General features: G+C 37.6%; 1 protein-coding gene and 1 pseudogene across 1 annotated transcript; one reads left to right on the top strand and one right to left on the bottom strand.

Moving 5' to 3' along the window:
- The first annotated feature begins 94 nt into the window (after positions 1-94).
- On the top strand, positions 95-763 carry LOC133766561 (transcription factor Spi-C-like). The gene has a single exon (XM_062200230.1). The coding sequence runs from the start codon at positions 95-97 to the stop codon at positions 761-763; it is 669 nt and encodes a 222-aa protein (XP_062056214.1).
- Positions 764-41,198: 40,435 nt separating this feature from the next.
- On the bottom strand, positions 41,199-104,137 carry LOC133766289 (suppressor of cytokine signaling 6-like; annotated as a pseudogene).
- Between the last annotated feature and the right edge of the window lie 40,042 nt (positions 104,138-144,179).

Below are 144,179 nucleotides of genomic sequence, written 5' to 3'. Positions count from 1 at the left end.
AGGGCAAGTTGTCACCACCTTGCACAAGTGGATGCTAAATTGGACTCTGATGGACAGACAACACGAAATAGGATTGTCAGTTTATTAATGAAGCATGCAGACTTGTGTGGAACAAGACAGGCTGGGCCAAGCATTTGAAGATGCTTTTGAGGTACTCAGGCAGCATTCACTAGGAGATTGCGAGTGCTCCCCAGATTACAAAAATTACCTGGCTTTCATCAGTCATTGTCCTTACGTCAGAGGAAACTCCAGCTGCTACGAAGTGGTGCCTACAGAGGAATCTGTTCCTAGTTTGAGAACCATAAAAAACAATGTTTCAGACCTCTGTCTTGAAGGAAATGTCCACCAATCTCTGCAGAATGCAACTGAAAACCAATTGGTGCAACCTACTGTTATCCCACAAAAAGGAGGAAAAGGCAAGAAGAAGCTCCGACTGTTTGAATACCTTTACGAATCCCTGTGTAATCCTGAGATGGCATCCTGTATTCAGTGGGTCGATAAAAACAAAGGCATCTTTCAATTTGTATCAAAAAACAAAGAAAAACTGGCTGAACTCTGGGGAAAAAGAAAAGGTAACCGGAAGACCATGACTTACCAGAAAATGGCCAGAGCACTGAGGAATTATGGGAGAACTGGGGAAATCACCAAAATCCGGAGAAAACTAACTTACCAATTCAGCGAGGCAATTCTCCAAAGACTCTCTCCATCTTATATCTTGGGGAAAGAGATTTGCTACTCACAGTACCTTCAACCTGATCAGTAATATCTCAGTTTAAATGCCTGGAATGCAAATCACAACTATACATATGCCAATTACTATGAGTTAAGTCTCCCAGATTGCTAAGTAACACCCTCCCATTTCTTGGTATCCTGGTTTTGAAATTTCTACAAGCTTCAGGATTTTTCTTGCAAAGCAAATACAGTCAGCTTTCCATATCCACAGCCAGTCAGGAATAAAATACAATTGTTTATTGACAATAGCCTAATGCTATCCTGGTGAAGGAGATAATCACTTCTATTTGTATTCTGTGAAAAAGCACTTTCAATATGATCACAGTAAATACAATTTGAAATGCCTTTGTAAATATTTAGTCTGAGTCATGATTATCTCATATTGTGACCTTTTAATTTTAAAATGATGATTATTCCCTGTGAGTAAAGACTTTAGAAGTCTAGAAACAGACAACTTGTAAGAAAGCTCCACAAAGGATTTTAACAGTAACACAGGTATTCAAGTAAGTTCACATATGAGAATCTACATTTTCAAAATAGAGTAGTTGGAGTGAGGGGTGGTATAATAATGACTTTTTATAATTATTCATTGCTGCTTAAAGCTTTCAAGGATTTTTAAAAATAGCTACATTGATGAAATATGAAATAAATGCATTGATAGAGTGTAAAATTAAAACAAAGGTTTAGGAAAAGTATTACCCATTACCTATGCCTATACATCATAACTAGGGATGGACTGTGTATTAGGTCATCTGACTCCCTACTGTAAGTGTGTGGGAATGGCAGAGGGAAGCAGATTTTTGCTCATTGGTATTTTAATGAGAAGTTTTATATGTGATGAAGCCATTTAAATCTACATATATATTAATACAGGACACAAAAGCAATATATAAGAATGAAATTTACATCTTTAAAGCCCTTGTCTATATTCCTATAGAACAGTATTTTTTCTACTTTTTTACTTGTTGAATATTATAGTCAATAGTGTATTAAGACTGTGATTATAAACTAAATTATGTTATTTCAAAAAATTAAAAAAAGGAAAGAAGGGGGGATTAAGGGTAAGAGGGAGAGAAGTAGAGTTATCTTGTCTTTTTTCAAAAAAAAGATTTACTTATTTGGAAGGCAGAGTTAAAGAAGGAGAAAGAAGTGAGAGAAGAGAGAAGAGAGAGAGACCTGCTATGCCACACTGTTTGTCCTTGGTTATCTTCTTTTTTTAAAAAAAATTTGTATGTATCTCAAATACAACATTAGGAACATAGTAATTCTTCCCACTAGACCCACCCTCCCACTCACTCTCTCCCCTCTCTTCCTCCTCTTTCTCCTATTTAGTCAGAGAAAGAAAAAGAAAAAAAAAGAAAAAAAATGGAATAAAAAAACTAACAAAATTGTTCCTCAACAGTCTAGAAAATGGCTGTTCTATGTTATTGCTTCTCAAAGGTGATTTCACTTTTTTTCCCTTCCTCTTTTCCCTTCCTTTCTCCCCCTTCTTTTCTTTTAGAAACTTAATTATCTTTAAAGAGGAACCCAAGGATGATACATCTTTTTCAAACTCTTAGACATAACTATAACGTATGAGACATAATAATGTCCTCCATTTAATGCACTAAATGGAAGTGATTTTTCAGAACAAGTGTCACTGTTAAGTCTCATGACATAACACTTTGGGGACAGAGGTCCCGCATGGGAAGTTAGTGCATAATAAGTCTTGTTATTTATTTAAATATTAACACTCTTATGTATGACATCAGTGGTCACCCAAGGCTTTTGACATGAGCTGTCAGCTGTGGAAACATTTTGGATCCACTAGATCAACAAGGCCATAAGCAAAGTGGAAGTTCTCTTCTCTCTTCAGAGAAAACTATATCCTTCTTTGGTGGCCACTTTTTTTCACTGGGGTCTCACCCACAGAAGTCCTTTATGTGGGACATTTTTTGCCAGAGTGTCTTGGTTTTCATGCCTGAAATGCTCCTCCCGGGCTTTTCAGCCAGACCAGATGACTTAAGGGATGATTCTAAGATCAGAGTGCTACTTAAAGTGATTGTCATTCTATGAGTCTGCTGTATGGACTGCTTCCCATGTTTGAGCCTTCATTCCTTTTTAATTCTATTATTTCCAAACACTTAATCCTATTTATGTGATCACTTTAACACTTGATTCTATCTTTATGGTCATTTTACCACTTAAGCCTATCCATTTGATCTTTATAACATTTAAGCTTCTATATTTATCAGCTAGCTTAAAGGAATTTGGGGCCCCATGGCAAGTTGTTGAGCTGTACCCATAGAAGTAAATCCATAGGAATGTATGCAGGACTATACTGTTTTGCAGTTATGGACTTCATGCATTCCAAAATTATAACTTTAGGATCTTGGTAATTCTCCCACCATGCCCACCCTCCCACCCACACTCCCAACCCCTTCCTCTTCCCTTTCTTATTCTCATTTTTATTATTTACTAAGATCTAGTTTCAATTAACTCTATACATATATGATTAAATCTATGTTAAGTAAAGAGCTCAATGATTTGTATGAAAGAAAGGAAACATGGAAAATATTATAAAGGAAAAGAAAAAAATAAAAATATAGAATGAAAAGCTGTTATTTATTTTTTGATGGGCAGAGTGGACAGTGAGAGAGAGAGAGACAGAGAGGAAGGTCTTCCTTTTCCGTTGGTTCACCCCCCAATGGCTGCTGTGGTGGTGCACCACACTGACCCGAAGCCAGGAGCCAGGTGCTTCTCCTGGTCTCCCATGCGGGTGCAGGGCTCAAGGACTTGGGCCATCCTCAACTGCACTCCCGGGTCACAGCAGAGAGCTGGAATGGAAGAGGGGCAACCAGAACAGAACCGGCACCCTGACTGGGACTAGAATCCAGTGTGCTGGTGCCATAGGCGGAGGATTAGCCTATTGAGCCACAGCACCGGCAAAAAGCTGTTATTCAGCAGTAAAGAGAAGGGCTGTTCAAAGTAATTGCTGCACAAAGTATCAATTTCATTTCATTTTAGGTACTCTATTAGTTATCACAGGTCAGGGATAACATGTGGAATTTGTCCCTTTGGGACTGGCTTGTTTCCCTAATTATGATGTTTTCCAGTTTCATCCATTTAGTTGAAATTGGCTGGATTTTATTTTATTTTTTGCTGTGTATTATTCCATGGTGTACATATTCCATAGTTTCTTTAGTTGATGGTCTTTTGGTTGATATCTTCAGTTGGTGGTCATTTGGGTTGATTCTATGTCTTTGCATTGTGAATTTACCTGCGATAAACATGGGAGTATGGATAGCACTGTCATGTACTGATTTCATTTCCCTTGGGTAAATTCCCAGGAGTGAGAAGGCTGGGTCATATGGTAGGTCTATATTCAGATCTTTGAGTATATCCACACTCTCTTCTGTAATGGCTTTACCAGTTTACATTCCCACCAATAGTGGATCAGGGTACCTTTCTCCCCACATCCTCACCAACATTTGCCATTTGTTGATTTCTGTATGAAAGCCATTCTAATGGGGGGGTGAGGTGAAACCTCACTATGGTTTTGATATGTATTTCTCTGATGGCTAGTGATCCTGAGCATTTTTTCAAGTGTCTGTTTTCCATTTGGATTTCCTATTTTGAAAAATGTTTAAGTCCTTTGACCATTTCTTAACTAGATTATTTGTTTTGTTGTTGTTGAGTTTCTTAATCTCTTTATATATTCTGGTATTAATCCTTTATCAGTTGTATGGTTTGCAAATATTTTCTCCCATTCTGTTGGTTGTCTCTTCACTTTGATGATTATTTCTTTTGTAGTACAGAAGCTTCTCAATTTTATGTAATCCCAATTGTTGATACTGGCTTTGACTGCCTGTGCCTCTAGGATCTTTTCCAAGAACTCTGCCTATGCAGATGTCTTGTAGGGTTTCCCAGTGGTTTCTAATAATTTGACTGTGTCAGGTCATAGATTGAGGTCTTTAGTCCAATTTGAGTGGATTTTGGTAAAAGGTTTCAGGTAGGGGTCTTGCTTAATGCTTCTGTATGTGGTGATTCAGTTTTCCCAGCACCATTTGTTGAAAAGACTGCCCTTGCTCCAGGGATTGATTTTAGCTCCTTTGTCAAAGATGATTTGATTGATTTTTGGATGTTTTAATTCTGTTCCAATGGTCTATCCATCTGTTTTTGTACCAGTACCAGGCTGTTTTGATTATAAGTGCCCCGTAGTATGTCTTGAAATCTGTTATTGTGATGCCTTTGGGTTTGATTTTGTTGTATAAGATTGCTTTACCTATTGGGGTTGTCCTATGTTTCCATATGAATTTCAACATTTTTTCTATAATGAGAGGAATGTCTTTAGTATTTTGATTGGTATTGCATTGAATCTACAAATTGCTTTCATTAGTATGAACATTTTGATGATATTGCTTCTTCCAATCCATGAACATGGCATATTTTTCCATTTTTTTGTATCTTCTATTTTTTAATGTTCTGTAATTCTCATTATAAAAACTTTTTATATCTTTGGTTAAATTTATTCCAAAGTATTTGATTTTTTCTGGTAACTTGTGAATGGGATTGATCTTAGAAGCTTTTCCTCAGCTGTGGCGTTGTCTATTTATACAAAGGCTGTTGATTTTTGTGTGTTGATTTTATATCTTGCTAAATTTCCAAACTCTTCTATGAGTACAAATTGTCTCTTAGTGCTGTCTTTTGTATCCCCTATGTATAGGATCATGTGATCTGCCAATAGGGAGTTAGGGATGATTTGATTCTTCCTTCCCAATTTATATCCCTTTGATTTCTTTTTCTTGCCTAATGGCTCTGGCTAAAATTTTCAGGACTGCATTGAAAAGCAGTGGTGAGAGTGGGCACCCTTGTCTGGTTCTGATTCTTAGTGGGAATGCGTCCAACTTTTCCTCATTCAATAGGATGCTGGCCATGGGTTTTTTATAAACTGCCTTGTTTGTGTTGAGGAATGTTTCTTCTATTACCAATTTGCTTAGTTTTCATTATAAAAGGGTCTTGTATTTTACCAAATGCTTCCTCTGCATCTATTGAGAAAATCATATGACTTTTGTTCTTCAATTTGTTAATGTGATGTATCACATTGATTTGCGAATGTTGAATCAACCCTGCATAGCAGAAATAAATCCCACTTGGTCCAAGTGAATGATATTATTGATGTGTTGTTGGATTCTATTGGCTAGTATTTTAGAGAGGATTTTTGTGTATGTTCATCAAGGAAATGGGTCTGTAGTTGTCTCTTTTGTATCTTTTTCAGGTTAGGAATTCAGGTGATGCTGGCTTCATAGAAAGAATATGGGAGGATTCACTCTCTTTAGATTTTTTTTTTTTGAATAGGTTGATAAAGAATGGAGTTAATTCTTTAAATGTTTGTTAGAATTTAATATTGAAGCCATCTGTCCTGGGCTTTTCTTTGCTGGGTGGGTCTTTGTTATTGATTTGAGTTCTGTCTTTGTTATCAATATGTTTAGGTTTTCTCGTCACTATCACTGTTTCTTGTTCTACTAGTTGTTTCATTTAATTTTGATTCCTCCTTAATATTTCATTTTCATGAGAGAGATTTTCTATCTTGTCCACTAAGGATTTCTGTAGTTCAAGAATTTGTTTTTGAGAGCTTCTTAATGATCTTACCAATTTTTTGAGATCCGCTTCTTGCATTTCTTCTATCTCATCATCTTGATAATCTTGAATTTGGGTGTCTTTTTCTTTGGGGGCATCATAGTGTCTTCCTTGCTCTTGTTACCTTGGTTTCTACGTTTGTTTGGCATCTTGGAGGTGTGGCCAAAGAGCTCTGTTTGGTTCTTCAGGGTTAAGGCCCAGGGTAACTCACCCATATTGTTCTCTGGCTTGCTCTCTTGCTCTCTCTCTCTCTCTCTCTCTCTCTTTTTTTTTTAAGACTCAGTTGGGAAGAAATTCCACACAGCTCACTGGGTTGCCTAGGCTAAGGAGTTTGTTTTACATATGTAAATTGGAGCCTGCTCTTTGTCTCACTCGGCTTTGTAAGGTGAGTGCAGAGAGAGGCTAGTGTCCCTGCTGGTTCCCCTTATTTATTCGCTTTTTTTTTTCTCTCCTCCAGTAAGCCTGGTTCAGTTTCCCCCCATGTGAGTTCAGACCATGCTCTAACCTTCCCTCCCGGCCAATGTCTCGGGTTACCTTTCCTTCCAGCACTGGGGCTCAAATTCTGCGGCTGGGCTTCTGTGGCTGGGCTCGCTGTTTTCCCCACTCTCACAGCTCCTGTGGCTCCCATGGCTCCCGCGGCACGGCTCGGTGCAGCTCGGCTCAGCTCAGTGTGGCTCAGTGCGGCTCTGCGCGGCAGTGGGCCACATTGCTCTCCCCGTAGGTCTTCTGTGTCACATCCACTAGATCTGGAAGAGTTTCCTCTGCAGTTTTTTTCTGAGTCTCTTCCTGAGGGTACAGTAACTCCACTTTTGTTAAACTATCTTTTCTCGGACTGTTGGTGCGCGCCCTCACTCTTCCACCACTTGGCTCCGCCCCCCCAATATGTTTAGGTTTTCTGTGTTTTCATGGCTCAATTTAGGTAGGTCACATGTTTCCAAGAATCTACCATTTCTTCTAGGTTTCCGGTTTTGTTGACGTACAGCTCGTTGTAATTATTTCTGATAATTCTTTTTATTACTGTGGTGTCTGTTGTTACCTGTCCTCTTTCATATCTAATTTTATTAATTTAGTCTTCTCCCTCCTTTTTTTGTTGATTTGACCAATGGTGCATACATTTTATTTTTTTTAATTTTTATTTTTTTAACTTTTATTTAATGAATATAAATTTCCAAAGTACAGCTTATGGACTACAATGGCATCCCCCCCCATAACTTCCCTCCCACATGCAACCCTCCCCTCTCCCGCTCCCTCTCTCCTTCAATTCACATCAAGATTCATTTTCAATTATCTTTATATACAGAAGATCAGTTTAGCATATATTAAGTAAAGATTTCAACAGTTTTCACCTACATAGAAGCACAAAGTGAAAAATACTGTTTGAGTACTAGTTAAAGCATTAAATCACAATGTACAGCACATTAGGACAGAGATTCTACATGAGGAGTAAGTGCACAGTGACTCCTGTTGTTGACTTAACAAATTGACACTCTTGTTTATGGCATAAGTAATCACCCTAGGCTCTTATCATGAGTTGCCAAGGCTATGGAAGCCTTTTGAGTTCACCAACTCTGATCATATTTAGACAAGGTCATAGTCAAAGTGGAAGTTCTCTCCTCCATTCATGAAGAGAAAGGTACCTCCTTCTTTGATGACCTGTTCTTTCCACTGGGATCTCACTCGCAGAGATTTTTCATTTAGGTCAGTTTTTTTTTTTTTTTTTTTTTTTTTGCCAGAGTGTCTTGGCTTTCCATGCCTGAAATGCTCTCATGGGCTTTTCAGCCAGATCCACATGCCTTAAGGGCTGATTCTGAGGGCAGAGTGCTGTTTAGGACATGTGCCATTCTATGAGTCTGCTGTGTATCCCGCTTCCCATGTTGGATCATTCTCTCCCTTTTTTATTCTATTGGTTTGTATTTGCAGCCACTAGTCTTGTTTACGTGATCCCTTTGGCTCTTAGTCCTATCATTATGATCAATTGTGAACAGAAATTGATCACTTAGACTAGTGAGATGGCATTGGTACATGCCACCTTGATGGGATTGAATTGGAATCCCCTGTTATGTTTCTAATTGTACTGTTTGGGGCAAGTCAGCTTGAGCATGTCCCAAATTGCACATCTCTTCCCTCTCTTATTCCCACTCTTATATTTAACAGCGATCACTTTTCAGTTAAGTTTTTCAACACTTAATAATAACAACTGTGTATTGATTACAGTATTCAACCAAAAGTATTAAGTAGAACAAACAAACAAAAATACTAAGAGGGATAACGAATTAAGTTGTTCATCAACAGTCAGGGCAAGGGCTGAACAAGTCACCATTTCTCATAGTTTTCATTTCACTTCAACAGGTTTCCTTTTTGGTGCTCAGTTAGTTGTCACTGATCAGGGAGAACATATGATATTTGTCCCTTTGGGACTGGCTTATTTCACTCAGCATAATGTTTTCCAAATTCCTAACAGGGATCACTTTTCAGTTAAAATTTAAACACCTAAGAATAAGTGTGTGTTAATTACAGAGTTCAACCTGGCTTAATTCACTCAGCATGATGTTTTCCAGATTGCTCCATCTTGTTGCAAATGACCGGGTATCATTGTTTCTTACTGCTGTATAGTATTCTATAGAGTACATGTCCCATAATTTCTTTATCCAATCTACTGTTGATGGGCATTTGGGTTGGTTCCAGGTCTTAGCTATTGTGAATTGAGCTGCAATAAACATTAAGGTGCAGATGGCTTTTTTGTTCGCCATATTAATTTCCTTTGGGTAAATTCCAAGGAGTGGGATGGCTGGGTTGTCTGGTAGGGTTATATTCAGGTTTCTGAGGAATCTCCAGACTGACTTCCATAGTGGCTTAACCAGTTTGCATTCCCACCAACAGTGGGTTAATGCCCTTTTTCCTCACATCCTCTCCAGCATCTATTGTTGGTAGATTTCTGAATGTGAGCCATTCTAACCGAGGTGAGGTAAAACCTCATTGTGGTTTTGATTTGCATTTCTCTGATTGCTAGTGATCTTGAACATTTTTTCATGTGTCTGTTGGCCATTTGGATTTCCTCTTTCGAAAAATGGCTATTGAGGGCCGTGGCCCATTTCTTAATTGGGTTGTTTGTTTTGCTGTTGTGGAGTTTCTTGATTTCTTTGTAGATTCTGGTTATCAGCACTTTATCTGTAGCATAGTTTGCAAATATTTTTCCCACTCTGTCGGTTGCCTCTTCACTTTCCTGACTGTTTCTTTTGAAGTACAGAACGTCTCAATTTGATGCAATCCCAAATGTTAATTTAGGCTTTGACTGCCTGTGCTTCTGGGGTATTTTCCAAGAAGTCTTTGCCTGTACATATATCTTGCAGGGTTTCTCCATTGCTTTCTAATAATTTGATGGTTTTGGGTCACGGGTTTATGTCTTTACTCCATGTTGAGTGAATTTTTGTGTATGGTGAAAGGTAGGGGTCTTGCTTCATGCTTCTGCATATGGAAATCCAATTTTCTCAGCACCATTTATTGAATAGACTGTCCTTATTCCAGGGATTGGTTTTGGATCTTTGATCAAATATGAGTTGGCTGTAGATGTTTGGATTGATTTCTGGTGTTTCTATTCTGTTCCATTGGTCTATCTATCTGTTTCTGTGCCAGTACCATGCTGTTTTGATAACAACTGCCCTGTAGTATGTCCTGAAATCTGGAATTGTGATGCCTCCGGCTTTTTGTTGTACAAGATTGCTTTAGCTATTCGAGGTCTCCTGTGTCTCCATATGAATTTCAGCATCATTCTTTCCAGATCTGAGATGAATGTCTTTGGTATCTTGATTGGTATTGCATTGTATGTATAAATTGCTTTTGGGAGATAGACATTTTGATGATATTGATTCTTCCAATCCATGAGCATGGAAGATTTTTCTATTTTTTGGTATCCTCTTCTATTTCTTTCTCTAAGGTTTTGTAGTTTTCATCGTAGAGATCTTTAATGTCCTTGGTTAAGTTTATTCCAATGTATTTGATTGTTTTTGTAGCTATTGTGAATGGGATTGATCTTAGAAGTTCTCCCTCAGCCGTGGCATTGCCTGTGTATACAAAGGCTGTTGATTTTTGTGCATTGATTTTATATCCTGCTACTTTGCCAAACTCTTCGATGAGTTCCAGTAGTCTCTTAGTAGAGTTCTTTGGGTCCCCTAAATAAAGAATCATATCATCTGCAAAGAGGGATAGTTTGAGTTCTTCCTTCCCAATTTGTATCCCCTTAATTTCTTTTTCTTGCCTAATAGCTCTGGCTAAAACTTCCAGAACTATATTGAATAGCAGTGGTGAGAGTGGGCATCCCTGTCTGGTACCAGATCTCAGCGGAAATGCTTCCAACTTTTCCCCATTCAATAGGATGTTGGCCGTGGGTTTTTCATATATTGCTTTGATTGTATTGAGGAATGTTCCTTCCATACCCAGTTTGCTTAGAGTTTTCATCATGAAAGGGTGTTGTATTTTATCAAATGAGTTCTCTGCGTCTATTGAGAGAATCATATGGTTTTTCTTCAGCAGTCTGTTAATGTGGTGTATTACGTTTATTGTTTTGCGAACATTGAACCATCCCTGCATACCAGGGATAAATCCCACTTGGTCTGGGTGGATGATCTTTCTGATGTGTTGTTGCATTCTATTGGCCAGAATTTTATTGAGTATTTTTGCATCTATGTTCATCAGGGATATTGGTCTGTAATTCTCTTTCAATGCTGCATCTTTTTCCGGCTTAGGAATTAAGGTGATGCTGGCTTCATAGAAAGAATTTGGGAGGATTCCTTCTTTTTCGAGTGTTCTGAACAGTTTGAGAAGAATTGGAGTTAGTTCTTCTCTAAATGTCTGGTAGAACTCAGCAGTGAATCCATCTGGTCCTGGGCTTCTCTGTGTTGGGAGGGCCTTTATTACTGTTTCAATTTCTGTCTCAGTTATGGGTCTTTTTAGGTTTTCTATGTCTTCCTGGCTCAATTTAGGTAGGTTGTATGTGTCCAGGAATCTGTCCATTTCTGATAGATTTCCCTGTTTGTTGGCATACAAATCCTTGTAGTAATTTCTGATGATTCTTTTTATTTCTGTGGTGTCTGTTGTTACGTTTCCTTTTTCATCTCTGATCCTACTGATTTGGGTCTTGTCTTTTTTAGTTAATTGGGCCGATGGGGTATCAATTTTTTTTTTTAAACCAGCTCCTCGTTTGGCTGATTTTTTGTAATTTTTTTTGGATTCAATCCTGTTGATTTCTTCTCTGATTTTAATTATTTCTCTTCTCCTGCTGGGTGTGGATTTGGTTTGCTGAAGATTTTCTACCTTGAGATGAGTTGAAAGCTCATTTATTTGGTGCCTTTCCAATTTCTTGATGTAGGCACCTATTGATATAAACTTTCCTCTTAGCACTGCTTTTGTTGTATCCCATAGGTTTTGGTATGTTGTGCTTTTATCCTCATTTACTTCCAGAAAATTTTTGATTTCTCTTTTAATTTCCTCTATGACCCATTGTTCATTCAGGATCATGTTGTTCAGTCTCCATGTGTTTGCATACGCTCTAGGGATTCCTGAGTTGCTAATTTCCAACTTCATTCCTTTGTGGTCTGAGAAGCTGCATGGTATGATTCTAATTCTTTTGAATTTGCTGAGACTTGCTTTATGGCCTAGTATGTGGTCAATCCTAGAGAAGGTTCCATGTACTGCTGAGAAGAATGTAAAGTCCTTAGATGTAGGATGAAATGTTCTGTAGATATCTGTTAGATCCATTTGGGCTATAGTGTCATTTAAATCTACTGTCTCCTTGTTGATCTTCTGTCCTGTTGATCTGTCTATCTCTGAGAGTACTATTGTATTGGTGTCTAAGTCTCCCTTTAAGTCCCTTAACAAGTCTTTTAAGTAAGCTGGTGCCCTGTAATTAGGTGCGTATACATTGATAATCATTATATCTTCCTGTTGAATGGATCCCTAAATCATTATATAGTCCCCCTCTTTGTCTCTCCTAATAGTTTTTGTGGTAAAATTTTCTAATCTGATATTAAGATGGCTACGCCCACTCTTTTTTCATTTCTGTTGGCATGGTATATTTTTTTCCAGCCTTTCACTTTCAGTCTGTATGCATCATTGTTGGAAAGATGAGTTTCTTGTAAGCAGCAAAAAGATGGGTTTTGTTCCTTAACCCAATCAGCCAATCGGTGTCTTTTAACTGGACAGTTCAAGCTTTTAACATTCAATGTGACTATTGAGAAGGAGTAACTTTGCCCTGCCATTTGCCAAAGATATTTTCTAATATATGCTTTGAGTTTCCTGTGATCTTTTGCTGTGAGGTTTCCTTCCTTTACCTTCTTTCAAACTGATGACCATATTTCTGTGTTTTTGTGTGTAACACATCTTTAAGCATCTTTTGCAGGGCTGGACGAGTGGCAACAAATTCTTTCAATTTCTGTTTTTTAAGAAAGGTCTTTATTTCACCTTCATTCACAAATGAGAGCTTTGCAGGATATTATATTCTGGGCTGGCAGTTTTTCTCTCTTAATTCCTGGGCTATATCTCGCTCTTCCCTCCTAACTTGTAGGGTTTCTGAAGAGAAGTCAGCTGTGAGTCTAATTGGAGATCCTCTGAGAGTAATCTGGCATTTCTCTCTTGCACATTTTAGTATCTTTTTTTTATGTTTCACTGTGGTGAATTTAAATACCTCGTGTCATGGTGAGGATCTCTTTTGGTCATGTTTATTAGGGGTTCTATGTGCTTCCTGTACTAAGATGTCTCTCTCCTTCTCCAGACCCGGAAATTTTCTGCTAGTATCTCACTAAAAAGGCCTTCTAATCCTTTCTCCCTCTCCATGCCTTCAGGCACTCCTAGAACCCAAATGTTGGGTTTTTTAATAGTATCCTGTAGATTCCCGACAATAGTTTTTAGATTTCTGCTTTTCTCTTCTTTGGTTTGGTTTGGCTGTTTCTTTTCCTGTTCTCTGTCTTCTAAGTCCAATATTCTCTCTTCTGCTTTGCCCATTCTGTTTTTAAGGCTCTCTAATGTGTTTGTCATTTGATTTATTGAGTTCTTCATTTCATTATGGTTTCTTGTCACTATCACAGTTTCATGTTCTACTAGTTGTTTCATTTCATTTTGATTCCTCCTTAATATTTCATTTTCCCGAGAGAGATTTTCTATCTTGTCCATTATGGATTTCTGTAGTTTGAGAATTTGTTTTTGAGAACTTCTTAATGTTCTTATCTACTTTTTGAGATCCACTTCTTGCATTTCCTCTATCTCTTCATCTTCATAATCTTGAATTGGGGTGTCTTGTTCATTTGGGGGCATCATAGTGTCTTCCTTGCTCTTGTTACCTCGGTTTCTGTGTTTGTTGTTTGGCATATTGGAGATAACTTATGGTTTTTTTGCTGTGGTGTTTTTTTCTCGTTATACTATGCCTCTAGATTAAGTGGGCTGTCTGCTTTGATGGATCCTTAGAGGCTGTGATGTGTGTGGCCAGAGAGCTCTGTTCGATTCTTCAGGTTTAGCGGTGTGCCAAAGGTAACTCACACAGATTGTTCTCTCCCTCGCTCACTCTCTTTTTCTTTTTCTTTTCTTTTCTTTCTTTTTTTTTTTTTTTTGACTCAGTTGGGAAGTAAGTCAGCACAGCTGAGTAGAATTGAGGGTAGTTGAAATCTGGCCTCTGGGTATTTGTTTGATCTACCCCTGGGACCACACAAAGAATTTATGCAGCCCTCAGTGTGTTCTCAAATTTCTCCACAGTCTCTCACCAGGTTGCCAAGGTTACTGAGTTTGTGTACTCGGTGAGTTCTCTCGTTCCCCCCCCCCCCCTCGGATTTTCACAGTCTCAGATCGTTAGCTCCACCTACTTTCACTAGATTCTAACCTCCTGTTATTTCTCCCGACCAGAGTCAAGTTTTTCTGCTTGGCTACTCGTGGTTGCCGCTTTACATATGTAAAATGGCTCCTGCTCTTTGTCTTGCTCGGCTTTGTAAGGTGAGTGGAGAGAGAGGCTAGTGTCCATGCTGGTTCCCCTGATTTATTTGTTTTTTTTCTCTCCTCCAGTCAGCCTGGTGAACTTTCCCCAGTGGGGCCTCAGGCCTTGTTCTGCCTTTCCCCGCCAACGTCTCAGGTTTCTGAGGTTTTTGTCTTACCTCCCCTTCCAGCGCTGGTGAGATTCTGTTGCTTGGCTCCTGCGGCTGGGCTTCCACGTGGTGGGCTCCCCGTAGGTCCTCTGTGTCACATCCACTAGATCCGGAAGTGTTTCCTCTGCAGTTTTTTTCTTGAGTCTTTTCCTGAGGCTACAGTAACTCCACTTTTATTAAACTATCTTTTCCCGGACTATTGGTGAGCATCCTCAATATCTGCCATCTTGGCTCCGCCCCTATATATTTGTTTTAATTCGGTATCTTAGCTATTGTGAAATGGCTGCTATGGACAGAAGGGCATAAATGATTCTTTCATATCAGGATTTCATTTCGTTAGGATAAATACCCAGTAGTAGGATGTTTGGGTATATGGTAGGTCTATTTTCAGATTTCTCAGGAATCTCCATACTGTTTCCCATATGGTTGTACTAGTTAACAGTCCCAGCAACAATTTATTAGAGTACTCTTGTTTCCTCACTCCCTCATCAGCATTTATTATTTTCTAAATTTAATTAGTTTTTTACAGATTCTATGTGGTTTATAGCTACAATTCTAAGAACATAATAGTATTTCCTTCCTCTGTCACCCTCCCTCCCAGACTCTTTCTTCTCCCTTTTTTTGTATCTTTTTTAGTTTTTGAGATATCATGATTTAAATTTACATTACAGTAAAAATCTTTAAATCTTCAATGAATATGAAGTTTAACAAGTAAACAGCAAAGACTCTAGTTTAGTAGAAATATAGAAAAGGACTATAAAGATAACTGAATGAAAAAATGACCATTTTACCTGTATACAGTAAATTTAAAAGTAATTATATTATTAACACTATAATGGTATCACATTCTTAACCACTGGTTTGACAAAGGTATAAAAGTTTACAAAACTATAATTGCAGCAATACTGTACACACAGCTATTTCTTTCTCTTTTGTTTTTTGCAATTTTAGCTTCCACAAGTAAGGGAAAACATATGGTATGTCTTTTTCGGTCCAGCTAATTTCACTCAACATGATTTCCTCCAGTTGAGTCCATTTTGCTGCAAATGATAGAATTTCATTTTTTATTGAATAATATTCCATTATGTATATTTACTACAGTTTCTTTATCCATTAATCTGAAGATGGACACCTTGGTTGATTCCAAATTTTTTCTGTGTGAATAGTGCTGCTGCAAACATGATGGTGCAGGTATCTCTTTGATACAATGTGTTCTTATCTTTTTTGATTTATATCAGTAGTGGAATTGCTGGATGATATGGAGAATCTTCTCCTAGCTTTTTAAGAAATATCCACACTGTTTTCTGTGGTGGCTGCACTAATTTACATTTCCATCAACAGTAAATAAGTATTCCTGTTAGGAAACTGGCACAGTTTTATCTATAGCGTGATCTACACCCTGATTTACATCCTAAGCCCTAGCCCCGCCACCATTGCTGAAAGCCAGGTGGCCACACAGCCCAACTAATGGGGTGTCAAGCTCCACCCCCAACCTAATGGGATTCACTGCTCCTGCTTCCCTGCCCGCTCTCGGGCAAAGTTTTAAAAGGGCCTGTTCCTGAACACATGGCTCTGTTGGCTTTTCTCTCTTGGCTCCTCTCATCTGCTCTCCTCTCCTCCTCTCTTCTCTCTCCTACAGTCTCCTCTCTCTTTTTCCCTCTTCGCCCCTTCCCTCCAGCCTGCTGGTTTTCTCCAATAAACCCTGTCCCTTACTCCAGTGTTTGGTGTGTTTTGTGAAGGCCTAACAGAAATACATAACAATTCCCCTTTGTCCATATCCTTGTAAGCATTTGTTACTCTGTATTTGGCATTTTAGCCATTCTGACAGGGGTGAGGTGATTTCTTTTTGTCATTATGATTTGCGTTTCCCTGGTGGCTAGTGATGGTGAACATTTTTTCATGTATTTTTTGGCCATTCATATTTCTTCTGAGAACTACCCATTTAAGTCCTTCGCCCATTTCTCAACTGGATTGGCTTTTTTTGTTGTTGTTTTTTAAGCTACTGATATATTTGGGATATTAATCCTTTGTCATGTAGGTGGTTTGCAAATATTTTTCTTATTCTTTTGGATGTCTCTTTATCTATTGTTTCCTTTACTCTACAAACACTTCTGAGTTTGATGTAGTCCCTATGTGTTTAGTTTTGCTTTTGTTGCTGGTGCCTTGGAAGTCTTGTCCAAGAAGTCCTCCCATACATCAGTGTTTTGGAGTGTTTCCACTGTTTACTTCAAGCAACTTCATAGTCTTAGATCTTTGATTTAGGTCTTTGATCCATCTAAGGTGAGAGGTATGAATCTAATTTCATTCTTCTACATTTATACAATTTGTTGAAGAGATTGTCCTTTTTTTCTGATGAGAAAAGCCCTTGTTTTTTCTTTCTCTTTTGAAGGTTAATTTCATTGAATTCAGAATTATTTGTTGGTGACTTTCTCTATTAACATTTAAATGTTTAACTCCTTGCTCATGTAGATTCTCAAGATGATGTATTTTTTATTCTTGCTCTTCTATAGGTAAGAATGTCTTCCTTCTGGCTTCTTTAAAGATGTTTCCTGTGTTTTAAATTTTTAGTAGTTTAGTACATATAAAAATTTCATCAGTTTGCACCCACACAGAACATAAAGTATAAAATACTGTTTCAGTACTAGTTATAGCATTAATTCACATTGGACAACACATTAAGGACAGAGATCCCACATGAGGAGTAAGCACACAGTGACTCCTGTTGTTGACTTAACAATTTGAAAATGAATCTTGATGTGAATGGAATGGGAGAGGGAGTGGGAGATGGGAGGGGTGCGAGTGGGAGGGAAGTTATGGGAGGGAAAGCCATTGTAATCCATAAACTGTACTTTGGAAATTTATATTTACTAAATAAAAGTTTTAAAAAATTTAATAGTTTAAATATGATATGCTTAGAGCCAGGAGTACTTTTTGGGGAGAGGGCAAAAATCCTGGGTATTCTCTGAATTTCTGGATCTATGATTTAGTGTCTATCATTAATTTTGTAAAATTGTCACTCATTGCTTCAAATATTATTTATTCCTAGTATTCAGTTTTGTATTATAGTGTTCATAATAGTTCTTGTATATTGGAATCCTGTTCTCTTCCATTCTTTTTATTTTTTTTTCTTTTACATTTCCATTTTGAAAGTTTTGATTGAGATTGCTTCAAGACTAGTTTGTAACTTTCTATCTTTGGTTATGGTCAATCTGTTGATGGTGCTAGTACAGCCATTCTTCGATTTTGTAGTGGTGCTTTTGATTTCCAGCATTTTCTTTTGATTTTTAGAGTTTGTATCACTTTGCTTATTTGTTCTTGCTGTTGCCCATTATTTCTATTTTAAACTTCTCTTCTGGTGTTAATTCTATCATTTCAAAATATGTTTTTGTCTTAATTTGTCTTATAATATTATAATAATGTCTTATAAAAGCCAGACATGATATACTGGGTAAGAGAAGTGTAGTAAAAAGGTCTTCTGTGTGAAGTTTTATGCTTATCTGATTGGAGGTTAGGCTGTGCGTTTGCCTTTTGCTGTTTTAGGTTTCAGAGATTAAAATTGTCTGTTGTTTTTTTCCCTCTTGTTTTTGAGATTTCCTGGAGACTCCTTAAACAGGGTCTTATATGCAATTCTTTAGTTGGTTTCACCTTTTATTGTTTAAGAACCTTGTTGACATGGTAAGGTATACAGAAAAGAAAACATGCTAGTCTTTTGGTTATTTTCTCTGGCCTTTAAGCCACATCCTTGTTGTGTGAGCACCACACAAGTTTCTCAGTTTCTGTCCCTCCGTAAGTGAGACATCGCTTCCTCCAAGTCAAAGGAAGACCAGGATGGGGATGGGTATTCCCTTTCCCAAGGCTGAACAGGCACTGGTAAATAAAGTCCTTTAGGATTTATTGAAAAATTTTTCTTTGAGGGGAATTCTTATTAAACTGAAGAGAATTCTCTTGGCTAATTTCAAAATGGTTACTTTTCCCCTTCATCTGCCAGAATCATGTGGAGATTTTTTTTTTTCTATTCACATAAAAAAAAAAAAAAACTGACCAAAATATGGACTCTTCCAGATGCTGGGTCTCCTGGAATTTTAACTCTGACTTGTCCACAATAATTCTCTCACCATTTTTCAATTATAATTTAGGTTTTCCTACTGTAGTACGAGTGCCACCAATGGTTTGTTTTGTTTTGTTTTGTTTTTTGACAGGCAGAGTGGACAGTGAGAGAGAGAGAGAGAGAAAGGTCATCCTTTTCCGTTGGTTCAGCCCCCAAACCTGCTGCGGCTGGTGTGCTGCGGCTGGTGCACCATGCTGATCCGAAGCCAGGAGCCAGGTGCTTCTCCTGGTCTCCCATGCAGGTGCAGGGCTCAAGGACTTAGGCCATCCTCCACTGCACTCCCGGGCCACAGCAGAGAGCTGGACTGGAAGAGGGGCAACCAGGACAGAATCCAGCGCCCCGACCAGGACTAGAACCTGGTGTGCCTGCCCCATAGGCGGAGGATTAGCCTATTGAGCCATGGCGCCGGCCACCAATGGTTTCTATCTTGGATTTCTGCTGTGATCAGTTGTGATTCTCTGCCTATCTGTCTCTCTCATTGTTGTGGTATTGTTTTGCCCTATGATTTAAATTCTCTGAAGGATCTTAGAAGAGTTATATTGATTTTCAGCTTTTTTGATTACTGAGAGTGATGCCTTTCAAGTTCATTACATTCAAGGCCACAAATTGGAAGTTAAAGTTACTCTATTTAAAAATAGATATTGATCAGTTAAAGTTCTCATTTGGATTATAAATGAATGTGCTCTTATCACCTATTTTTGTTTTCACTGTTGGTCATATTTTCTTGCTTACTCACCTGTCAGTAATTCTCACTATAACTCAGACATTGTGAGTTATAAGGCTCTAGTTGATCTTATTATCCACTTGAGAAGTGTTTCACTTTTGTACATCAGACATTTAAGGTTAGGAGTTATCACTTCAAGCCTGCTGGGAACTGAACTGGAAGAGGGGTAGTATTCGTAGTAAGGTTCCACTTAATTCTCTTTATTTAAGGAATACACTCTCTCCAGCCCCAGGTCTCTGACTAAGTGCCTCCCAAGTACCTCTATCTGCATTCGTGACGGTCTTCAGAAATTAAGCTCTTTCTGATTTTCCTCATTCACACTCCCAGGCAGCTTTAAAATATAAGAAATGTCTTGAGAAGCAGACTGATGTGAATGAACAAGGCCCCTTTTCTAACTATTTCTATTTTCTCTATACTATGAGACTGAGGGAGACTATAGAAGCTTTCTTCCTAACACACTGGTCTCTAACAGCACCAAAACTCAGCTTATGGCCTTTGGGGTCTTGCTCTTGAGGCCCCTCAAGTTGGGAATTTATTAATCTGGCTCCACTTGGCTCCTTCTTCCCTCCAACCCTGATCCTCAGCCCACTCTCAAAAGTTGATAAGTGCCCCTGTAATTGTTTGCTTACCTAATAAACTATGCTTTTCTAGAATTTCATCTTATCAGATTTTTTTCTAGTTGTTGTAGCATCATTAACAGGATATGACATCTGACATTCAATTAGATATGGAAATATCCAACTCATCATTTTCCTTTTGGGACATATTGACCGAAATAATAATGTGTTCTTACTGAACAACGCTATTTTATTGCCCACTTTCTGTTTATAGGAATTGTAGTCTGAGTCATGGTAATTAGAAGTACTAATGAGGCAAATAGGAAAATGACACTCCTACTAAAATTTCATAGTAGAGGAAAGTCTGGAAAGCTTTCTAATTGGTGTGAATTTTGTGTTTATAAATAAGGCAATAGAAAAAGAAGTATAGAGAAAGAATATTTTAATTATTTTTAAAGCAACGTGGTCAGAGTACTCTTTTTCCAACCTCATAACATTAATTAGCTAGTGACTGCACTTTCAAGCAAGTTCCCATAATTAGGAACCACTACCACATCAGCAAAAGTTCACTCATTTGAAAGAGGTGTTTTTTTTGGTCATGGTGGTGGTGGTAGAGTTACTTTTTTTCACTGACAGTAGGTTGAAGTCTTCTAGGAGAACATCAGGCCAGGGAGACCATCTGGTTCCTGTTGTTTTCTACTCCATCCCACCTTCTACCATGATTCTTGGTACAAGGTGGGTGCTTAATGAATACTTATTAAATGGAGAATTAAAAATAAATGACATAGTGTTACTTTTTAACTTTTATTTAATAAATTTCCAAAGTACAGTTTATGGATTACAATGGCTTTTCCCCCCCATAACTTCCCTCCCTCCCGCAACCCTCCTATATTATTGATAGAAATAAAAGCATTGGGTGTGGTAAAGGAGTGGTGATCTTGTTCTGGGGATAAGATGAACTGTGTCACTGTTATACAGTCATACATGACTTTATATATGCATTGATGGTGTTTAGATGTTGTTACTTTGTCCTAGAGTTTGTATTTTTTCAATTCCAATTTCATAGTTTGAGGGACAATGATAAATTTCCATCCCTTTTTGGTAATTGTTATCTTTAATGTTTGTTATACATGGCTTACATAGCATAATGAATATTTTAATGTTCTGTCCTCTGAGTTTAGAAGTATCCAATAGTGATTTATTTTAAAATAAATCATTGCTAAATCAGCAATCATTCTTTTTGGCCTTAAAGCTTTTATGTAGAATAACAGGAAGATAGGTGGTATTGTATATTCCACTACAAGCAGTTTTCAGCTCAGCATAAATATATCTTAGAGATTGTTGGGTAATTTTTTTCCTGAGTAGAGGATAATAACCAAGCATATCAGTATGACAACAGAGAATAACCTTGTCACTGTTTGCATGCTGGCTATTTAAATGGACTCCTCTTTAGATAGCAGTAACTGATTCTTGGTAAGAGGTTTCCTTTGATTATTTTGTCTCCCTTCCTTCCAAACAGAATGGTTATTTGGTTCTCACCAGGGGCTGTGTGTCTTCTGCTTTCAGGTATTCTATGGAGATATTTGTCAAATTTCGTTGCCTCCATTTTCCTTTGGGAGTTATTGCACACTGTCTCATAGGTCATCTTGACCTGTGTCTTCTATTCCCTTTTGGTCTGCATTTTGCAGAATTGCCGATGACTGAATTGTAGCCATTAAATGTGCTTTGTGTATGCAGCGCATCTCTAAGAAATGGAGGAAACTTTTTGTATGGAGTTTCCTACGTTGTCGACTTGAAAATAGGGCCTAAATAATTATCTGACATAGGCTGGGCTCATAGATATTATTTACCAAGGTTAACAAGTATTTTGGCATGAAAGGAGAGCAGTGGTATAATCTTTATATACCATTCTGGAGATTGATCAGAGAAGACAGAGAATATCCTGAATATCATATTCATCATTCTTATTGAAATTAGTGAGTAGGCAAGCGTAGCTAGATTAAGAGCAGCTGATTAAATGTTACAATCAGGGTTAGTGCAGGAAACATAAATTACTCCAATTTCATGTAGAAAAGGATTCAGTAAAGGACTTTAAGGGAGTATAAGGAATTACAGATAATTTGAGCCAATAGAATTCTGTCACCCTGTCAGTTATTGTTGCTTCCACGATTACCACTATCACAAAGGCTTTTCACACACATAAAAATGTTGATTAGAGATGTATTATGGTCACCAAAACTTCCCTAACCACCTTCCTCCATGACTATGCTTTCCAGTGGGAATAATAGATTCTATTTTTGAAATCTTCCGAGGGTATCCAAGTAGCTGAGCCCAGTTCATATCCAGAATCTTAACTTCCAGGGAGTCTCTGGTAATTGTAGTTTATGCGTTTAGGCTCTCAAAGAAAAATCAGGGAGGAATTCAAAGTATAATCCAGAATATCTACAAGACTACCCTTCTCAGAAACCTGAATCAACAAATATTGACTATAACCAATCATTTGAAAGCATATAAATGCAATCTATTGCCTTTATGCAAAACCTAAGCCAGTGTTCCTTGTGTTCTCATAGTTTTGTTATCATTCACACTTCTCCTAAGCCTGTCTTCAAATCTCCATAAAAGACGAGTGATGCAGACCAGTGTTCTCCCACCTGTCTGTAAAGGGTCGGAATGTGTTCTAGCCCTTGTGGGTCCTATACAGTCTTCTCCTCCTCATTTGCTTTTATAACCCTTTAAAAATCACTCTTGAGGGCTATACATAAAGAGGTCACAGTCAGTAATTTGCTAAACATTGGTCCAGACCATGCATTGCGCTACCTCTAATTCAGTTACTTCATTTGCTTAATGTGGTGTTACCAGGACAATCAGAAATTGGGCCTCCACAGTTTATTGTCAGCTGACATACTCCATTGTCAACTTCTAACTTCATTCCTTGCTTATTTTATGCATTGCCACAAGAAATAATTTGTAGTCTCTTTGCCCTTTGCTAGTTTTTGCATTGGAATGCCAGGGATTTGTAAATATTTACTGGAACTCAATGGCTTAATACATTCTATTTCCACAAAGAAATCTTAACTCTTTCAGTAAAAAATATTTCATGATCCATCTTAGCCAGCATTGTATACCCCAAGTAACCATTAATTAGTAGGGTCATGTGTTAAGAAAAAGCTTTTGCCTTAAGTAGTGAAGTATCTGAACACGGTTACTAAATTTGAAAGTGGATGTGTCAAAAAGAGAAAATATACATTTATTGCCTCTGAAAATCTACAATATAAATAATACCACAATGCAACATTGGTTTTGGATTATTTCCTATGTAGAAACATTGTTGCCCATGTTAAATGATGGAAATCAGTATGTGATTTTCGTGAGAAGAGAATGATATTGATGTAGCTCAGATATAAATTAATCATTCAGGCATTAGTGACTGTAAGTAGCATATGAATTCCTAAAAGTTACAGTAGAAGCAATGTAGCTTATTAAATGCTCATCTCTTGCAATACTGCACACTTGCATGTTTAAACTGACATTGTGAAAGGTTTTGTAAAGATCAATTCCAATCACAGCATGTTGAATAATCTTTGGGTTTAATGAGGCCTCAAGAGCTAGACCAACTTAAAGCATGCCATCTTTCCTGGTTCTTTGAGAAACTATTCTTTCTTTCCCTAACATGATCTCAGAAAAAAGACCTTTCTGCTTTGGCAATCCGCTCTGTTCTTACATCAGATTTTCAAAACTGCTGATGTTTCAGTGAGTATCGAATTCATGCCCAGGGCTGTGATGTCCCTACCTCTGTGAGGAGCCTTTGCTGACTCTAAATGCTTCAAGACATTCCTAGCAGTGTGAGAGAGCATACATCTCTATTGTCTATCTGGTTTGGAATAATTTTTCCTCTTAAAAATAACACACTAAATCAATTAGTGTTCCTAAATTAAATAAACCTAATAGCATTCAAAAACTGACAAACATAATCTGCTTGTTTTAAGACAGAAGTGGATTAGTCAATAGAATCATATCTCTAGTCAGGTCCAAATCAAGTTATAAAACCTATCCAAACAGTGAGTGCTGGAATAAGTCATGTGGTTAGTATGCATAGTCATGCTGATCTCAAATGTAAGCAATGAAACCTTTTCTTCAGGGAGACATAAAAGTTTACGTTTTCACAGTGTGGTATAGAAATTGTCTTCCTTTGATGTACATGGTTTTCTCATGCCTTCGCCTATTTTGCTACATTTCTTGTACAGTCACAGGAAGAAATAGCTCTTTTCAATTTTCTATACCATATTTTGGGAATATTGTTAATTGCTTTCTTACCTCCCTGCTGCTTGATGGCATTTGCACTAATGCAAAAGAGACAAAACCAAAAGGCATCAAATACTTTTCTCCTAACAACCATTTTTACTGAAGTATGCAGCAAATACTTCTTATTACGTTGTCATAGAAGTATTTACAAGAATGATTGAAATAGTGACAAAAAGAAAGGATTTAAGAATTATCCATAAATTGTTACTTCAACTATTTACAAATCTAGAAAGTTAAGTCAACTCACTTAGCAAATGAAAATATATTTATCATTGAAATACCTTATCCTGTAAAATCCACTGAGTGATCTGTCCATTTATGCTCTCTGTCAACTCGTTGGGCCCCAATGATTTGACATATAATTTAGAATTACACTAAGCTATCACTAGTGTTAAATATTAGAAAAAAATGTAATTTACAGATGGCCACATTTGAGTTATAGTTCTCAATATTCATCCTGTTGTGTCTCCTCCTTCCCTTGAGTCTGCATTGGCACTGTAACTTATTTGTAACACAAAGAATGTGCTGGAAGTGATGTTGCATGATTTGTGAAGCAAGGTCAACAGTTGGCTTGCAAATCTCTTACCTAGATCTCTTAGAATAAGAAGTATGGAAAAAGCCAGCTGTCACTATGCTGTGAGTGAACTCCCAAGCTGACCAATAGCAAGTCACATGGGAAAAATAGACCCATGACATCCCCAGTGGTTTTAGTATACCACCCTAGGAGAAGACACGTGAGTGTTTTCATTATCTTATAAATCTTATAATAAAGGCAAGTTAAGCTTTCAGACAGCTTTAGCCCCAGCAGCTCTTTGCTTGACTCTGATGAGAGATTTTAAGTCAGAGTCACATGGTTCAAGTAAGTCATCTCCAGAAACTAGGGATGATAACATAAAGCAGCTCAGTAATTTAAATAAGCATTGGGTTAAGTTTTGGGATGTTTTATTACATATAAACAGGTACACATATAGTCTGCTTTTTTGTTTCAATTTAAGCATAAAACTACATGACTTCTAATTTTCCATTTAAAATTTGTGAATACTTTGATATCCCTCTATTTTGTATATACAATTTTCAGCTAAGAAAATTAGGTGCATATACATTTATAATAGTTACATCTTCCTGTTGGATTGATCCCTTAATCATTATATAGTGACCCTCTTTGTCTCTTTTAACAGTTTTTGTGTTAGTTTATTTTGTCTGATATTAAGATGGCTACGCAAGCTCTTTTTTGGTTTCTGTTGGCATGGAATGTCTTTTTCCAGCCTTTCACTTTCAGTCTGCATGCATCTTTGTTGGAAAGATGTGTTTCTTGTAAGCAGCAACTTAAAGTAACATTTAGATTTAGTGACTTATGAATGTATTAGAGTTCCCCATAGATTGTACTGTCTTATGGGGAAGGAACCTTGCCCTATTTTTCTTCATTTAAAATGGCACTTCACATGTAGCTACAACCTATAAATGTTTAATCACTGAATGAGGAATAAACTATAGTTTTTTATTTAATCAACCAGGCCTAATTTGAGTGTATCAGTTTATATAAAGTGCTGAAACTATTGCAATAAATGCTCTTGAAGACAGCAGAATTATGCATCAAAAATGAGATGGTTTTATTTGTCTTTGCGGTTGCCTAGAAACAAAAATGTGAAGTTATATGTGGCTTTGAGAGTTTGTACTGGTGGGATTATCTATGCAAAGTTCAGTGTGCCTCTCTGGATTTGGAAGGCATCAGTTGTGAAGAGCTTCAGTCAATAAAGTTGTCTTCACAGTTTGGTCTTGTTTCACGGTAGTACCAGTATCTAGACTTAGCCCAAGGAAATGATTCCCCATGTAAAGTTTCCACAATGGGCCAATTATATTGGTCAACACCTGTTCTATATTTAGTGATACATAATTTTTTCACACTAAATTTTATCATCTTTTATTTAATGAATATAAATTTCCAAAGTACAGCTTATGGATTACAATGGCTTTCCCCCTCATAACTTCCCTCCCACCCGCAACCCTCCCCTTTCCCACTCGCTCTCCCCTTCCATTCACATCAAGATTCATTTTCAATTCTCTATATATACAGAAAATCAGTTTAATATATATAAAGATTTTAACAGTTTGCCCTCACATAGCAACACAAAGTGAAAAAATACTGTTGGAGTACTAGTTATAGCATTAAATAACAGTGTACAGCACATTAAGGACAGAGATCCTGCATGATATTTCTTTAAAAAAATTGATTTTCTATGTAACTTCCAATTTAACACCAAGTTTTTTTTTTTTTCATTTTCAATTACCTTTATATACAGGAGATCGATTCAGTATATACTAAGTAAAGATTTCATCAGTTTGCACCCACACGTAAACACAAAGTGTAAAAATACTGTTTCAGTACTAGCTATATCATTACTTCACATTGGACAACCCATTAAGGACAGATCCCACATGGGACGTAAGTACAGTGACTCTTGATGTTGATTTAACAATTTAACACTGTTGTTTATGGCGTCAGTAATCTCCCTAGGCTCTAGTCATGAGTTGCCGAGGCTATGGAAGCCTTTAGGGTTCGCTGACTTTGATCTTATTCTGACAGGGTCATAGTCAAAGTGGAAGTTCTCTCCTCCCTTCAGAGAAAGGTACCTCCTACCTTGATGGCCCCATTCTTTTCACTGGGATCACACTCACCGAGATCCTTCATTTAGGTCTTCTTCTTCTTTTTTTTTTTTTTCCCAGAATGTCTTGGCTTTCCATGCCTAAAATACTCTCATAGGCTCTTCAGCCAGATCCAAATGCCTTAAGGGCTGATTCTGAGGCCAGAGTGCTATTTAGGACATCTGCTATTCTATAAGTCTGCTGTCACACTAAACTCTGAAAAATGATGTTAGACATCAGAGAATAGGGGTCAGAGAAGAATAGGGGAAAGTTGATATTTGGCATCTAAAACACCAGTATTACAAATGTAGGGAACTGAAAAAAATTTACCTCTTTACAATTATCCAGTGAGTTAGTAGAGGCAGTGAGCATTGCACTGTGGCAATGCAGGGTAGTAAGAGGCTTGATTTCCAGTTAGAAGTGTCCCTTTTCTCCTACCTTGGTTCTTTATAAATGGATAGATATGCCATATGATATTGCAGGAGTAATGGGCTGGGAGTTGGCAGTCCTAAGCTGTATTTCTTGGCCTTTTCTGACCTCACATATTTATATACATAAGTAAAGATTATTTAATTCTCATGGAAAGAATGATTGTTGATTTTTTTTCCTAAGTGGTGCAGGAAAAAAAAAAGTGATAAGGTTAAAAGCAGATTCTGAAGTGAGAGTAGGGAAACTGGAGAGTGTTCTTGGGGAAATCAATGAACATTTAGCAACCATCTTCCAGCAAGATTCTGTATGTACTTCAAGAGGAATTTCTCATGGATCAACTCATTCTACTATTTATAACATGTCCTCTCATTTGTAGAGATATTAGTTACCTTTCTATGGACAAGTCTAGGGCTGAAGATGATTGATGGAAACTTAACAATTCTGTGTGGTATGCCTTTTTTATTGTTTTTTTTTTAACTTTTATTAAATAGATATAAATTTACAAGGTGCAGCTTTTGGATTACAGTGGCTTCCCCTCCCCCATAACTTACCTCCCACATGCAACCCTCCCATCTCCTGCTCCCCTCTCCCATTCCATTCACATCAAGATTCATTTTCAATTATCTTTATATACAGAAGATCAATTTAGTATAAATTAAGTAAAGATTAACAGTTTTCACCCCCACAGAAACACAAAGTGTAAAGTACTGTTTGAGTACTACTTATACCATTAATTCACATTGTACAACACATTAAGGACAGTGATCCTACATGGGGAGTAAGTGCACAGTGACTCCTGCTGTTGACTTAACAATTTGACACTCTTGTTTATGGCGTCAGTAATCTCCCTACGCTCTTGTCATGAGTTGCCAAAGCTATGGAAGCCCTTTGAGTTTGCCAACTCTGATCTTATTTAGACAAGGTCATAGTCAAAATGGAAGTTCTCTCCTCCCTTCAGAGAAAGGTACCTCCTTCTTTGATGACCTGTTATTTCCACTGGGATCTCACTCACAGAGATCTTTCACACTTAGGTTTTTTTTTTTTTTTTTTTTTTGTTTTTTTTTTTTGCCATAGGCTTTCCATGCCTAAAATACTCTCATGGGCCATGGGCTCTTCAGCCAGATCTGAATGCCTTAAGGGCTGATTCTGAGGCCAGAGTGCTGTTTAGGACATCTGCCTTTCTATGAGTCTGCTGTGTATCCCACTTCCCATGTTGGATCGTTCTCTCCCTTTTTGATTCTATCAGTTAGTATTAGCAGACACACGTCTTATTTGTGTGATCCCTTTGACTCTTAATCCTATCATTATGATCAATTGTGAACTGAGATTGATCACTTGGACTAGTGAGCTGGCATTGATACATGCCACCTTGATGGGATTGAATTGGTCTTAGGTGTTTAAATTTAACTGAAAAGTGATCCCTGTTAAATATAAGCCTGGGAATAAGAGAGGGAGGAAATGTACAGTCTGGGACATGCTCAACTGGACTTGCGCCAAATGGTAGAGTTAGAAATGTGCCAGGGGATTCCAATTCAATGCTCCACTTTCAATAATGGGGAGACGCTCCAGACTAAATCTGATGTTCCTTTGTTGAGGTTTAAGCTACACTATAAACTAAAAGGACCTAAAATATAATTACAGGATATTTCATTCAAAGCTGTAAAATAATTTTTTTCCAACAGTATGTGAAATATTCTGGTAAGACCATTTATCAGGCTACAAAACAAGTCTCAACAAATTAAACAATCAAAATCTTATCTGCTATCTTTCTGACCTCAATAGAATAAAAGTACACAACAACAACAAGATAAACTATAGGAATGTTACAAATACATGAAGACTAAGCAGCATGGTCTTGAATGAGCAGTGTAATTGAAGGAATTGAAAGGGAAGCTTGAGGGGAAGGGTACACTTTGGTTCAGCTAGTTAAACTGTTGCTTAGAATGTCTAAAACACATATCAGAGTGCCTAGGTTCAAGTCCCACCTCTGATTCTGATTCAGTTTCCTGCTAGTGCAAATATTAGGGGTGGGGGGCAGCGATGATGGTTCAAGTGCTTGGGTCCATGCCACCTGGCTTCAGTTTAGCCTAGCTCTTGGCATTTGCAGGTATTTGGAGAGTGAGTTGAAGACAGAAGAGCAGTTACTCTTCCTTTAACATAAATACATAAGCACTATTTTTTATAATATAGAAATTTTAAATTCCTTGGAGCTAAAAACAATGGAAGCATTATAAACCAAAACTTATGTGATACAGTCGTTACAGCCAAAACAATGTTAGGAGGGAAATTTATAGCAATTAGTGCTACATTAAAATAAAAATAGAGAAGTAAAATCTTGCATGACAATACATCTTAAAACCAAGAAAAATAAGACCAAATCTAAAGAAGGATAAAATAATGCATATCAGAATAAAATACAATATCCAAAATGTTGTTTTTAAAAGATGAGTTGATAAAACGTTATCTAGACTAACAGAAAAAAGACTTTTACCAAAGTAAAAAAATATAAAAAGAGATACTGCCACCTTTCCAAAAGAAATAGAAATTATCATTAGGGACTGCTGTGAATTACTATAAGCCAATAAGTTGGGAAACTTAGAAGAAATGGAATATAAGAATATATAAACCTTACCAGAATTTAACAAAGGTATTGAAAACCCAAAGAGACCCCAACAAAGCCCAAGATCTGATGACTTAACTGCTGAATTCTACCAAACAATAAGAATCAGTATTCTTCCTTTTTTAAACTATTCAAAAAATAAAAATGCAATTTGACATTGGGATTAAGCTACTGCCCTTTGTCAGAATGCCTGGAAACCAGTCCAACCTCCTCTTCTGATCCACTTGCCTGCTAATTAATTTGGGAGGCAGCAGTTGAGGGCTCAAGTACTTGGATCACTGTCATCCATGAGGGATACCTACACTGAATTCCTGGCTCCTGGTTTCAGCCTTTCCCAGCCCTGGTTATCATGTCATTTGGAGATTGATTTCCTAAAATGGAAGATCTATCTGTTTCTCTTAAATACATAAAAATGTAAACATAGGAAAAGCATTAATCCTTCTAAGCTCATTCTAGGTGGCCAATGTTATTCTGATTCAGAAGCTAGGCAAGGACACAAAAACAACAGAAATAAAATTATTGGACAATATCCCTGATGAACATATCTGCTCTCTAATAAATAAGATGTTTAACAAATTAGATGTAAAATATTAGCAAGCAGAATTCAAGTCCTAATCAAATAGATAATCTCCCATGATCAAGTTGGATTTACTCCAGGGATGATTTGATAAATGCCAATCAATAAATATATCACCTAAAAGGAAGATAAAAATCTTATGATCATCTTAGTAGATGCAAAAATTTGTTAAAATTGTACCATGAATGGATGTTGAATTTTACCAAATTACATATAGGAAAATATATATCAACATAATAAAGGATATATGACAAATCCACAACCAACATCAAATTGGATTGAGGAAACCTGAAGCACTTTCTCTAGGATCTAGGAATAAAGAAGTATGTCCACTCTTAATCATTATTGTACTGGAATTTTTAGTAGGCATAATTAGACAAGAGAAATAAGGTACACAAAGAGAAAAGGAAGCTCAATTGTCATTGCTTATAGATGACGTGATTTAATCAGTAGACAAAACTAACCACTCCACAAAAAGTCAATTAGATAGCTTGAGCATGTCCCAAATTGCACATCTCTTCCCTCTCTTATTCCCACTCTTATATTTAACAGCGATCACTTTTCAGTTAAGTTTTTCAACACTTAATAATAACAACTGTGTATTGATTACAGTATTCAACCAAAATTATTAAGTAGAACAAAAAAAAATACTAAGAGGGATAACGTATTAAGTTGTTCATCAACAGTCAGGGCAAGGGCTGAACAAGTCACCGTTTCTCATAGTGTTCATTTCACTTTAACAGGTTTCCTTTTTGGTGCTCGGTTAGTTGTCACCGACCAGGGAGAACATATGATATTTGTCCCTTTGGGACTGGCTTATTTCACTCAGCATAATGTTTTCCAAATTCCTAACAGGGATCACTTTTCAGTTAAAATTTAAACACCTAAGAATAAGTGTGTGTTAAATACAGAATTCAACCAATAGTACTAGGCAAAAAAAATACTAAAATGGATAAAGTATTACATTGTACATCAACAGTCAGCACAGGAGCTGATCAAGTCACTGTTTCTTGTAGTGTCCATTTCACTTCAACAGGTTTCCCCTTTAGTGCTCAGTCAGTTGTCGCCGATCAGGGAAAACATATGATATTTGTCCCTTTGGGACTGGCTTAATTCACTCAGCATGTTTTCCAGATTGCTCCATCTTGTTGCAAATGACCAGGTTTCATTGTTTTTGACTACTGTATAGTATTCTATGGAGTACATGTCCCATAATTTCTTTATCCAGTCTAAACTGTTGATGGGCATTTGGGTTGGTTCCAGGTCTTAGCTATTGTGAATTGAGCTGCAATAAACATTAATGTGCAGATGGCTTTTTTATTTGCCAAATTAATTTCCTTTGGGTAAATTCCAAGGAGTGGGATGGCTGGGTTGTCTGGTAGGGTTATATTCAGGTTTCTGAGGAATCTCCAGACTGACTTCTATAGTGGCTTAACCAGTTTGCATTCCCACCAACAGTGGGTTAGTGTCCCTTTTTCCTCACATCCTCTCCAGCATCTATTGTAGATTTCTGAATGTGAGCCATTCTAACTGGGGTGAGGTGAAACCTTGCCCCAAACGGTAGAGTTAGAAACATACCAGGGGATTCCAATTCAATCCATCAAGGTGGCATGTACCAATGCCATCTCACTAGTCCAAGTGATCAATTTCTGTTCACAATTGATCATAATGATAGGACTAAGAGCCAAAGGGATCACGTAAACAAGACTAGTGGCTGCAAATACTAACGGATAGAATAAAAAAGAGAGAGAACGATCCAACATGGGAAGCGAGATACACAGCAGACTCATAGAATGGCAGATGTCCTAAATAGCACTCTGGCCTCAGAATCAGCCCTTTTTGCATGTGGATCTGGCTGAAAAGCCCGCGAGAGTATTTCAGGCATGCAAAGCCAAGACACTCTGGCAAAAAAAAAATGACCTAAATGAAAGATCTCCATGAGAGAGATCCCAGTGGAAATAACAGGTCATCAAAGAAGGAGGTACCTTTCTCTTCATGAATGGAGGAGAGAACTTCCACTTTAACTATGACCTTGTCTAAATATGATCAGAGCTGCTGAACTCAAAAGGCTTTCATAGCCTTGGCAACTCGTGATAAGAGCTTAGGGGGATTACTGATGTCATAAACAAGAGTGTCAAATTGTTAAGTCAACAGCAGGAGTCACTGTGCACTTACTCCCCATGTAGGATCTCTGTCCTAATGTGCTGTACATTGTGATTTAATGCTATAACTAGTACTCAAACAGTATTTTTTACTTTGTGCTTCTATGTAGGTGCAAACTGTTGAAATCTTTACTTAATGTATACTAAACTAATTTTCTTTATATAAAGAAAATTGAAAATGAATCTTGATGTGAGTGGAAGGGGAGAGGGAGTGGGAAAGGGGAGGGTTGTGGGTGGGAGGGAAGTTATGGGAGGGGAAGCCATTGTAGTCCATAAGCTGTACTTTGGAACTTTATATTCATTAAATAAAAGTTAAAAAAAATGCCAATTAGAACTGATAAAGTCCAAGTTTCAAGCTACAAAAGCACAGAAAAATCAGTAGCTTCCTGTTTTATCATACGATCATTTCTCCACATCTACTTCACCATTGCTAGCTTATCCCAAATGCCAAACTAATGGATCACACAATCTTGAAATATGAATTCCAAAATTTAAGCTGAAATAGTATCTAAGGTAAAGTAATGAAAAGCTTAGAAAGCATACAGTACTTACAGTGTTTTAGGCAGTAGGTTAAATGTCATATACACTAAAAGTGAACTTATTGAAAAGAACTTATAAATCAATTCCAATCATAAGAGCTACCAAAAATCCTTGCAATAGAGTTAATCATGGACACAAACACCTCCATGATAAAACTTACAAAATACTAATGAAAGTAATTGAATATGCCACAGCAAAAGAGAAAAATTTCTCATGGCCGTGGATTGGAATAGCAATTTATAGATTCACTTCAATAATCCATCAAAATACCAATCTCACTCCTCCAGAATGAGTAAAAAATCCTAAAATTCATATGAAAGTACTAATGGCCCTGAGTAGCCAAAATCAATCTGGAGCAAAGGAGAAAACTGGAAGCATTGCAGTACCAGATTTCAGGATATACCAAGAGGTCTAGCTCTTAATTCCAGCTTCCAGCTTCTTGCAAATGCATATTCTAGAAGGCAGTGGTGATAGCTCATAATAGGGTTGTTGAACCAACCTCAAAGTCCTGACTTGAGTGTCTAGCTGCTTTTGGAGTTCATCTGGGCCCCCTGCATAGGTATCAGGGGCCCAAGCATCTTTTGTCTGTTTCTCAGATGCATTAATATGGATCTTTATTGGAAGTGGAGCATCCAGGACATGAATGCACACCCATATCGGATGCTGAAATTACAGGTGGTATTTTTACCCGTTATACCATGATGTTGGACTCCCAATGACATTTTTCACACAACTACAAACAGTACTAAAATTTTGCTGAACCACAATAGACTCTGAATAGGCAAACCAATTTAAAATGGATGAAAATTTGAGGTATTTCACTCCCTGACTTTAAATGTTACAAAGCTATCATAATTAACACAGCATGATATTGATATAAGAAAGAATAGATCAATGGACCTGAAAAGGGCGCCTAGAAATACATATTTAGTCAACTGACTGATGACAAAGATTTAGAAGCACCCATTCTAGAAAGGATATTTCACAAGATATTATTGCAAGGTAGAGTGGGTATTGAAATGCAGAAAAATGAAACTAGTATCTTTTCTCTCTCAATTAACAGAATGAACTCAATGTGAATTAAACTATATATAAGACCTGAAATTGTGAAATTGCTAGAAGAACATAGTAGAAATTCCTCCGGACATTGGAATGGGAGGAAGTTTTTGGATCAGATCACAAAAGCAAAGGAGTCAAGAGAAAACAAAGAAATAAGATTTTATCAAAAGTGTCATATAAAGGAAACAATCATGAGTGGAGAAAAGCTGCAGAATGGGGGAAATATGTACAATCTATATATCTGACAAGGAGCTAACAATATATAAGGAATTCAAACAATAGTAATAATCAAATCAAAATGGGCGACAGATCTAATCATATTTCTCAAAGGTAGACATACAAATGATTAACAAGTACATGAAAAATGTACAGTATCACTACTCAGAGGAAATGAAAATAATAACTACAATTAAATGTCAACTCATTCCAGTTAGATTGGCTACTATCAAAATGAAAAAAGATTATCACTGCTGGTGCGGTTTTATAGAAGAGGGAACACTTGTATCCTATTAGTGGGAATGTAAATTAGTACAACCATTATTGAAAGAAGTATAGAAGTTCCTCATAAAACTAAAAATGAGACCAACATATGATCCATTAATCCTATAAATGTGCATATGTATCCAAGGAAAAAACGGCATATTAAAAAATATATGCACACTTCTGCTTATTGAAGTTCTGTTCATAATAGCCAAGAAATGGAAGCAAACAAAATGTCCATAAACTAATGGATGGATAATGAAAATGTGGTACAAATACACAACGAAATGCTAGTTGGCCACAAAAACATAAAATATTGTCATTTGTAACATGGATAGAATTGGAAGTCACTCTGTTAAGTGAAATAGACCACACACAGAAAGATAAATACTGCATGAGCTCATTAAAGGCAGAATCTTAAAAACCAAAAAGGTGACCTTACAGAAGTTGAGAGTGGAGTGGTGGTTACTAAAGGCTCAGGGGAGTTGGGAAAAAGGAGGAAAGTTTACTTAATGGGTACTAAGTTGTAGATAGATAGGAGTAAGAAGTTTTAGTGTTTTATTGCACAGCAGGGTGAGTGTGAATAAGGATTATATGCTATACATTTTCTTTAAAAAAGGTAAAAGATTCTGAAAGTATTTACATAAAAAATGATGAAAGTTTACTGGGATAGGTATGTCTACCCTGACTGGACATTCCTTACATCTTGTTTACATGTATAGCAGCATCACAAAGTATCCCACAAATATATAATTTTATGTTGATTAAATTTTTAAGATTTTATGAGTGATTATCTATAATTAGTTACTTTAAGTTTCTAGTCATATTTCATTTACTGTCTAATGTGCTTTTAAACCTGAGTGGTCATTATTTTTACCTCTACCATACAGATTATGAGGTAGTCACTGAGATGAGAAATGTCATATTCAAAACCACATAGCTAATGAGTAGAAGACCTCATTTTTAATTGAAGTCTAAATGGTGTCATAATTTTAGTATTTCAATTACACACCACTATTGGAACTGTATTATCCAAAAATGATATAGATTTGAGTTTTAACTAAAATCTGCCCTTTTTTGGTGACTGTACTTTAATACCACAACTCTAAACACAGCTTACAACAACCAAAATTTCAAGTATGAAACATAAAAAAAGCATTAGACAAATTGTAATCTCTTGGAAACTCAGTTTCAGCAAATCCTTCCATGTGTTAGGTAATTTTTAAAGTGTCTGTTTGAAAAGATTTCATTCTTCCTTCTGTTTGTTGTAAGCATCTCTCTTCTGTCATAGACTCTGTTGCTTTGGCAAAATAAGTCAGAAGAAAAATTAAAAGTTTATCTAAAAACATGTTCATCCTGATGTAGGAAGTAAAATTTTAGAATTTGACAGTTGGGCATCCAGATTTGAAGAAAAAGAAAAACTAGTGGGCATGCCAACATTTCATTTTGAAATAGAAAACACAATCCAAAATTAGAAAAAGGTGACAATTCAGAAAATCACTTGTAAGATGATATGTAACAACATTCTTTCAATTTCACTTTGAATATGTAACATTTCACAGGGTTCTAAATTAGGACTTGAAATAGAATGATCCAAATAGTCTCCACCTTTCTTGCCAAAAAAAAAATACTCTGAACTGGCAAAGATTTAGCAAATATTTCCAGAGAAAATATTTGATACAACTGAGGAATTAATGTGCTAGTGATTTGAATTGATTAAAAAAAACCAGTATTTGATACACCTTAATCTAAAAATGGAGAATAGAAAGTATGTATTTATATCCTAAAGTTCGACACTTCATTTTTTATTTCCCCTAATTTATTCCAGTTTAAATTACTGTAACAAATTACTGGATGCAGGCTACTGTATAAAGAGAAAAAGTTTGTTTTGGCTCATGTTTTTGGAGGTGCATGGAATAGAGCCCCATCTGGTGATAGCATTCCTGATAGAAGAGTCTCAGGGTGGTACAGGCATCACATGGCAAGATAAAGATGGCACAGATGTGTCTGTGTCTATCCCGACCTTCCTTGTGTTTATACAACCATAAGAATTCAGGCATTTCAGTACCTTTCAATAGGGATTAACTGTCAACACACAAAGCCTCCAGTGACACTCAAACAACAGCACTCCAAAAACCTCCTGTGTTGTTTTTGTTCAGATCCTTGTCATCTTCTTACTTGACTGCTGATCATTGACCTCTAAAGTCAGGCGTAATGTTTGTGACCTCAGGTGCTTTATCTAATTTTATCTTCCATGGAAGCTTCTGACGTAAATACTATCATTTTCCTTTTTTAAATGAGGAGGCTAACAGAGATGAAATGGTTTTCCTAAAACCACATCGATGGGAAGATGTGGCTGCCACATTTAAAATAATGTCTTTTATAGGATTATTTAAGACCTGATTTCTTAGCCACATTGGCACACAGTGATCTTCATCACCAACCTTGTGGTATACTTAGAATATACTCTGGGTAATATAATTCTTGTTTACTAGGATTAGAGACCTCAGAGCATGCCCTCATCATCTCCTAAACACTGTATTATATAATGATAGACATAAACCAGGAGCTCAGCTAATGACCAGTCCTAAACACAATCATATAGATCCATAGGAAATAAGAAGACATTCAATTATTAGTGAGGATGAATCTGGGTCTTGGACGCTGCACTGAATTTTTCAAGCTAATAGACACAGCACCTGCTCAGTGTCTATACATTTGTACCTCAGTGTCCATGAGATTCTAGGATCCTCTTCCCATGGACAGGAAAATCTAAAGCTGCTCAAGTCTCATATACTTTGGAGTTGTATTTTTATATAGCATGCATAAATCCTCCAATATACTTCATCTACTAATTACTTAAAATACCTAATATAGGCCGGCACCGCGGCTCAATAGGCTGATCCTCTGCCTGCGGCGCTGGCACACCAGGTTTTAGTCCCAGTTGCTCCTCTTCCAGTCCAGCTCTCTGCTGTGGCGCATGAGGGCAGTGGAGGATGGCCCAAGTCCTTGGGTCCTGCACCCGCATTGCAGACCAGGAGAAGCACCTGGGTCCTGGCTTTGGATCAGCGCGGTGTGCTGGCCGCAGCAGCCACTGGGGGATGAACCAACAGAAAAGGAAGACCTTTCTCTCTGTCTCTCTCACTGTCCACTCTGCCTGTCCAAAAAACAAAACAAAACAAAAACCAATTTAATATAAATGTGGTAGAAATCGTTGTTCTGGATTACTGTTTAGAGTGAGACTTTTTCTGTACATGTTCCAGGAAGACATAATGCTTTAACCCTTAAATATTTTCTATCTGATTTGTTGAATCTGAAGAGGCAATCACACACATGTTGACGATTTAGGAATGAAGAACAGAAGAAATGGTGGCAAAAACAATGGGCAATGTTTGTGACTTCTTACTTTCATTCAGGGTCTGACTTGAGACTTGATATACAAAGGGAAGACCCATGAATTATGATTAGGACACTTGTTTCCTTCTTCCCTTTTGCAATTTATTCCTATCTCATTTCACTTGATTATATTCCACAGACTGACTTGGCATTTTTTATATGGCCTATTTTATAATGTGAGAAGAATGTCTGTAATAGTATTAGGGTTCTTAGGAAATATATAAATCTTATTTTGTGATAAAGACATGGGCCTCATTTAGTCCCATTTTTTTTGTATCTAGTATTTATTTTAAAACTGTAAATGAAAAAAAATGACAAGGCATAAATTCACAATGCTCTTTTTTTCTTCAAGCTTCTCTAATTATGTAAAGAAATAATTATAGAGCAAATCCTGTGACCAGCAGCTGGAGGGAAGACACCATCTTATGAGAGCAAGGTGAGAGGAGGCTGCCATCCATCAGTCCATCCAGTGCTGGTGATGAGGTCCAGGGATAAGTTCATGGTCCCTGCTGACTTAGTCTGGCTTGGAGAGCTGGCAGGGGGCAGGGCACCCACCCACTCCAGGAATAGAGACTATGCTGTTTCCCTCCCCTCCCCCACCCAGCAGCCAGTGGGGGAAATGCCATCTTCTCGAGGTAGAAGACTGGAGAATGCAACAGCCCACACATCACTGGCAGATGTGTCTGAGGGAGAACTCCAAGTGAAGATGACAATAGAAAATGTGAGAACCTAGGGGATACTACAAAAGCAGGGTTAAGAGAAGTTTCTAGCAATTAGTGCCTACATCAAGAAAATGGAAAGGTCTCAAATAGATGACCTTACAATGCATCTCAAGGACAAAGAAAAACAAGAACAAACCAAAACCCAAATTAGAAAGAGGAAAAAAATAGCAAAAATTAGAGAATACATTTTTTAAATTTCAATTTTGTTTAAAGATTAAATGATGGTTTGAAAAAAAAATTGGTAAACCATTAACCCAACTAACCAAGAGAAAAGAGTGAGGCAGCCAAATGAATAAGATAAGGATGAAGAAGGAGACGTAATACTGATACCACAGAAATAAAATAATTAGAAATTATAGAAGAAATAGATTTATGGACATATGCAATTTAATAAAATTGAGGCATGAGGCCATAGAAAATCTAAATAGACCAATAATCAAGACACAGATTGAATCAGTAATAAGAATAAAGAAAAGCCCATGATTGGATGACTTCATTGCTAAATTCTGTCAAACATTTAAAGAGTAACTTTTCTCAATTCTTCTTAAACTGCTTAAAACAATTGAAAAGGAAGGAATCTTCCCAAATTTCTTCCATTAAGTTCCATGATTCCAGCATGACCTTCATTCCAAAACCAGAAAAAGATACAATAAAAAGAACTACAGACAAGCATTTCTGGGGAACACAGGTATAAAAATCCTTAACAAAATATTAGCCAATCAAATCCAAAAACACATAAAAAAGATTATCTACCTGGATCAAGTGGGACTTATCCCAAGGGTACAGTATTGGTTCAACATATGAAAATCAATAAATGTGATATATCACATTAACAAATTGAAGAATAAAAAGCATTTGATTATCTCAGATGCAGATAAAACATTTGAAAAAATATAACATCTTTTCATGATTTAAAAAAAAAAACTTAAGCAAACTGGGTATATAAGGAATATATCTCAGCACAATCAAAGCAATGTATGAAAAATCCACAGCCAGTAGCATATTGAATGAGGGAAAATCTGGGAGCATTTGCACCAAGAACCAGAACTAAACTAGAATGCCCACTTTCAACATTACTTGTCAATATCATTCTGGAAGTTTTAGTTTTAGCCAGAACCAATGAGGCAAGAAGACGACATCAAAAAGTTACAAATTGGAAAGGAGGAAGTCAAATTATCTCTGGTTACAGATAACATGATTATATAAACAGGGGAACCAAAAACCTCCACTAAGAGACTATTAAACTCAAAGAGGTTGTCAAAGTTGCAGGATATTAAGTCAACACAGAGAAATCTATAGCATTTGTATACACAAACATAGCATGGCTGAGAAAGAACTCCTAAGATCAGTCTCATTCACAATAGCTACAAAAAATTAAATATCTTGTGGTAACCAAGGACATGAAAAATCTCTACAATAAAAATTACAAAAGAGGACACAAAAAATGAAAAAAATCTTCCATATTCATTGATTGGAAGAATTAATATCAAAATGTTCATACCACCTGTAGCTACTTACAAATTCAATCTGATCCCAATCCAAAGAGCAAGGATGTTCTTCTCAGATAAGAAAAAATGACCCCAAAATTCATATAGAATCACAAGAGACTCTGAACAACTAAAGCAATCTTTGTTGTTGCTGTTTTCTCATGATCATTAGGGTTTCTTTAATAATGGTTCTGGATCTGTAGGTTTTTATATATGATGTCAATTTGTAACCAAGTATAGTGATAGAAAAGGAAACAATCTCTAAAGTAGAAGGATATGGTTCTTTACAATTTTTTAGAGTAAGGACATTTCTTAGAACAGACAAATTACAAGGTGAAAAAGATACATTATAATAATTCAAACTTTCAACAACAAAGATCAGCACAACCCTAAAATAATTTAGAAAAGTGTTATAAAAGATATGTTGCAGATCTGCATTCTGTTACCCAAGATTATGTCAAATCATAATTCCAAATAAATCCTTTCAAAGTATGAGATTTAAAAAAATCACCTTCAGAATTATTGTAAATTCTGTTTCTTCGCACAAGTATTTTAATTCAACTTATCTCTTGAAGATGGATCACTTACTAAGACATAGCGATTTTTATTCTGTAAATTCCATTTTACTTTACTTAGGGTTGAATACAGATGAAATGTTCTTTTAATGCATAAAAATCACAGTGGATAGCAGCAAAGTACTTGGGGTGGTTGTTATGGAGAATCTGATAATTTACATTGTGATCAGTCTGCACAGGATGAAAGGTATTTTACATTCAACAACCTAAACACTTCCTTTTGTAAAGAACCAAAATAAACCCAGAATGACTCGCAGAGGCATTTCCCACCCCTAAATAAACTGAATACCATTTTACATATAAAATTAAAACAGTTAATGACTGCAGAAGTTTCTGATGGTGATCAATGCATTTGTAAACTGTATTTTATTCTCTTTTTCTTATTCCCAAGTGCAAGACGCAGGGTTCTCATTCTCTCAGTGGTGCTTCTTCTGAAAATAATCCTTTTCTGAATTAAGTCTATTCTGGTCTACTGATGGAAAACAAAATGACACAGATACTATAAAGAACGTACCTGCATGAACTTTGACACTGGAATTATCACTCTGACAGGTATGTCACTGATCCAGGCAACCAAGACTTTGAGTAACAAAAATATGAGAGTCTCTAAATGCACAACTAGATCAAGTGTAGACATGTGTCCTTCTATATGTGGTTGTTCATAAAAGCTAAACCTACCATTTGAGTGCTCAATTCTAGTGTGAAGTGGTTTACCATGGGAGTGAAAGTTCAAGCTTAAAAGATAAGTCATAAAAAGTCTCCGAACAAGAAAAGTACTATCGAGCACATTTTCTAGCTTCCATTTGGCCTCCTAGAGTGTGATTAGCTCTCAGTACCATCATTTTGTTGTATTTTCAGCTCCTGTGTAAAGCTTGTCACAACTGTGGGCTCACTACTTTGTACTGAGTCATAACCTCTTGCAACATTAGGAGAAGAGTTAGGACTAAATTTCAAATGATTAAGGCTAGCACTGTGGCACAGTAGGTTAATCCTTCACCTTCAGTGCCAGCATCCCATGTGGGCAACGGTTCTAGTCCCAGCTGCTCCACTTCCAATCCAACTCTCTGCTATGGCCTGGGAAAGCTGTAGAAGATGGCCCAAATGCTTGGGCCCCTGCACCCACGTGGAAGACCCAGAAGAAGCCCCTGGCTTTGTATCGGCACAGCTCTGGCAGTTGCTGCCATTTGGGGAGTGAACCAGCAGATGGAAGACCTCTCTCTCTGCCTCTCACTGTCTATAACTCTACCTCTCAAATAAAATCTTTAAAAAAATTTCAAATGGTTGCACATGTTTTTAGCCACATGGGTGTTTGTGCCAATGAGTTCACTGAAGTTCCTTTGCATTTGATTTTTCTGCGTTGAAGGTACAAATGATAAGATTTGAAGGACATCATTATGACCTCCACATGTGCTCTGCAGCATGACTTCTGTGGTCGTGATCAACAAGCCATTTACTGACTGATCCACAAAGATCTCAGGGGCAGCCACTAGAGACTGATCTACCTGATTCTTCAGGAAAAGAAAGTTCTCCCACTTGAGGAGGAACCGCAGAGACTTCCATGGGAGATCTGTCCAGGCAATAGCTGCCTGATCATTTCAGAGGATACATCCCCTCGTCTGAAGGCTCAGTGTTGACTATAGTCCTGAGGCTATGTCTAGTAACTACAGGCTCGTGTACATCCAGATGAAGATGCAAGTCCCCATTGAGAGAATCCGAACTCTCCAATGAGTTATTCTGTGCTTGGCACACAGCATCAGACTCAAGGTCCTGAAAATTCTTTCAAACACTATTCAGTTCTAGGCTTGGGCTGAAAGAGTATACCAGGGCTTTGGCTTTCACCTCCCTTTTGATGCATGTCTGCTCAGTTTGTAGGCCAAAGTGGCCAAGGCACGGGACTATAGCGGTTACATCTGCAGAGATCCCATGGACATGTGCCCTTGCCTTTTCACTTCTTTTTGGCAGAAAGATGCCTTTTTAACATACCTCTCAGGAATTCATTTTTTTGATCTGTTTTTTTTCGCCTTTTCCATCTTCACTGTTGATATCATAGCTGGCTATCCTTTGACCAGAGCAGATATCAAATAAATAATTATCTTTTCCAAGGTCACTAGTTAAAGGATGGTTGTTTTACTACCATAAAATTGGATTCTTCTTTACTTTTACTCAAGGTAAATGATTTCCGAAAGCTTTTGAGACTAACCTTCTATGATATGACTAGTTAACTAATCCAAGGGGATGAATTTCTCCCTGGAATATTTTTCCCAAGCATCTGGAGAGCTTGCAATGTGCATTGGTGTATGTTTCCAGCTTCATTAAAACTGAGCCATTTTCCTATAGCTTGGTTCCAACTCCTTGCGCAGCATCACCTTGCCCAGCATCATCCTCCAGCAGCTCCTCCTCCCACCTGCTTCCTTCTCCTCTTCTTCCTTTACCTGTTCTCCTCCTCTTCCAGAAGTGACTCACCCCAGCCCCTCTGCCTGAATGGAGTCCTGGGGCAGGCAGGGCCTCTATGCATGCAGAGCATTGAGGAAGGAGGCAAAACATTATTTTAGCAATAAAAACAAAGCAAAAGCATTATAACACCAGATTCCAAGACATACTACAAGGTAGCTATAATCAAAACAAGTTGATACTGGCCCAAAAATAGACATGTCAATGAAGGGAACAGAATAGAAGCTCCAGAGACTAATCCATGAATCTAAAACCAACTAGTCTTTGACAAACAAGCTAGTATAGCTCCCTGGAGAAAGGACAGTATCTTCAATGAATGTTGTGGGAAAACTTAATCTCCACATGCAGAAATATGACAGAAGATTCCTTCCTTACATCCTACACAAAAAAGATCTAAACGTAAGACCTGAAACCCTCAAAATGCTAGAGGAAAACATGATGGAAGCATGCAAGACATTAGCCTAGGAAAAGACTTCTTGGATAAGGCTCCAGAAGCACAGGAAATGAAACAAAATAGACAAATGAAGTTATATCAAGGTAAGAATATTCTGCATAGCCTAGGAAACACTCAACAAAGTACAAAGACAACCAACAAAATCAAAGAAAAGTTTCAAACTATGCGACTGATAATGGATTAATATCTGGGAGGACAACAAGACTCAGAAAAAACAAAACAAACAGTCCAGTTAAGAAATGTGCTAAAGATATGAACAGGTATTATACAAAGGATGAAATACAAATGGCCAACAGACACATGAAAAAATATTCAGGATCACTAGCCATCAAGGAAATGCAAATAAAAACCACAATGAGATTTTACCTTACCCCAGTTAGAATGGCTGTCATCCAAAAATCAAAACATTAGCAACTGCTGGTGGGGGTGTGTGAAAAAGGGTACCTGAATACAGTGTTAGTGAGAATGTAAACTAGCACAACTATGGGAAAAACAGTCTTCAGTTTCCTCAGAAATCTGAAAATAGACATACCATAAGACTCAGCTATCCCATTCCTGGGAAAATACCCAAAGAAAATGAAATCAGCATATGTAAGAATTATTTGTTACCCCACGTTTATAGCAGCTCAATTCACAATAGCTAATATATGGAATCAATCCAGATGTCTATCAACTGATGACTGGATAAAGAAAATGTGGTACATATATATGATGGAATACTGTTCAGTCATAAAAAGTCTGAAATTCCATCTTTGTTTTAGAATAGAGTTTTTTTTTTTTTTTACTTTTTAAGGTACACAAAAGCATGTATTTCCTATGTACAGATTAGGAACATAGTGATATTTCAAACCCTACCCTGCCTCCTGCCCCCACTCCCACCTTTCTTCCTCCTCCCTTTCCTATTCCTGCTCTTAATTTCTACAAAGATCTATTTTCCATTTATTTTATACTCATAAGATTAACGCTACACTAAGTAAAAAGTTCAAGAAATAGTATTAAGAAAAAAACACTATTCCTCAAAAATCATATTTTTTCTGATTAGCATGATATACTTAAAGCTTTTTTTGTACTACTAAACTAACATGATTTGATTGTTTTCTGTACCTGTACAACAGTGATCTATCTGCCTTTTTTTTGTAGAGTACCTTGTTTCATGGGGTATTGAGCCTGTAATTGTAAATTAAAAGTGTGTTGCTACAAATATTAAAAGTAAAAAAGGACAAAAATGAAGGAGGGAGGGAGAGAGGAAGGACGTATAATTGTATTCTTGGAATGTATGAAATCGCATATTGAAATTGAGATCTATATTTTCTTGGTATCTATGAAATTCATGAAATCTATTCTTTATATATTAATAAATAAAAATGTAACAATAAAATACAACAATATATTGTTTGGTTTGTTACATATATAGATATTTTATATAACACTAAGTGTATAAAACAAAAAATAGAATTATATAGGATCGGTGTTTCTGTCTGCCATTGAAAGTAGGTTAATGCGATTTTGAAACAGAGTCTAAGTTCCAGTGTACACTATAAATCCTATACCATCCTGCAACAAAATAATTTAAAAATTCTATAAATAATTAAAATATTGGACTAGGAAAGATTCAATTAATGCAAAAGAAAGCAGTAATGTTTGATGAAAGGTGACCCAAAATGATCTGTACATACAACAAACTAAAGATAAAATGGCATACTTCAATCCAAATATATAATTAACAATAAACCTGTATGGATGAAACAGTTCATTCCAAAACAGCTCATTCTAACAATCTATTGCTAGATTGGATTTAGAAAAGCTCATATTATGTTCTGTCCTCAAGTGGTTACTTTAGTTTCAAACATACAAATAAATTGAAAGAAAAAGAGGTATACATGTATAAATGACAAAGCTGAGTTGGCTATATCGATAGAACACAAGGGACTTCAGAACAAGAAATGTTACTAGAGATGTATCATTTTCAGCGTCCCACTACAAAATTCAAACTACCAGAATGATACAGCAATGTAAGAAAATATATTCGGGGGGGGTGGGGGTTGGAGGGAAGTTATTGGGGGGGAAGCCATTGTAATCCATAAGCTGTACTTTGGAAATTGTATCCATTAAATAAAAGTTAAAAAAAAGAAAATATATTCAGATAACACATCCCCAAATACCCCAAGCAAAAACTCGTGAAATAGAAAATAGAAATAGATAAATCAACAATACTTGGAAAAAAATCAATGATTTTACTTTAAATGAGATAACATCAAGGCAAGAAAACATGAAAATGCAAAATTTAAAAAATGCTATAAAACAATAAGACCTACCAAATCTATAAATGCCATACCCAACAAGGAAGATTATACATTCCTCTTAAGCTCACAAGAAAATCCTCCAGGATTATCCATTTCCTAGATAATAAAAGAAACATTAATTTGAAAGAACAGAGATAATATCGAAGTGTTATCTTGTCACAATTAAATGAATTAGGAATCAGTAATTAAAGAAAAAAAATTTTTTTTTGACAGGCATAGTGGGTAGTGAGAGCGAGACAGAGAGAAAGGGCTTCCTTTTTGCCTTTGGTTCACCCTCCAATGGCAGCCGTGGCCAGCGCATCTCGCTGATCCGAAGCCAGGAGCCAGGTGCTTCTCCTGGTCTCCCTTGCGGGTGCAGGGCCCAAGCACTTGGGCCATCCTCCACTGCCTTCCCAGGCCATAGCAGAGAGTTGGCCTGGAAGAAGAGCAACCGGGATAGAATCAGGCGCCCCAACCAGGACTAGAACCCAGTGTGCCAGCGCCGCAAGGCGGAGGATTAGCCTGTTAAGCCACGGCGCCGGCCAAAAGAAATTTGAGAAATTAACAAATACCTGGAATTGAACAAACCACTCTTAAATAACCAGTAGGCTAAATAAGAAATCATAAGTGAAACTGGAAAATATTTTAAGATTAATGAAACTAAAAACACATCAAAACTTATGGGATGTCTCCATAGTGGTTCTTAGATGCAAAATTTTTAGCTATTAATGTTAACATTAAAAAAAAATTAATAAAAATATCCAACTTAAGACCCTGAGAAAAGAACAAACTAAACCTATGGCAAATAGAAGAAAGGAAAATACTAAAAATTAAAATGGTAATTATATTGAAAAAAAGTAAAACAGAGGAAAGTCAGTAAAACCAGAAGTTGATCAACAAAACTAAAAAGCTTCAGCTAAACATAACAAGAAAAAAGACTCTACATTACTAAAATCAATAGCAAGTAGGAGACATGACTACCAAGATTAAATGAAAAGAGGATTATCACTATGCTCCTAAATCTGTATATATGAAATACATGAAATTTGTTCAGCTTACGTAACTAATCATATTAGGTATCTTTTCTGATCACAATGGAATGGAACATAAAACCTCTAGAAATCATACAAATATAGACAGGGAACAATATGCTCTTGAAAGAACAGTGTGTCATAGAAGAAATCAAATTCCAGAGAAAATAAATTCCTTGAAACTAATGAAAATCAAAACACATCATATCAAAACTAATGAGATACACCAACATTGAGGCACAAAGACATAGAAAACTCAAATAAGACCAGAAACTAAGGTTGGGGTTGAATTAGTAATAAAGTCTCCCAATAAGGAAAAGTCCTGCTCAATTCTACCAAACTTTTAAGTAACAACTAAATTAATTTTTTAAAAACAATTTAAAGGGAATGGAATAATTTCAAACTCATTCTATAAGGCCAGCATTACCTTAATTCTAAAACCAGGTAAGAATACCACACACATACAAAGAGAACTATTGATCAATATTCCTGATGAATGTAGATGTAAAAATCCTCAAAATACTAGCAAATCAAATGTAACAACACATCAAAAATATCATCCACTGTGACCAAGTGGGATTTATCCCAGGAATGCATGGATGGTTCAACATATATTCAAATAAATAAATGTGATATATAACATCAACAAAATGAAGAATAGAAACTATATGATTATCTCAAGAGATGCGGAGAATGCATTTCATAAAATACAACACATTCATGACAAAATCCTTAAAATGTTGGGCATAGGAAGAATATACCTCAATAAAGGTAATGTATAACAAGTCCAAATCCAACATCATATTGATTGGGGAAAAGCTGAGAGATTTTCCACTAAGATCTGGAACCAGACATGGATGTATACCACTTTTATTCAATACAGATCTAAAAGATTTAGCTTATAGCCATTAGGCAAGAAAAGCAAATCAAGGCAGAAATAAGAATAGACTAATTAAAATTATTCCTATTTGCTGATTCCTATTTGCATTATTCTTTATAGGGTAACCAAAGACTCCACCAAGAGACTATTAGAACTGGTAAGAGTATTCAGCAAAGTTTCAGGATACAAAATAAATACATCACAATCAGCAGTATTCTTATACACCAAAAATGATTTTACTGAGGAAGAAAATATAAGAATCCCATGTACAATGGAAACACAAATTTAATATCTTGGGATAAATTTAACCAATGGTATATAAGAGTTCTACAATGAAAATTGCAAAAACATAAATGAAAGAAATAGAACACAGACACACACACGTATGGAAAAAAATATTCCATATTTGTGTTAGTGAACATGGTGTATATCCGCAAATATCTAAATAGCTTGTGGGAGGAGGATTAAACTCATATGTGAACTCAGGAAATAATGTGTGAAACTGAGAATATGTTCTAGTTGTCAAAAGATGCAATGTGTTTTATAAGAAAAGGATTTGCTTATTTTTCAGGAAAAAAAAGCGTACGAAATACCTGTTAGTAGAAAATGTGTGGATATGTGGTAGAGCAACCATAGTTAGTATTTTGCCCATGAAAGTAGTGTTTGCTCTTTAGTTCAGTTTCAATTATTGATGTGGCCCCTTTCAATTTAAAAATACTCCAGTACTTTTTTTTGTCACTTAGAATAGTGATTTATTACCCTGGATTAAATGTCACAGTATCCTGAAAAGAATCTTTAAAAATTACTAATATCTGGATATTGTCCAAATACCATATAAAAATCGGAATCTTGGGAATGAGAGGCAGTCATCAGTAATACTGAAAGTTTCCTATTTGATTCTAATGTGTAACAGGGACTGAGAATCTCTTGCCTAGAGGGCTTTTCATTCCATTCTAATGATACATGTATTCTACATTCTGTCTTATGATAATCTATGTTATATTCCATGGGGGAAGCAAAGCCTGGATCTCTGCTACTGTAAGAAATAAAACAATGAGCAAGACACACAAATTTTACTGTGTTTTCTAATTCCACATATGTGCTTTTATTTCTAAAAAATGAAAATAGTCCCCTTTCATCACCCTTTCCCCTTAAAAACACTTAATGAGATTTTTCAGCTTGTATTTGCTTGTATTTTCTTATCAAGAAAATAAATATGTCTTTTTATTTTCCCTGGAAAATCCCTAGTCCATGACGATTTCTAAATTGCACTTATACTCTTCCTTTAATGAGGTAATTATTTTGTCAAGTGTTGGGCTAAGAGGTTTACCATTGCAAAGTAGATATGACCGTCATTTTGCTTTCTTATTAGTTTATGAGATTTGATCCTTTGAAATGTTTTACCACTTAGCTATCAGCCTCTGAATTCACTTTAATGAGTCTATCCATTTATCATCTGATTTTTGAAAATGGTTGCTTTTTATCTAGGCCATCAAATGCTTGTGGACTATATGCTAATAAAGTATTTTTCTTCTGGTAATTCCTAGAAGGAAACATAAAACCCATCCCAGTGAATTGTTTCCATGGGATTTTCATTTAAATGAAGACGACGCATGATGAGTATTGGAGTCATGTATAAATTCCAAACCTGACATTTTTTAGAGGTAAATTTCACATAAGATTTCTGAAACATTAAACTTAAAAGAATACATTTTATGACTTTGATGCCATTTAATACCCACTTTAGGAGGTGTATAGTGCCTCTGTTTTATTCTACTATGACTTATACTGCATACTAGATAGTAGAGGCTAAACTTACTTGATTTTAAAGGAATTATTTTGACTAGTTCCCCATTATGCATGTGAATCATTGTTTTCTAAACTGGGACCTTGGGATGAAATGCTAAAAATCCATCTCCAACTAATTATGGATTTGAAGAATGGTTAACTTATGCAGAGAAACTAACTCTGTTTTCAATTTCTGATATAGATTATTTGTTACTGCCCTCAAACATGGCAGGGAGGTTTCACTCTTTGTTTTTCTCCCTATGTGCTCATTTGTCCCAGAGCATCAGAAAACACACAAGTAGCCTGGGAAACATTCAGTATGATCACTTTTTTTTTGCATAACAGGACAAAATTAGTTATCAAAACAACTGGTACTAAACAATTAAACTCACATAGGGAAGGTGTATCATTCATATTTGCCTTTTAGATGTCAAATCCTTTTGGGGCTCCTCTGGCTCATCTGATAACAGAGTTTATCCTTTCTTATATAAAAGATAAAAAAAAACCTAGGTAACCATGAAACAGAGTCATGTCCATATGTGTTGCTGTGGATTAGTTCTGAGAGGAGGAGTGTGATGGGGGCAAGAGGCACAGAGTCACCACACAGACCCCAGGAGTCAGGTCAAAGTGGGCTAGAGGCATGCAGCCTGCAGACTCTTTTATTTCATATGGTACAGCAGCTTAAATATCCGAGGCAGCCAATCCAGTCCATGGGTGGCTTATGCCCTAACCAATCCCAGTCTGTTGCCGGGCAGGCTCCGTTGCCAGGTGGTTTCCAAAACCATTCCTGAGTAACTGATGCTCTCTTGCTAGCAGCCATCTTGGCATGGCCTTCTAGAAACCCTCTGGTGTTTTTGTGTGACATCTTTACTGATGTATATAAAAACCTAATATCTAAGTTCTTGTTATTTGTAGTAAAGTGATACAAAGGTATGAAAAAATCCTACCTTACTCAACACTGTTTCTAAGTTTCAGTTGGCATTATATTTAAAATTGAACAAAAGATAGTATGTCAAGAAATCACATCAGAATAAGTATTATGTTGGGGGGGAAATAAAGTGGTTCAGGGTGATTCAAAGATTTTGACTTCAGCAGTGAACAAGTTGGAGTCATTATAAATGGTAATATGGAAGACAGTAGGGAAAGCAGATGGGGAGATTTGGAGGATAGAGTTATGGGTAAGTTTAATATGAGGGAGCTTCAAGAGTTGGTGAAAATCTAATATTATATTTTGTTAGCAATACTTGTACATATTTATGGAATACTGTGTGACCTTTCAATCCATATACACAGTATATTTTGATCAAAACCAGTTATTCAACATTTCCTGTTCTTCAACATTGCTTTATGACTGGAGCCATTTTTTGAAATCCATGTGTTTTTTTACAATATGCATTTTCCTTGAACTATCTAAAAACAACTCCTATGTCCCTGAGACATCAAAGTGGAACGTTTGAGGAGCCTTTTGGACCAGAGTGTCCTTCAGGGTATAGTGTATAGTTTGTAGTAGTAGTCAGGTCATGAGTTAGAAATCTGTCTTAAGGCACAAATGGTGTTTAAAATATAGACTAAATAAGCAAATGAGTGTGATATAAAGAATAGAAGTGACTTAACACCTGAGTTCAGTCTTTCACTTTTAGGAGGTTGGAGAAATGAGGACCATTAGCACACAGGAGAAATGCAAAATGATGTAAAAGCAATACCAGAAAAGTCAGGGGTCTTGGAAACCGAATGTTGAAGGTGCTTAGGGAGGGGTAAGTGATCAATAGAGTCAAATATATCTGAAAGATGGAGGAGTGCTGAGAATTAGCCATTAGTGTTAGCAAAGTGGAGGTCATGGGAATCCTTGCCAAAGATATTTTGGGAAAGCATGAATAGAGTGAGGTTAAGAGAAAATGGGAGGAAAGAATTGGAAGTGGTCTAACAGCCTTGAAGGAAGTTACAGCAGAGAGAGAAGAAAGGTGTATTCCTGAAAGTGGGTTTAAAGGAAGAGAAAATTTAAGAGAAATAGCATATTTTAATGCTTGTAGGAATGTTCTGGTAGAGAGGACAATTGATGAAGGGGGACTTTTTGGAGCCCGTCTTTGAGCAGGTGAAAGAGGATGGGCTTCAGAGGAAGTGTTGGCCTTCATAATAGACTGCTTATCCATGAACAAGTAGTAAGAAAAAAAGATGGGACATGCAGATAACAGTTGTTGCAAAATAGGAAATTAAATCATCAGTTGAGATTCAGGATTAGAGATGTTGCATATATGAGGAGACAGTAGAGAGCTTATACTTATTATCTAAAGAAATAGATTATGACTACCAAGATTCCCTATGAATCCATTTCAAATTAATACTCATACATTTCAAGTGACACTTCTCAGCATACTTGTGTGTCTTTCTCCAATCTTATCAGCTCTTTGTGGGTGAGTGGAAAGCTGTATCAGAGAAATCAGTTGATTTTAGCCAGGTTGGGATTTTTAAATATATTGTATTGTTTTACATTTAAGGTTGTTATCTAAAGAAAACTCAGAAGTAGTGAATTTCACTGTGTTTGTATGGCTTCAACTATATCTTCAGTAAATGCTAGAGTCAGACTCCATGGCTAGCAAAACAGACATGGCACCTGCCCTAAGGGAGTTTACACGCAGTCCATGCTAAATGAATGTGGAAGGAAAGATGACAGGTTCAGATAACCTAGGCAGGGACAATTCACTTAAACTGTCTTGACAATATAATGCACAGGTACAATGAAAGTATAGGAGAAACAATTATTTCCAATATTTTGGATCAGAAAGTCCAAGTTTGTTGATCAGTAGAGCCTGGGATGGGTGGGAGGAATAGAGGGAGTTTGTATTTAAAAAATTGGAAAATCTTGATGTGGTTAATTGTCTCAAGTTTATTATACAAAGTAAGTGTTAATAGGGTAATCTTGGTATGTGGTACATGGGAACACATACCACTTCCCACTTTTTGTGTTTGTTAGTTTAAAACTATTCTGAAAAGTTGAAGAATAGTAGGCTTAAAAAATAAAATGTAATTTTGCTCTTGGGGTACTGTTATACTCTTGAACGTTTTTGAGAACTCACAAAAGCCTTGTTTATGTGAGTTCTATCTATTGATATCTAAGCCTTAAAAACTAAAACCAATAAATTAAAAACATGCTTATTTAATTAATTTGGAAACAAAACAAATCCATTTTAATTACTGGCATTCTTATCAATAACATACTTTTATGAAATATAGCTATATTTCATAAACCAAAATCACTTACATGTCAAGAGTGGCACAGTTGTACCTGTGTACCAGTCTCTGACTCAGTGGGTACTGGTGGAGTCTCATCTCTGCTTCTGCAGGGATGATGTAGGACACATCATCTGTTGTGATGGCATGTACCACACAACCTCTGGAAAACTAAACTGTGCACCTGGGAGACAACGAGAGCAAATGAGAAAAAAAAGCAGTGTGCTGTTATTATAAAATTAACTGATATTGTGTATCTCTCAAAGTGTTTGGTGGTCCCAGTGATCTGGGTTCTTTGTAAAGGGCAACTTTCCATAATAGCTAATTAAAAAGTGAAATAAATGTAGCCATTATCTATAAAAATAGCCTAGGGGAATTGCATAGGAAAGCAAAATTTACCAACAGTTTAGAATAGAAAAAAAAGTATTAGTTGATAATTTAGACAAATTTTTGTCTTATTTAGGTTTTTCCTTTTTCTGAAAAATATAGAATTGGAAAAAATTAAAGGAATCTGGAATTCAAATATTCCAACTAGTCCCATGCAACCCTGGGAACTGACATCTAAAAAAATGACTATCTGTGATCTGAATGTTAGGAATAACCACATTTTTAAAGATAGAAAATGGAAATGAACTAAATTAAGTTGTTGCCAAAAGTTATTCACAATGGGTATAAAAACTGAGTATTTCAAATACTATAATTTAGCATCCAGATTTGACAAACTGTCCATTCTGAAACATTTCTAACTTTTATCAGACTATAGTGCTCACACACTACTAATCATCTAGTGGCAGCTGCTGAGAGATAAGATACAGAGTCTAGAAGGGATTAAGCATTCATTCTTGGATTATAATATCAGATGCTTTTAAGTCATGGTGACATTGTGGCACATTAGTCACTTGCTTCAAGAACATCAAAGGCAAAAATGAAAGAAAATAATAGAAAGCCATTAATGAGTTTAGAGTTTTTAAAAATCCATTTTGTTTATTAACCATGGGAATAAATATCCCTTGGCAATGTTATTTAGTGGGCAACATTTGGAGATGCTGAAAATCTTCTCTATTCATTGTACACTTAATTACAAACTAAGAAAGAAAATAAATCTCATCTTTAAAATAAATGCAAATTCAATATGTGTTATTATCCAATGTTAGAAATTTATATATATTCTCCCCTAGTGCTAGAAGAAAAAATGTGTATACTTCTGCCAGTCCCTACATTACATTTTAGGGAAATATCTGGACAAAAGAGCAAATATTATCTGCTCTGTTAACCAGAATAGATATCCATTATTCAGAGTATTTTTATAGTGGGGGTAATGTATAATCAGCAAGTGTGCTATATATTTCAAACCTATAAACAGGGTTTTGAGAAAAGGCAATAGGAGTATGTCCTTAGTATACTTTCCCTTCAGTATTGGAAGGCATTTCCCCCCTTCATTTCAAAGACAATGGTATTTATACATGAGAGAAAAAGAATGATTAACAATGCCCAAGTTTGTTCAGCCTTCAGCTCCCTGTTTATTTTCATTTTCTTCTTCCAGGGTGCAGGAGAGTCTCATCATATCTTATTAAATGGCCACCTTTATTAACAAAGGTTATAAACTTTTCCTAAAGTTAAAATTGAAAGTTTGATATAAGCAGGATACACAGCAGATCCATAGAATGGCAGATGTCCTAAACAGCACTCTGGCCTCAGAATCAGCCCTTAAGGCATTCGGATCTGGCTGGAGAGCCCAGCAGAATATTTTAGGCATGGAAAGCCAAGACACTCTGGCAAAACAAACAAACAACAACAACCTAAATGAAAGATCTCTGTGAGTGAGATCCCAGTGGAAGGAATGGAGCCATCAAAGAAGGAGGTACCTTTCTCTGAAGGGAGGAGAGAACTTCCACTTTGACTATGAGCTTGTCTAAATAAGATCGAAGTCGGCGAACTCAAAAAGCTTCCATAGCCTTGACAACTCATGACTAGAGCCTAGGGAGATTACTGATGCCGTAAACAAGAGTGTCAAATTGTTAAGTCAACAACAGGAGTCACTGTGTACTTGCGTCTCATGTGGGATCTGTCCTTAATGTGTTGTCCAATGTGAAGTAATGCTATAACTAGTACTGAAACAGTATTTTACACTTTGTGTTTCTGTGTGGGTGCAAACTGATGAAATCTTTACTTAACATATACTAAATCGATCTTCTGTATATAAAGATAATTGCTAATGAATCTTGATGTGAATGGAATGGGAGAGGGGAGCGGGAGATGGGAGGGGTGCGAGTGGGAAGTTATGGGGGGGACAAAGCCATTGTAATCCATAAACTATACTTTGGAAATTTATATTTACTAAATAAAATTTTAAAAAAAGTTTTATATAAATGAAACATTTACTGGAGCCCTTGAAATGCCGTGTAGGACAAACACCACTTATTCAATAAGCGATTGGAACTGAAAACAGTGTTTCTTAATGCTGCATATACATTAATGCCCACCGGTACCCTGCTTGCATTCGAGATCCACAAAATTAGTATCCCATGGGTAAGGATGGAGCAATAGTGTTGTTTTTTCACTCTCCAAGTAATTCAAATGTGCCAGAAACTGCTATGCTCACAGAAGATGAGTAGTGTGTCTCCTAGTAATTTTGAATGTAGCATGGAAGCAAAATATATTTGTAGACAATTATAGTATATGTGATAGAGAATTTGTATTTTCAAGTTGTTGTGTACTGTGTTCTGGGAACTATAAATACATATAGTCTCTTAGCCCTAAACCCTGTTACTTTGTCATTATATAACATTTTACAAATGGTGCGATTTAATTTCAAAGAGATTGTTAATTTGACCAAGATCATTTACTAGTAAACTGAAGTATGGATGTTCAATCTGTACCTTTCTGAGTCTAAAACTTGGACTTTCTTTACTACAGTATACTGTCTCTGGGAAGGCTTTTCAGAGGTAGTAATACTTGAGTTGAGTCTTTATGGATGGACAAACTTATGTACTCAGGCTATGAGATAAGTGCTTTCCATGGTGTATCATAGAGGCCTGAAGGAGAATGGCTTGTTTGGACATTGCTAATGGTTACTTGTGGCTACTCAGAGGGCTCAATATGACATTTGGTGAATGAAAACTGTGAAAGCAAGAAGGATTAAATCATTGATGTTAACTATTTTCATTGAAACATCAAAATGTGAGGGGACATAAATTGACAGTGACTTAGAGTGGGTATCCATTATTTAGTATGAATAGCAACTTCATTTGTCCTAGGAATGTTATTCTACCATTTTGGGGATATTTCTTACTGTCTTATGAAATCAGATGGTTACATAATTATTAATACCTTCATCTGCCATTTCCTGATTCTGAACCTGAACTCTATTGGTTTAGGATTATATCCATGACAATCAGTTATTCCCATGCTTCTGAGAAAACTATTCAGGGGTGGGGGTTGTGTATCCTGGGTTAATGCACTGCTTGTGATCTGAGATCTGATGTTGGAGTGCTGGTTACAGGATCAGCTGGTCTGCTTCTGATACAGCTTCCTGCTAATGCAGATGGGAAGGCAGTGGAAGATGGCCCAAGTACTTGGGCCCCTGTGACCCATATGGGAGACCAGGATAGAGCTCAGGACTCCTGGTTAAGGTCTGGCCCAGACTTAGGTATTTTATATGTTTGGGTAAGTGAACCAAGGGATGGAAGATCTGTCTACTAAATAAATTATAAAAAAGTTTGTCTTCGTCAGCCAACAGGTACTATAGAATTGTGCAGCCCAAGAGCTGCTCGTATCTATGCTGCTGTTAAATGAAGGGGAAAGAAAAGACATTCACATTCATAGAGAAACAGAAACAGGGACTGAGGAAAAGTATCTATGATTATGACATTTAGGCCCAGATAAATTTATAATTCTACAAGGATGATCAACATTATTTGGTATTAATAGGACTCAAATCATGGTGGCTTAAATAATAAAGGTTTGTTTCTTCTCCATGCCCACTGCTCTCTTGAATCAGTGGAGGGCTTTGCTCATCACAGTCATGTAGAAGCCCAGGTGTATGAAACAAACCCTTCTATAATAGTGTTGTTCACCAAGCCAGAGGGAAACAAGCAAGCTCTGAAGGGTCTCTTACCAAGAATTAAATGTTCACATTAGATGCACCATTTATCAATTTCTTGGTTCACAAACCATCAACAGGAGTAGTTAACATTTCCCCACCTAATCATAAGGAGGCTATGAAGTACATTTGATAGGTCTTCAAAAAGTTAAAGCAAATGAATATCATGAAACAACTATCCATGAATTTCAAAATTTTTTTTACATCAAGATTCCATTTTCCTATGGACTTTTTGAAGCACCCTTATACCATATGGACAGACTGGTGTAGAACAAGAAACTGGTTGATGTCATAGCACCAAATGACTACACATTGACCTTTTCAAAGATTGTTTTTCTGACAAGAGAAGTAGAAAGACTAAGGTGAAGAGAAAGTCAAGACAGCAGAATAGGGAGGGAGCTTACTGGTCTAGTCTAGGGGAAGATAGTTTAAAAAAAAAAGAAAAAGTGGAGAGACCATAGTCTCAGAAAGATTTAGGGAGAAAACAGCAGAGGGAACTCAATACAAATTAGAGGGATGCTGTGGACCTATGTAGAGGGTGTGGACACACACACAACTCAGGACTCCAGCAGCCGAGAGCCTCAGAACCAGCTTTGGAGTTTTGGAGTGAGGTGAGGCCAAACTGCAGTAGCCCAAGCTGCTGGCAATAAAGCTGAGGGAAGAACCTGGTGGGAGTCCTGCTTGGAGTCCTGTCGGGGACAGTGTACCTGCCAACCTAGAGGGAATAAAGGGGGCATGTTTCTCTCTCCCTGAGCACCCGGCACCAGTGTAACTAGCAAAGAGAGGGTGGATGCCATTTTAGACACATGCAATAGCTGCGCCAGCTCATGTGCACACGCCTAGCAACCAGCCTAGAGGAGATGCTGAGTCTGACTGGGAGAATTGAAAGGGGGCTGGGAGCTCATGACTGTGGGAGCCTTATGTGCCGGGACTGTGAAACACTGTGGCTGCATGGGAGGATTCACGGTGTGGGTAGGACTTTGGAGAGTTAGTGTGGGTGGATCCACATGCTTGGGGCTCCCTGATTCACTGGTGAGGATCATTGCTGTGGGATCCCTGCTCACACTGAGGAACTGCATGGATCATTTGTATGGTTCTTGTGGCAGCACTGATGAAAATTATACCCACTGGGGCTAGCATCCAGTCATTGGTTTCCTTTGAGGAGAGGAGGTGAGCATAGACTATGCTGACAAAGCTGAACAAACCTTCCCTCAGATAAAAAAAGATTTACCACTCCCAACATGGGTTTTCCCTTGACATTCCCTTCACCCTGAATCACTGAACAGAGCTTTCTGACCACACCCAGCATGCACCTTTGGGTATTCACTATAAGAGCAGACACTCCCAAAGGACACAGAGGGATATTTCAAAGATAAAAGCCATCATGGCGGGGGGGGGGACCCAAAAGTATCACCACAAATGCCAAATAATAAATGTAGCAATTCAATAAACAGGAATAAGGAAGACAACGTGGCAAATTGGAGCAGTTTCCTGTAATTATTTCACTAAAAATGCCTTCCAATCCATTCTCTCTTTTTGTGCCTTCAGAAAATCCTAATACCCATATGTTGTGGACCACTACATCATGATTAAGGGATCAATTCAACAAGGAGATGTAACTATGATAAATATATATGTACCTAATTATAGGGCACCTGGCTATTTAAAAGAAATGTTAAGGGATCTAAAAGGAGACAGACTCCAATGCAATAGTAATGGGTGACTTCAATACTCCACTTTCAGCAATGAACAGAACAACTATACAGAACAGGAAACAACAGAGCTAATAGACACTATGGAACAAATGGACATAACAATATCTACATAACTTTTAATGCCACAGTTGTAGAATACACATTATTTTCATCAGTGCATGGAACTTCTTCAAGGATTGACAACATGCTAGGCGATAATGCAAGTCCCCAAAAATTTGAAAAAAATCAAAATCATACCATGTATCCTCTGTGACCACAAGGGAATGAAGCTGGAAATCAACAAATCAAGAATCTCTAGAACATATGCAAACAAATGGAGACTGAACAACATGCACCTAAGTGAACACTGGGTCATAGTACAAATCAAGAGAAAGCAAAACATTTCTGGAAATGAATGAAGATGAAAATACAACATATAAAACTTATGGGATACAGCAAAATCAGTGTTAAGAGGAAAGTTTATAGCAGTTGGTGGCTACATCAGTCACCAATTAAATGAGCTGTTAATGCATCTCAAGGACCTAGAAAAACCAACAGCAAATCAAACCCAAAACTAGTAGGAGAAAAATATTTGAAATTAGAGAAAACACAAATAGAATTGAAATAAAAAGAACAATACACAAGATCAGTGAAACAGAAATTTGGTTTTGTGAAAATAAACAAAATTGACACACCATTGGCACAAATAATTGAATAAAGAAAAAAATAGGGAGAAGACCCAAATCAATAAAATTAGAGACAAAAAATGAAATATAAAAACAGATACCACAGAATTAAAAAGAACCACCAGAAGTTACTACAAAGAGCTGTTTGGAAACAAATTGGGAAACTTACAAGAAATGGAGAGACTCCTGGACACATACAACCTTACCGAAACTGAGCCATGAAGATGTAGAAAACCTAAACAAACCAGTAACAAAGATGTAAATTCAATCAGTAATCAAGACTCTCCGATCAAAGTAAAGCCCAGGACCAGATGGCCTCACTGCTGAATTCTACCAGACATTTAAAGAGTTAACTCCAATTCTGAAGATATTAAAACAATTGAAATGGAGGGAATCCTCCCAAAATGTCTACGAAGCCAGCATCACCTTAATTCCTATACATGAAAAAGATATAACAGAGAAAGAGAACTATAGACCAATTTCCCTGATGAACATAGATGCAGAAAGTCTGAATACTAGCCAGTCAAATCCAACAATACATAAGAAAGATCATTCACTCAGACCAAGTGGGATTTATCCCTGGTATGCAAGGATGGTTCAATATTCACAAGTCAATCAATGTGATACATCACATTAACATTCTGAAGAACAAAAACATATGGTTACCACAATAAATGCAGAGAAAGCATTTGATAAAATATAACATCATTTCATGATGAAACTCTAAGCAATCTATCTATAGAAGGAACATTCCTCAACATAATCAATGCAATTTATAACAAACCTATGGCCAGCATCCTACTGACTGGGAAAAAGTTGGAAGCATTCCCATGGATATCCAGAACAAGACAAGGATGTCCATGCTCACCATTACTATTCAATATAGTCCTAGAAGTTTTAGCCACAGCCATTAGGCAAAAAAAAAAAAAAAAAAAAAAAAAAAAAAATTTCAAAGGGATATAAATTGGAAAGGAGGAAGTCAAATTATCCATAGTGCACATGACATGGTTCTTATTACAGGAGATCCATAAGACTTCACTACAAGACTATTGGAATTCATAGAAGAGTTCAGTAAAGTGGCAGGTTATAAAATCAACACACAAAAATCAATAGTTTGTATACACTGATGGTGCCACAGCTGAGAAAGAACTTCTCAGGTCAATCTCATTCACAGTAGCTATAAAAAGAATTAAATACATTGGAGTAAATTTGACCAAGGATGCCAAAGATCTCTACAATGAGTATTATAAAACATTAAAGAAAGAAATAGAAGACACAGAAAAATGGAAAAATCTTCTATGTTCATGGATTTGAAGAGTCAATATCTCCAAAATGTCTATACTACCAAAAGCAATTTACAGATTCAATGTGATACCAACCAAAGTACCAAAGATGGCCAGCGCCACGGCTCACTTGGCAATCCTCCACCTGTGGTGCTTGCACCCCGGGTTCTAGTCCTGGTTGAGGCACCAGATTCCGTCCCGGTTGCTCCTCTTCCAGTCCAGCGCTCGGCTGTGGCCTGGGAAGGCAGTGGAGGATGGCCCAAGTGCTTGGGCCCTGCACCTGCTTGGCAGACCAGGAGGAAGCACCTGTCTCCTGGCTTCGGATTGGTGAAGTGTGCCGGCTTTAGCGGCCATTTGGGGGGAGAACCAATGGAAGGAAGATCTTTCTCTCTGTCTCTCTCTCTCACTGTCTAACTCTGCCTGTCAAATATACCAAAGTCATTCTTCTCAGATGTAGAAAAAATGATGCTGAATTTATGTGGAAACACAGGAGACCCTGAATAGTTAAGGCAATCTTATAAAACAAAAACAAAACTGAAGGCACCACAATACCAGATTTTAAGACATACAACAGGGCAGTTATAATCAAAATAGCCTGATACTTGTATAAAAACAGATGTATAGATCAATGGCACAGAATAGAAACACCAGAAATCAATCCAAACATCTACAACCAACTTGTATTTGATCAAGGAGCTAAAACCAATTCCTGGAGCAAGGACAGTCTATTCAACATATGGTGCATGCATGCAGAAGTCTGAAGCAAGACCTTACACATTACACAAAAATCCACTCAAAATGGATTAAGTATGTAAATCTATGACCCAATACCATCAAATTATTAGAGAATATGTGGGAAACCCTGCAAGATATTGGCATGGGCTAAGAATTCTTGGAAAAGACCACACAGTCACAGGCAATCCAAAGTCAAAACTGACAAATTGGACTACATCAAATTGAGAAACTTCTGCACTTCAGTACAAACACTCAGGAATGTAAAGAGGCAACTGACATAATGAGAGAAATTATTTGCAAGCTATGGAACTGATAAAGGATTAATAGCAAGCATATATAAAGAACTCGAGAAACTCAATCACATCAAAACAAACAGTCCGTTCAAGAAATGGGCAAAGGATTTAAATAGGGATTTTTCAAAAGGAAATCTGAATGGCCAACAGACACACGAATAAATGATCAGGATCATTAGCCATCCAGGTAATGCAAATCAAAACAACAATGAGGTCTCACCTCACTCCCATTAAAATGGTTTTCATACAGAAATTTTAAAAAAAATAGCAAATGCTAATGAGTATATAGGCAAAAAGTATCCTAATCCACTGTTAGTGGGGATATCAACTGGTACAGCCATTGTGGAAGACAGTATGGAATACTTCAGAAATCTGAATATAGACCTACCATCTGACCCAGCCATGTCACTCCTGGGAATTCACCCCATGGGAGTGAAATCAGTATATGAAAGAGATATCTGTACTTCCATGTTTATTGAAGCTCAATTCACAATAGCTAAGATATGGAATGAACCCAAATGTCCATCAGCTAAAGACTGGTAAATAAATTATGGGGTATTTACACCATGGAATACTACACAGTAGTAAAAAAAAATGAAATCCTGTCATCTGCAACTAAATGGATGAAACTGAAAACATCATGCTTAGTGAAATACTCCAGTCCCCAAAAGACAAATACCATATTTTCTCCCTGATCTGTGATAACAAATAGAGCACCTAAAAGGTAATCTGTAGAAGTGAAATTAACACTTCAAGATGAAATGACTGGGTCTGGCACTGTGGCATAGCGAGTAAATCTGCCACCTGTAGCGCCAGCATCCCATATGGGCACCAGTTTGCATCCTGGCTGCTCCATTTATTTCTTTTTTTAAACTTTATTTTATTTATTTGAAAGACAGAGTTACAGAGAGAGGTAGACACAGAGACAGAGAGAGAGGTCTTCCACCTGCTGGTTCACTCGCCAATTGGCCGCAATGGCCGGAGCTGTGCCAATCTGAAGCCAGGAGCCAGGAGCTTCTTCTGGGTCTCTCATGCAGGTGCAAGGGGCCGAGGACTTGGGCCCTCTTCTACTGCCTTCCCAGGCCATAGCAGAGAGCTGGATCGGAAGTGGAGCAGCCAGGACTTGAACTGGCACCCATATGGGATGCTGGCACCGCAGGCTGGGGTTTTAACCCACTGTGCCACAGCACTGGCCCTGGCTGCTCCATTTCTGACCTAGCTATCTGCTATGAACTGGGAAAGCAGAAGATGGACCAAGTCCTTGGGCCCTTGATCCTGTGTGGGAGACCCGGAAGAAGCTCCTGGCTTCGGATCAGCCCAACTCTGGCCATTGCGGCCATCTGGGGAGTGAACCAGTGGATGGAAGACCTCTCTCCCTTTCTCTGTCTCTGCCTCTCTGTAAATCTGCCTTTCGAATAAATAAATAAATCTTTTTTTTTTTTTACAAAAAAAGATGCAATGATTTTGAACAGCCCTTGTCTTGAATGTTGAGAAAGATTTTTTTTTTCAATTTGTTCAACTCTTTACTTAGTATAGAGTTAATCATGTGTATAAAGTTAATTGAAAATAGATCTTAGTGAAAAATAAGATTGTGAATAGGGTCGGGAGAAGGAAAAGGGTTGTGAGTGTGGGTGGGAAGGTGGGTACGATGGGAAAGATAACTTATATTCCTAAAGTTGTATTCATGAAAAGCATGAAATTTGTATTCCTTAAATAAAAGGCTTCTGGGGAAAAATAAATTAAAAAAATTAAATGTCAATGGAAAATTCAATTTGTCTAATCCTTCACATTTCACGGAAGTGATATTATCTTTCCTACAAATTGTCCCTTTAATTTTAATTCACAACTTTTTTTTTCATGTAGTAAATACTTCTGATGTCAATGATGCTAAAATGCTTTTTAAAATAAGCAGGAGTCTTTCCCAGTACTCTCCAGCTTTGTCCCAAGGGACAATCACTTTCAGCTCCTTAAAGTACTTCTTCCCTCTTCTGTGTCAGCAACTGCTCTACTAGCTGCCTTCATTCTGCCAAGAATGTGTTCATATAACTTCATGGGCTAGAGTTTTCTATTAGTATGGATATGTCTAACAACAAATGTGACATCTTCAGTGCTATCTTTTTATCACTTGTATTATCTTTGAGTATCTTTTTTCCTAAAAATATTGTTTATCATTTGTAGGAAATGAGCCTGACCAGATGGCATCCATTTGGGACATAACTGCCATCTCTCCCTTTAGGTATCCCTGATAGCTTCTCCAAGCCCTGTATTAGGGTAAATAAACATGCTCAGATAATATCCTGGGAATCTCTTGCTACATTGGACCCTGGAAAGTCCATGTCCAATTCCTAGAAAGTAAATGTTTCTTGAAAAAGTATAGTTGCACTTAGGCACAAAGGCAGCCTGTGCCTAACCTAAAATACAAATATCATACTATCAACTGGGATGCAGGATCCGTTGTCTGTCAGCTACTTCTGTATGTAAATCCCCCCAAAAGACTACACTTGTATTTTACTTGATTTGTCAATCCCTTTCTTGTGTTTCTCTACCCCTCTGTCTTTAGTGGTTGGTTCTTATATGCTGGGTTTTCTCAAAACACTATTATTTAAAAGGGTTTCAGCAAAGAAACACAAATACGCCATTTGTGTTTATATCCTGACACCTGATTTTCACTGATCAATTGAGTTTCACTTAATTGAGATTGAAAAAGTGCCACCAATTGTGAAACCTTCTAAGTCTTTGGGTTTTCAATCTGTAGTAGTTACAAGGGGATGCTATAAAGAGTGCATAATTCTGTGGAATTGAATTTGACAGTGTTTTAAAAATATTTCTAGGAATTTAGGATTATTTTTATATTACACAAGAAAAACTAACCTTGAATTTACAGGTAGAAGATTCAGTTTGGAGACTGTATATGGTATTCTGCAATTTTACTTAATTTTATTTTAGCATTTACAGGAGACTTTCCATGTAGCTCAAGAAATACAATATAAAAATAATTTAGCACTGGGACTCAATAGAGAGAAATAAAAATTTTAGTCTTGTCAGATCACTGACTTTATGACACGGACTGACTTTTCCCTGGGCTTCAGAAATCTTTCCAACTTTTATTGCTCTTTTTCTCTGTTTTGAGAATCCCTCTGGGGATCTCTTCAATGTTTTTTCCAATGAAAGGATAGAAGCCTCTTGGGAGCCTTTTAAGAGCATATTTGAATGGCAGTGTAAAGAACAGAGTTTGTTCTTGGGCAGTAGATATGTTTTATATATACAGAAGTTATTGTATGTATGTATGTATGCATGTATATGTACATACAGAAACTATTATTTAGATTACTCTAGTTATTTATGAATGTTCCACAAATGATGATTATAAATAATGTTACCTTTTATTATAGTTAAGGTAAATCAGAGGGAAAAGACTATGATTGACTATTTTCCCAATTCTCAGAGAAAATTTTGTAGAGTGATATCTTTTTTTGTTGTTGTTGTTGACAGGCAGAGTTAGACAGTGAGAGAGAGAGACAGAGAGAAAGGTCTTCCTTCCATTGGTTCACCCCCCAAATGGCTGCCTCAGCCGGCGCACTGCGCTGATCCAAAGCCAGGAGCCAGGTGCTTCTCCTGGTCTCCCATGCAGGTGCAGGACCCAAGCACTTGGGCCATCCTCCACTGCCTTCCCGGGCCACAGCCGAGAGCTGGACTGGAAGAGGAGCAACCGGGCCAGAATCCGGTGCCCCAACCAGGACTAGAACCCAGGGTACCAGCGCCACAGGTGGAGGATTAGCCTAGTGAGCTGCAGCGCAGGCTGTAGAGTGATATCTTTATATTTTACCTTAGGAGGTTGTTACATTGATATGTATTCCATTAGACCTGTATTAGCAGTAGAGTGGAGGAATCTAAAATCCAAGTATTTATTGTACTTGGAATATTTCTAGCTTAACCATATTTCTAACATTTTGTGATGAATTATATGCACACCCACAAGTACACGTAAAGCTTTAATTGAGGTAATGAGGCATAAGTTTCATTAAAACTTAAAATGAAGGTAGAGGACAATAATTTCTTTTATTACTAGACTCTCACACCTTTACCTTCTCCTACTATCTTTGGTAGCTGCTATTAATTCTTTATTTTGTATTGAGAAACTTTTGGGTTTTCTTAATTATGATGGACATACTTTTTGTTGGATAAGATTGAGATAAAGTAGTCCTGCACATTTCAAGGTAAGGAAATGTATTTTTTTTTTTTTGACAGGCAGAGTGGACAGTGAGAGAGAGACAGAGAGAAAGGTTTTCCTTTTTGCCGTTGGTTCACCCTCCAATGGCCACCACGGTAGGCGTGCTGCGGCCGGCGCACCGTGCCGATCCGATGGCAGGAGCCAGGTGCTTCTCCTGGTCTCCCATGGGGTGCAGGGCCCAAGCACTTGGGCCATCCTCCACTGCACTCCCTGGCCACAGCAGAGAGCTGGCCTGGAAGAGGGGCAACCGGGACAGGATCGGTGCCCCGACCGGGACTAGAACCCGGTGTGCCGGCGCCGCAAGGTGGAGGATTAGCCTAGTGAGCCGCGGCGCCGGCTAGGAAATGTATTTTTGCAAAGATGAACGTGGGTGGTGATCAAATCACCATGTATTTCTTGTCTTCGAGTCCTCCTTTATCTAAGCATGGAGCACAGCTCTGAGTGTGCTACTATGGATCCTCCTATGATCATCTTTAAGGAAATAAATGCTGATTACAGAACTGCCACAAGCTCAAACATTTCCTTTTTAGAGAAAGGCCTTTTGGTTTGGGTTTTATAAGCAGAAAAGGAAAAAAGAAAGTAAACTGCATCAATTACTGTTTTGTTCTTTTTTTCACCTTGGCACGTAAGATATAATGCTCTCATGGTCTCGGGTTTTTTTTGGTGACAGGTATGACTGCCTTCTCTTGGAATATGACCTCATTGCTGTTATGCCACACCACCACTGTTTATTTTCTGTAGTTTATTTCTGCCTAACTTAAGGGTGTTCAAGTTGGAGCTCCCTATGTTGGTTGATCAAGTTGGTGGGATCACAGCAGCCCACCCTTTCAAAAGCTAAAATATGTTAATAGAGTTCTTCCCACACACTCAATTCCACCAACAGCAGGTCTTACTTTCATTGTTCCATTTGTCCACATCTGTTATATAAGAACTGGTTTCTTTTTCATCAAATCAGATTATTACAAATATTTAGTTGAGGTGGGGCCAGCAGTATAGTGCAGCAGATTAAGGCATTCCCCTTGGACACCTGCATCACAGGAGTGCCTGAGATCAGGTGCTGCTTCTAGCTTCTGATCCAGGTTCCTGCTAGTGCACCTAGGAGGCAAGAGATGATAGCTCAAGTGCTTACATCCCTGCCTCCCACATGAGTGACCATATGGAATTCCTGGCTCCTGGCTTCAACCTGTTGTGAATACAAAGGAGTAAACCAGAGGAAAAAAGATGTATTTGTTTTTCTGTCACTCTGCCTTTCAAATGAATAAAAATAAGCAAACATTTTAAAAAAAAGATTTAGTTGAGGAGTAGAGAACTAATTAATATGTACCCTATTGCTTTCATCTAGTTAGTGTAACAAAATTTTGTTAATAGTATAGAGATTAGCAAATTTTCCAGCTAGTCCTTATTACTAGCTTAATTTATACTTCAAATTAATTCAAGAAATATTTATTGTGGTTTACCATGTATCACGTGCTTTTCTAGCTGTTGGGGTACAAATCTGAGCAAGAATAGGTCATTATTCTACTGGAGGTACATTTTAAGAAGGGGGAACTATAAACAAATATATAACTTTGGGAGGTCATAAATGCTAAGCACAGAAGCAGAGGAGTGCAAAATGATGTGGTGTGTGCTATTTTGAATGATGTCACCTTGAAAGGTCTCTTTGATGACTTGTCATTTGAGTCAAGACATAAGTGAAGAGAAAAGGCACAGAAACATCTGGGGGGAATTCTTCTAACAGCAGGAACAGCAAGTGGAAACTGATGGGTGGTGTGTGATGGTCCCAGGGAAGAGGCAGCAAAGAGATTAGTGTAGTGGATTTAAGAAGGATAAGTGTGATGCATCAGATAAGGAGGAATGGATATGGAGAGAGAGCAGGTCCAATAACATAGTCATAATATAAATTTAGATGCCACCCTGTTTGCTCAAGTGAGCTCAGATTGTTGGCTTTTGAATTTGAGGTCACTTTGTCATTTGAAAAATGTTTGGTGGGAGCCAGCATTATGGCACAGTGGGGTAAGTTGCATCCCTCTTTACAGTCATATCAGATTCGTGCTCTGAAAATCTATAAATATAGACTTGCCACATGATCCAGTGATCCCACTACCGAGTAATTTTCTAAGAGACATGAAGCTACTGTATCAGAGATACCTGCACCACCATATTTATGGCAGCACTGTTCATAAAAACCAAAATATGGAAGCAAACAAGTTGTCCATCATCAGAAGAATGGATAATGAAAATGTGGTATACAAATATACACACATATATGTATATATGCGTATTTAATGGGCTATTCAGCTACAAAAACAAATTAGAATGCATCAAAATGGATGCAACTGGAGGATAAAATGTTGATGGCAGAATAGGCAGGGAGCACACTATTAGTCCGGAGAGAGAGACAGGTTAATATAAGTGGAGATACTGCAGGGTCAAGGAAGAGTAGGGGATGAAACAGCATAGGAAACTCTTCCGGAACTAGAGATTCACAGTGTACCTGCGTGGAGAGCGTGGGAGCCCAAGTTCGGGACACCAGCAGCAGACTCAACACACCAGCGCTGGAACGCGAGGTGAGCCGAACCACAATAGCCCGAGACACCAACGGGCAAGCGGAAAAAGGAGGCTAGAGGGAACGAGGCTTGAAACTTCGTGGGGAAAAGTTCACCAGGCTAACTAGAAGAGAGAGAGGAAAAAAATTAAAAAAAGCGACCGATATGGACACAAGTTTCTCTCTCTCCGCTCACCTCTCAAAGGCGAGCAAGACAGAGCAGGCGCCATTTTGGACATACGTCATAAGCAGGGCGACCTCAGGTCTGCACCAGCCCTGAGCCTAGCAGAAAAACCTGACTCTGGGGGAGGGGTGAAATAACAGGAGATTAGCATCTAACTTGGCAACCCAGTGGGAGATTGCAGGAGAATTGGAGCCCACACTGAGGGCAGCAGAGATTCCCTGTGTGGTCCGTGGGAAAGAGCTTCCGATCTCTGGATCCTGTGGGTATATCATTTGCCTGCTAACTACCTCCAATTACATTCAGCTGTGCGGAATTACTTCCCTTTTGAATCAAAAGAGAGAGAGATTTACCACACCTAACCTGGGAGTGTCATCTTTGACACACCCTCAGCCCTGAGGAACCAAACACAGCTCTCAGTCCACACTCATTTCAAGCCTCTAAGGCACCACTGAAAGCAGACAGTCCACTTAATATAGAGCCATAGTGTAACAAGAAAAAACACCACAGTGAAGAAACCAAATATCTCCAACATGCCAAACAACAAACGCAAAAACCGAGGTAACAAGAACAAGGAAGACACTATGACACCCCCAAATGAAAGACACCCCAATTCAAGATTATGAAGATGAGGAGATTGAAGAAATGCAAGAAGCAGATCTCAAAAAATTGATAAGAACAATAAGAAGTTCTCAAAAACAAATTCTTGAACTACAGAAATCCTTCATGGACAAGATAGAAAATCTCTCTCGTGAAAATGAAATATTAAGGAGGAATCAAAATGAATTGAAACAACTAGTGGAACAAGAAATGGTGATAGTGATGAGAAATCATAATGAAATGAAGAATTCAATAGATCAAATGACAAACACATTAGAGAGTCTTACAAACAGAATGGACGAAGCAGAAGAGAGAATATCAGACTTAGAAGACAGAGAACAGGAAAGGAAACAATCAAATCAAAGAAAAGAAGAAGAAATCAGAAATCTAAAAAATACTGTCAGGAATCTACAGGATACTCTTAAAAAACCCAACATTCGGGTTCTAGGAGTACCTGAAGGCATGGAGAGAGAGAAAGGATTAGAAGGCCTTTTTAGTGAGATACTAGCAGAAAATTTCCCAGGTTTGGAGAAAGACAGAGACATCCTAATACAGGAAGCTTATAGAACCCCTAATAAACATGACCAAAAGAGATCCTCACCACGACACGTCGTAATCAAACTCACCACAGTGAAACACAAAGAAAAGATCCTAAAATGTGCAAGAGAGAAACGCCAGATTACTCTCAGAGGATCTCCAATTAGACTCAGAGCTGACTTCTCTTCAGAAACCCTGCAAGCTAGGAGAGAATGGCGAGACATAGCCCAGGTGCTAAGAGAGAAAAACTGCCAGCCCAGAATATTATATCCTGCAAAGCTCTCATTTATGAATGAAGGTGAAATAAAGATCTTTCACAGCAAACAGACATTGAAAGAATTTGTCGCCACTCGTCCAGCCCTGCAAAAGATGCTTAAAGATGTGTTACATACAGAAACACAGAAACACGGTCACCAATATGAAAGAAGGTAAAGGTAGGAAACCTCACACCAAAAGATCACAGGAATCTCAAACCATATATTAGAAAGTATCTTTGGCTAATGGCAGGGCAAAGTTACTCCTTCTCAATAGTCACATTGAATGTTAATGGCTTGAACTGTGCATTTAAAAGACACCGATTGGCTGATTGGGTTAAGGAACAAAACCCATCCTTTTGCTGCTTACAAGAAACCCATCTATCCAACAATGATCCATACAAGCTGAGAGTGAAAGGCTGGAAAAAGATATACCACGCCAACAGAAATGAAAAGAGAGTGGGCGTAGCCATCTTAATATCGGACAACATAAACTTTACCACAAAAACTGTTAGGAGAGACAAAGAGGGGCACTATATAATGATTAAGGGATCCATTCAACAGGAAGATATAACGATTATCAACGTATATGCACCTAATTACAGGGCACCAGCTTATTTAAAAGACTTATTAAGGGACTTAAAGGGAGACTTAGACCCCAATACAATAGTACTGGGGGACTTCAATACTCCACTCTCAGAGATAGACAGATCAACAGGACAGAAGATCAACAAGGAGACAGTAGATTTAAATGACACTATAGCCCAAATGGATCTAACAGATATCTACAGAACATTTCATCCTACATCTAAGGACTTTAAATTCTTCTCAGCAGTACATGGAACCCTCTCTAGGATTGACCACATACTAGGCCATAAAGCAAGTCTCAGCAAATTCAAAAGAATTAGAATCATACCATGCAGCTTCTCAGACCACAAAGGAATGAAATTGGAAATTGGCAACTCAGGAATCCCTAGAGCACGTGCAAACACATGGAGATTGAACAACATGCTCCTGAATGAACAATGGGTCATAGAAGAAATTAAAAGAGGAATCAAAAATTTTCTGGAAGTAAATGAGGATAACAGCACAACATACCAAAACCTATGGGATACAACAAAAGCAGTGTTAAGAGGAAAGTTTATATCAATAGGTGCCTACATCAAGAAATTGGAAAGACACCAAATAGATGAGCTTTCAAGTCATCTCAAGGATCTAGAAAATCTGCAGCAAACCAAATCCAAACCCAGTAGGAGAAGAGAAATTAAAATCAGAGAAGAAATCAACAGGATTGAATCCAAAAAAAACATTACAAAAAATCAGCCAAACGAGGAGCTGGTTTTTTGAAAAAATAAACAAAATTGACACCCCATTGGCCCAACTAACTAAAAAAAGAAGAGAAAAGACCCAAATCAATAGGATCAGAGATGAAATGGGAAACGTAACAACAGACACCACAGAAATAAAAAGAATCATCAGAAATTACTACAAGGACTTGTATGCCAGCAAACAGGGAAATCTATCAGAAATGGACAGATTCCTGGACACATACAACCTCCCTAAATTGAGCCAGGAAGACATAGAAAACCTAAACAGACCCATAACTGATACAGAAATTGAAACAGTAATAAAGGCCATCCCAACAAAGAAAAGCCCAGGACCAAATGGATTCACTGCTGAGTTCTACCAGACATTTAGAGAAGAACTAACTCCAATTCTTCTCAAACTATTCAGAGCAATCGAAAAAGAGGGAATCCTCCCAAATTCTTTCTATGAAGCCACCATCACCTTAATTCCTAAGCCAGAAAGAGATGCAGCATTGAAAGAGAATTACAGACCAATATCCCTGATGAACATAGATGCAAAAATACTCAATAAAATTCTGGCCAATAGAATGCAACAACACATCAGAAAGATCATCCACCCAGACCAAGTGGGATTCATCCCCGGTATGCAGGGATGGTTCAACATTCGCAAAACAATCAACGTAATACACTACATTAACAGACTGCAGAAGAAAAACCATATGATTCTCTCAATAGACGCAGAGAAAGCATTTGATAAAATACAACACCCTTTCATGATGAAAACTCTAAGCAAACTGGGTATGGAAGGAACATTCCTTAATACAATCAAAGCAATATATGAAAAACCCACGGCCAACATCCTATTGAATGGGGAAAAGTTGGAAGCATTTCCACTGAAATCTGGTACCAGACAGGGATGCCCTCTCTCACCACTGCTATTCAATATAGTTCTGGAAGTTTTAGCCAGAGCTATTAGGCAAGAAAAAGAAATCAAAGGGATACAAATCGGGAAGGACGAACTCGAACAATCCCTCTTTGCAGATGATATGATTCTTTATTTAGGGGACCCAAAGAACTCTACTAAGAGACTACTGGAACTCATCGAAGAGTTTGGCAAAGTAGCAGGATATAAAATCAATGCACAAAAATCAACAGCCTTTGTATACACAGGCAATGCCACGGCTGAGGAAGAACTTCTAAAATCAATCCCATTCACAATAGCTACAAAAACAATCAAATACCTTGGAATAAACTTAACCAAAGACGTTAAAGATCTCTACGATGAAAACTACAAAACCTTAGAGAAAGAAATAGAAGAGGATACCAAAAAATGGAGAAATCTTCCATGCTCATGGATTGGAAGAATCAATATCATCAAAATGTCTATTCTCCCAAAAGCAATTTATACATACAATGCAATACCCATCGAGATCCCGAAGACCTTCTTCTCAGATCTGGAAAAAATGATGCTGAAATTCATATGGAGACACAGAAGACCTCGAATAGCCAAAGCAATCCTGTACAACAAAAACAAAGCCGGAGGCATCACAATACCTGATTTTAGGACATACTACAGGGCAGTTGTTATCAAAACAGCATGGTACTGGTACAGAAACAGATGGATAGACCAATGGAACAGAATAGAAACACCAGAAATCAATCCAAACATCTACAGCCAACTTATATTTGATCAAAGATCCAAATCTAATCCCTGGAATAAGGACAGTCTATTCAATAAATGGTGCTGGGAAAATTGGATTTCCACGTGCAGAAGCTTGAAGCAAGACCCATACCTATCACCTTACACAAAAATTCACTCAACATGGATTAAAGACTTAAATCTACCACCCGAAACCATCAAATTATTAGAGAGCATTGGAGAAACCCTGCAAGATATAGGCACAGGCAAAGACTTCCTGGAAAATACTCCAACAGCACAGGCAGTCAAAACCAAAATTAACATTTGGGATTGCATCAAATTGAGAAGTTTCTGTACTTCAAAAGAAACAGTCAGGAAAGTGAAGAGGCAACCAACAGAATGGGAAAAAATATTCGCAAACTATACTACAGATAAAGGATTGATAACCAGAATCTACAAAGAAATCAAGAAAATCCACAACAACAAAACAAACAACCCACTTAAGAGATGGGCCAAGGACCTCAATAGACATTTTTCGAAAGAGGAAATCCAAATGGCCAACAGACACATGAAAAAATGTTCAAGATCACTAGCAATCAGAGAAATGCAAATCAAAACCACAATGAGGTTCCATCTCACCCCGGTGAGAATGGCTCACATTCAGAAATCTACCAACAACAGATGCTGGAGAGGATGTGGGGAAAAAGGGACACTAACCCACTGTTGGTGGGAATGCAAACTGGTTAAGCCACTATGGAAGTCTGTCTGGAGACTCCTCAGAAACCTGAACATAACCCTACCATACAACCCAGCCATCCCACTCCTTGTAATTTACCCAAAGGAAATTAATTTGGCAAATAAAAAAGCCATCTGCACATTAATGTTTATTGCAGCTTAATTCACAATAGCTAAGACCTGGAACCAACCCAAATGCCCATCAACAGTAGACTGGATAAAGAAATTATGGGACATGTACTCCATAGAATACTATACAGCAGTAAGAAACAACGAAACCCAGTCATTTGCAACAAGATGGAGCAATCTGGAAAACATCATGCTGAGTGAATTAAGCCAGTCCCAAAGAGGCAAATTTCATTTGTTTTCCCTGATTGGTGACAACTGAGCGCCAAAGGGGAAACCTGTTAAGTGAAATGGACACTATAAGCAACAATGAACTGATCAGCTCCTGTCCTGACTTTAGATGTACAATGTAATACTTTATCCTTTTTAGTATTTTTTGTTGTTGTTGTTGTTCTAGTACTATTGGTTGAACTCAGTAATTAACACACAATTATTCTTAGGTGTTTAAATTTTAACTGAAAAGTGATCCCTGTTAAATCTAAGAGTGGAAAAAGAGAGGGAGGAGATGAACAATTTGGAACATGCTCAATCGGACTGGCCGCAAATGGTGGAGTTAGAAATGTGCCAGGGGATTCCAACACAATCCCATCAAGATGGCATGTACCAATGCCATCGCACTAGTCCAAGTGATCAATTTCAGCTCACTATTGATAGCTCTGATAGGTCTAAGAGTCAAAGAGATCACACAAACAAGACAAGTATCTGCTAATACTAACTGATAGAATCAAAAAGGGAGAGAAAGATCCAACATGGGAAGTGGGATACACAGCAGACTCATAGGATGGCAGATGTCCTAAACAACACTCTGGCCTCAGAATCAGCCCTCAAGGCATTCAGATCTGGCTGAAGAGCTCATGAGAGTATAGCAGGCATGGAAAGCCAAGATATCATGGAAAAAAAAATAAAAAGACCTAAATGAATGATCTCTGTGAGTGAGATCCCAGTGGAAAGAACGGGGCCATCGAAGAAGGAGGTACCCTTCTCCGAAGGGAGGAGAGAACTTCCACTTTGACTATGACCCTATCGGAATAAGATCAAAGTCAGCGAACTCTAAAGGCTTCCATAGCCCTGGCAACTCATGACTAGAGCCTAGGGAGATTACTGACGCCATGAACAGGAGTGTCAAATTATTAAATCAGCAACAGGAGTCACTGTGTACTTACACCCCATGTGGGATCTGTCCCTAATGTGTCGTCTAAAGCCAAGTGATGCTATAACTAGTACTGAAACAGTATTTTTATACTTTGCGTTTCTGTGTGGGCACAAACTGATGAGGTCTTTACTAATTATATACTGAAGTGATCTTCTGTATATAAAGAGAATTGGAAATGAAAAAAAAAAACAACCTGGTGTTAAAATGGAAACGGCATAGAAAATTAATTAATTTGAAAAAAAAATTATGTAGGATCTCTGTCTTTAATGTGCTGTACATTGCTATTTAATGCTATAATTAGTAATCCAATGGTAGTTTTTTCACTTTATGTTGCTAGATGGGCAAAATGTTGAAATCTTTACCTAATATATACTAAACTGATCTTCTGTATACAAAGAGAATTGAAAATGAATCTTTACATGAATGGAAGGGGAAAGGGAGCGGGAAAGGGGAGGGTTGCGGGCGGGAGGGAAGTTATGCGAGGGGGGAAGCCATTGTAACCCATAAGCTATACTTTGGTAATTTATATTCATTTATTCATTAAATGAAAGTTTAATAAAAAAAAATAAAAAAAAATAATCCAGACATAGGAAGACAAATGCTACATGTTCTCCCTTTTGCATGGGAACTAAAATTAAAAGAGAAAAAAAAAATCAAAAAACAAAGACAAAAATGGAAATATCTCTGTATACTAGTACTGCTACAAATATAGTTTTGTCAAACTTTGTTTTATATTCATCAAACAAGTGGTTAAGAATACTATACTGCTGCAGTTTTAATGATATGATTAATTTAAAATTTAGAGTATGAGTGAAATTGGCATCTTTTCATTTGATTATTGTTAATATCTCTTGCCTATACTCCTGTTGGACTATGGTCTTTTAACTTACTACATATTGAACTCTTTATTTAGTGGAACACTAAGCCTTTTATTATAATGTGAATTACAATTGTATTGTAAAAAAAAAAAGAAGGAAGGAAGAAAAGAAAGATGGAAGGAAAAAGGTATATATCATTATATTCTTAGAATTATATCTATGGACTACATTAAATTTGTTCTATTATTAAAACTTTTAAACAAAATTATGGCCACATCAGAATAAGAAGTTTGGTGGAGTAATAAGAAAACTGACTGATCATTGGATTCAAGAGACAATGGGATGAAAGGAGGTGGAAATGAGTATGCACTGTGAAGGGGTAAAATGAGCACAAAGTAATATAGTGTACTCCAAGGGAAAGAAGCAATAATTTCTGGAGATAGATTCTTGAGCATGTGAAATGGAACAGAATTCAGTGATCCAAAGGAGGATTTTTCATAGGAGCTGAGAATCCTTCTAAAAAAAAATGATAAAATAGCACAGTATATTAGCACAGATACTGGTAAGTTATTGAATGTGGTAGATGTGGTGATTGAAGCAAATTATCAACTTTTAGATACATGCAAATTAATTAAAATATGTTTTCTAGTTTTTCTAGTTATTCACAGTAGGAAGATGTTGATAAGATATCCACCAATTTGGTCTTCCATTGCTGTAAGCTGAAGTTCTTCATGTACATTTTTTCAAGCACACAAGGCAGTGAAAAAATTATGATGTTGTAATCTGCAAATAATGAAAGACTTTTGTACCTGGACTTTGGGCAGGTTTTTCATATGTGGTGTCTTCCAATTGCAAAAGATTAGGCAAAGAGGAGGCTCAAACAATGAATAGTTCTGTGGAAATCTCATGGTACTAGAGAGGAATATGGAACAGGAGTTCTTTTATCTGAACTTCTTGCCTAATCTGCTGTTTGGGGTGGGACTCTATGCTCCTAAAGCTGTTTATGAAATGCATCAAAATTGTATAAATTAAATAAAATAAAAAAGCCTACACACTAGAAAGACTAACCTTGGGCTGGCATTGTGGCGTAATGGGTTAAGCTGCTGCCTGCAAGCTGTCATACTATATGGATGCCAGTTCAAGTCCTGGCTGCTCCACTTCCAATCAGTCTCCCTGCTAATGTTCCTGGGAAAGCGGCAGATGATGGCCCACGTCCTTGGGCCTCTGCCACCCATGTGGGAGATCTGGAAGAAGCTCCTGGCTCCGGGCTGGCTCAGGCCTGTCCTTTACAGCTATTTGGAGAGTTAACCAGTGGAAAGAAATCTCTTTGTTCTGTCTCTACTTCTCACTCTGTGTGTCTATAAAACTCTCCCTTTCAAATAAATAAAATAAATCTTTTCCTTTAAAAAAAAGACTAACCCTAGACAGACTAGCTCTTATAGGAACTTAAGTCTAATTCAAATCACCTGGTTTCAACAATAATTATTGCATTAAGAAGATGTCTAGGGTTGCCACCTATGGAAATGAAGTATAAATTCTATATAGAAGGAGATATTATGCCTTATTATGCACAGACATTAATACAACTATGTCAAGTATATTAATTGAAATTAAAAAAAAAATCTGAGCACTCTAGAAGCAGATTGTAAATAGTGAGAATGAGCAAAAAGGAATCTCCATAATTATAAAAGTAATTATTTGAAATTCAGAATTAAATTGATGAGTTCAAGAGCTGATTATATGTTGCTAAAGAGAATTAGTAAATTAAATGATAGATCAAGAGAAATTAAGAACTCGTTAGTCAGAAACATGGAGAGACAAATTATGAAAAATATGGAAAAATTATAACATGTAGAAAATACATTAACTAGAACCCTAGATAATAGTTTAACTGATACTGGAAATACTGATGTAGGAGATTTTCCAAACATAACCAAGAATAACCAACTGTAAGTTAAACAAGTACAATAAACCCTGGCAAAATAAACAAACAAACAAACAAACAAACAAAACTATTGAATCTAAAGATATCATAGTAAAATGTTAAAAAAAAAGTTTTTAAAGGAAAATATCTAAAGTGGATAATAGAAAAGGGCATATTATCATCCAGAGGATGACAAGAAAATTGAAGCTACTTTCTCAAAAGGAACAATGAAAAAACAACTGCTGAATTTCAATTTTACAATTGATCTTAGCCAAAAAGCCAATAAGTTATTGCATTCTAATTTCTTTTCTTTTCTTTTTTTTTTTTTTTTTTTTTTGACAGGCAGAGTGGACAGTGAGAGAGAGAGACAGAGAGAAAGGTCTTCCTTTTGCCATTGGTTCACTCTCCAATGGCTGCCGCGGCCAGCGCACAGCGCTGATCCGAAGGCAGGAGCCAGGTGCTTCTCCTGGCCTCCCATGGGGTGCAGGGCCCAAGCACTTGAGCCATCCTCCACTGCACTCCCTGGCCACAGCAGAGAGCTGGCCTGGAAGAGGGGCAACCGGGACAGAATCCGGCGCCCCGACTGGGACTAGAACCCGGTGTGCTGGCGCCACAAGGTAGAGGATTAGCCTAGTGAGCTGCGGTGCCAGCCGAATTCTAATTTCATACATGATTAAACTTTAAATGATAGCAGATCCCTTATACAACAAATAAAGAGATCTACTGACCAAATAAAGAGAAAAATAACCAATTTTCCTGATGAACACAGATGTAAAAATCCTCAAAAAAATACCAGCTAATCAAATCCAACAACACATCAAAAAGACCTGTAACAAGTGAGATTTAGCTCTGGCATGCAGGGATGGTTCAACATTTGCAAATCAATATGTCCCCATATTTCTTCTTCTAGTATCATAAGATCAATGAGTGCAAATAAAATATCACATAAGCCAAAATTTTCATTATTACCTTGAGTCAAAAACTACCATTGACTTTATATATTCTGTAAGTGGAAAAAATAAACAATAATTTCCAGAGTTTACATTATTGCTATAAACTTACGAATATGTAGGCTGAGAAAAGAAGGCATAGGTATTTGTAAGTAAAGAGAAGAGAGGGTCAGGGGACATGAATAAGGCACAGAAAATACTACCCTTGCAATGAAATAGTCCAATACAGAGGTATAAATAGGCAACCAAGATCTGAGACCTGGTAATTCACAGAGCCAGCCACAGGGAAAGGGCTAAAAGGTGATTGGAGATTGCAGCCTGGGAAAAATGTTGCTTCTGGGAGTTAACTAGATAAATAGAAAAGTTCCACTTAAATGTGTGTCAAGAAAAAAGAAGGAAATAAGAGGGAAGAATTAATACAAACTGTCCATATGAGATTCTCTTGAGGAATCTAACAAATGATTGTCCTTTAACCAACAGAAACCAGGAAAACATCAGAAAGATGATATAGTGAGCATTTACTATATTTAATTGTAGAGATAAGACAAAAGCAAAGGATAAGGACAGAGCTTGAAAAATAACATGCAAAGATTGTTCTGGCAAAGTAGAAATGATATCATGCAACATTTAGGAGAAAAATCCTGAGAATTAAGGGGAATTAGACTATCACTGAATTCTGAACACATAGTGGGAATCAAAGAATAGCATTTACTTACTGCCTGTGTAGTATAAAAGAAAACAAGTGTCCAAAAAACACAATAAACTATATGTACATGAAGGTGTACAATAGGATATGTAAGTATTCTTAATTTAAGAAAAAATTTAATAAAGATGCACTAAAGAAAGTAAGTAGTATGGTATAGGTATTCTATAACAAGTAACAAGATATGATTGATTTGAAACCAAGTATATTAGTTCTGTCCATAAAAGTAAAAAGCTTATTGTATTTGTTAAGAGAAAAAAAAGAATTAAAAATTGGATTATGGCATTTGGGGAGTGAACCAGTGATCGAAGACCTTTCTCTCTGTCACTCCCTCTCTGTGTCTGTAACTCTGCCTTTCAAATAAGCAAATAAAAAATCTTGGAGATTCCAAGATGGTTGAATAGGAAAGGAGATAGTATGCTAGCCTGGGGATAAATAGAAAAAAACAGTGTAGGAAGTATACTCTCGGGGGAGAACAAGAGAGAAAACTGCACTGGAAATTCTACAAAAGGAAGAGGATCACCATAGACTTTGTGTCAAAGCATAATGTGAGCACAGACACAACACATGACTGCAGCAGTTGAGATCTGGAATGGGTAGCAGCTTAGAATTGGAGGTGAGATCAGACTGCAGCAACCCTTGGTGATATAGCCAGTGGGAGAGCATGGCGTCAGTTTAGACTGAAGCCCTCAGAGCTAGTGGTTAGCTGCCAACACAGTGAAGTAAAAGGGGCACATTTATCTCATGCCGTTATTCCCATAATGGTGCCCACTGCCCAGCTGAGAAAGGATAGGAGCTATTTTGGGCTTAGGCAGCAGTTATAGAAGCCTTTGCGGGAGTGCACAGCAACTGGATAAGACAGGAAACCATCTTCCGTCAGTATTGGTGGCAGTGGAAGGGAGAGAGCAACATGTGACTAGTAGCTCTTGTACACATGTGTGATACAGAGATTCTAGTGGAGGGAAAAATCCATAGTGCCCACTGACTTTGAGCCTAGCTGGGAGGATTGATAGGGGTGGCTGGGCACCCACATGAAACAGTGAGCTACCCCTAGCCTCCCAACATACCACAGGCTCCAGGGTTCAAGCCACCTAGGCGAAGCTGGCTTCAGGAACATCTGCCTCTCTGTTAGCTGTACAGGCTTTCAGGGCAGAGTAAAGCACCTGCACCTAGCGACGGTGGGAGCCTTGTATGCAGAGACTGTGGGGGCTTGGTGGCTATATGAGAAGACACAGGATATAGCTGGATCTTTGGGCAATCACTGGGTGTGGGTCCACATGCTTAGAGCTCCTTGGTTACCTGGGGTGAGTTACTGCAATGGGAATTGTGCTTAGAATGAAGACTCTGAAAATCATTTGTGCAGTTCATACAGTAGTGCATATGAATGTTGAACCCACTGTGGGCTGACAATTGGACATTATTCAGCTTGGAGCAGAGGAGATGAGGGATGATCACACCAACAGAAGTGTCCATTCCCCCCCCCCCCCTTCTGTTAACAATACGGGATCTACCATGTCCAACCTGGGTATTACCCTGGATACTCTCTCCACACTGCAGTTCTGACCAGAGCTCTCTGACTACATCCAGCACAAACTTTTTGGTATTCACTGAAAGTTCAGACATTCCACTAAGCCACAGAGGCATAGTTCAAAGATAACATCTGTCAGAAGAAAAAACCAAGTAACTACACAAATGCTTAAGTAAATGCAGAAATTCAAGAAACAAGGAATACACCATAACTCCCACACCCCAAAGGAACACAACATTTCAATAGTAGAATGTGAAGATGAAGAGCTTGATGAAATGCTGAAAACAGAATTTAAAAATTAATCCTAGGATTACTGAAAAGCATTCAGAAGGAAAGACATGAACTAAAGAAAACCATATATGACATGAATTTTTTCCCATGAAATTGAGAGATATTAAAGAGAAAGCAAATGAAATATTAGAAATGAAGAATTCAATAGGTCAAATAAAAATGTGATGGAAAGCCATGAGAATAGACTTGGTGAGGTAGAAGAAAGTATATCCAACCTAGAAGAAAATTCTTTAGAAATCTTTCAGTCAGACAAAAAATAACAACAACAAAAAAAGAAATTAGAAAACTTAAAACAGTGTTGGAGATTTATAGAATGCTATCAATTCATCCAATATACAGGTCTTAGGAGTTCCCGAAGGGTGTAGAAGGAGAGAATGAACTAGAAGGCCTATTTAGTGAAATAAATACAGCTGACTTCCCCAATTTGGAGAAAGAAAGGGACGTCCAAGTACAGGAAGCTCATAGAACTACTAACAGATATGAACAGAAAAGATCTTCACCGTAACACATTGCAGTCAAACTTTCCACAGTAAAACAAAGAAAAGACTTTAAAATGTGTACGAGAGAAATACCAGGTTACTTTCAGAGACTCCAATTAGACTCCCAGCTGACTTCTCATTGGAAACTCTACAGGCTAGGTGAGAATAGCAAGAAATAGTCCAAGTATTAAGAGAAAAACTGTCAGCCTAGAATACTGTACCCTACAAAGTTCTCATGAATGAAGGTGAACTTAAAAAAAAAAGAATTTGCATAACAAACAGAAATTGAAAGAATATGTCCTCAGCCTTACAAAAGATGCTTAAGGCTTGCTATGCACAAAAACACAGATAGCGGCCAGCGCCGTGGCTTAACAGGCTAATCCTCCGCCTTGCGGTGCCGGCACACCGGGTTCTAGTCCCGGTCGGGGCGCCGGATTCTGTCCCGGTTGCCCCTCTTCCAGGCCAGCTCTCTGCTATGGCCCAAGTCCTTGGGCCCTGTACCCGCATGGGAGACCAGGAGAAGCACCTGGCTTCTGGCTTCGGATCAGCACGATGCGCCGGCCACAGCGGCCATTGGAGGGTGAACCAATGGCAAAAAGGAAGACCTTTCTCTCTGTCTCTCTCTCTCACTATCCACTCTGCCTGTCCAAAAAAAAAAAAAAAAAAAAGAACACAGATAGCTGTCATTATTATGAAAGAATGTGCAGGCAGAATATCTCCTAAAGTATAAAAGAAATCGAAGATAAACAATAAGAATATTTATGGAAAAATGGCAGGGCCAAGTTGTTACTAATCAACAGTCACATTGAATGTGAATGACCTCAACTCTCCAGTTAAAAGATACAGACTGGCACAATGAATTAAAAAATAAAACCCACCTATTTGCTGCCTACAAGAAACACATCTCACCAACAAAGATACATGTAGACTGAAAGTGAAAGGTCAGAAAAATTACTGATGCCATAAACAAGAGTGTCAAATTGTTAAGTCAACAACAGGAGTCACTGTGCACTTACTCCTCATGTAGGATCTCTGTCCTTAATGTGCTGTACATTGTGATTTAATGCTATAACTAGTACTCAAACAGTATTTTGCACTTTGTGTTTCTGTGTGGGTGCAAACTTTTGAAATCTTTACTTAATATATGCTAAACTGATCTGCCAGGGTACCTAGCTATTTAAAACAAATTTTAATGGACCTAAAGGGAGACATAGACTCCAATACAATAGTAATGAGAGACTTCAATACCCCAGTTTCAAAGGTCAAAACAACTAGATAATCAATAAAGAAACAACAGAGCTAATCAACACTATGGACCAAATGGACCCAACTGGTATGACATTTTTTAAGATTTAAAAAAATTATGCTAAAATTCATATTGAAAACACAAGAGACCCAAGATAGATAAAATATCTTAAACAATAAAGCAAAGCTGGAGGAAGCACAACACCAGATTTCAAGTTACTTCACGACAGTTATAATCAAAACAATCTGGAACTTGAATCTGGAAACAGATATGTAGACCAATGGAACAGAAATAGAAAATCCAGAAATCAATCCACATATGTACAACCAACTTTAACAAGGAGCTAAAATCAATTTCTAGAACAAAGACAGTCTCTTTAACAAATGGTGATGGGAAACTGGATCTCCATGTACAGAAGTATGAACCAATACCCCTATCTCTTTTTTTTTAACTTTTATTTAATGCATATAAATTTCCAAAGTACAGCTTATAGATTACAATGGCTTCCCCCCATAACTTTCCTCCCACCCACAACCCTCCCCTTTCCCTCTCCCTCTCCCCTTCCATTCACATCAAGATTCATTTTCAATTCTCTTTATATACAGAAGATCAGTTCAGTATATATTAAGTAAAGATTTCAACAGTTTGCACCTACATAGAAACACAAAGTGAAAAATACTGTTGGAGTACTAGTTATAGTGTTAAATCACAATGTACAACACATTAAGGACAGAGATCCTACATGAGGAGTAAGTGCAGTGCCGGCACCCCAGGTTCTAGTCCCGGTTGCTCCTCATCCAGTCCAGCTTTCTACTGTGGCCCAGGCGGGCAGCAGAGGATGGCCCAAGTGCTTGGGTCCCTGCACCCACATGGGAGACCGGGAGGAAGCACCCAGCTCCTGGCTTCGGGTCGGTGCAGTGCCAGCCCTTGCGGCCATTAGGGGAATGAACGAATGGAAGGAAGACCTTTCTCTCTGTCTATCACTGTCTATAACTCTACCTGTCAAATTAAAAAAAAAAAAAGAAATAGCTAAGTACCCTGTAATTGAATGCATATATTTTTATTATCATCACATCTTCTTGTTGATCCCTTATTTATTACATGGTGCCATTTAACAGGTTTTCTGTTAAAGTCTTTTTGTCTGATATTAAGATGGCTACACCTGCCCTTTTTTGCTTTCCATCAGCATACCTTTTTCCATCAGAATATCTTTTTCTGACCTTTTTTTTCTTTCTTTTTTTAACTTTTATTTAATGAATATAAATTTCCAAAGTACAGCTTATAGATTACAATGGCTTCCCCCCCCCCATAACTTCCCTCCCACCCACAACCCTCCCCTTTTCCTCTCCTTCTCCCCTTCCATTCACATCAAGATTCATTTTCAATTCTCTTTATATACAGAAGATCAGTTTAGCATATATTAAGTAAAGATTTCAACAGTTTGCTCCCACACAGAAACACAAATTGACACTCATTTATGGCATCAGTAATCACCCTAGGCTCTTGTCATGAGTTGTCAAAGCTATGGAAGCCTTTTGAGTTCACTGACTCTGATCATATTTAGACAAGGAAATAGTCAAAGTGGAAGTTCTCTCCTCCCTTCAGAGAAAGGTACCTCCTCCTTTGATGACCTGTTCTTTCCTCTGGGATCTCACTCGTGGAGATCTTTCATTTAGGTCATTCTTTTTTTTGACAGAGTGCCTTGGCTCTCCATGCCTGAAATACTCTCATGGACTTTTCAGCCGGATCTGAATGCCTTAAGGGCTGATTCTGAGGCCAGAATGCTATTTAGGACATCTGCCATTCTATGAGTCTGCTGTGTATCCTACTTCCTATGTTGGATCATTCTCTCCCTTTTTTATTCTATTGGTTAGTATTATTTTTATAAATAGTTAGGAGAGAGCAGCCCAAAGCCTTCAAACATAAATAGTTATAAGGAGATGTAAGTGCTAATACATGGTATACAGATATTATAATTATATATAATATAATATACAGATATATATATATATAATATACAGATATTATAATTATAATGTTTTAAAACTTTATTTCTTAATAAAATTTCCAGGGCCTGAAAATATAAAACAATGAAAACTGCCTTATGAAGCAAAAATCAATCCTAAGCTCTATACAAGAAAAAAAGAGCTAAAATACAGTTATTTAAAATACTAAAAACCAAGGAATGGACAAAGATACAGCAAACTTATGGAAATAATAAAGCAAATTTTCTGATTCTTATAAAAGGTGGAATACACACCAATAAATATTAAAAGAGACCTAGGACACTTTCTCATACTAAATCACTCTATTCACTAGAAAGATGCAATTTTTAAATATTTAGGCACACACACACACAAAAACAAAGCCCACAGTAAGTCCTTTATAAACTGAAGAATAAAAATAAAGTTCCTATCTCAAAGAGCTAGGAAAAGAACAAAGGAAATCCAAAGAAAACACAAGGAGATCCATCCTAAATATAAAAATAAAATGAGTTGGAGATTAAGAAAATGGATTCAATTGATAAGCCAAAATCCTGCATCTATGAAAAAATCAAGTAATATCACTATGAAATCTTATTAAGAAGGAAGAGGAAATATATGAATAAAATGACAAGTGGAAAATGTTTATTGATGCAGGGGAAATTAAAAAAAAGGTACTATTCTTTATACATTATGCTAATAAATTGAAAACTTAGATGAAATGGATATGTTCTTAGGAACAGTTTATACAGATTAATTTCAGGGGCCAGTGCTGTGGAGCAGTGGGTTAATGCCCTGGCCTGAAACACCAGTATCCCATATGGGCACCAGTTCGAGACCCGGCTGTTCCACTTCCGATCCAGCTCTCTGCAATGGCCTGGGAAAGCAGTACAGGATGGCCCAAGTTCTTGGGCCTCTGCATCCACGTGGGAGACCTGAAAGAAGCTCCTGGATCCTGGCTTCAGATCTGCACAGCTCTGGCTTTTGTGGCCAATTGGGGAGTGAACCATTGGATGGAAGACTTTCTCTCTCTCTCTTTGCCTCTCCACTCTCTGTGTAACTCTGACTTTCAAATAAATATAAATCTTTTAAAAAAGATTAATTTCAGTGAAATATAAAGTTTAAGTAGATCCATTTGCATAAAATAGAAAAGTTTGATGAATGTTTACAGTCCTTATTCCTACTATTGATGAACAGGTTTTTTTGTAATATTTGTTGAACATATTATTTAGTGTAGAGTTAACTTTATGAGTATAAGGTATACTGAAAGTAGATCTTTGTAAAAATTAAGAGTCACTATGTTCCTAAATTTGTATATATGAAATACATGAAAATTGTATACCTGAAATAAAATTTTAAAAAAAAGTTTGTAAATATCCCTCTACCTCCTTTGGAGTCTGTAAATTTATCCTTATTATGTATAAATTACATGTAAAATTATGTGATAAAGAAGAAATGAAAGTTATCAAAAATTACATAAATAACAATACTGACATATGGTTTTAAAGAAAATACTATAAACTATGCAGAACAATTAGTGTCAATGCTATATAAATTATTTAAGATCAAAGTATAAAACATATGCATATTTTTGCAAAGCAAATTTAACAATCAGGATGAATTTGTTAATTGTAACACAATTATAATACAATTATAAATATTACTTATAAATATTAGAGAACAAGTCTTATGTCAAAAACAAGCAAAGTAACGCCAATATCATATTAAGAACCTAAAACTATGATTGAGTAGAAGTTATCACAATGGAAGTATACTTAATATCAAGAAATCTAGGAATATATATTGCTATTTTAATTGCTTAAGAAAAACTATATACTTTTACATGTATAAATATATTATATATAAAACAGATGGCAAAAGCCATCAGTTTCTAATAAAACTCTTCTGAAAACAGGAATGCATATGTTCTTCCTTAACATGTTAAAAGCATATACTTGTAAAATCTAAAAATGCCATTAAAATGAAAACACAAAAGTCACAAATATTTGTGACATTAGCTGGATAAGATGGATTAAAGATATAAGACTTTTCACATTTAAATGATAAAAATATAACGGTTCAAAAAATTGGCAAAAATGAGCATTTAAACTATAGTAAAAATACACAAAAATGAAGCATAGCAACATGAAAAGTGCTCAACATTAAAGGTCACAGAAAATACAAATTGAAAACTGCAAAGTAATAGTTATGCAACAGACGTACTAAAGTTAAAAATCTAGATAACATGAATAATTTTAAAGAGCAGGGTCTCCATATCTTGCTGATAAGAGTATAAAATGGTACCACCATTTTGGAAATAGTTTGGCATTTTCTAATAAGGTGGATGTATTCTTACCATATGACACAATAATTTTACCCCTAGGTATCCAAGAGTAATAAAAACATATCAATGCAAATACTTGTTCATAACATTTCACTAATAATAGCTCCAAGCTGGAAGCAGTTTTGGTATTCATTAGGAAAATGGACAAATTGTGGTATATTCATACAAAAATAGGCTACTCAGAATTCAAAGGGACAAACAAGCAATATAAAACATCAAAGAATCTAAAACATTTTACATGCAAGAAACTGGCAGTGACAAATACATAGAGTCCAGTTAAATAAAATTCTAGAGTAGCCAAACTGAGCTATACTGGTAGGAAATATATTTTAATATATGTAATGTTAATAATGGTTGTTTGGGGATAACATTTTTCTACCTAGCGGGTTATTTATTTTTAATTTTTCTATAGTGATTGTATTAATTTTAAAAAAGAAGATTATGTGTCAAGGGATTTAGACATTTATATTTTCTATAGTATTTTCCTACCCAAGTACCAATGAACTAGTCTGTGCTTTAACTGGACAATTAGGATGAGAATCTTTGAGAAATGTACTAATTTCTCCCAACATAGAGTTAACCTGTACTGAACTTCCAAGAAATCTTTCTTTGTACAGGAAAGCTTTTGTCCTTTTGATGTTTCTACTATTTTAGCTTCAATACTGTTACACAAAATACAAGATACATTGTGGCTACTACATCAAGGGCAGATTTTAGGTTCAGGTCTAAAGGAACTAAATCTTCTTTAGTAGTGAAAAATGGATTAGTTAATCCAGTCACAGAAAGCAAGACTGGGTTACATGTCTTTTTACTTGTTATACTTAATATAACAAGTACAACTTGGTACAGTGAAAGTTTTTATGGATCTTGTAAACTGTTCTCTTTTATTCTTTTGAACAGAATGTGTCACCTTTTCTACTTGCTTTGAGTTTGGGCTAAAATTGGCCTGGGCAGTTTTCTCAGTATTAACACTCATTTATTAAAAACAAATTGAAATACCACAAGATTTAGAACATGAATAGCACTCTCCTTTGTGTGGAATGGACAAAGCAATTGTCAGATCTCAGATATGAAGAGCCCTGTAACCAATTTTGTAACTAATTAGTTTTGGAGGGAATTATAGTATTTGAAATATTCCTCTAAAATACATCATGGTGTGCATTTGTTTACAGTTTGTAAAAGCACTGTGCTGAACCATTTATAATCATCTTAATTACTGGTTTGAAAAATAGAATTTTATAATTGTGTAATATATTATAATCCCTATATTCATTGGTCAAATCTTGATCATATTATCTCACAACCAGAATTTTAAATATTAATATTTTATTCTCAAAGATTTACAAAATAAATTGCCCTCTTGTAGCTCTGTGTGCTTTGCATTTCTCTTCATTGATTTGTTCCCCATTGGAACTAGGCATCATACAACACATTATTAAATGTGTCTGGAGAAAAAGCTTTTCTAATGTGAATTTTAAGTATTTGAAGCATGTACTTGTAATTTTAGTAAATGTGATTTTTTTTAAAATCTACTTGTAAGACACACACACACACACATACCCCTTCCAGCTTCTGGTTTAACCCTTAAATGCTTGCAGCAGCCCAAACTAGGCCAGGCCAAAAGCCAGGAGCCTGGAACTCCATCTTGGTCTCTCATGCAGGGGTACAAACATTGGAGCCATTATCTGCTGCCTTCCAGGATGCATTAGCAGGAAGTAGATTGGAAGCAATGAAGCCTGGACTCAAATGGGTACTTTGATATGGGAAGCAGGTATCCCAAGTGATGGCTTTACCTGCAGTGCCACAATGCCTGCATCCTAAAAATTAACAGAACTATTTTTCTCTCTACAGCTGCAGGTCTGAAGAGGCAGCATGCAGGTACATCTATGATTAGCCTTTACCTTTGGAATTTTCCTGTGGCCCTTCTCTGGGTCTTGTCCTTTCCTTATAGTTTCATCTCATACCTACATCACTATCATGGTCACATTCTTGCTGTCCGCTCTCTGCCAAAGAACAGATGGATTTCAGTGACTGTTGGCAAGATTACTCAACTTTCTCAAGTCAAGTTTTCTATTCTGTAAAAATGGGGAAAAGATACCCATGTCTTAAGTTTCTTGTTAGAATTAAATTTACTGATATTTGCATTGCAGGCAACTCCAGCTAAGAGAAATGTCCATGATTTCACCAAAATTCTTATGCCAGTGAGTAGGAGTATGTACACTGTTAAAATTGCTAATAGTTTAACTGTTGTTGCTTGAGGATTATCTTGAGCTTTCTTCTGTCGCTAGAATACACAGTCTATAAAGAAAAAAAGGTTCATTTTGGCTCTTGGTTCTGGAAGCTGGGAAGGCATTCAGCACCTGCCTGGCATCTGATGAGGGCCTCAAGCAGCTGCAAATCATGGTGGAAAGCAAAAGGGCAAATGAGCACAGATGGAAGGGAAACACACGTGCAAGACAGTGCAGGGAGGTGTCAGGCTCCTTTTATATAACCCATTCCCACTGCAGTAATCCCTTTAGGAGGGTGGATTCTCCATGACTGAATTGCTCCTAAAAGGCCCTACCATCTCTCAGTACCATTACATTGAGAACTAAGCTTCACAATGAGTAAGAAATTATATTCAGATCATAGCAAGGAGTCAACAAATTGTTGATTTACACAAAGTCTCTATATACTTTTTTGCTTATGCAGGTTGAAAAGCCAACATTTTATACTGCAGTGGAAACCTTTGGCATTTAAGGAGTTAAACTGCTCTACTTAACAATTTGAGAGTTAGACTTCTCTGTGGCATTGCCTCTTTTCCTACTCAATATTTTAGCTGACCCATTGTACCTATTGTGGCTGTGGGAGAAAGAACCCCCTTCCTTGCAAGAAACTTCCATACTCATTTGTAAGAAGCATAGTTGAAGAAAAGCTAGGTTGAAGGGCTTCCCACTGTGACCTGCTAAGCTTGTCCATCAAACTCCTTGGCAGCTGAGAGGATGGGTTCTTATTAGGGAACTCTTGGTAGTTGGAGGTGGCCCAGGGCAGTAGTATCTAGTTCTCACTATAATTCATTCATAGGTCAAGTTTCCTGCTCTTCTGTTATCCATAGCTTTTGGTAACATTGTGCTAAGTGTTAAAGGTTCTAATTAACATACCTCAGCGAGGGCTTTGGGTCTGCATTTTGATTCTAGAAGATTAAGGAAGCAGCTAAGTGATGACCTGCTTAGGGACAGGGGGTTGCTGAGAGGACAAGAGATAAAACAGACTTGCAAAACATACAATCCTTAGGGATATCCAGAGATACTGGAGTTTCTGAGGTCAAGAACACCACAGGTTTGGATGATTATTATTTGGGCATTAAGACAAATGGGATGTCTCCTTTATGTAAAACACTGTCTGCTTTCAAGTTATTTGTACTTTAAAGAAGTTCTCCCGAAAAATAAAAGATTGTCTACAATCTAGAATACTGAAATGTCTTGCAGTGGTCCTATTTTAGGGAAGCTAACATACCTAGCACCTCCATTAAAATTATACCAGGTAGCTACTTCCTACTTAGAAATTAGTTCTTGTACTGTTCCAAAATAAATAAATAAATAAATAAACTGGATGTCAGCGCCCTCCCAACTACTCAAAAGTTTTTGAAGCCGTTAAAGGATTTGGATCTGTGTTTCCTGGCTTGATTCCTATGGTTACTATTGTCTAGTCATTTAGTGAAACGAATAAAATTTTTAATTTTTGTCTCATCTTGTGCTACTAGGTGGAAAAGGTATTAAAGATTTGTCTCTATATTCCTTATTCTTCCCTATCTGGTGACCCTTGCCTTGCCCTCATCCCCTTCAGTTATGGGGGCTGTAGAGAAGCACAATACTGGTGGTGATGCTAAAAATGGAACCTGCAAGACTCTTCAATCTGCTTGTGAAGGGCTGCATAACTGTGGGTGTCCTGGGATTACAGATACAGACAGAACAGTTGACAAATTCAAGAGGAATTTGCTGGGGCCAGCACTGTGGCATAATGGGTGAGGTTGCCACCTGTAGCGCCAGCATCCCATATGGGTACCAGTTCAAGTCCTGGCTGCTCAACTTCCAATCCAGCTCTCTGCTTTGGCCTAGGAAAGTAGTAGAAGATGGCCCAAGTCCTTGGGCCCCTGCAACCGTGTGGGAGACCTGGAAGAAGCTCCTGGCTCCAGGATAATTAGGTTTTAAAATTTTTATGAGAATTGCAAAAAAATAAAAAAAAGGAACCTTGTCCTCTAAAACTTTTATCCAAAATCTGATTTAATAACTTTGACATGCTATGGCATTTTAATTTCACCATCTGAGGAAAAAGGAATTATCCCTCAGGACACTATCTGTCATTGAGGCATTATGTTACCCTGGTTGACAAAATCTAGAGGAATTCAAATTTCAAACTTTTGCTTGATTTGGGGTTATTTGGCTGTTTATAAAAATCTCCATGGTTATTTCCATCACATTTCATACTTAATCTTAAAAATGAGTGTTTCCTGCCATATTTTCCACCCACTCTTTTTTTCCTGCAGAAACTGTTTTGGGTGATACATAAAAGCTAAATATATTCCTGTGGATTCTGGCAGTTATGTTTACAAACAGATATAGCTGCCTAACAATTGGTTTATTATTTAGAGATGCAATCTTACAAGATACTGTTTGCTAAAACATGCATTTAAACCCGGATTTTCTTACACGTCCTCTTCATTGTTTCAGTAATTATGAACTTCCCTAATTTTAATGCATGAGGCTCATCATATTGGCACCAGTAATCATAAAAATGCAAACCATAATCTTTCATCCTAAGTTATAGTAATAATAGCAAACATTTAATGAGTACTATATGTGTAGGCATTTCACATCCTGGCCATAGAATAATGAAACAGATGCTGTCTTTGTCCTCGTGGTGCTTGCATTTTGGTAGGTAGAACAGGGTCATGACGCAGACTTACATGATGTAGAATCAGACAAATATCAAGTGTAACATTAGCTACAGTGAAATCTAAGGAAGCACCACTGGAGAAGATATGCTAGATACTTGTGGCTTTGGTATGAGATTCAGATTTTATGGGGAGAAAAGTGGAGGGTTTTGAGGAGTGATGTTACCAGATCAGATTCTTATTGCATGTAAAAGGATCATTCTGGCTGCTCAGACAACAGACCAAACTGGGAGGTAGCTGATTGGAACATTCCCATGAGGGGAAGTAAGAGGACCAAATGAAAGAAGTTCATAGGAGACATTGGTGGCTGGCACCATGTGGGAGAGTGATGGAAGGTGACAAGATTTTACTATACATAGAAGAGGATTAAACTGAAAACCATCATTCAGTTCTTGAATACCAATGGTCGAGAGGTGGCTCTCAAGCGATCTGCTCAACTCTTTCACTTCCTGTTGCAGAAGACTAACTTCTGCATTCCATCTGGCATTTGGATTTCAATTTGGGATTGGAAAGTCACATACAGGATTTCATTTACTTCTTAAGAATAACCATACAAAGTACTCATCTCTAATCCTATTACAATTATTCTGTGTCATGGATATTCAGGGTTGCTTGACATCAGATAAAATAACTTGTGTTCATGTGTTTACTAGTATCAGTTTGCTGTTGAATACCATCTGTAATTAGTGTTCTACTTAAAAGCCAAATGTTTACTTTCTTTTTCAAGTATTTCTTTTCCGTTTACATATGGTTCTCGATCCTAATGTCAGATACTATAAGTATAGTTAAGTTCAGTGATTCTGAAATGGAATTTTTACTTCTGGGATTTTCTTTTGTGTTTAGAACAGTGCTTTATGGCCCAGAGCAGAGATTGTCACTAACTCTGTTCTACTTTCCAGGGCAACTGGTGTATTTTCTGAGGACACCCTGGCGCAATCCAGACCATTCTGAGAGATCACTCTATCTGATGTTGAAGTCAGAGCTCAGGCTCTGCAGGACCCCCAGCTGCAAGCAGAATGCCATTGCAGCTTTCCATTTCTGACATTTGGTTTTGAAAGCACAGCAACATGTGGATGTAAATAGAGTGCCTGAGTGTTTGAAAGAACCCATCAGCAACTCTTCACAATTCTTTTAAAACTTGGTTGTTGAAGTGAAAAGTAAATTAAAATATGCAATGTGGTTCCTCTTGGCATGTTTTTGGGAGTGGAGAAGAATTTCCTTTCTTCAATTATTTTGAACAAGCCACTGTGATGGAAACAGAGGCTACAAAATGTCAGAGACCGAAGTCCTCACCTTCATAGAGCATTAATACTAGTAGAATAAATCAATAAATAGACACTCACCCAAATAAGTAGATAGTGGTAAACTGAAAAATACTATGAAGGAAAATACTATGAAGAGCCAAGTAATATAAATTATACTTTCATATTAAGTGAATATGACCTTGCTGAATGTATATTTGCTTGTATCTGGTGAAAAATATTTAAAAATATGAATATTCATAAACTTCTCTTAGAACTATTTAGAGACTTTAAACAAAAATCATCATTACTTCATTAACAAAGCACAGCTTCGGCATCTGACCTTTTCATATTTTAGGTGATATTGCCATCTCACTGAGTGAGTAGAGCATGAGGCCAGTGCTTGCTGCTTTGTGTAACTTCTGCATTTTTATGTCTTCATTTACTCCTGTTCCAAGAAAAATTCTATTATCTTTTCTGTAAAATGGCTGGCCTTTTGTTAAGTGTCAGAACTGGCTGATATAAAAATTGGCAGCTATCGTTTTTATTATTTCTATTTTGTTCTATTATGTGCCAGGAATTAAATTTAAATCATTTTACATTTTTATAAGATACTAATGTAAAGAAACATTTATAGAAAGATTTCATGTATTTCATAGATATATTTAAAGATTGTTAAAATATTAAATGTAAGTATTAGCCTTATTTAATCTGCAGAAACAAGGTCTTGAGAAATTAGTCAGTTGCTCACGGCCATGCATATAATTGCCTAGAATTCAAATCAGAAAGATGTGGTTCTAACAGGAGGGTCCTTTCATTACATGGTTCTGTGATGATAATGTATTCGGCAACAGTTACAAGGTTCTATGTGTTGTGCTGAGTGCCACTCTCTGCACTATGATTATGGATTGAAGAGGGTGGCTTTTTTGGCAAATGCGTGTATACCAGATACACTTTCCTCTATTTATCAGTTCTTTGCATCTGTCACATTATTCCTTTTGGAGGCCTCTCTACATAGTACCTCATTATCTCCCTCTCCTTTTTATAAAAACCTGAGAGTCCTTATAAATTGAGAATAAAAGGTTATTGCTGTCTTCTGAAGTGTTCTGTGCTAAAAAGTTTTATCACAAGTGTGGGAGACAGATTTGTAGTCTACACTACTTATTTTCGCTTTTCATTCCAGGTTTCATAAGAGACATTCTTTGTGATTCAAGCTTGTTTCAGTGTACCAACTAGGTATGCAATGTCATTTTCTTGCTTTTAGCAGTAATGTCGTATCTGATGACTCCATTCTCAATTTCACTGTTGATTTAGGAGGCTCATGAAGACCCATCTGGCAGCATCCTGTCAAACAGTGCCAGCTGGTGAGACAAATGGTGATGTGGGTTTGAACTGCATTGCATCAAATTTGGACCGTTTTTGGTATACACCATGAGGTCTGCACTCTAAAGTAGTCTGTCTTTGTAGGTACATTAATTCAACTATTCTGATCACATGAAGATGGTAAAACAATGTTAATATGCTGCAATATCAGGTCTATTTAAAAAAGCCTTTAGCTTAACAGATACTTCAATCAGAGTTGGCAAAGTTAAAGCCCTTGTTAATAATGTCCCCTGTATCCTTGTAGTTGTGTCTCTAGTTCTCGTCCTTGCCCAAAGGTCTATGATTTCCTGAATAATGCATATGTGTTTCAAGGCACAAATGAATATTGATTGTTTTGATAACAGGGCTTTGGATTGAACCAGAATTTGTCATCCAAAGTTGGCCTTGAGTAACTAACTTATATTTTAACAGCATCAGTTTCCTCTCCAGAAAAATAGGGGAATGACCTGTCCTACTCAAGGTTTTAAAAAGAAAACAAACTACTATATACAAAGACTTATCTGTGCCTGGCTATGTCCATGGGAGTAGAGTCAACTCTATGTGTGAGGTATGGTTTCAGGACTCCCATGGTGGATACCCAAATCTGCAGATCCTCAAGTCTCTCATACAAAAAGGCAGCGTGCCTATCATTTGTGCACATTATCCCATATACTTTAAATCATTTCTATATTGCTTAAAATATCAAATACAATGTAAGTGCTATTTGGAAATAGTTGCTGTATAATATTATATATTATTTAGGGGATTACAGAAGGAAAAGTCTTTACATATTCAGCACAAACAAAATAAATTGATTATTTTCAACATATGCTTGGTTGAATTCAGGAATATGTAACCCAAAGGAGATGGAGGGCTAATTGTGTGATGGTACTTAAAGTTATGAAAAGTGGAAAGGGGAGGGTTGCGGGTGGGAGGGAAGTTATGGGGGGGAAGCCATTGTAATCCATAAGCTGTACTTTGGAAATTTATATTCATTAAATAAAAGTTTAAAAAAATTATGAAAAGTGAAATTAAAAGCTGAGTGTTTTGAAATAAACAAAAAAGTTGAAATCTAAGCATATATTTCTGTGTTATCATTTATGAAGTTGTTTGTAATAGCACTTCATTAGATTTCTGATGCTATACCTGCCAATGCTTTTCCTTTAAAATAAACAAGATTGACAACCATGATAATAGTTAAGATTTTTTAAGTGTTACCTTTGATAGGCACACACAAAGCATTTTACATATTTTATCTTCCGTAGTCCTCAGAACAAATTTATATTGTACGCATTCTTATTTGATTGCTAGGTACTATTAGTCTTGATTTAGGGATGAGGACACCAAGAGATGTTTCAGTAAATTTACTCAAGGTCGTATGTTAGAAGAGAGTGAACTGAAATTATAAAATCATCCAAAACTGGATTTGTGTTCTTAATGTCTACATCTTCTGACAGTTTCTTATTATATTTGAAATTCAATAAATTTTGCAATTGTTCTTTAATGGTCCTTTTCTTGTTTATTAGCTACAATTCCAGCTCTTAGTACCATGTGTTACATATAAATACTCAGTATTTGTGGAATGAAACAATAAATGGAAATATCAAACTCTTCTGATTAAAAAAAAAAGTCATGGAAAAAAAGGGGCATTTTAGTACTCCATTAAGTGTTTTTTAAGGTTTTATTTATATGAAAGGCAGAGCTGGAGCGAGAGAGTATCTTCTACTTGCTTGTTCATTCCCCAAATGGTTGCAAAGGCCAAAGCCAGGAGCCAGGAACTTCATCTTGGTCTCCAATGTGGGTGGCAGGAGCCCATGCAGTTGGGCCATCTTCTGCTGCCTTCCCAGGCACATTAGCAGGGAGCAGGACTGGAAGCACAGCAGCAGGCACTGGAACTGGCCCTCATATGGGATGCCAGCATTGCAGTCAAAGGTTTAACTCCCTGTACAACATCAACAGCTCCCATTAAGTTTTCTGTTTCTGTGGGTTTCTATTTAGCTATGTGAATGGAAAGGAGGCCCCATTTGTAGTATTTCTGATCTCCAGTGGCCTGAGTGAGAAAGCTTGGGGAAATTGAGAGCTTTCTCTTCCTGGAAAAATATTTCCTGGGTTTGCAAAGAGGCTTCAAGGATCTGCCATCTGGCAGGGCTGCTGAAACATTATAGGCTAGAATTCTCATAACTGATTGTTAGAACAAAATACATATGACTGGAAATCATTAATATTATACCAAGTGAAATAAGCCAGTCCCAAAAAGAGAGCATGTTTCTCCTGATCTTTGGTAACTAATAGAGTACCAAAACTGTAATCTATAGGAGTGAAATTGACATTTTGAAGTTTGATGATTGTTTTTACAGCCCTTGTCTCTACTGTTGAGAAAAAGTGTTTTTTTTTCTTCTTAGTATTTGTTGAACTCTTTATGTAAGATTAATCTTATGAGTATAAAATAAACTGAAAGTAGATCATTGTAAAAATAAGAGAGCAAGTAAGAGAGGAAAGAAGAGGAAGGTGGGAGCATGGGCAGGGTGGGAAGTTTCACTATGTTCCTAAATCTGTATATATGAAATGCATGAAATATGTTTAGCTTAAAAATTTTTAAAAATAGAGGTTGGCACTTCTGGCATAGTAGGCTAAGCTTCTGAATATGGCATCGGCATCTCAAATGGGCACCAGTCTGTGTCACTGCTGCTCCTCTCCCAATCCAGCTCTCTACTTATGGTCTGGGAAAGCAGAGGAAGATGGCCTAAATGCTTGGGCCCATGTGCCCACATGGGTCTAGAAGAATCTTCTGACTCCTGGATTTGGATTGGCTCGGCTCTGGCCATTGAAGCCATCTGGGGAGTGAACCAACAGGTGGAAAACCTTTCTCTTGGTCTCTCCCTCTTTGGGTGTTACTCTACCTCTCAAATAAATAAATCTTTAAAAAAAATTAAAAATAGATGTAAAAACAAAAAACAAATTCACAATAACATAAAAATTTCATTTCTTAGTAAGTAAAGTGAAAAGTATAAAATAGTGCTGAGACAAATTAAAGGTGACTTAGACGAAATAGCATAGCTTGGAAGATTTAACATTAACCATTGTGTCCAAGATGATCTGATTCAGTGGAATAATTATCAAATTCCAGTCAGTTTTTTGAAATGAGAAACTGATTATATATTTGCAAATAAAATAGGCACAATTTTGAAAATTGGAAGAATCACATGATATGAATTGAAAACTTTCAAAAAAGTCATAGTAAAAAAAATCTGTGATGTTTTCATAAGGATAAACAGAGATCAATGGAACCGATTAGAGGTTAAAAAACCCACACTTATCAATTTGACAAAATGTCAAGATATTTCAATGCAAAATGGACACTGTTTATAAAAAATTAAATATCCCTGTACAAAAGTTGAATTTTCACTTTTTAAAAGTCATTTGAAAAGCTGAGTGACAGAGAAAGAAGAGGGAGGCGGGGAAGGAGACAGGCATTTTCCATCTCCATCTGGTGCTTTACTCCTCCAGTGCCTGAAACAGCCAGGGCCACGCCAGGCCTAAGCAAGGAGCCACTCTGCCCAGATCTCCCATGTGGATGGTAGGAGCCCGAGTATCTGAGTCATTATCTGCTGCCTCCCAGTGTACACATTAGAAGAAAGATGAATTAGAAATGGAGCAGCTGGGACTTGAACTAGCACTCATGATATGAAATCTAGAAATTCCAAGTTATGACTTAACCTGCTCTGCCACAACCTCCACCCCCCAATCTGGCTTTTAACTTATGCTCTGTGTATTACGAATGCACTATTTCTGTAATCAGAGATAATCGTCATGAAAATAGGTTCTTTTAGACTCACCAAGCAATCAAGTGGAATAGGCCTAGCAGACTTCTATTTTAAGATAAGAGTTGTACAGTATATGAAGGATTGGGCACAAGAAAGCTACATGGTAAAATAAATACAGATATCATCATTTACCACTATTGTACTAGGCTTCCCTCTCATTCATATTTTTTTGACAGGCAGAGTGGACAGTGAGAGAGACAGAGATAAAGGTCTTCCTTTTGTCATTGGTTCACCCTCCAATGGCCTCCGGGGCCGGCGTGCTGCGGCCACCGCACTGTGCTGATCCAAAGCCAGAAGCCAGGTGCTTATCCTGGTCTCCCATAGGGTGCAGGGCCCAAGCACTTGGGCCATCCTCCACTGCACTCCCTGGCCACAGCAGAGAGCTGGCCTGGAAGAGGGGCAACGTGGACAGAATCTGGCGCCCCGACCAGGACTAGAACCCGGTGTGCCGGCGCCGCAAGGCAGAGGATTAGCCTATGGAGCCGTGGCGCTGGCCCCCTCTCATTCATAATTATACTGTGAAGGTTCTAAAATGATGAGCTGATACAGAATGGAAAAGGTCAAGTTGATTTTTGGAATGATCACTTTGATGTGTATGTACAATTGAAAGTGAAAACTGCTATACTGCAGCCCTTCTCTTCAACTCAAAAAAGAAAATGATGAGGATTCATGCTCCCACTGGTCTTAGCTTTGAGTATCTTAACTGGTCACCTAAGAAAAAATAGGTCAAGAGAAAAATATACACATTTTCACTGGGAGTGGCAAATGGCTTGAGTTTGGACAGCAGCTCGGTAAGAGAAAATTGAAATATTGGGGACAAAATATAACAATTGTACTCTTTGGGAATGGGTCTGAACAGTGAACTTTAAGTATTGATACAGACCAAAGATTATCTCCGTGGAACAAACACTGAACAAGGTAGTCCACAAAATAGATTTATGTTGACAAAAACCATTTTTTTTTTCCTTCGACCACACCAGTAGTTATCCAATGCTTTCAGAAATGGAGTATTCAGAGTCTGAAGGCATGTTGATGTTTGAATGAGCCCAAAGGCTTGAGTTCCTGCTCACTGAGACTGAGCTGGGTACTCCACAGTCACAGGACCACACTGACAATAAGATACCACTGCTGATTTCTGAAACAACCTCATTCTTGAAGAATGACTCATTGCATGGCTATCTGATTACTTTGATTCCTTCTCATGCTGCGGTCGTCAATAATTTGTAATGATTAGGTGTAATGTGTTTTGATTATGGGTTTTCCTTTCCTGACTGCTGAATTCAGCTAGCTACATTACTTAAATTCTTACAAAGGTTTTGATGCACTGTCAATCCTGTGCAGCAATGACTCAGACCAACAGACTCCCATTATAAAAAATACTTTTATAGGTATGACCATGGGTTCCCTTGGCTCTATCATAAAGCACACCTCCTCAAAGTTGCTGGTCTGATAGAGCAATGGAATTGCATGTTCCAAGTAAAGTAGAACACTAGTTTGTAGATGTTATTACTATGTGAGAAAGGCATGCCACCCTCCAGGACACATTTTTTACACCTTAAATCAATGATCACTTTGAAGTGTTGAGAAATGGTGCTAAGAACAAAATCAAGAGCCCACTTAACATCACTCAGTGACCTTCTTGGGGAATTTGGCTTACTAACACCCCAACTCTTGTCTCTGTGTCTTCAAGTATCGATTCCCAGAGATGTAAGCCTTCTGTCCTGAATGAGTTCCATTTAATGAAACATTAATTACCACTAATAATTGCTTGACAATTTTGGGCATCTCTTGCCAAATAACCTGTTGACAAGGAAAGGATTTATGTAGAAGGGTAATTAACCTTTATCATTAAAGGGATTAGGACCATTGTACATACTGGAAGCTGCCACTGACATGTCTCTTGACAATCCCTTGGCCAATTTGGATGGTAAATGCGCAGTTTCCCATGGAAGGCCCGAAAACGGTATCATGAATAGGTGAGCCCAGTCTCTCAGGACTGAGGGTCTAGATAGCCAAAAATGAAGGGCATCTAAAAATGAGTGAGGTAATGTTACTTGTGGCTTTGAAGTCAGTTGCCACAGTGGCTATAATTCATGTCACTAAGCTTCCTCTTGAAACTTTCTCAGGGATGGAGATTAATCAGAATACCAGAGAAACTGATCTTATGGAGGGTATACTTATTCTGCAATGCACTTATGTGACACAGGAGCACAGACTACGGTCTTCCATTCTGGAGAGTGACAACTCACTGTCTGGAAAGATGTTACTGAAATCCCACATTTGAATCCCTGACTTGGAAACTCTGCAGGGGAGCAGTCTTGTTTGATGTCCTACATTCTCCCTAGGGGCAGTTTATAGCCACTGACTACTCAATTTTGGGGGCACAAAGGAGATTCTGATCTCAATTCAGTAGCAGTGAGAAGGATAATCCAAAATCTTCATCTCCCTGATTCCCTCCACCATGATCTCTGCTGCAACTACATCACTCTTCCATTCCCTGCACAGTTCTGTTTCCCTCACTCTCTTACAGGTACTCCTTCAGAGACCAAACCTTTATTATTTGAAAGGTAGAGGTACAGAGAGACAGACAGAGAGGACAGAGAGAAAGGTCTTCCTTCTGTTGGTTCATTCCCCAAAAGGCCACTATGGCTGGTGCTGCACCAATCCAAAGCCTGGAGCCAGGTGCTTCCTTCTGGTCTCCTATGCCGGTGCAGGAGCCCAAGCACTTGGGCCATCCTCCACTGTCCTCCTGGGCCACTGCAGAGAGCTGGACTGGACCATCAAGTTTCCTGTATGCAAATCTTCAACCTTGTCTGTTTCACTGTGTGTAAACATATTACACATCTATAGAAATATATCAGATTTAGCTCATGTTTGTCTTCAGCGATGGGACTTTGAATTAAATTTTATTTTATATTGTTCTGCTGTTCCAAGTTTGCTACAATGGTCACAATTACAATAAAACAATACTATTATAAGAATGAGTGCTATAATTTGTCTTTGAAGCTAGAAAATTAGGTTGGTAAGCTTTTATCAAGTCACGTATTTTTATAACTGTTTCATTTTCTGAAAGATGTGGATAGTCATTACATAGGCTGGATTCGTTCTGAGGAATAGTATGAGTATAAAACCCTTGTTAAAACATTAACAAATTGTCAAAATGTTATTTGTTCATTTTTTATTGTCTTTTGGAACTGTTTCCTACTGTTTTTATATGTAAGTACCAAATGAGAATCTTACTGGTTTAAATAAGTACTGGAGCTGGGCTGGTTCCTTTAGTCAAACTGTATCCAGATCAAAACTTTGGTATTTTAGTTCTGTAACAATTCTGTAAATAAAGCCTATTTCTACATCTCAGGAACCCCAAACTAGATGTCTCAATGCCTCCAATATAAATTATCACCAACACATTTCTCTAACTGTTGGGACATATTAATATTCTATGAAAATTTGATTTTATTTAGCTTTTAGATAGAATTACTTTGCTGTAAGATCTTGGAACGTTGGGATGTGTTGGATCTTACTTATAGGAGCCTATGAAGTTGTTTTATGGGTGGGCATCTGGCACAGTGGTTGGGATGTCCATACTGCAGTGCCCGGTTCAAGTCCCTGCTAGTCTGTTTCCCTGAAGAATGTATCCTCCCTGAGGATGTATCAGAATGTATCAGCTCCCTGAGAATGTATCCTCTGGGAGGCATCATGTGGTGGCTCAAGTACTTGGGTCTCTGCCATCAAGGTGAGAGATCTGGCTGAGTTCTGGGCTCCTGGATTCAGTTGTGCCTAGCCCTGGTTGTTGTGGGTATTTGAGGAAGTCAACAAGTAGATGAAGATCTTTTAGTGTCTTTGCCTTTTAGGTAGAACAAAAATAGCTTAGAAAATTAAAAAAAAAAAAAAAACTTTTCTAGGCAGCAGCCTAACTGTATACATAGTTATACAATGTTCCCTGCCTGAAATTCTGGAAAGCATCTGTTATAAGAATCATTCATAATTGAGATTTATGATTATTATAGATTCGGCCCTTTACTTTAGCAAAATTAGCCTGGTTTTGGTCAAAACTAATTTGAAATAACATGTTTTTCTATATCATGTAGTTGACTAAACAGTTTTCCTTTCTGTGGTCAGTAATAAAAGGAGACAAAGCATATCTAATAAAAGGCTTTGAGACTAAAACTGATACGGTCCTATTTTTATAATAGCTATTCATTGTTTGAAGTAGAAAATGTGTGTTGGCAGAGAACTATAATGTAGAAGAAACATGGCCCTTGAACAAGTATATGTGTTATGCAAATATGTAGGATCCAAATTTCTGTGTTCTGGGAATTACTGTTTAGAGAGATTTCATGTAGAAAATAGTAAGAATTTGTACAGGTTGGTATTATGGCATAGCAGGTTAAGCCACCACCTGTGACACTGGCATTGCATATGGGCACTGGACTGAGTCCAGGCTGCTTCACTTCCAATCCAGCTCCCTGCCTGTGTACCTGGTAAAGCAGTGGAAGACTGCCCAACTATGTGGGCCCCTGCACTAACATCAAATGTCAAAGATCCATATGGGGCTCCTAGCTATGGCCTGGCTGTTGTGGCCATTTGGGGAGTGAACCTGCAGGAGGAAAATCTCTAATTCTAAATAAATTTCCTTTTAATAAAATGAATTTGTAGACAAAAGAAAATATTTGCATTTTGATGGGGAGTTCTTGTTAGAGAAACTTTCAGGATGTGGCAAATACCAAACTCTACCTTATGGATTTTATAATCTAGCCAGACAGGTATTGAGACTTCAGGAAAGCAGGTTTCAAACAGTTTATGTATCAAGTATATTATTGAGGGAATTTATATTTGACATGAGATTGGATTAAGGTGTGATTTGATAATTATCTGCCTAAGGGAGATTACATGCTGGTTGACATATTTGAATAGTGTCACGTGTAGATGCTGAATATCTAAAATTATAATCACATATTTAATATGAAAATTATGGCATGAATAGAGAAGTACAGAGTACTAAGATCCTTGAACCCCAAGTTTATGATTTTCCTGTTTCTGTAAACCTAGGTAGTTACTTAACTCTTGATGTTCTTCACCATTCCCATGTGGAAAACAGTTCAGGATTTCAGTATTTACCCAGTTTTTGACAACTAATGCGATATAACCTATGTGAAAACACTGAGAAACATGCATTATTATATAAAACCCTTAATATAAAAGGATTCAATTGCTTCCTTGTTTTGCTCAATGCTTTAAATTTCCTATTTCTAGTAAATGTCAGAGCATCAGAAGCTATACTGATTTTTAAGGAGATATTGATTTCATATACACTTAAAAATGATTACTGGATAACATTGTACTTTAGTGAATTACCTCATGAGCTGAAAAGGATGTGAGATCAGAGGTGCTCAGGACAGTGTTAATTGTCTCTGGGCCACTTAGGGCAGGTTTGTACATTTCATGAACTCAGTGGCCACACAGCCTGAAGGAAATGTACAGAACAGTCAACTCTAAGACCAAGCCACTCAAGTGTTTATCATGGCAAACTATTACACTGGCTTTAGAGCTGGCCCTTGTGTTCCAGACCTTGCTATGACTGCCCTGTGGGAAGAAACAGACTCTGTCCTGTTTGGCTACTAACTTTTTGGTTGGTTATAAATTGCTGCTACTGTGTGAGCAAGAGGTAAGTCTCTTGAAATTTAGCTCTGCCTGTGTCATTTTCCTTTCTTAATATTGGAGAGGTTTATAGAATTTCATTGATGTAACAAAGGGAATCAGACAGATGGGCTATCAGACTTGGTGGGTAAAACTGTATATGGAAGCCTGCCTGGTAATATCTTTTAGCATGAGCCATACTCTTGAGTAAATTATTTATCATTTGCATATGGAAGATCTTATTGTGAGCAAATTTCCATCTGACCTGACAGCTTGTAGATGAACAATGTTTAAGTTTCCATTTTTATACTTGATATATGTTCATGTCAAATAAAAGCCAAACTCCTCTCATTCTTGAAATTTCTGTAGACGCCTTTTGCTACTGGATGATTCTAGGACTTCTGTTGCATCAGCTTTGCAAGACTGATGGAGATGCATTACTGAAATTTACTAAAAAGAATTTGTCATCTCTTGATGGTTTACCATTTCTTGATGCAGTTGTAGTAAATGTCCTGCATGTCTCAGTCTTTCACTATCAAATCTTTGAGCTTGCATTCAATAACCCTTCCTTTATAAGAGTATCTGATTTATGTTTGCACTGTAAAGTAAACATTTTTGAGTTGTGCAGACAGCATGATTCTTTTTGTGTTCCTTTTTTCCAATACAGCAGTTAACATTGTGAAATTTTTTAAATTTGTGGTAATCACTAACTTGAATCTTTTATAGATTTATTTGAAAGGCAGACTTACAGAACTCTCTCTCTCTCTCTCTCTCTCTCTCTCACACACACACACACACACACACACACACACAGAGAGAGAGAGAAACAGAGAGAGATCTTCTATTCACTGGGTCACTTCCCAAATGGCTTCAATAGCTGGGGCTGGACCAGGCCACACCCAGATGCCTGGAACTCCATTCAAGTCTCCCATATGGGTGGCAGGGGCCCACGTACTTGGACTGTTTTCTGCTGTATCCCCAGGTGTGTTAGCAGAGAGCTGGATTGAAGTGGGGGCAGCCAGGACAACTACAAAGCACTCGTACTGGATGCTGGTGTCTCAAACATCAGCTTAACTTCCTGCATGACAATACTGATTCTCTAGAATTCTTTAAAAAATTTTAATAGCCTGTTTTATTAAACCCAATATGTCTAAAATATTATAATTTCAATATGGATATCCCTGCTAGTTTCAGGGATATGAGGAGCTAGAGAAAGGCACTCTGACCTTAGCAATGTGACTGCTTTCAATCTGTCAGAGTGGTGGTCTGTTGACCCCATCTCTGTGTCCACTCAGAGCCCCAAGAATCAATTTGAGTTGTGAAAATATAGAAAACCTAAACAGACCAATAACCAAGATGGGGATTAAATCAGCAATAAACCCCCTCCCCCACAAAAAAGTCTAGGGCTGGATAGCTTCCCTGCTGAATTCTACTAGACATTTAAAGAACGAATTCTGATTCTTCTGAAGCTATGTAAAACAATTTAAAAGAGATAATCCTCCCAAATTCCTTCTATGAAGCCAGAATCACCTTAAGTCCTAAACCAGAAAAAGATAACTATAGACCAATATCTTTAATGAACATAAACGCAAAAGTCCTTAACAAAAACTCTAATCAAATCCAACACATCAGAAAGAACATTCATTTGGACCAAACGGGACTTATACCTGGTATGCAGGGATGGTTCAATATTTACAAATAATTAAGCATGATACATCACATTAACAAACTGAAGAACAAAATCAAAATGGTTATCTCAATAGACGCAGAGAAAAGCATTTGAAAAATACAAAATCTGTTCATGATGAAAACCTTAAGCAAATTGGGTATAGAAGGAACATTCCTCAACATATCCAAGGCAATTTATGGCAAACCTATGGCCAGCATCCTATGAATGGGGAAAAGTTGAGAGCATTCCCAAGATCCAGAATCTGATAAGGATATCCACTTTCACAATTGCTATTCAGTATAGTCCTGGAAGTTTCAGGCAGAGCCATTAGGCAAGAAAAAGAAATCAAAAGGATACAGACTGGGAAGGAGGAAGTCAAACTATGCCTATTTGCAGATGCTATGACTCTATATATAAGGGATACAAAGGACTCCACTGAAAGACTATTGGAACTCAGTTTGGTGAAGTGGCAGAATATAAAATTAAATCACCAAAATCATTAGCCTTTGTATTCACAGACATTTTTATGGCTGAGAAAGAACTTTTAAGATCAGTCATATTTTAAAAAGCTACCAAAAAACAAAGGAACAAAAATAAAAACCAAAAAAAACCCCTTAAATACCTTGGAACATATTTAACCAAGGAGGTGAAAGATTTCTACGATAAAAGTAACAAAACATTAAAGAAAAAAAAAATAGAAGGGGACATAAAAATATGGAACAAACTTACATGTTCTTGGATTGGAGGAATTATCAAAATGTCTGTACTACCAATAGCAATTTACAGATTCACTGATTCCAATGAAAATATCAATGACAGGGGCCAGCACTGTGGCATAGTGGGTAAAGCTGTCATCTGCAGTGCTGGCATTACATTTGGGTACCAGTTTGAGACCTGGTTGCTCCATTTCCAATTCAGCTCTCTGCTATGGCCTGGGCAAGCAGTTTAAGATGGCCCAAGTCCTGGGGCCCCTGCACCCATGTGGGAGACCTGAATCTCCTGGTTCCTGGCTTCAGATCAGTGCAACTTCACCCATTGCAGTCATGGGGACTGGGGAGTGAACCAGTGGATGGAAGACCTCTCTCTCCTTCTCTCCCTCTGCCTCTGCCTCTCTGTAACTCTGCCTTTCAAATAATAGATCTAAAAAAAAAAAAAGAAAGAATATCTACTGCATTCTTCTCAAATCTAAAAAAAAAAAAGCTAACATTCATATGGAAACATGTTGAATAGCTGAAGTGAACTTAAACAACAAAAGGCAGAGGAATCACAACAACATATTTCCAGACATACTACAGGACAGTTGTAATTAAAAAAAAGCCTGGTACTGGCATAGAAATAGTTATATAGACCAATGAAACATAATAGAAAACTCCAGAAATCAATCCACAAATCTACAGCCAACTGATTTGACAAAGGAGCTAAAATCAATCACTAGAGAAAGGAAAGTCTCAACAAATGGTGCTGGGAAAAGTGGATTTCTGCATTCAGAAATATAAATCAAGACCCCTACCTTACACCTTATATAAAAACTCAAATGGATCAAGAATCTAAATCTATGAGCAGATATCAAATTACAAGAGGAGAACATTGGGGAAATTCTGCAAGACATTTTCATAGGCAAAAACTTGAGAAAGGCCTCAGAAGTAGACAAAAGCCAAAATTGACAAATGAGATTATATAATAAAATATATATTACAAATAAGAAATGGGCAAAGAGTTGAATAGGCATTTTTGAAAAGATGAAATTCAAATGGCCATCAGACAAGTGAAAAAAATGCTCAGGATCATTAGCCATCAGGGAAATGGAAAAAAAAAAAATCAAACTACAATGACGTTTCATCTCAACCTCATTTAAATGGCTTAATGTGTTGTACTATGTGAATTAACGGTATAACTAGTACTCAAACAGTACTCTATACTTTGTGTGTCTGTGTGAGTGCAGTTTGTTGAAATCTTAGTAAATAATAAGTTGATCTTCTGTATATAAAGATAATTGAAAATGAATCTTGATATCAATGGGATGGGAGAGGGAGTGGGAGATGGGATGGTTGTGGGTGTGAGGGAGGTTATGGGGGAAAAAAGCCACTATAATCTAAAAGTTGATTTTGGAAATTTATATATTAAGTAAGTTAAAAAATGGTTGTCATACAGAAATCAATAGTCAGTAAATGTAGGGGAAGATGTGGAGAAAAAGGTGTTCTAAACTACTTTGGTTGGAATGTAAACTAGTACAGCCATTGTGGAAGACAGCACAGAGATATCTCAGCAGCTGAAAAAAAAAGATTATATATATGCATACACACATACACAAACACACACACCCCGTATGACCCAGAAATCCCACTCTGGAGAATTTACCCAAAGGAAACAAAACTAGTATATGAAAGTGTTATCTGTACCCCCACATTCATTGCATCTCAAGTCAAAAATAGCTAAGTTAGAGAGTCTCCCCAGATGTCCACCAACTGATAACTAGATAAAGAAATCATGATAGATTTATGCTATGGAATACTATTCAGTGGTAATAAAAACTGAATCTGTCTTTTGCAATAAAATGGATGCAATTGGAAACCATTATACTTAGTGAAATAAGCCAGTCTCCAAAAGGCAAATACCTTATGTTTTACTTGATCTGTGGTAGCTAATAGATAACCTAAGATATAAAGTATTGGATTGAAATGGACATTGAGATTTGATGATAGCTTACAGCCCTTGTCTCCACTGTTGAGGAACAGTGGTTTTTGTTTTGTCTTGTTTTGTTTTGTTCTTGTTTTGTTGTTGTTTCTTCATACTATTTGTTGAATACTTAGTGTAGGATTAATCTTAAGAGTATAAAGTTAGTATTTATAAAGATCAGTTTTCAGTTAAGAGTGGGAATAGGAGAAGGAGGAGGGAGAGTGGGAGCATGGATGGGAGGTAGGGTAGGGTGGGAAGTATCACTATGTTACTAAATCTGCATATATTAGATACATGAAATTTGTTTACCTGGAATTAAATATATTTTAAAAAGCTAAAAATAGTTTAATTTAATTAGTTTGAAAGAGAAGAGAGACAGACAGAAAATCTCTGTTAATTTACTTCCAAAATGTAGCGGAATTCTTCTATTTGTCATATGCTTACATTTTACCTATCCTAATTCTCTCAGAAGAATTCCTTTATTCTTGATTGAGGATCCTATTTCTATCCCTCAGATACATGAACACCTGAATTTTTCAGGTGAATTTCTATGCCTAGTAACTCTGGAAATAAATTTATAACTTATAAAACCTTAAATTACCCATTACCAGTCAAAAGTGTAATCTGCAACCAATGTTACAGCACAGATGGTTAAGTTGCTGGCAATACCACCATCCTACATTGGAATCCCTGTTCGATTTTTGTATATTCTTCCAGTCTAGCTTCCTGCTAATGCTCCTGGGAAGGCACCAGAAGATGACCCAGATGCCTGGCCATCTGTCACTGATGTAGGAGACCAGGATAGGTTCCTGCTTTTAGCCAGGCCCAGACCTGGCTGCTGTGGCCATCTTGAGAGTGAACCAGCTGATGGAAGATGTCTCTCCTGTGGTGGAATGAGAAGGCCATGCCAAGATGGCTGCTGGCAACAGAAACTGCCTGGCAACAGGCCATGATTGGATGGCTTCGGAACCACATGACAGTGGAGCCTGCCTGGCAACAGGCTCTGATTGGATGGTTTCAGAAACTGCCTGGCAACAGAGCCTGACTGGCAATAGGCTGTGATTGGATGGCTTCGGAAACTGCCTGGCAACAGGCTGTGATTAGTTAGGGCATAGACCACCCCTTGAGTGGATTAGTTGCCTTGGCTATATAAGCTGCTGTAGCAACTGAAATAATGAGTCTGCAGGCTTCTTGCCTCTGGCCTGCTTTCACCCGACTCCCAGGTTCTGTGTGGTGACTTCACACCTCTTGCCCCCACACCATGCTCCTCCTCTCAGAACAAATCCACCTCAACATCTCTCCATCTATCTCTGCCTTTGAAATAAGTAAATATATACATACATATTGTTTTTAAAGTGTTATCTGGTTTGTACCTCCTACAATCACTTATCTTTAAAAATGTAGCCTGAAAAAGGGATCACCAAGTAACATCTTGGGCTTTCTAGACTAACTTCCATTATCAATGCAGCCAATCTGAGCAAAGTATTCAAAGCAGCTTCTCAATGGACATGTATGTACCTTAGGATCTTCATGTGCTATGATTCTACAAATTCTCAGAATGACTACTGTTGGCCAGAAACATAAAAATTCCAAAGATTTTTAAGTCAAAACACATTTAAATCATACTAAAAATGATTTATGCGAATTTCAGAAATTACATTCTTTTAATCAGTACATGGAATAGTCCCTAAATCCTATACCAATGTATTATGCAAGAAACAATTCTTAAAAATTCAAAGTGTCAAAACTGCATCTTTTATAAGAATTATGGAATAAAATCAGAAATAAAAATCAAAGAAATTAAGAATTTTATGAATATATGTTGAAACAACAACATGTTTCTGAGTGAACTGGTCATTGAAGATATCAAATGGGAAATTTACAAATTGCAAGTCAATATAGCCATTATGGTAAACAATGTGCAGTTTCCTCAGAAAATTTAAAAGTAGATCTACAATATGACACTGATAGCCCACTTCTAAGAATATATTCAAAGGAAATGAAGTCAGCATACAAAAGAGAACCTGCACTCCCATCTTTAACACTATTCACAATAGCAAATATATGGCATATACTTGATATCTATCATAAATGACTAGATATAGAGAATGTGGTTGTATATATATATATATATATATATATATATATATATATGTAATGAAGTATCACTTAGCCATAAAGAATGAAGTCATGGCATTTGCAAACAAATAGAGAGAGATCACTATACTAAAGGAAATAAACCAGACACCTAAAGACAAATGTTCTGTCACACATACATGGAATTTGAACACACACACACATACACACAATAATAGAGTAATATGGCATCTATGTTTTCTATATATTTATAAATGTTGTCTCCACTGAATTATACCCCTACATAAAACATCTTTTCATACTTTATGTTAATATATTCATTGCTGCTTTCTGGCTTCTGTGGTATATAATTCTCAAACTTTCAAAATCTTTTTGCTTGAATTTATGTCTTAAATATAGCTTATAATTGAGTTTGCTATATCACCCATTCTGAAAACCATTTAATCTTACTATTTACTTTTATTAAAAATAAAGCAAAATTCCTTGAAACAAATGAAAATGTAAACAAAAAAGACTAAAATGTATGGGATACATCTAAGTAGTATTAAGAGGGAAGCTTATAGAAATAAATGTACACATTAAACATTTCACATAACCTAGTGATATATTCTATTAGTAAGTAAAATAAACCAACCAACAGCATAATGCCAAGCAGGGGCTAGTGTTGTGGCACAGTAGGTTAAGCCATCTGTCAGGATGTCAGCATCCCATATTGGAGTCCTGGTTCAAGTCCTGGCCATTCTGTTTATGATCCAACCCCTTACTAATATACCTATACCTAGGAAGCAGCAGAGGGTAAGGATGCAAACAGCAAAAAGACTTGCATTCCCACGAAAAATGTGTATTAGTTTAGCTGCTATGTAGAACAGCATGGAGATTCCTCAAAAACCTAGAAGTAGACCTGCAATATGACCAGTTAATTTACTTCTCATTAGCTATCTGGAGAAAATGAAATCAACCTATCAAAAAGACAACTGAACTCCTATGTTCATTGCAACATCATCCACAATAGCCAGGAAACGGAATTAATCTAAGCATCTCTTGATGGATGAATGGATAAATAAAAGGTGGTATATAACAGAATGGAATATTATTCAACTATAAAATTGAATGAAATTCTCACATTTGCAGCAAAATGGATAGAACTAAAAGCCATTATTTCAAGTGAAGTAAACCAGATACAGAAGAAAATTCCACATGTCCTCTCTAATGTATGTAAGTTTAAAGAGTAAATAATCATTTGAATAGTGATTACTAGAGCCTGGGAATGGTGGGGACAGGGAATAGAGGAAAGTTGAATAACGGGTGCAAAAATACAGTAAAATAGAAGTAACTGATTCTAGTGTTCTGCAGCACAAAGGAGCAGATATAGTTTACAAAAATAATGTGTTACATACAGCAAAGTGGAAGAGATGAGCTGGTATGGCTCTCAACATAAAAGACAAGAGAATAGCAATTCTTATTGTCCAACTTGATCAGTTTATGCTCAATATGGTTTTGAAATATTGTATAGTATTCCACAAAATGTATATGTATTATATTAATCACGAATTTAAAGGAAAAAGACTATAAAAAAAATCAAGGATACCAAGATAATGGGATATTTGTCCCTATGTAACAGTTGGCTTTGAAATCCTGAAATTTGCTCTAAAAACTGTAGATATTTAGATTTTACAGCAAACGTGAATGAAATTCTGTTGACTGTTGAGAACATTCTTGAGAGGGCTCTGATTTTTTACCCAGGCCTTTCTTGAATTCATGACAGTGACTATGCACAATCTGCATCATTCAGTCCAAGGTCCATGTGAAGCTGGAATTACATGTAGAACTTGTATAAAGGCCCAGACACTTATGCAGTAATGCACTCACTCACTCACAGCACAGATACGTTTTAAAACTTGAAGGAAACAAGCATTGGACAACTATTAGACAATTCCTCCCACCACCACTTTTGCCTAAAGGGGAAAAATCAAATACAAGTGATTATATCTTCAGTATCCTCTGTTTCATTTTATTCCAATTGTCAAGTTTGAGAAAGTTTTACTGAATATGTATTCCCAAAGCAAAGTTCTGAAGATGGCTCCATTTTCTTAATCCATGTAGAATGTGTTACACTTCAATTTTTCTGAAATTATACTCTTAACATTTGCTGTGCATGTACTCAATCTCCTCAGATTCAGTGTTTTCTCATGAAGCTCAACATAAAGATGACAGTAAAGCAACCTTATTTGTTTCCTGTATGTTCTAGTTAATGTAAATATTATATAGACTACTTGAGTAGCATTCATGTTTAATGTCCTAATTTGCTGTGACTTACCTTAGAAGAGTGTATTTTCCATCTTCGCAGTCTTCCTTCCTGAAAGAGAATGTCAATTTGTGAGTCAGACACCAGACCTGAAAATGTTTCTGAAAATATACTTTTAATACACATTTGTATGTAAACTCATTTAAACCGTGGAGAGATATTAGAGAAGAAAAATGAACTCATTTATAATGATTCCCTTGCTTTAGCAAATCATTAAGTTTGGAAACTATGCTATTAGGATGACTAAATTTCTCTTTAAAATAGCTAATATCTAGGGAGAGTTATGGACTGCATAGAAGGTATTAGTTCTAAGTGCAGAGGTCACGAGTGGGAGTTTAATATGTTAATAATTAGATCATAGAAACAGGAAAGGGGCTAGCTAGAATTTGAGAGTTTCATGATATACCACAGAACATTTTACATGTATGAACGCACAAACCTGAAAAATAAGAGTTCTCCGACCTTTTATTGTGATCAGTTCTCTTGATTAAGCCATATTTTGTTAATTTCCTGACTGACCTGGTGCACCTTGCCTACATGCCACCTTCCTGAAAGATTCCAGTTATGGGCTTTCCTGGCCACATATTATTTCAATGACAGGACTTCTTTTCCAAATTCCAGTTGTCTTTTTGGCCCTGGTGACCCACACTAAACAAACATAATGAACCATAGGGTGGCAATTCACTAAACTACCTTGAGAGGGGAAAGACCTAAATAAATGGGGAAAAGAAAATGTGATCAAAAATAATGCTCTTTGGTATAGGACAGTTTAGAGATGACATCTATTGTCTCTATGTCCTTTCCTTTTTATATGTAAAAGAAGGACATGTATGTGAGGCTATTGAAAACCCTGTGGTCACAGACAAGACAGCTTAAAGATTTGCAAGTTACTCAGGTGAGACCAGTAGAAAAACATCCTGAGCCCAGTCAAATCACAAAATCATGTTGTTTTAAGCTCCTGACATTTTCTATACATTGACATATTACTGACACAAATAATCAGAAAATTCTGGGATTAACAGACTCAAAGGAGGAAAACCAATTTGGGGAGATGTAGTTGGATAGACAGTATCACAAAGGTTTAGAAGAGCCACAGTTGATGGGTGGGGACATTAGAAAATTGTGTTTTTTTATTTTTAAACCTAGAAACCTTTTATTTAAGGTATACAAACTTCATGTATTCCATATATACAAATTTAGGAACACAGTGATTTTTCCCACATATCCCCCCTCCCACCAACAATCCCACCTTCTCTCTTCCCCCTCTACTATTCCCATTCTTATTTTTTACAAAGATCTATTTTCAGCCAACTTTATACTCCTAAGATTAACCCATAACTAAGTAAAGAGTTCAACAAATAGTATAAACAAAAACACTGTCCCTCAAGAGTTGAGACAATGGCTATTCAAAATCATTGCATCTCCAGGTGTCAATTTCACTTTCATAGGTTACCTTTTAGGTACTGTATTAGTCATCACTGATCAGGGAGAATATATATTTGTCTTTTGGGGACTGGCTTATTTCATTAAGTATAATGGTTTTCAGTTGCATCCATTTTACTGCAAAACTTAAAGGAGCTGGGCTGAATAGGATGACTATGGATGAAGAGGGTCTTCAGTGGTGGTCTTAAATATTTAAACTGGCATGTAAGGAAGGTAAGAACATCAGTGTAACTTTTTGATGAACACATATGCTGTGTTCTTGTCAATGCTATTAATTCTCACAGGTCAGGATTATGCTTGGTTCCAGACTCAGTTAGTAGAAAGGGGGCAGCCAAAATATCTAGTTATTATACAACAGTGAATTCTTTCTTATTTTAGACAAAGTTTGTTTACATGATTTTGTTTAAAGATCATAGATAGTCTGAGTTCCCTCGTAGCTCATCTTCATGTATTAATTTATCAGTTTCCTTGGTATCAGGACGAGGGCAAGGCCCTTGCTCTCAAGCAGCTTGCAGTTGGGGTACAGAGAGGGGGTACATACAAAGGAAATGGTTGCAGGACAGGGAAAAACACGGTGAAATTAGGGGTTAACAGAGATAATACAGTGATAAGACTTGTGCATCTGGACTCCAGTGAGAAAGATCGAGAAGGAGAGAAGTAGTAATGTGGGAAAGATTCTATGATGAGGTTAGGACTAGATACTGGTTATTCAAGGGCAACAGAAGAGAGGAACCAGGGCTGGAAGCACAGGGTTAGTTTGCAGAGAGGGGTGAATTCTGGTTGCTTAAAGCAATTTCCATGCACTCAGCACAAACCAAATGTAAGCAACCACTCTACAGTGAAAATGCTACCATAAGCAAAATAAAAGTGATCATAATTTTCTGACTGAAGAAAGTACCTGGCAGTGCTTATCTTTGGAAAAATAGACTTCTATAACTCTACCTGTCAAATAAATTAAAAAATAGGCTTCTTCCTGGGCTGCCTTGATACACAGCACCTGCAGCCAGTGAAGGGAAGCCCTGTGGCCCACTCAACTATCACTTTCAGGGCCCCGGAGCTTGCTCCACTGCTCCTTCAAGCTGGCCTCTGACACTCTGGAAGAATGTATGAAGAGACAATAAAAAGTTCATGGGAAATGAAAATAATTTGGTCTGGTACAGTTTTTTTAAGATATATTTTTATTTATTTGAAAGTCAGAGTTACACAGAGAGAGGAGAGGCAGAGGGTGAGAGAGGTCTTCCATCTGCTGGTTCACTTCCCAACTGGCCGCAACAGCTGGAGCTGCGGTGATCTGAAGCCAGGAGACAGAAGCTTCTTATGGGTCTCCCATTCAGGTGCAGGGGCCCAAAGGTTTGGGCCATCCTGATTTCCCAGACCATGGCAGAGAGCTGGACAGGAAGTGGAGCAGCCAGGATTAGAATCTGTGCCCACATGGGATGCCTGCACTTCAGGCCAGGGCTTTAACCCCCTGAACCACAGCACCGGCTCCCTGGTGCAATTTTTTTTTAAAGAAAATCTGTGCATAATATACATCGTTATCAACATCTTGATGATCTCTTGTAGTTGTCAATGATTTCAGGAAGTTCCAATTAGTGTGGCAAATTTTAGATTGCTCCATGACACAACTTGCTGTTGTATATCTGGGTTTAGTGAAATGCTACATGCAGGTCAATCATCCACTGTTGAAACTACATTTAATAGATTCTCTGTAAGGGTTAAGAAGACATTGTAATTAATTTGACTATGAGGAGGTTTCTATTTTCACTTGCCCATCCATACAGGGACTTTGGAAGTTTAGGTTTTCAAAGTATTTGAACACTTTTACAGCAGCATGTTCACTGACAACATGGGTCTCAGGTGCATACAACTTTATTTTGCTTCTTCTGTCAATGATGGATATTTTTGCCAATTCTTCCCTGGCTCCAATAGAAGCTGATAAAATGGGATTTCAAACCAAGATAGGGCGTGCCAATGTTCTGTTGGATGCTGCTTTCAAAAAGTGTAAAGGATGAGAGAGATACACCATAATGTTGATTGATCCAGATATGCTGCTGATTACTGAACACATTTGTGGATTCTCCAGCTTGGAAATGAGTGTGCAAGTACAGAACAGATGAAGTATTCTAACAGGTTTATCTGGGCTGCGGTTGTCACTATCCTGGTAATTCTGCAGTGTCTATTGTGTCCTTGTCTCCATTGTTGAGGAACAGTTTTTTCTTATAATTATTTGTTGAATTCTTTGATTAGTGGACGTTAAAGCTTATGATTATAAAATAAACTGAAAGTGTCTGACTGTAAAAATTAAAAGGGGGTGGGGGTGGGAGCATGGCCAGGAAGGAAGAAGTTGGTGGGAACTATCACTATGCTCCTAAATCTGTGTATGAGATACATGAAATTTATTCACCTTACATAAATTTAAAAGGCAGGACCACTCAAATGCTCCAGAAACTTGGATAGAAGGGTATGAATCAATAGGGCTGTTTGTGTATTATCACAATTATAACTGAGCTGCAGTGGCTTAGCTAGGATTCCAGAAGGTCTCCTCCAGCTTCCTTGTATTTTGACACCTGAGACTAAACCCTTTGAAGAAGGAACCTGCTTTCCCTGAGAACATAATGCCAGGAAAATGTGTTACAATGCTACTTGCTGACCAATGTCAGGAAAAGCACAAAAGTAACATTCACAAATTCAACAATGCAGGAAACATTCTATACCTGACATAATAATTGGTATCACCAGTGCTTGAAATGCAGGCTTCAAATTTATCTGCTGAAAAAAGCTAACTCTAGTGATTCATCTATGTTTTGATATTTATTTAGAGCTAGTATGAAATTATGAAATTGTGATATAAAGATAAATATTTAGTTTTTGTTCCCAGTTTCCAGCCAAATCTCTTAAATTTCTTATAATTTTTGAAGTAATAAATACCAGAAAGGTGAAAGGGACATCTTTTGTGATCATAGGAAGCCCCATTTCAACCACACCAGAGTTTAGTTAATGAGGTAACTTTTGGAAAGCCCTAAGGAAGGCAGGCTGGTTACCAGGGGAACAAACCATATGATTAGAGGGTTGGAACTTTCAGATCTATTCTCCAACCTCAAGGGCAGAATGGACTGCAGATCGACTTAATTACCAATAGCTAATGATTTAATCAATCTTGCCTACTTGATGAAGCTTCCATAAAAGCCCAAAGACAATTGATTCGATCTATTCTTTTAGCATTGTTCAAAAACAATACATTGTTACTAATTATGGTCACCATGAACAATAGGTCTGTTGAACATTCTATTTAACTGAAATCTTGTAACCTTTGGCCAACATCTGTCCTGATTATATTGATGAATGGCACAATCAAGCTGTCTAGTTCTTAAATATGTCATTCATGATAAACATACAATTGACCCTTGAACAGCATAGGATTGAATTATATGGGCCCACTTATACTTTGATTACTTTTTGGAGATTTCAATGCTTTGAAAAAACTGACAAAATGCAAAGCCTAGAAATAGCAAAAAAAAATTTCAAACATTATGTCATGAATCCTAAAACAGTCTAGTTTTGTAAACAAGTATATTTTATAAAAATGGAGTGGAGGCAAGATGGTGATTGAGTAAACACTTCAACATCCTCCTCCCCATGGAGACACCAATTTTAACAGGTATTCATGTACCAAAGTCATCACCGTAAAAGCTACAAAAGTCAAGTGAGCAACCAAAGTTGCTGGCTATAGTATAATTAGTGACATTGAACAAAGGAGGAAAGAGTTGTCTGCATCATACCTCCCCCAGCCCCAATGAATATGGCAGGCAAAGAGATGCCTTCTGCTTGGGGAGAGGGAGAGGAAATTGGATTCCAGTGCCAGGCCCATTGAGATTTGGATCCTCCATAGTCAGATGGACTCTGCCACCTCTCCCCCACTGCTGGGGAGAAGGTGGTGGGAGAAGGTGGATTAGAACTTGGCCTTGAAGCTTATTGCCACACCTGCCCTGAGACCCAGCAACTAAGGAGCCTATAGCACATATTTCAACTGTGGAGTTTCAGTTGAGATGAGCATCTAGACTTTTCCAGCATCAGACAGAGACTGACAATCTGGTAGGATGAATTTATTCCTGCTGGATCACTGCTAGATTCACACAGGCCTGGAAGGCCCCCCTGAAACTTATAGGACCCTGTGTCTATAAAACCTAGGTGTGACACTGCCTACTACCAAAATGGGAATCCACGAGATTGTCACTATCACCCTCCTCCAACCTTGGGCAGACATCAAGGACCCATATTACTACCTTGTGACTCAGTGCTGGGCTGGTAATACCAAATAGTAGACAGATCCTAATTGTCCCTGTCTCAAGGACAGTGCCTGAAGATAATCTGTAGACCTGCCCCAGTATCATGCAGAGACCTGCACCCTGGTGGGAAGAACTTATTTTGGTGTGTGTCACTTCTCACCTCTCTGGGCCTGTTCTACAACTCCATAATTGCATAGGACTTCATGCCTGTGAAATGAATGTGTGACCCACCTAGTGCCTAGCTGGGTGCATCCTATCACCCATTTTACTATCTTGGGCAGAGAGTAAAGAACTGAAGAACTGATTTGGCACTCAGTACCAGGCTGGTAAAACCCAACATTAAGCAGATCCCAGAGGTTTCAGCTCCCAGATTCTGTTTATAGAGGTTTTGATCAGCTCCAGACACATGTGGAGTTCTATGGCCCTAGATGATCAGTCTTATACCCGATCCAGCATCACCAGTGGATGGCAGGTGTGGCATTAGGCAGCAAGTCCACTTCATCAACAGATAACACCAAAGCAGAGTGTTCAGAACGAAACCCAAATGGCACTGCTCTTTGTGGATTGTGGGCTCTGGATATGATCTATAACTATGGCATTGGTAGACACCGGGGAAAAAGCCTGAATCTAACCCAGAAGAAGTGCTGAAATAGCAGCAGTGCTCATAGGCTAAAAAGGAAACACAGACGACTCAGAATTCTAGAAGTATAGGCACAAGCTACATTATAATAACTAATCATTCAATGTATAGAACACATTACATACAAATTAGCATCAAGAACTTCCAGGGGAAGGGAAAAGGTGTTGTGTCATAGTATGTTAAACTGCCACTTCTGATGCTTGTATCCCATATCAAAATGCCTGGGATTGAGATCCACCTCTGCTTTAAATCTTGCTTCTTACTAAAGTGCATACTGGGAGGCATCAGACAATGGCTCAAATACTTGTGTTCCTGTTACCACTGTGGGAGACCCAATTAGAGTGGCTCCTCACTTTGGCCTGGACCAACCGTGACTATTGCATGCATTTTGGGAAAATGAATGGATAGAAAATCTCTGTCTTGCTCACTCTGGCCCTTCCTATAATAAAAAGAAGAACATGCAGTAAATCATGACCTCATGGAAATAGTAAAGTACCAGAAACCAACTATCTAGGAGTTGAAATTTTCAAATGATCAGATGAAGATTTTAAAATAGCTCTTTTAAGGAAAATCAATGAACTTCAAGAGAAGCTAGAGAAATGACTTAATATTCTGAGAAAGTTGGTAGAGAGATGGAAATAGCTAAACACTAACAACAAAAATAAATAGTTAACCTAATAAGAACACTAAATTAAATTAAAAATATAGAAGACATGAATAGCAGAATAAACTGATAGAGGAAAGAATCATGTAGATAAAGACAGGCTATTTGAGAACATAAAACTGGAGAAAAAGGAAAAAAAAATCAGATTGAAGAAAGCTTAAAGTAACTATGGGGTAACAGGAAAAGAACACATATCTGATATATTGGAGTTCAATGGGTACTTTAAAATGCACCAGTAGACTGCAAAGCATATTCAAAGATGTAACAGAAAACTTTCCCAAAGTCAAGAAAGATACGACTATGTAAAAGAAGATCACCAGTTAGGTTCAATTCAACTATGTCTACCTCAATATGATATATGACAGAGCCACAGCCAGCATAATGTTGAATGAAGAAAAGTTGGAAGCATTTGCATGAAGATATAGAACCAGACAACGATGTCCACTTTCACCATTGGTATGCAATATAGTCCTGGGCATTTTAGCCAGAACCATTAGGCAAGGAAAAGAAGCCAAAGGGATACAAATTAGAAAGGATGAAGTCGAGTTATGCCTGTTTACAGATGACATGATTCTATATATAGCTCATGAAACAGTTTGGAAAAAAATGGCAGGATAAAAAGTTAACACAAAAATCAATTGCCTTTGCATGCACAATTTTATGGCTGAGAAAAAACTTCTAAGATCAGTCCCATTCACATAGCTACAAAAGATTTAAATATCTTAGATTAAATTTAACCAAAGATGTCAAAGATCTGATGAAAATTACAAAACATTCAACAGGGAAATAGAAGACAAAATAGTTAAAAACTTCCATGTTCATGGATTGAAGAATATAAAAATGTGTAACCTGAAAGCAATTTATAATTCAATGCAATATCAATGAAAACACCAATGACATTCTTTTTAGATCTAGAAAAAATGATGCCAAAATTCATATGGAAACACCCAGAATGGCTAGGGCAATCAAACAACCAAGCAAAGCTGGAGGCATCATAATTCTAGATTTTAAGACATATTACGGGGCAGTTTCAATCATCAAAATAGCCAGTCACTGTCATAGAAATAGACATGTAGAACAATGAAACAGAATAGAACCTTCAGAAATCAATCTATGGGGCCATCTCTGTTGGGTAGTAGGTTAAGCATCTGCCTGTGGTGCCAGCCTCCCATATGGGTGCCAGTTTGAGTCCCAGCTGCTCCACTTCCTATAGAACTCCCTGCTGATAGCCTGGGGAAACAGAGTAGGGCTTGGAACCCTGCATCCTCATGGGAGACCCAGAAACAGCACCTGACTCCTGGCTTTGGATTGGCCCAGCTCCGGCAGATACTGACATTTGGGGAACAAACCGGTAGATAGAAGACTTCTCTCTCAGCCTTTCCTTCTCTGCCTGTAACGTTGCCTCTCAAGTAAAGACATAAGTGTTAAAAAAAAAAAATCAACCCATGCAACTACAAGCAAATCATTTTTGATAAAGGAGCTAAAACCAATCCCTGGAGCAAGGACAGTCTCTTCAACAAATGGTGCTGGTAAAATTGGATCTCCATGTGAAGAAGCATGAAACAAGACCCCTACCTTATACCTTATACAAACATCAACTCAAAGTGGATCAAGGATCTAAATCTATGACATGATACCATCAAATTACTGGAGAACATTAAGGAAACTCTGCAAGACATTGTCATAGGCAAAGACTTCTTGGAAAGGACCCCAGAGGCACAGGCAATCAAAACCTAAATAGACAAAGGTGATTATATACAAGCTCTGCACTGGAAAATACTCAGCAAAGTGAAGAGGCAACCAAAAGAATTGGAGAAAATATTTGCAAACAATGCAACTGATAAAGGATTAATATCCAGAATCTATAACAACCTCAAGAAACTCAGTAACAACCAGTTAAGAAATATGCAAAGAACTTGGACAGGCATTTTTCAGAAGAGGAACTTCAAATGGCCAACAGACACATGAAAAAATGCTCAGGGTCACTAGCTATCAGGGAAATGCAAATAAAATCCACAATGATGTCCTCCCTCCCCCTGGTTAGAATCTCTATCATCCAAAAATCCAAAAACAACAACTGCTGGTGAGGATGTGGAGAAAAGGGTACCTTAATACACAGTTGATGGTAATGTAAATTAGCACCATCATTGTGGAAGACAGCCTGGAGATTGCTCAGAAATCTGAAAATAGATCTACCATATGATCCAGCCATCCCACTCCTGCGAATTTACCCAAAGGAAATGAAATCAGTATATAAAAGGATTAAATGTACCCCCTTGTTTATTGTAGCTCAACTCACAATAGCTAAGATATGGAATATCTATACTTATATTAAATTCACAATAGCTAAGATATGGAATCCACAGAGATGACATTCAACTGATGATTTGGTAAAGAAAATATGTTAACTATATACTATGTAATATTACTCAGCTGTGAAAATTAATGAAATCCCATCTTTTGAAACAAAATGGATGCAACTGTAAGCCATTATACTTAGTGAAATAAGCCAGTCCCCAAAAGACAAATACCATATATTTTCCCTGATCTGTGGTAACTAATAGAGGACAAAAATATAATGTGTAATATTTTCACTGCATAAAATTATTCCTGTTTATAAAATGTTGAGGAAATGGCTTATAGTCTAAGTGAACTTAATTACTATAAACACACAGGAAATATTTAGATGTTGCACTATCATTGGTTTTATTTCATCACAAGAAATTATGAATGACTAATTGACAAAAAACTGTAGGTTAAATCATCATTTTTCCATTCAATTATGGTTTGTACCCATTGTCTTATATTCCCACTAAACTAGGGGCTTTTTCCTTTTACTTGTTATTTATTCAGTAAAGTATTAAGCTTTTTTACTGTAATGCGAATTTAAAAATTATTATCTCAAAAAAAAAAAAAGGATGGGAGAAGGGTGGAAGATTCTTAGACTTATGTATAAATCATATTGAATCTGATAAAAATTAAAAGATAATGAATATCTCTAATTTAAAGATAAAGTGAAGGGCCGGCGCTATGGCACAGCAAGTTAAAGCCCTAGCCTGAGGCGTTGGCATCCCATATGGGTGCTGGTTCTAGTCCTGGCTGCTCCTCCCCTGATCCAGCTCTCTGCTATGGCCTGGGAAAGCAGTGGAGGATGGCCCAAGTCCTTGGGCCCCTATACCCATGTGGGAGACCTGGAGGAGGCTCCCATCTCCTGGCTTTGGATTTGCGCAGCTCCGGCCTTTGCAGCCATCGGGGGAGTGAACCATTGGATGGAAGACTTCTCTCTCTGTCTCTACCTATCTCTGTAACTGTCTTGTTTTTTTAAAGATTTATTTTATTTATTTGAAAAAGATAAAGGGAGTCTCAGAACTGCAAAAGAAAGAAAAAAAAAAAAGTAGTTCCAACTCACTTGATCAGAGTTCATACCAGGTATCTTATAGGTCAAGAGGGAGTGGGATAAGACCTTCACAGTACTAAAGGAAAAAAAAAATTACCAGCCCAGAATACTGCACCCAGCAAAGCTACCCTTCAGATATGAGGGACAGAGAAGGACATTCCTAGGCAACAAAAGCTGAGGGAATTTGTCACCACCAGACTTGTTTTCCAAGAAATACTAAATGGAGTTTTTTTTTTTACACTGAAACAGAGACAGTGAGTAAGAAGAAAATATCAGAAAGTGGGAAACTCACAGATTTTCTATCACAAGGTAGAGCACTTTCTATCAGAACGTAGAAAATTAACTCATTTTAAAGTATAACTTTAGAAATAAATTCAGGCCAATACTGTAAACATGGAACATAAACCATTCATGTCTTTAAAATGAATACTAAACAATAACACTAAATCTTTAAGAGATAGGCAATATAGAAAGCAAAATAGACATTGTAAATTCAAAATATGCCCCATTGTATTGAACATTTGAAAAGTGAATGATAAGATAGACTACCTCTCTCATTTTCACACTTGCTCTGCTTTTCAAGTTGGTGAAAATAAGCATTGAAATATGGGAAGTAACTGAGTATAGGTATAGAGTTCTTTAATAGTGTCTTGGAACTGGCGCCATGGCACAGTAGATTAATCCTCTGACTGAGGCACCGGCATCCCATATGGGTGCTGGTTCTAGTCCCAGTTGCTCCTCTTCCAGTCCAGCTCTCTGTTGTGGCCCGAGATAGCAGTGGAGAATGGGCCAAGTGCTTGGGCCCCTGAGCTTGCCATGGGAGACCAGGAAGAAGCACCTGGCTCCTGGCCTTGGATCGGCACAGCACCGGCCTTTGTGGCCATTTGGAGGGTGAACCAATGGAAGGAAGACTTCCTCTCTGTCTCTCTGTCTATAACTCTGCTTGTAAAATAAATAAAATCTTAAAATAGTATGTCTTTTTTTTTTTGACAGGCAGAGTTAGTGAGAGAAAGAGATAGAAAGTTCTTCCTTCCGTTGGTTCACCCCCAAATGGCCGCTATGGCCAGTGCTGTGCTGATCCAAAGCCAGGAGCCAGGTGCTTCCTCCTGGTCTCCCAGGTGGGTGCAGGACCCAAGTACTTGGGCCATCCTCCACTGCCTTCCCGGACCACAGCAGAGAGCTGGACTGGAAGAGGAACAACAGGGACAGAATCCATTGCCCCAACCAGGACTAGAACCCAGAGTACCGGCGCTGCAGGCGGATGATTAGCCTAATGAGCCACAGCGCTGGCAAAAAATAGTATGTCTTAACCATTTGATTTTTCCTTATTTTATAATCAGTGTTAAGTTGTGATCATTTCACAACAGCATGCTATAAATTGAAACAGTTTTCTGTAAATCTCATTGTAACCAAAACCAAAAACAATTTGTAATAGACTTATCGAAAAATTAAGCAAGGAATCAGTATACTACTTGAAAAAATGACTTAGTCACAGTTGAAGATTATGTCAGAGCGAGAAGGAAAGAAATAATTATAATCAAACTATCAAACAAGTATCAAAATGACATTCATAAGATCTTACTAGTCAATAATTATCTTAAGTGTGAATTGATTGAATCATCTGGTGAAAACGCAGAGAGTCATCTAATAGATAAAACAAAAACAAGACTGAATTACATGCTGCCTACAAGAAACTCATTTCACCTCTGAGGACACAAAAAGACTTAAAGAGCAGAATAAGGTATTCCTTGCAATGGAACCTGAAAGAAAACAGGAATATCTATACTTACATTAAATGAAATAGATTTTTAACTGAAAATAGTTTTAAAAAGATGAGAAAGGTCATTATGTAATGATAAATGCTCCAATATAGCAAGAAGAAACAGTTGTAAATAAAGATGCAATCAGTATCAGGTCTAAATGTGGCTATAATGCCAAAATAATAATACTAGGGGACTTTAAAATCTACTTGCATAAATGGAAAGTGTATCCAGACAGAAAAGCAACAAAGAAATAGCAGACTTATATCATACCCTATACCAACTGGACAAAACAGGCATTGATAGGACATTCCATCCAGTGGCTGCATGGTACACATTCTTCAACAGCACATGAACACTATGCAGAAAGTATTATATGGAAATCACAAACCAAATCTCATAGCATTTAAAAAATAATTTGCCAAGCATCTTTTCTGATAATAGTGCAATAAAACTAGAAGACAATAAATTTCTGAAATATATGGAATTTAAATAATTGTGAACCAGTGGATCAAAAATAAATTGGGGAAATATAAAAATTCTTAAAAACAAGTGAAAATAGGAATATAACTTACCAAAATCTGATACAAGAAAGTCAGTACTGAAAGGCAAGTTTGTAGAACTCAGTGCTTACATCAAAAAAGCAGAAAAATATCACATAGAAAAACTACCCCTGCACTTCGAGGAACCAGAAAAATGAGAAAGTACAAAATTAGTAGGGGTAAGAAATGAAACTCCAAGCACAAATGACAGAATGAAAAGACAATACTACTGCCACTGCCACCAAACAACAAGAACAACAACATCAATGAAGTGAAAAGCTGGTCCTTTGAAGAGATGGGCAAACTCGATAAATCCTTAAAGAAAAGATCTAAATACATAAAATAAGATAAAAATGGAGACATTATGACACCACAGAAATACAAAGGATAAATTATTCTGAAAATTATAGCAACAGATTTGAGAATCTGTAAACAATGGACAGATTACTGGACATGTTTGTCTTACCAAAGTGAATCATGAAACAATAGAATGACTAAACAGACCAATAATCAGCAACAATGTTCAAGCAGTATTTAAAAACTATCAATGGCCGGCGCCGCGGCTCAATAGGCTTATCCTCCACCTGCGGCACCGGCACCCCAGGTTCTAGTTCTGGTCGGGGCGCCGGATTCTGTCCCGGTTGCTCCTCTTCCAGTGTAGCTCTCGGCTGTGGCCTGGGAGTGCAGTGGAGGATGGCCCAAGTCCTTGGGTCCTGCACTCACATGGGAGACCAGGATAAGCACCTGGCTCCTGGCTTAGGATCAGCATGGTGCACTGGCCGCAGCGGCCATTGAGGGGCGAACCAACAGAAAAGGAAGACCTTTCTCACTGTCTCTCTCTCTGTCCACTCTGCCTGTCCAAAAAAAAAAAAAAAAAAAAAGAAATAAAACTATCAAGTAAAAGCTCAAGACTAATACTTCTTAAATTACTTCAATAAATAGAAGAGGTGGGAATTTTTTTAGAACTCAGTATATGAAACCAATATTACCTTGATACCAAAACCCAACAAAAACAGAAACTGCGAAAGAAAGCTATAGGTTAATATCCTTGATAAGCATAAAGTTCTCAGTAAAACACCAGGAAATCATATCTAACAGCACTTTAAAAAGATTTTCACCATAATCAAGTGGAATTCATGCCAGAGTTGCAAGGATGGATCAACATAATGGATTAACGTAATTAGTACAAATTAACTGGATACACATCAACAAAAGGGCAAAAATTCTACCTCAATAGATTCAGGAAAGGCACGTGGAAACATTCAATATCCCTTCCTGATAAAGATGCTGAGCCAATGATGTGTAGAAGAAGTTTACCTCAACTTAATAAAGGCCATAATGACAAGCCAACAGCTAACATGACCTGAATGTGCAAAAGCTGAAGGCCTTCTCCCTAAGACCTGGAACAAGCTAAGGATGTCTACTTAACTACTTGTATTCATGGCATCACTGGAATTTCTAGCCAGTGCAATTGCAAAAGAGAAATAAACGATATCAATCTTGGAAAGAAAGAAGTTAAAAGACTGTTTGCAGATTATATTAAATATAGAAAACCCCAGAATCCTCCAAAAAATATTAGAACAAGTTTCAGAAAAGTTACAGCCAACTTAATGTACAACAATCAGCAGTGTGGTTTTATACCAATATAAAATTATCTGCAAAATAAATCAAGCAAAACCAACAGCTAAAAAATAAAAAAAAATGCTAGGAATAAACTTAATGAAAAGGAGTTAGGTCTATGATGAAGACTACAAATCAGCGATGAAAGAAACTGAAGACACAAAGAAATGACTATGCATCCATGTTCATGGATTAGAAGAATCAGGATTATTAAAACTGACATCCTGCCAAAAGCATTTTATTGCTTCAATGCAATCCCTAACAAAACTCCAGCAACATTTTCCAAAGAACTAGAAAAGACACTACTAAATTTGTATGGAACAATGAAAGACCTTTAATAGTCAAAGCAGAAGGCATTTTAATACTTGACTTTAAAAAACATAACAAAGCTGTAAGTAATACAGCATGGCATTTACTTAAGAACAGATACTGCAATGCAACAGAATAATCTAGAAGTAGACTCACAACCCTATATCCAAATGACCTTTGACAAAGGTTCCAGAAACATTCACTTGAAAAAGTAGACTTTTTAGCAAAGTGGGCTGGAAAAATTGAGTACCCACATGTAGAAAAATTACATGAGACCTCTATCTCTCACCATGTATAAAAGTTAACTCAAACTGGATTATGTAACTTAAAGTAAGACCTATAAGCCCTTCACTCAGCCCAACTTCCAAAGTGACCACTGCAGCTGACGGTGAGGTCAAGTAGGGTCAGCAACATTGCAGGCAGAACTGTAAATTTCTTGTTAGAGTTGCCACCTGCCTTTACCTGGCCAGCTCTCCTCCCAGGCCAGCCAAGTAATGAAAGTCAACAGAGTGCCTTCCCCTAGGAGGTTCACACCTCCCTTAGGATATACCCCATGTGAAGAGATAGATAGGTCTGGGCCTCTTAACTTACAAGGCCTAAAGCCCACCAGATTATTATCAAGCCCCTTCTGTCAGGTTCTATTTGCCTCTCAATCAGAAAACTTCATTGTAGCTTAGACAGCACCTTTCTTAGCTCCTCTAATAATGACTCTGTCCTTTGTTCTAGACCCTGTCTAGCGTACTTGGGCCTCATTCCTTTGTAATCATAACCTCTACTCTACCACCAATGGCTCTACTCCCAACCTGTGTGTACTGATGGTCCTCTTCCCCACTTAATGCTGTATAATTGTTCAAACCTGGTTAATGCCACTCTTAGGATCATTGGTTACTATTCTCACTCTGTCTTTTATGACCTTGTCTAAATATGATCAGAGTCGGCAAACTTGGAAGGCTTCCATAGCCTTGGCAACTCATGACGACAGCCTAGGGTGGTTACTGGTGCCATAAACTAGAGTGTCAATTTGTTGGGTCAACAACAGGAGCCACTGTGCACTTGCTCCTCATGTGGGATCTCTGTCCTTAATGTGCTGTACATTTTGATTTGATGCTATAACTAGTACTCAAACAGTATGTTTCACTTTGTGTGTCTATGTGGGTGCAAACTGTTGAAACCTTTATACTAAATTGATCTTCTGTATATAAAGAGAATTGAAAATGAATCTTGATGCAAATGGAAGGGGAGAGGGAGCGGGAGAGGGGAGGGTTGCGGGTGGGAGGGAAGTTATGGGAGGGGAAAGCCACTGTAATCCATAAGCTGTACACTGGAAATTTATATTCATTAAATAAAAGTTTAAAAAAAAAAAAAGTAAGACCTATAACTTTGAACTACAAGAAAACAGTGGGACATTTCAGGGCATTGGAATGGGTAAGGTTTTCTTCTTTATTAAATTGCAAAAGTACAGCAAACAAAAACAAAAACACACAAGGGGATTTCACCAAACTAAAGCGTTTCGTTTCTATACAGCAAAGGAAACAATAGAGTGAAGAGAACTTACCTAGAGAATGGGAGAAAATATTTGAAAGCTGTATTACTAGCAAGAGGTTAATATCCAGGATATATAGGAACCCAATTCAGTAGCAGAAAAAAATGAGCAGATTCTTCAATGAGCATAATATGTTGGCTTAATTACTTAAATTATAAGTGTGGTGGGTTAAAATTTGAGTGTTAGGGAAAATTTGAAACTGGGAGGAAATGTGTAAAACTTAAGACCAGTTATTTAAACACTCAAATCATTTCAGGCAGACTTCCTTAAACATGTCGATCCTCAATCCTTGCTGCACATTGGAATCCACTAGGAAGCCTTAAGAATACTAATTCTACAGCCTCTCCTCCTACCACATTGTTCAGCTGTTCAGCATCAGAACCAAGTTGTGATTTTTAAAAGGCCATCTCTATTTTCTGGGGACCTATATTGTAATTATTTTGTCTCTATAGCACTGACAAGGAAATTAAATAGTTAAAACATTAAGTGGGTAGTAGATATAGATATTCCTCAAAGATGACATACAAATGGCCAATAGGTACATAAAAATGCTTATCAGGGAAGTGAAAAATCGCAGCTACAATGAGATATCTCCTCACTACATTCAATTGCTTATTATCAAAAGGACAAAAGATATGAAGTGTTGATGAGGATAGGCAGAAAGAGGAATCCTTGCACCTTGTTGGTATGAATGTGTATTAGTACAGACATTTTGGAAAACAGCATAGAGGTTCTTCAAAAAGAAGAAAAAAACTAGAAGTTGACTTCCACAAAATCCACTTATTACATTCTTGTACAGATATCCAAGGATAATCAAATCAGACTGAAGAGACATCTGTGTCCTCATGATTACTGCAGCACTGTTCACAGTAAGTCAGAAATGGAAACAACCTAAGTGGCCACCCACTGTTGAAGGAATGAAGAAAATGTCACACACATGATGGCATACTCAGTTTTAAACAGAATTAAGTTTTGAAATTGATAACATATGGGACTGAAGATCATTATGTTAAGTGAAATAGTTAAGCATGAAGTACCACATGACAGCATTCAAATATGGAATCTCAAAGGCTGTATATTGCAAACCAACAGCCAAAATCATACTGAACAGAGGGAAAACTCAAAGAATTCCCTCTCATATCTGGAAAAGACAAGGATGTCTACTTTCATCTTTTTTATTCAGTATAGTATTGGAAGTTTTATTAAGGAAAGAGAAAAAAATAAAGTCATCAAAATTGGAAGTTAAATTACTCATGTTTACCAATGACATGATGTTGGACATGGAAAAACCTAACATTCCACCAAGAAGCTGTTAGAATTGCAAACCAATTCAGTAAAGTTTCAGGTTACAAAATTAGCATACAAAAACAGTAAATTTTGAATGCTAATGAACTCAACTGAAAGAAACCAAGAAAGAAATCCCACTCACAATAGCCACAAAAAAATATTTAGGAATAAACTTAACCAAGGAACTGAAAGATCTCTACATTGAAAATTATTAAGTATTGGTGAAAGAAATCAACAGGAACAGAAAAAAAATGGAAAAGAATACCTTTCTCATGTATTGAAAGAATGAATATCAATGAAATGTCTACATTACCTAAAGCAATTTACAGATTCAATTCAATCCCTATCAAAATACCAATGGTGTTCTTTACAAAGTTAGAAAAAAACAATTCTATATTAGGTAAAGATTTCAACATTTTGCCCATATAGCAACATCAAGTGAAAAAACTACCATTGGATTACTAATTATAGCATAAAATAGCAATGTACAGCACATTAAAGACAGAGATCCTACATAATTTTTTTTCAAAATAATTAATTTTCTATGCCATTTCCATTTTAACACCAGGTTGTTTTTTTTTTTTTTTCATTTCCAATTCTCTTTATATACAGAAGATCACTTCAGTATATAATTAGCAAAGACCTCATCAGTCTGCGCCCACACAGAAACGCAAAGTATAAAAATACTGTTTCAGTACCAGTCGTAGCATCACTTGGCTTTAGACGACACATTGGGGACAGATCCCGCATGGGGTGTAAGTACACAGTGACTCCTGTTGCTGACTTAACAATTTGACACTCCTGTTCATGGCGTCAGTAATCTCCCTGGGCTCTAGTCATGAGTTGCAAGGGCTATGGAAGCCTTTAGGGTTCGCTGACTTTGATCTTATTCCGATAGGGTCATAGTCAAAGTGGATGTTCTCTCCTCCCTTCGGAGAAGGGTACCTCCTTCTTTGATGGCCCCGTTCTTTCCACTGGGATCTCACTCACAGAGATCATTCACTTAGGTCTTTTTTTTTTTTTTCCCATGGTATCTTGGCTTTCCATGCCTGCTATACTCTCATGGGCTCTTCAGCCAGATCTGAATGCCTTGAGGGCTAAACTGATCTTCTGTATACAAAAAGAATTGAAAATGAATCTTTACACGAATGGAGGGGGAAAGGGAGCGGGAGGGGGGAGGGTTGCGGGCGGGAGGGAGGTTATGGGACGGGGGAAGCCATTGTAACCCACAAGCTATACTTTGGAAATTTATATTCATTAAATAAAAGTTTAATTAAAAAAAAAAAAAAAAAAAAAAAAAAAGAAAAAAACAATTCTAAAATCTAAAACCTGAATAGCCAAAGGGATCCTGAGCAAGAAAAACCAAGCTAGAGGCATCACAATACCTGACTTCAAAGCATAATATGAAGCTATAGTCAGTAACACATTTTGGTGCTGGCATAAAAACTGATACATATATCAAAACAGAATATAAGAGACCAGAAATTAATTTATATCAAACTGATTTTTGACAAAAAATATTCATACCAGATAGTGGAGTGCCATCACAAATGGTGATGGCAAAACAGGATGCATGTATGTAGCAGAATGAAATTGGATCTGAACATCTCACCATATACAAAAATCAACAAGATGTATCAAACATCTAAATTTAAGACCCGAGACTGTGACGTTGCTGATGGAGGGGACTTCTTGGACAAGACCTATAAAGTATAGGTAACAAAAGCAAAACTAAAAAAATGGGACTATATTAATCTCAGAAGCTTTTGCCCAGCAAAGGAAATGATGACTAGAATTAAGAGACATTTGACAGGATGGGCAAATATTTGTTAACCACCTATCCAACAAAGGATTTATATCCTGAACACATCAGCAATTTAAAGAACTCAACAAAACACACACACACACACACACAAACTAGTGCAGTTGAGAAACAGTTATCAAAAGAAATACCAATGGCCAACAAATATATGAAAAACTGCCATCAGGAAAGTGCAAGTCAAAAGCACAATGAGATCACCTCACCTCTGTCAGAATGGCTAATATCCAAAACAGAGTAACAGATACTAGTGAGGATGTGGACAAAGGGAAATGTAAATTAGTGCACCCATTGTGGAAAACAGTGTGGCGATTTCTTTATTTTTTTCATTATTTATTTATTTATTTATTGACAGGCAGAGTGGACAGTGAGTGAGAGAGAGAGAGAGAAAGAAAGGTATTCCTTTTGTGAGACCTGAGCCTGGATCAAGGTGTAACTATTTTAAATTAGGCCTCCATCTTGTAACTTGGGCCAACCAGGCCCTGAACCCTAAGCCAGAAGCTCCTAAAAGTAAATAAATGAACTCCCCATGCGATAAACTCTCCTAGCAACAGCTGATTAGCAGATAACAGAGAAATACCTAGAGTTCCCTTCATCATCTCAGGGCAGATAAGGTCATTAATAGCTTCCTGAGATCCCGCAGTTCGGCACGTACACCCCAGCAGCTCAGACCCTATGCTTCGGCCAATCAATTCAAAAGGCATCAACCCCAAAGCCATCCAACCACCGTTAGTAGGTCCGTTCCCGCCACTGGATGCGCTAATCAATTCTAGGAGATGTCCTTTGAATTTCCCGTGGGATGAGATGATTTGCTAAATGGTACCATGATGTATAGAATGTCTCTGAAAACCCTATAAAAACCCTGTTAACTGAAGGGTTGGGGCTCTCAATTCAGACCCGCTGTGTCGGTGCTGATTGAGAGTCCAGGCCCGGACCTGCAATAAAACTCCCGTGTGCTCTACAGCGGTCTTGGCTCCTTGGTGGTCTTTGGGGACAACTGAACTGGGCATAACACTTTACCGTTGGTTCACCCTCCAATGGCCACTGCGGCCGGCGCGCTGCAGCCAGCGCACCGAGCTGATCTGAAGCCAGGAGCCAGGTGCTTCTCCTGGTCTCCCATGTGGATGCAGGGCCCAAGCACTGGGGCCATGCTCCACTGCACTCCCAGGCCACAGCATAGAGCTGGCCTGGAAGAGGAGCAACCAGGACAGAATCCGGCGCCCCGACCGGGATTAGAACCTGGGGTGCCGGCGCTGCAGGCAGAGGATTAGCCTATTGAGCCGCGGTGCCGGCCAAGTGTGGAGATTTCTTAAAAAGTTAGAAAATAGACTTGCCATGTGATCCAGCAATCCCAGTACTGCATATATACCCAAAAAGAGATGAACATACTGTATCAAAGAGGCTCCTGCACCACCATGTATATAGCAGCACTGTTCACAATAGTCAAAATTTGGCATCAACCAAGGTGTCAATCATCACATGAGTAAATAATATGTGGTACATATACACAATGGGATATTATTCAGCTATAAAAATAATGAAATTCTACCATTTGTAGCAAAATGGATGCGGGAGGATATCATGTTGACTGAAATAAGCCAGAACTGGAAAGATAAATGTTCTCCCTAATATGCAGCACCTAATAATAAATGTAAAGTCTGTATGTGTCAGCATTGATGCAAATATAGTTTTGCAAAACTGTTTTATTCTTTTGTGAAACAAGTGGTTAAGAATGTTATATTACTATAGTGTTAATGATCTGTGATTACTTTAAAATTTACTGCATATAAGTTAAATGGTCATTTTTACATTCAATGATTGCTTATAGCCATTGTCTATATTCCCACTAAACTAGGGTCTTTTTGCTTTTTTCTTGTTAAACTTCTTATTCAGTGAAGAATTAAACCTTTTTACTGTAGTGTAGTTTTAAAACATGTTATCACAAAAATTTTTTTAAAAAAGACAGGAACAATGGGAGAGAGAAACAAATGAGAGGGAAAGAATGCAAGGAGGGATGAAGAAAGAGAATATCATGTTTTTAGAATTGTGTCTCCAAATCACATTATATGTTAAAAACTAATTAAAAATTAAAATGTTGTAAATAAAAGACTTCTTATTTAAAAGCATAATAGTGGTTACCAGATACTGAGAAAGCAATGGGGAAGGAAGGGATGAGAAGAATACTAAGTGATTCTATTGCACAGTAGGGTGACTATAGCTGATGTTAATGTATTTTTTTTTTTTTTTGACAGGCAGAGTGGACAGTGAGAGAGGCAGAGACAGAGAGAAAGGTCTTCCTTTGCCGTTGGTTCACCCTCCAATGGCTGCTGTGGCCAGCGCACCGCGCTGATCCGAGGGCAGGAGCCAGGTGCCTCTCCTGGTCTCCCATGGGGTGCAGGGCCCAAGCACTTGGGCCATCCTCCACTGCACTCCCGGGCCACAGCAGAGAGCTGGCCTGGAAGAGGGACAACTGGGACAGAATCCGGCGCCCCGACCAGGACTAGAACCCGGTGTGCCGGCGCCACAGGCGGAGGATTAGCCTACTGTGCCGTGGCGCCAGCCATTGTATATTTCTATAGAAAAGAAAAAACCCAGATAGGATTTTGAATATTTTCAATATCAGGAACTATGATGGTTGATGAAATAGATGTATTTACCCTGATTGTACATGAGACAACATATGCATGTATCAAATCATCACATGGTATCCCATAAATATAATTTTTATGTCAATAATTCTCAGTGAAAACACTAGTTTAAAAGTTAAAATTTATCAAAATTCATTGCAAGCACAAATCATACATGACACTATTTGCAGTGGTGAGAAATGTAAACAAAGCAGCAGTTTCAACTTAAAACTATAAAACTGACTTGTACAAGCTATGCTACTGTAAAAATTTTGTAGCCACTTCCTATCACTATCAAGATGAACACAGTGTTGTGGGGATCCTCTTAAAAGCTATGTGATTCTGACCACCTCAAGGTGAGCAGCTCCTCTCCACAGTAAGTTGTGTATGGCTATAAGATGATCTTCAGTGGTTCTTGAACGCTTTGCATCATGTATAATGCAGATAACAGAACATGTGTTTACTTTTAACATGAATAAGTCTTCTGTTGACTTGAAGTCTATCAGTAAAGTTTTTGTGAAGTTAAATATTATACTGAGTTGGTGGTAGTAGAGCAGAGTAAGACCTCAGAGAACCCTGAGCAGCCCTACCCTCTCCAGCCTACACACTCCTACACATAGAGAGCAGCAGGCCCTAGCCTCCACCACCAACCCTGAGCACTGAGGCCATCTTGCCATCTTCACTGAGAACACCATACCCAGAACCATAGACAATGACACAGGGAGTTATATTTGGGGTGGTCTCACATCATTGGCACCTATAGCTGAGCAACAAAATATTTGAGGTCTTTAAGATAACTTAATACAGGAAATGGAAATTACCTCATCAACAGGAATGACAACAGCATAGAAGTATTTATACACCAGTTTGCCATAAAAAAAAAAATCACCCAAGCGAGGACCTTCATAGTCCAGGAAATGGAGGGGCTGTGGGATTTGATGTTATTGAAAGGGAAAAGGATGAGCAAGCAGCAAATGTTACAAGACCTGGTAGAGTTACTGTTCAAGGCTATAAATATGCAGCAAACCACAACAAATGGAAACACTATACAAATCATAGGATTCCTCCATACAATTACCAGAATAGCGAGAGTGGACAGATGGACTCATGAGAGACTGTTCTTGAAGTCCAGGCCACATGCGGAGACCTCCTGGGGTATTCCCAAAGAGGACCAACCCTCATTTGCTGGGAGAAGTGATGGAGGGTGCTAATACCAGGGTGCAAGAAAGCAAGGTATATCAGTGAGACAGAATACATAGCAGGGTTACAGAACATAGTTCTTCAGGGCCCTGCTTGCCAAAAACACCCTTGAGGGGATGGCAGTGAGGAGGATAAGGAAAATCGAGGAGAGGAGACCAGTATCAGCAGCTATCTCAACAGGAGTACCATCATAATTACAGCAACTGATGCCTATGCCCAGAAAACACTAAGCAGCAGATCCACTAAGCTAATTCATCACTGCTGAGGCTTAATAGGGCAGAGCTGAGTAAATGTCAACTTACCATCTCTTGTGTCATCCAACAAGATGACATGGATAGGAGATTCCAGCGCTAAGGAAGAATGAAAGATTGGAGCTGAAGACCTAAGTATTTGCATTTGGCTTCTTGGCCAGATGATTAGAGTTATCTGTATGATCTCTGCAGGATGGGGATATTATCTTTACCTGAAGATGTCTTTCTGTAGAAATGTCAACAGTGTGTGTGTGTGTGTGTGCATATTTTAAGTCTGCATTGTTTTTCCTCAATATACTTTGAGATTTTAAAATGGTTTCATATATAGTCAAGTTGATATTCTCAGTAAATTCATTTTTAACTTGTAAAAGGAGTTTCCAAGTTGATTTTTTTCTCAAAAGTCAACAAAATGTAAGAACCTTTAAGTAAAGGTCTTAAAGAAAAGTCAAGCACACATTTTTTCATGTGAGGGATATTGCTGTGCCAACCCCTGCATCATTCACAGGTAAACAATATAGTTTTTATCTGCCAATTATGAAAGAAACACTGAAAGGACAGGGTTCAGAGAGGTTCCAGGTTGGTGAACATGTGAGGGGCTGACGGGTAGCATACCAGCTTTATCATCCTCCCTCCCCCGATCTCATACCTTACTCCATGCACCCTTTTCATCTGCAATATGTAAAAAACATGTAACCAAGTAAACTGTTGTCCTGAGTTCTACAAGACAGTCTAGAAATTATCTAGCCTGAGATGTGAATTGTGGGGACCTCTGATTTATGACAAAACAGAAGCACAGGTTAAAAATGATGCACGCGTACACACACACACACACAGACACACACTGGCCCAGTCCCACACAGGATCAGTGTTATCAATATCACTCCCTACAACGTCCTGTCCCACTGGAAGTCCATTAAGGCAATGACATATGTGGAGCTGTCATGTCCCATTGCAATAATACTATCTTCTGGAGCAACCCTTGAAGGATCTACCTGAGCCTCTTGAAGACCCATCACTCATTTCAGCAATGTGTTCATGAGAATTTACTTGGTTTCTTTTTCATCATTGATTTGCTTATAAGCAGATAATATACCCCGAATATTCCTCCACATTAATGACAATTTTTGGTTTGGAGTCCATGTCTCAAGTGTTCTAAAGAACTTGATGAGGTCTGAAAAAGCTTCTGCTAAACCCTTCAGTGTCAATTTTTTTTTTAAACTCTCCCTTCTCCTGCACCTTCCTTTGTTTCTTTTTTCAGCTATGCATTCCTGTTTCAGTTCCATTATAATCATATGGGGACATTGTATGTTTGTAGTCAATCATTAACCAAAGTGTCATTATGTGACATATGACTGTGTACCCCTTTAAAGGTACTAAAACTTACTGGAATATATTTCAAAGGATTTCTTGATAGGATTTCAAAAAAGCAAATATGAACATTGTACTTACAAAAGAAAAGGTAATAGAACATGGCTATCTTTTAGTACCTTGAGAAGTTCAAGGATATCAGCAATTATCTTCCACTAAATAGAGTGAGCTAAAAAGTTTCAAATAAGCTAGAGCAGGATCTAAACATAAGGTTAAATAGGATCCTTGTGCATAGCTGACAATAGAGTCTAGTCCTAAACAAATGAGTCTTTGTGTCTGTGAACAGCCATCCTCAGTGGTAGGAGTATAAATGATAAGAGTCACAGAGAGACTAGAAGAAATTTCTGACTAGTCACTAAATGATGTGACCAGTGGGACCAAATGTTATTTGGAGAACACAGGTAATTAAGGTTGCATAAAGTTCAAAGCATTTTATCTTTAGATAGTTGATTGAGAATTAAAGTAATTTTACCTATCCTGTAATGTTATTGGTTAAAAATATGTAGCCTATAGATGATGATTAGCAGATAACATAGAAGTAAAAAAACCAGGGCAAAGGTAACTGGACTAATTTTTTTCTTCTATTTCAAAAGGAAGTCACAGATCGGAACCCTTTCAATTTATCAAGTAAAACATCAGAGTACTGAAGATATATACTAGTGCTACATTGTACATCTTAGTTAAAATGAAGCCTAAGATTATGGAAAGAATGTAGAATGGTATTTGTAAGAGAATTCAGTGTAATCATAGTGCAGCAACTCTGGCTATGCCTTTTCAGGCTAATTTATCACTTAACATTTCTAACCCCATCATCTCTTCGTTGAAGTGATAGCAATAATCATACTGATTTTGGTGTCTCTAATGAGACTTATGTGGAATAATATTTATATTTAGGGACATAATAAGGACAGCAAATAAGTAAATTACTAATGATTCTAAAGATATAATATTTTGAGGTTAGCACAGTTTCTATGCAATAAGATAAACCCATAGCTTCCATGAGTTTTGATAAACTAATCTAATCAAGATACAGATTTCCATCTACCCTCAAATTTCCCTCTTATCTTTTGTAATCCCTCCCTGCTCTTGGCAACTGCTGATTTTCTTTGACACTGTGGTTTATATTTGCCCCTTTCAGAGTTTCATGTACAATACTTATACATTTACTCTCCAGTGTCTGGCTTATTTTACTCTGCACAATATTTTTATAGTTCAACTATGTTGTGTATCACTTGCTTGTTAGCCTTTAGTGCAGAGTAGTGTATTTCCTCTATCCCCTTTTCCCCAATTAAATGTTGATGGGCAAACTAGCTTTTTTTTTTTTTTTTTTTTTTGGTAAGCACATTTTCCTTTTTCAAAGACCAAGGAGTAGAATTGCTGGGTAATGTAATAAATGTGTATTTTACTTTGTAAGAAATGACCCAACTGTTTCTTGCACAGTGTTTCTATCACATTGCACTGCTACCATCCATGTAAGGGAGGCCCCTGTGCTCCTCACACCTGCTAGTCTTGTCAGTCTCTGCTATTCTAGTGAATATGGAGTAGAATCTCATTAGGACATTAATTTTATTTCCCCAATAACTAATGATGCTGAGTATATTCTTCACATGCTTATTAGCCACTCTTACCTTTGAGAAATATCCACTCACATATTTAGTGGATGACAAACAATGGGATGAGCAAGGTTTGGCTTGACTTGCCTACATTTAAGCAGTCTTTTGTATTCTTTCAATATGGCAGTGAGCTTCTCTAAAGAGTGGCAAGGAAGAACCAAGAATGGGCTGCCCTTGGGGAAAAGGATCTAAGCTTTATGGCTTGTCCTTACTTGTACATTTTTAAAATTATTCTTTAAATGGGAAATACAGGCCTGTGGCTTAAAAATGATGCCTCAGAAGGCAAAAAGGATCTGTATTACTTTTTTTTTTTTTGACAGGCAGAGTGGACAATGAGAGAGAGAGAGACACAGAGAGAAAGGTCTTCCTTTTCCATTGGTTCACCCCCTCAATGGCCACTATGGTCAGCGCTGCGCCAATCCAAAGCCAGGAGCCAGGTGCTCCCTCCTGGTCTCCCATGCGGGTGCAGGGCCGAAGGACTTGGGCCATCCTCCACTACATTCCCAGGCCTCAGCAGAGAGCTAGACCAGAAGAGGAGCAAACAGGACAGAATCTGGTGCCCCGACTGGCACCACAGGCGGAGGTTTAGCCTATTGAGCCGTGGTGCCGGCTGATTTGTATTGCTTTTAAAGCAACATCAAATCATTAAAAACAATTTCATCTGGAAAAAAAAGTGACATGGATCCAACATAAGTGTGAACTACTGTCATTCAAGTAGGAGCTTATAAAATTTTACTGTTGTTGATAAAAGATACTTAAATTGTTATGGAATCTGGGGATGATTAGATACTGTTTATTTTTTATAAAGTCACATTTGCCTACTGTAACCATTACAAAAGTATACAGTCACTTATCAATCTCTGATTTCTGCATCCAACCACGGGTCAAAAATACTCAAAAAAATGTCTTATTATGTTTAGGATTTTCTTGTCATTATCCTCTAAACAATACAGCCTAACAAATATTTATCATTTGCAATGTATTAGGAATTATAGGTAATCTAGATTATTTATTATTAAAAAAAAATTTTTTTTTTTTGGACAGGCAGAGTGGACCGTGAGAGAGAGAGACAGAGAGAAAGGTCTTCCTTTGCCGTTGGTTCACCCTCCAATGGCCGCCGCGGCTGGCTTGCTGCGGCCGGCGCACCACGCTGATCCGAAGGCAGAAGCCAGGTGCTTCTCCTGGTCTCCCATGGGGTGCAGGGCCCAAGCACTGGGGCCATCCTCCACTGCACTCCCTGGCCACAGCAGAGAGTTGGCCTGGAAGAGGGGCAACCAGGACAGAATCCGGCGCCTTGACTGATTAGAACCCGGTGTACCAGCGCCGCAAGGTGGAGGATTAGCCTAGTGAGCTGCGGCGCCGGCCTAGATAATTTATTTTGAAGGATTTATTTATTTGAAAGGCAGAGTGATATAATGAAGGAGACAGAGATCGATCTTCCATTTGCTGGTTCACTCTCCAAACAGCCACAACAGCCAGGGTTGGGCCAGGCTTAAGCCAGGAGTTTTTTCCAGGTCTCCCATATGGGTGTCAGAGACATAAGCACTTGGGCCATCCTCTGCTGCTTTTCCAGGAACATTAGCAGGGAGCTGGATTGGAATTAGAGCAGCCAGGTCATGAATCGGCACCCATGTGGAATGCCAGCTTTGCAGGCATTAGCTTAACCTGCTAAGCCATGAGCCAGCCCTTGTGGATTTGTTTTGATGCATATGAAAGGATGCACATTGCTGGCTCAATAGGCTAATCCTCCGCCTATGGGGCAGGCACACCAGGTTCTAGTCCTGGTCCAGTCCAGGCACAGGATTCTGTCCCAGTTGCACCTCTTCCAGTCCAGCTCTCTGCTGCGGCCCGGGAGTGCAGTGGAGGATGGCCCAAGTCGTTGGGCCCTGCACCCGCATGGGAGACCAGGAGAAGCACCTGGCTCCTGGCTTCGGATCAGCGCGCTGCGCTGGCCACAGCATCCATTGTGGGGTGAATCTATGGAAAAGGAAGACCTTTCTCTCTCTCACTGTCCACTCTGTCAAAAAAAAAAAAATGCACATGTGTTATGTCTAAATACTATGCTATTTTAAGTAAGGGACTTGAGCACCTACAGATTTTGGTATCCGTGGGGCTTCATGAACCAAGCCCCTCACTGGATACTGAGCAACCACCATACCTCATGATTCCTTCACCATCTCATCCAGTTTCCTACTTTCACATTTTCTGTATGAAATCAAGGAAAAATTATTAACTGTAGGAAGCATCAAAGTAAGATTCTCTCTCATGAAAATCTGTTGGACTGATTTATCTATTGACCTGACACTTTACTGTGTTTCACTTGTTTTCAGTTAATTTTATTGTTCAGTAGACAATGGCATTCCTGTACGTTATAAAACTGCCAAATGGCTCCAATGCAAAGCACTGTATTGGCCACACTATTTCTGTCAAGGCATCAAGGCGAGTTCACATATTTTCTTAAAAAGGTTAAAATGTCAGCTGTGTTCTTTACACAATTTATGCTTACCCAGGTGTCTCTGTCACAAAAAGTTGTGAGAGGGGATGCATGTATTGTTTTCAGTTTGACCATTGTGACTATTTTTTATCTAAGGGAAACACATCCTTTAAGGAGAAACTATCAAATAGTTCTCAAAGTGGTTCTGCATATCCTGGTGAGCTCAGCTGTGATCAAGATCCAAGTCAGAGCTGGTTATTGGAGAACTAGTTGTCACTATGTTGCAGTCCTGCCACCTACTCAGTGACTCACCATAGAGTAGTCCCATAGGTAAAGCTATGTCACCTTTGCTGGAGATTTAACTACTGGTATATTTGGAAACTAATCATGCAGCAGTTAAGCTGCCTAAATATTGCAGAATTAATTCTATTTCAAGAGAAATACATTCTTCACTGAGTCAAAATGCTTCATATCTCCCCTTGTGTTTATTTTACTATGTGTATAAAATACTTCTATGGGTAAATGAGTTAAAGTACTTGTCTTTGCTCTAAGAAATACTAGCTTAGAAATTGGCCCTTGTTTATAGGCTGATTTATAAAACTTACATTGAAGGATATGAAGAGATGCAAAGAAAACAAACTCATGACATTTTCTATTTTCATTTCTTTCAAAAAATTGTTTTAGTTCAAATTAGGAGTATACAGAAACTGATATTTAAAATGTGATTTCCATTATTGCTTATATGCAGACTGGTTGCATTATAAAATTTGAATAGAATTTCATCATCTTATGAAAATAGAACCACAAAATATTTTTAGTATGACATTAAAGAAAGTATCAAAGTTATTTTTATATCTGAAATTCCAGTTTAATTCTTTGTTTTTAGGAACTCAGGTATATTCTCCCTTGGAGACAGAGATCTGAGATGTGCTAGAGGGCACACTGTGACAGCTCTCCTAAACTATTTCTCTATTAAGTCTCTCTAGAGGTTGAAAATCCATCTGCCAGAACCTGCAATAAGATGGGACAAATACAGTTCATTTCCCTGTGAGCCACAACTCCTAGATTTTCAGAAATTTTCTGTTAGGAATATGAACCCCTTATTTCCATCTTATCTGTTACTTCTGTGTCTGAATTGGGTTTCCTTCACTCTTGACTCCTGGTTTATGGCTCTCATCTGTGTCTTTTTTTTTTTTTTAATCTCAATTAGCAATCAAGACATGCACAGAACAATGCCTGGCCCTTTACTTTTTCATGTCAAGAATGGGAAATGTAGGGTGTGAATTGTGATGTCTTGCAAAATCATTTCGAAGGCCAATCATTCTTAAGTTTCCGGCAGATACCAAATTTCTAGGAAAATGGTGTGATTTGTCATTTTCCTTAGGTTATTTTTATTTTTAAATTTACTTCAGAGAGAGAGGGAGGCAGGTAGAGGGGGAAGGGAGGGAGGGAGAGATAGACATGGGGTGAGGAGAGAGATGGTGGGTAGAAGGTGAAGGGAGTAGGGGGTGAGTTAGGGCAGGAAGGGGAAAAAGCTCCCATCTACTGGTTCAGGCCCCAAATGTTGGCAGCAGCGAGGCTGGGACAGACTAAAGCAGAGCTAGGAACCTAATCAACGTCCTACATGGATAGCAGTGATACAAATGCTTAAGCAGTCACTTGCTGCCTTCCGGAGTAAACATTAGTAGAAAGTTGGAATTGGGGGTAGTGCCTGGGACTGGAACCCAGGCACTCTTACAGGATTCAGGTATCTCAAGTGACATAACTATAAGGACAGAGGCCCACTGATATACCTAAACACCTGGACTTTTACTTCAGTTTTGTTCTCATAAGCTCACCTTAAAAATTTGAAGAATTAGTATTTATGGGCAAAATAACAAACATATAGGTTTTGTTTTGAGGAACTTTTTTTTTTTTTCCTCTTCATACTATTTGTTGAACTCTTACTGTAGGGTTAATCTTTTGAGTATAAAGTTAACTGAAAATAGATCTTTGTAAAAAATAAGAATAAGAATAGGAGAGGGTGGAGGAAAAAAGGGTGGGGGCATGGGTGGGAGGGAGGGTAGGGTAGAAGTATCATTATATTCCTGAATCTGTATATATGAAATGCATGAAATTTGTACACCTTAAATAAATGTAAAAATTCCAGTGTGCCTGTCAAATGCTTATTTGGTTTAATCCCATTTCCCAGCTTCCTCGGCTTTTTACTGATGCTGTAACAAAATACCACAGATTGGGTGATTAATTGAAAAACAGAAAAATGTCTCACCGTTCTGGAGGTGGGGAAGTCCAAG

Source organism: Lepus europaeus, chromosome 9 (genome assembly GCF_033115175.1).
Source record: "Lepus europaeus isolate LE1 chromosome 9, mLepTim1.pri, whole genome shotgun sequence".
Classification (NCBI taxonomy): Eukaryota; Metazoa; Chordata; class Mammalia; order Lagomorpha; family Leporidae; genus Lepus; species Lepus europaeus.
The sequence above is the reverse complement of the archived record's forward strand: the minus strand, read 5'-3'. Positions and strand labels throughout refer to the sequence as shown.

Bases quoted from the DNA above. Each gene is read 5' to 3' on its own strand.
- LOC133766561 (XM_062200230.1), top strand. From the start codon at position 95: ATGCAGACTTGTGTGGAACAAGACAGGCTGGGCCAAGCATTTGAAGAT.